Source organism: Mesoplodon mirus (genome assembly GCF_964341445.2).
Source record: "Mesoplodon mirus genome assembly, chromosome: 16".
NCBI lineage: Eukaryota > Metazoa > Chordata > Mammalia > Artiodactyla > Ziphiidae > Mesoplodon > Mesoplodon mirus.
This window is the reverse complement of record NC_138992.1, coordinates 39,962,740-40,084,635: the sequence shown is the minus strand read 5'-3', so window position 1 is coordinate 40,084,635 and position 121,896 is coordinate 39,962,740. Positions and strand designations below refer to the sequence as shown.

Here is a 121,896-nt window from a genome sequence, read left to right as displayed (position 1 = left end):
GGTACGCGGGCCTCTCACTGTTGTGGCCTCTCCCGTTGTGGAGCACAGGCTCTGGACGCGCAGGCTTGGCGGCCACAGCTCACGGACCCAGCCGCTCCGCAGCATGTGGGATCTTCCCGGACCGGGGCAAGAACCCGCGTCCCTTGCATCGGCAGGCGGACTCCCAACCACTGCGCCACCAGGGAAGCCATCGTAATTCCTTTTGAGAGACAGATTATGAGACACACAGCCTTGGCCATGGACACCTTCACTGACCAACAAGGAAAGACATCTTTCTTTTTTTTTTTTTTTTTTTGCATTACGCGGGCCTCTCACTGTTGTGGCCTCTCCCGTTGCGGAGCACAGGCTCTGGACGCGCAGGCCCAGCGGCCATGGCTCACGGGCCCAGCCGCTCCGCGGCATGTGGGATCCTCCCGGACAGGGGCACGAACCCGCGTCCCCTGCATCGGCAGGCGGACTCTCAACCACTGCGCCACCAGGGAAGCCCGGAAAGACATCTTTCTTTATCTGTGGTAGAATTACAAATTCTACTGTGAATTTTTCTTGGTCCAGTTAAGCACTCTAGCTCTTTGTTCTAGGACATTTCTATGGGAATTTCATTGTTGGAGTTGCTAACACCAGCTCGTTGCGTTCATTGTATCAGCATTTAGAAGCTGAAATCATGTTGTGGCAATGAGTCTTACCTTCAGTAAGAAAGCAGACTCTTAAAAGCAAGCGCTTAGAGGCAATGCCATTCTATTGGTCGAGACACCTTGTCCAGGGGTGCGCTGTGAAATGCAGCATCGTACAACGGTTGCCTCGTGGCAATGGATCATTAAGATATCGCAGGGGGCTTCCCTGGTGGCGCAGTGGTTGAGAGTCCGCCTGCCGATGCAGGGGACACGGGTTCGTGCCCCGATCCCGGAAGATCCCACATGCCGCGGAGCGGCTGGGCCCGCGAGCCATGGCCACGGAGCCTGTGTGTCCGGAGCCTGTGCTCCGCAACGGGAGAGGCCACAGCAGTGAGAGGCCCGCGTACAGCAAAAAAAAAAAAAAAAAAAAAAAAAAAAAAAAGATATCGCAGGGACAAATCATTCACGTGATGCAGTGTCCCAAACTGGGAACTGGCAACGACGAGGTATACTGAGATTTTAGGGATTACAAAGAACAGACACCATCATAGTCATGGAAAGAAACAAATCTCAAGGAATCTGAGGACAGGAAACTCAGGGAAAACGCAATCCTGCTTAAAGTCTCTTTAATTCTATCTGCAGCAAGTGGCCTGAAATGGATACTAAAAAGCTCTTTAGGCGTTTAGTTAGTCCCTCTCTCCTTGGAGCTAAACCTGGTTTCATATCTCTGCTTCTCCTTGTATGTCTGCTCCATTCTCATCTCTTTGTAGACCCGCTTGCTCTGCTTATCAAGGACTGCTTCCAGCTCCTAAGCCTCGTGATTGTCCAGGTCCAGTGCCTGCCACAGGCAGCGTTAGTCTCTGGGCCCCTTAGTTCATCCGTTGAAGGCATGTGGCAGAAGTCACAGACTGCTGACCAGCCACGGGGCTGCCTGCCTTTGGGTAAGGGACTGTCCCTGGCTCTCCCAGGGGCTCATGGGAGGCAGCACTACCTGAGCTGTCAGAGTAGAGTAGGGCAGGGTATCAGAAGTGACCTGCGTCTATTATCAGCACAGCTGAAGTCACCGAAAGCGCAAGTGCTTTGCAGCTAGTTAGAGCCGAGAGCTGAGTTCCCCACACGTTTGCAAAAGGAATGTGGCTCTTGGTGACAGTCAGTGCTGCTGGGTCAGAGTCATTCCAGCATCTAGGTTTCTCGTTGCCCGTGACAGTCTTGCGGCTCTTCATCTCAAGTCCTGTGTTGTTCTCTCACAATGTAGTTTGGACACATGACATGCAGCTGAACGGAAGACCTTTACCTCTGGACAGTACAAGTGTGGGGTGTGCGGTGGCCATGGGCAGATCAGGCCTTGTGCCGGGTGCTGCTCCTTAGGCTGCCACACCGAGCCCTGGACGTCCTGCTCGCTGCGTGAACTTGTGGGGAAAGCGTGAGTGCACGTGTGCAGAGCATCCTCCTTTCCTGTCTCACTGCTGACCTTGCCTCCGGACCAAGGGGGTGTGGCTCCCAGAGAGGTACATTAAGGAATTGGGTCAGTTCTGAGTTGGCTTAAATGACAAACTGAATTATTTTTCATTCATAAAAGTCTTTCCGGGGTTTTGTTGTTTGCTGTGTACAGTGAACTTCAGGCTTATGAAACGTGGCTGAGAAGTCCTTTCATGTATGTTCTAGAACAGTGCTTCTCGAACCACCCATGGTGGAGAACGAGTTTTGTTTTGTGTTTTAGTTTCAATCTGTTACAGACTGACGTGTGGTTTTCCAGTTCACACTGCATGTTGAGCTGCCACGCAGGTCCCCAGCCTCCAAACTCTGCTGAATGCGCTCGAAGGCCAGGATGATGTCCACTTACTGTGAACATTTCCAAACTCATACTTTCAATCCCAGTACTTAGCTCGACGCAGACCAGTAACAAGCAGTTTGCGGGCTGACACCAGTCTGTGGACCACACTTTAAACGTTGCTGTTCTCTGACTTTGTGTGTATGGGGTCTGAAATGAGGTGATTTGAAGCAGTCACATCGTTGGCCACCATATTCTCATCTGTGCTAATTCTGAGCTTGTCTAGATAACACTTTGGAAACGTATCTTATGTCATGAGATTGAATGAAGTCAAGTGCTTGCTAAGAGCTGAGTATCTGCCTTGGTCGCTTACGATTCTTCCACAGCCTGAGGAAATTGAGAGTAAATATGGCCTATGGTGCCCAGGTTGATATGTTAATGTAACAAAATTCTTCTAGCTACTGAGAATGTCAGTAAAGTTCTGGGGTCCAATTCTGAAAGCACACCTTGAATTTTTGTCCTGTCTATCTGTATGCAGAGAAATTTTTATGTTTTCAAGCCTTTAGTGTAGAGGTATATAGTACTTGGAAGTAAAACAAAAAGAGAGATTAAAATGAAAGTTCCCATGACTTCTTGTCTCCAGATGCCCTGCTGATAGACCGGACGTGACAGACTACCAGCTAGTCAGGAGGGATGTGCCTTTTTCTGTGAAACCTGGAAATGCAGAAATGGAGACACCTGTCTGGCCCAGACCCTGACTAAGGTTGTCTGCCACTGTAGACAGGGTTATACAGGAAGGTGGGGTGAGGCTGCCAGGTCAGAGCAGAAAGATCTTGAGGACGCAGCTTTGACTCCATCGTGGCAATCAGCATGTGCCTGTTCCTTGTATTAGGTAAAGAAGATCTACGTTCAGTTACCCGTTCAGCTGGGAATTATTTATGGGTAATACAAAGACAGATGTTTGCAATGTGAATGCTGCCTTGTAAGAGCTTTAAATACGTTGCTTGGTTGTAAAACCTAGAACATAGCAGTGAATCACAAGTTTTAGGAGCAGTTTAGTAATGCTATAGGTCAGAGAAAGGAGATAAAGGTTTGCAGCTCTGGTTTATAGGGATGCATTTGCTTGTATGTGAAATGTAGGTGCTACATGTTCAATAAAATGTCTTATTTAGTTGGCAAATATTTATTGGGTGCCTGTTATGTACCAGGGACTGTACTAGGTAAACAATGCAACCACTAACCTGCTCCTTCCCACTTTACCCTTGAGAGCTTAGAGTCTAGCAGGGACATTGGACTGTTAAGTAATTACAAGGAGGTGAGATGAATGCCAGGATGTGGATGTGCAGTGCTATGGCAGCACGGAACAGGACTCAGAGAAGGCTGCAGAGAAAGTTAATGTAAGAGTAAGGAATTTATGTTTGATAGCTATAGGACTCACTTATTATATCTCTCCAAAGATCTATTTTTGGAAGTCTCTATGAAGATGTGATTCAGTTAGGTGCAGCAGGATAGCTAGATTACCTCTGGGACATCCCTGGTGGCAGAGTGGTTAAGAATCCGCCTGTCAATGCAGGGGGCACGGGTTTGAGCCCTGGTCCAGGAAGATCCCACATGCCGCAGAGCAACTAAGCCCGCGCGCCACAACTACTGAAGCCCGCGCACCTAGAGCCCGTGCTCCACTACAAGAAAAGCCACTGCAATGTGAAGCCCGTAAGCTGCAACGAAGAGTAGCCCCCACTCTCCACAACTAGAGAAAGCCTGCGTGCGGCAGCGAAGACCCAACGCAGCCAAAAATAAATAAATTTATTTTTAAAAAAAGACTATATTACCTCCAATCACCGGCCTCATGTTATATTCCTTCTTCCACGCTGCGAAGTATCAGAGGTGATCTAGGTATGAATACCACTCCCAAAAGGCCACAAGATGGCAGTGTAACTATTAGCAAAATACTTGAATAGTTTAAATTACACATTCATAATTGAATTGTATTCCATTGGCTTTTTAAAAAAATTTCAAGTAAATGAACTGCATTTAAATTTATTTGATTCCAGAGGCCCTTTATTTATTTATTTTATTTATTTTTTTTTTTTGCGGTACACGGGCCTCTCACTGTTGTGGCCTCTCCGGACGCGCAGGCTCAGCGGCCATGGCTCACAGGCCTAGCCGCTCCGCGGCATGTGGGATCTTCCTGGACCGGGGCACGAACCCGTGTCCCCTGCATCAGCAGGCGGACTCTCAACCACTGCGCCACCAGGGAAGGGAAGCCCTCAGACACCCTTTATGAAAAGAATCTTTAGGGTACACAATAGTAATAATATCTCTATTCATTTTTTTTTTCATTATAACTCTATTTTCCTATAGTAGTCAGTGGGGGAGGCCAGATTTCAGAAGACAAGAGTTTATGACTTACTGGAAGAACAAGAATGCTGGGAGGATATAAGAGAAAATATTTTAAACTCTCATGAAGTCTTATAGCATGAAGGCTTCATGAGGAGACTATGACCAGCTACTGCTGTTTATTATCAGCATAAAACAGAAACTCCTACTTGAATAATTGTTGAGCATATACAGAATATGAACCATGCAAGATACTCTGTGACACATAACCAACATTGTAAAAGGATTCCACTTATTCTTATGATATTACTAAGTCTGGTACCATCTCTTTTGTGAATTTTTCCTTGACCTAAAGTTACACACTCCAGTGCCTTTCAGGTCCTGTGTCAGCCTTCAGGCCATTTGATTAATTAATAATTACTACAAGCTTCCCTTCCCATCTTCCTTTTCCTTCCTGTATTCCTCCTCCAAGGGGAGATGTCAGCACCCAACATCCAAGCAGTTGGTAGCAAAGTGAGGAGTTGTTGTTGCACGGCGACTTGCCTAGCGTTAGGGCTTGTCCTGAAGGCAGCCAGGGTCATTGGGTTGTAGAACTTTCACTTTTAAAGCTGGGACAGTCCTGGCCAAACCAGGATGAGCTGGTCACCCTATTGGTGTCCAAGGAAGCAGAGTGGTCCGAGAAGATGTTGTGGAGGAGGATGATGGAGGAAGTGTAGTAAAATATTAACAATTGAGACGTCTGGGTGAAAGGGTTGTGAGAGTTCTTGCAACTTTTCTGCAGGTTTACAACTATTTAAAAAACAAACAAATAAACAAACAGCGAAGTATCTTCTCTTTGGGCGTGCTGTGTGGCTGTGGGATCTTAGTTCCCTGACCAGGGAGTGAACCCTGAGCCCACAGCAGTGAAAGCGCCGAGCCTTAACCACTGGACCGCCAGGGAAGTGCCGCAAGGCATCTTCCTGATGAAGTAGAATGGTAAGTTTGGCTTCTGGGATCCAATAAAATGGAGAGTCAAATCCCTATTTTACTACGAACTAGGTGTGTGATACCGGGTAAGTCACTTAATTCCTTTGAGACACAATTTCCTCATCTATAAAATGGGCACACTTAATAGTACCTACCTACTGTAGGACTGTTATGAGGCTTAAATGAGATGGTATATGTAAAATACTTGGCACAGTGCCTTGTTCATAAATGATAAATACTATATTAGCTATTATTTTTTATTATATGTTTCAGGTGTACAGAATTATTATTCATCATCTGTATATACTACAGAGTGACCACCACCACAAGTCTAGCTACCATCCATCACCATACAGTTGACCCCTTCACTCATTTTTTTTTGGGGGGGGGCTGCGTTGGGTCTTCGTTGCTGCACGCGGGCTTTCTCTAGTTGCTGCGAGTGTGGGCTACTCTTCGTTGCGGTGCGTGGCTTCTCATTGCGGTGGCTTCTCTTGTTGCGGAGCATGGGCTTTAGGCGCTCAGGCTTCCGTAGCTGCAGCGTGCGGGCTCAGTAGTTGCAGCACGCAGGCCCTAGAGAGCACGGGCTTCAGTAGTTGTGGCACGCAGGCTCAGTAGTTGTGGCTTGTGGGCTCTACAATGCAGGCTTAGTAGTTGTGGCGCATGGGCTTGGTTGCTCCACGGCATGTGGGATCTTCCCCGACCAGGGATTGAACCAGTGTCCCCTGCATTGGCAGGCGGATTCTTAACCACTGCGCCAGCAGGGAAGTCCCCCCCTTCACCCATTTTGTCCACCTCTCAACCACCTTCCCCTTTGGTAACCACTAATCTGTTCTCATTTGTTTCATTTTGTCTTAGATTTCACATTTGAGTATATGGCATTTGTCTATCTCTGTCTGACTTATTTCATTTAGCATAATATCCTCCAAGTCCATCCGTGTTGTTGCAAATGGTAGGATTTCATTCTTTTTTATGGATGAGTAGTATTCCATTATATATATAATCTTCTTCATCCATTCATTTATCAATGGACACTTGCAGGTTGTTTCCATGTCTTGGCTATTGTAAATAATGCTGCAATGAACATAAGGGTGCATATATCTTTTTGAGTTAGTATTTTCATGTTCTTTGGATAAATACCCAGAAGTAGAGTAGCTGGATCATATAGTAGTTCTACTCTCTCTCTCTTTTTTTTTTTTTTAGTCCATGCTGCACGACATGCAGGATCTTAGTTCCTCAACCAGGGATAGAACCCGTGCCCCCTGCATTGGGAGCTCAGAGGCTTAACCACTGGACGACCAGGGAAGTCCTTGGTAGTTCTATTCTTAATTTTTTGAGAGATCTCCATACTGTTTTCCACAGTGGCTGCACCCAATTTTCAGTCTCACCAACAGTGTACAAGTGTATATGAACTACTATTTTTAATGCAGAAATGGGTTATATTTCCTTCTGCCACATTTAGGAGCAGCAAATGATTCTACATGGGTAGAATTGTCAAAGCTTAAAGGAGCAGGTTAGTTAAACAGATGTTAAGAAAGAAAATAGAAATAGCCCATGAAGATGAACTATGATTTCAGAAACCTAGAGCAATTACTTAGCCCACTTTTTAAAATTATCATTAGTGCTTATGAATTGCAGTGAAGGAACTTATGCTTAAGTATAATTCCTCTGGCATGTAATTTTATTTGTGAGGAATAAGATTCTAATGTAAAACAGCTCATCTTTAGAAACAAAAAACTCAGCACATATAGATACTGAAAATGTCATCAGGCAGCGGGCCATGACAGAAAGACTGTCATTTTTTGTACTTGCAGGAGATTGCTTCTCTTTCTGTTTTTTAACATGGTGAAGTATTTCCAAGAAAAGTTTCAGTTGGAACACTTAAATCAATTTAAATACAGTATATGGTCTAATTATCATTTAGAGTTATCAGGTAGAAGGTGGTCCATTATACTGAAGCCCAAATAAGGGCTCAAATTCTGGTTTCACCAGGATTGTTTGCTGGGAGACTTTGGGAAAGTTACTTAACTTCTCTGATCCTCACTTTCTTCAGCTGTAAGATGGGGTCATAATACCTACCTTGTAGGATGTTGTAAGGATTGAATGAGAATATGAGGGTAGAGTACCTGGTATGAGTCATGGTATATAAACAATGCTCCATAATAGTTTGTTTCTATAAGCCCATAACAGTTTTCAAGGGTTTTGAGGAGATACTGGCGACTGTAAAAACATGAATACATTTTTATACTTCTTAAGAACAATATGTTTAAATTTTTATTTTGAGAATTTAAAAACGTTTACAGAAATACAAAAAATAATATACTACCCATGTTTTCACCATCCACCCAGAATTGACAAATGTTAATTATAAAATATAAATATTAAATATGTAAATATTACAGATAAAGCTGCAGTACCTGTGACCCTCCACCACCCCAGCTGCTCCTTCCTACGCTACTCCTGTCCTAGCCCCTTTCCCCTCTCTCTCAGAGCCAAACAGTGGAAAGACTTTGCTGTGCAAGCCTCAGTAAAGTCGTTTTTCAAACTTGTTAGTCTCAGGACCCCATTACACTCTTAAAAATTATCAAGCACACCTAAGAGCCTTTGTTTATGTCAGTTATAGCTATTGATATTTACCATATTAAAAATTAAAACTGAGAAAAACTTAAATATGTAATTCATTTAAAAATAAAAATAACAGGCCTATTATGTGTTAACATAAAATTTTTATGCAAAAACCCTTTATTTTCATTAAAAAATGTAGTGAGAAGAACAGCATTGTTTTATATTTTTGCAAATCTCTTTCATGTATGACTAATAGAAGACAATGGATTCTCATATCTGCTTCAGCATTCAAACTGTTACAATATGTTCTTCTGGTAGAAATATCAAAATTTCTTTTCAATGAAAAACCAGCCTTATATAGCTATGTAGTTGAAAAAGGAGAATGTTATGAGCATTTTCAGATAGTTGTGGATTCTTTTCTTTTATACTATACCAAAACTCGAGAAAGTGGTTTTTTTGTTTGTTTTGTTTTTTTGGAGTATAATTGCTTTACAATGTTGTGTTAGTTTCTGCTACACAGTAAAGTGAATCAGCCATATGAATACACATATCCCCTCCCTCTTGGACCTCCCTCCCCCCCATGCCACCCAACTAGGCCATCACAGACCACCGAGCTGAGCACCCTGTGCTATATAGCAGGTTCGCACTAGCTATCTATTTTACACATCATAGTATATTTATGTTGAACCTAATCTCCCAGTCCATCCCACCCTCCCCTTTCCCCCCGTGTCCACACATCCATTCCCTACATCTGCCTTTCTATTCCTGCCCTGCAAATAGGTTCATCTGTACCATTTTTCTAGATTCCACATATATGCGTTAATATACGGTATTTGTTTTTCTCTTTCTGACTTAACTTCACTCTGTATGACAGACTCTAGGTCCATCCACATCTCTACAAATGACCCAATTTCATTTCTTTTTATGACTGAATAATATTCCATTATATATATGTACCAAATCTTCTTTATCCATTCATCTGTCAATGGACATTTAGGTTGTTTCCATGTCCTGGCTATTGTAAATAGAGCTGCAATGAACACTGTGGTACCTGTGTCTTTTTTAATTATGGTTTTCTCAGGGTATATGCCCAGTAGTTGGATTGCTGGGTCATATAGTAGTTCTATTTTTAGTTTTTTAAGGACCCTCCATACTGTTCTCCATAGTGGCTGTATTAATTTACATTCCTACCAATAGTGCAAGAGGGTTCCCTTTTCTCTGCACCCTCTCCAGCATTTATTGTTTGTAGATTTTCTGATGATGCCCATTGTAACTGGTGTGAGGTGATACCTCATTGTAATTTTGATTTGCATTTCTCTAATGATTGGTGATGTTGAGCATCCTGTCATGTGTTTGTTGGCAATCTGTAAATCTTCTTTGGAGAAATGTCTGTTTAGGTCTTCTGCCCATTTTTGGATTGGGTTGTTTTTTATTTTGATATTGAGCTGCATGAGCTGCTTGTATATTTTGGAGATTAATCCTTTGTTTGTTGCTTCATTTGCAAATATTTTCTCCCATTCTGAGGGTTGTCTTCTCATCTTTTTTATGGTTTCTTTTGCTGTGCAGAAGCTTTTAAGTTTAATTAGGCCCCATTCACTTATTTTTGTTTTTATTTTCATTATTCTAGGAGGTGGGTCATAAAAGATCTTGCTTTGATTTATGTCAGAGTGTTCTTCCTATGTTTTTCTCTAAGAGTTTTATAGTGTCCAGTCTTACATTTAGGTCTTTAATCCATTTTGAGTTTATTTTTGTGTATGGTGTTAGGGAGTGTTCTACTTTCATTCTTTTACATGTAGCTGTCCAGTTTTCCCAGCACCATGTATTGAAGAGGCTGTCTTGTCTCCACTGTATTCTTGCCTTCTTTGTCATAGATTAGGTGACCATAGGTGTGTGGGTTTATCTCTGGGCTTTCTATCCTGTACCATTGATCTATATTTCTGTTTTTGTGCCAGTACTATAGTGTCTGGATTACTGTAGCTTTGTAGTATAGTCTGAAGTCAGGGAGCCTGATTCCTCCAGCTCAGTTTTCCTTTCTCAAGATTGCTTTGGCTTTTCAGGGTCTTTTGTGTTTCCATACAAATTGTATAATTTTTTGTTCTAATTCTGTGAAAAATGCCATTGGTAATTTGATAGGGGTTGCATTGAACCTGTAGATTGCTTTGGGTAGTATAGTCATTTCACAGTATTGATTCTTCCAATCCAGGAGCATGGTATATCTCTCCAACTGTTTATGTCATCCTTGATTTCTTTCATCAGTGTTTTATAGTTTTCTGGGTACAGGTCTTTTGCCTCCTTAGGTAGGTTTATTCCTAGGTATTTTATTCTTTTTTTTGTGATGGTAAATGGGGTTGTTTCCTTAATTTCTCTTCCTGATCTTTCTTTGTTAGTGTATAGGAATGCAAGAGATTTCTGTGCATTAATTTCGTATCCTGCAACCTTACCAAATTCATTGATTAGTTCTAGTAGTTTTCCGGTGTCATCTTTAGGATTTTCCGTGAATAGCATCATGTCATCTGCAAACAGTGACAGTTTTACTTCTTCTTTTCCAATTTGTGTTTCTTTTATTTCTTTTTCTTCTCTGATTGCCATGGCTAGGACTTCCAATACTATGTTAATAGTGGTGAGAGTGGACATCCTTGTCTTATTCCTGATCTTGAGGAAATGCTTTCAGTTTTTCACCATTAAGAATGATGTTTGCTGTGGATTTGTCAAATATGGCCTTTATTACATTGAGGAAGCTTCCCTCTATGCCCACTTTCTGGAGAGTTTTTATCATAAATTGGTGTTGAATTTTGTCAAAAGCTTTTTGTGCATCGATTGAGATGATCATATAGCTATGTAGTTGAAAAAGGAGAATTTTATGAGCCTTTTCAGATAATTGTGGATTTTCTTGTTTGATACTATACCAAAACTCAAGAAAGTGGTGGTTTTTTATCTATCTATCTATCTATATCTATATCTATATCTATATATATATATATATATATATATATGAAGTTATTTATTTATTGGCTGTGTTGGGTCTTCGTTGCTGCACGTGGGCTTTCTCTAGTTGGGGCGAGTGGGGACGACTTTTCGTTGTGGTGCGTGGGCTTCTCATTGCAGTGGCTTCTCTTGTTGTGGAGCGTGGGCTGTAGGTGTGTGGGCTTCAGTAGTTGCAGCACACGGGCTCAGTAGTTGTGGCTCGCAGGTTCTAGAGTGTAGGCTCAGTTGTTGTGGTGCACGAGCTTAGTTGCTCCGCGGCATGTGGGATCTTCTTGGACCAGGCCTTGAACCCGTGTGCCCTGCATTGGCAGGCGGATTCTTAACCACTGCACCACCAGGGAAGTCCCTACCACATCTTCTTTATCCATTCCTCTGTTGATGGACATTTAGGTTGTTTCCATGTCTTGGCTATCGCAGACAGTGCTGCTATGAACTCAGGGGTGCATGCATGTTTTCAAATTATAGTTTTATCTGGGTATATGCCCAGCAGTGGAATTGCTGGATCATAGTTCAACTCTATTGTTAGCTTTCTGAGGAACCTCCATACTGTTTTCCATAGTGGCTACACCAATTTACATTCCTACCAAGAGTGTAAGAGGGTTCCCTTTTCTTTACACCCTCTCCAGCATTTATTATTATTATTATTATTATTATTTATTTTTATTTTTTGTGGTACGCGGGCCTCTCACTGTTGGGGCCTCTCCCGCTGTGGAGCACAGGCTCCGGACGCGCAGGCTCAGCGGCCATGGCTCACGGGCCCAGCCACTCCGCGGCATGTGGGATCCTCCCAGACCGGGCACGAACCCGCGTCCCCTGCATCGGCAGGCGGACTCCCAACCACTGCGCCAACAGGGAAGCCCCTCCAGCATTTATTATTTGTAGACTTTTTAATGATGGCCATTCTGACTGGTGTGAGGTGGTACCTTATTGTAGTTTTGATTTGCACTTCTCTAATAATTAGCGAAGACGAGCATCTTTTCATGTGCCTATTGGCCATCTGTATGTCTTCTTTGGAGAAATGTCTATTTAGGTCTTCTGCCTGTTTTTCAATTGGGTTGTTTGTTTTTTTGTTATTGAATTGTATTAGCTATTTGTGTATTTTGGAAATTAAGCCTTTGTTGGTCGCATCATTTGCAAATATTTTCTCCCAGTCTGTAGGTTATCTTTTCATTTTGTTTATGGTTTCCTTTGCTGTGCAAAAGCTTATAAGATTGATTAGGTCCCATTTGTTTATTTTTGCTTTTATTTCTATTGCCTTGGGAGACTGACCTAAGAAAATATTGGTACAATATATGTCAGAGAATGTTTTGCCTATGTTCTCTTCTAGGAGTTTTATGGCGTCTTGTCTTATATTTAAGTCTTTATGCCATTTTGAGTTTACTTTTGTGTATGGTGTGAGGGTGTGTTCAAACTTCATTGATTTATATGCGGCTGGCCAACTTTTCCAACACCACTTGCTGAAGAGACTGTCTTCCTATTGATATTTTATTAATTTAGGTCCTCATGATTTTATTACTCTAATACATGATTTCCAACATGTGTTCTTTAGAGCCTAGGATAGAGTTTCAGTAGTGGGGGGAGTGATGCAGGGATGGTTTTTACAGTGAGAAGAGGGCTAAGAACAGGACCCCAGGAAGCACCAGAATGAAAGAGTGGGAGAGAGGCCGGGCAGAATCCAGAAAGAGGATTGCACAGGAAGAGAAGAAGGCAATGGGTGCCACTGAAGCGCTGATTTACTTTCACGTATGGAGGAGCTACTTCCATTTATTTTTCCTAAAACTTTTCAAAGCTCTACCATTTCATTCTGGGAAAGACCATAAGCCACCAGTCTTATCCTCTCTATTGAATGTTGGAAGCAGCCTGAGTACAGTGGAAAGATCACCAAAGCTCTGGCTCCACCCCTCGATTGTTGGGAAACCTTGGGCAAATGATAACTCTGGAACTTCAGTGTTTTCATTGGTTAAAACATGTGTAACAGGGTCGTTTATAGGAGAAAACTAGAATCATGTATATGAAGAAAGCACTATATGATATTTGCTAACATTTGCCCATGTTTCTAGATGTCAGGTCTTGCTTAAGAAGCTTACCTGTATTATCAAGTTCTGCCTTTAATTCTCTTATCAACCCTAAGATTAGGCACTATTATAATTCCAGATTTACAAATATGAAAACTAAGGTTCAGAGAGGTTAGTTTGCACTCAATATAGATCGTGTGCACGATCTATGAATACACTTTTTTCAATTGCGTTAATAAAAAACACAAGAACATTACAGAATGAAGGTAAATGTAAAATGGCCTTAATAACGCTAGCCGGGATATCAAGAGAGTTAATTAGGCGCTTAAACACTGAGAGCTAGTCCTGAGAAGCAGCAGCAAAGCTAGACCTCACGTGGGCCGTCAGCTGTCTCGGAAAGGGGGCGGGGACGCTGGCGCCCAAGACACGAGGGCACATCCCCCGAGAGGACCTAGGTAGTAGGAAATCTCAGAAATGAAGTGGGAAAATTTAAAGCACCGAAAACAAACTTTGCCTAGATCACAGTTTGAACCTGTAGTGTTCACTGCCTTTTACGAAGACAATGAGGCCTATTGATGAGGCTGTTTCATTTGCTGGCTGAGAAACTCCCAGGGAACCGCGGAAACCAACCTGCGACCGAGCTTACCCGGAAAACCAACCTGCGACCCAGCCTACCCGCAAGCCATCTCCCAAGGCAACTGGGAGGAGGCGTGGTCTGAGGATAGGCCCCGCTCTCTTTCTCCAACTCAAATAACGATTGGCTTGGAGGCGCGGCGGTGGCTCCGGGAGGCGGATCCAGAATCCCCAGCTCTGGCTGGGCTGCGCAGCCATTTTGGACTGTGTGGGTTTCCGGGACGTACAGAGAGCGTCCTAGGTCCCGGGGGTTCCGTAGATTACAGGCCCAGGGCCCGCGTCCGAGTGTCAGGTTGGAGCCGGGAAACGTCCCGGCGGGTAGCGGCGGCGAGGGCAGGATGAGCGCGGAGGCGGCGGACCGGGAGGCGGCCACCTCCAGCCGGCCCTGCACCCCGCCGCAGACCTGCTGGTTCGAGTTCCTGCTGGAGGAGTCGCTGTTGGAGAAACATCTGCGCAAGCCCTGCCCGGGTAAGCGCGGCGCCTGCAGCTCGAGCTGAGCGGGACCCGGCCACCGGCGCTGCCCTCCCGTCTCTCACCGTCCCGCGCCTTCTCGGCCACGAACCTGCGGCTCGGGAGGCGGGGACCGGAGCCGAGCTCTGGCGAGGCCCCCGGCTAAGTATTAAACACACCAGTGCGGGGGCACTGCTGTGGGAGGCCAAAGAAAGGCGCAAAACAAAGGCGCTTCCGCATCCACCCCTTTTTACTGTTCGGGGTTTTAACACCTGCGAGATGGCCTTGTGAGAGTATTTGGGTTGGGGAGGCTGGCTCGAACCCTCCTCTTGACAGAACCCCGTACAGTTTGGGGAGATGGGGAGAAATCAGCGGTTCGGGGGCTGATCCTGACACTAATCAGTTAACTATCTTAGGTTCCCATTTAACTGTTTTATTCCTCAACGAGGAGACTTTAGCGACTCTTAATTATATATTTCAAAGTTAAGCTGTAAATCAAAATGAAGAAATCTTTGAAAGCAGAAAAAAACTACAATTGCAAGATGGTTATTGTATAATGATGATCATGATTAATATCCCAGTTAGTGAGTGCTCTCAGGGAAGGTGGAAAACCCCAGGCATTTCTGGAAAGAGGTACTGGCATGAAAAGGTAAGTTCTTTGGATGGTATTTTGCTGATAAAGTTCGAATCCAGATGTGGCTTGTTCAGTCTAATAGACTGGCCTTAGTCTCCTGGTGGAGACTGCTGTGCGAGAAGTCAGTGTACTTCACTAGGGCGGTTTTACCACCTATATTATATTACGTTCTTTTAATTAATTGCTTTTGACTAACGTTTGTTGAGTGTTTCTGCGTGCCAGTCACTGTGCTTAATGCTTCATATCTGTTATCTCATTTAATCAGTCTTCATAGTAATCCTGTGAGGTAGGTGGTATTATCCTCTATTTTGCATGACAGAAACAGGTGCAGAGGTAACTTTATGCAGGTCCCACTAATTAAGCGTTAAAACAGTGATTCTAAAGATGACATCTCTTTCCTCTAACTGACATTCGTTGTTTGCTGAACTGAAAATCTATAACCATTATGTTCTTCCCTGTAAAGTGCTTTCTTCTGCGGGAAACTGTTATCCTTTCTTCCTTACACCCTTCCTGATCTTTCCCTTTAATCCCCAGGCACACTTCTTATAAATCATAATCCTTAGTTATTCTAACTACACAACTGTTTGGATTTTTTTAAACTTTCTTTTTAATTGAAGTATAGTTGATGTACAATGTTTCAGGTGTACAGCAAAGTGATTATGATATATATGTATATATATATTCCTTTTCAGATACTTTTCCATTATAGGTTATTGTAAGATATTGAATATAGTTCCCTGTGCTATGCAGTAGGTCCTTGTTTATTTTATATGTATCTGTCAATCCCAAATTCCTAATTTATCCCTCCCCCCTTTCCCATTTGGTAACCATAAATTTGTTTTCTTTGTGAGTCTATTTCTGTTTTGTAAATAAGTTCATTTGTATCACTTTTTTAGATTCCACATAAAGTGATGTCATATGACATTTGTCTTTCTCTGTCTGACTTACTTTTCTTAGTATGATAATCTCTAGGTCCATCCATGTTGTTGCAGTGGCATAATTTCATTCTTTTTTATGGCTGAGTAATATTCCAATGTATATATGTACCACATCTTCTTTATCCATTCATCTGTCAGTGGACACTTGGGTTGTTTCCATGTCTTGGCTATTGTGAATAGTGCTGCCATGAACTTATGGGTGCATGTATCTTTTCAAATGAGAGTTTTCGTCTTTTCCAGATATATGCCCAGGAGTGGGATTGCTGGATCATATAGTGACTCTATTTTTAATTTTTTAAGGAACCTCCGTACTGTTTTCCATAGTGGCTGCACCAACTTACATTCCTACCAACGGTGTAGGAAGGTTCCCTTCTTTCCACACCCTCTCCAGCATTTATTATTTGTAGACGTTTTGGCGATGGCCATTCTGACTGGTGTGAGGTGATACCTCATTGTAGGTTTTTTTTTTTTTTTTTTTGCTGTACGCGGGCCTCTCACTGTTGTGGCCTCTCCTGTTGCGGAGCACAGGCTCCGGACGCGCAGGCTCAGCGGCCATGGCTCACGGGCCCAGCCCAGCCGCTCCGCAGCATGTGGGATCTTCCCAGACCGGGGCACGAACCCGTGTCCCCTGCATCGGCAGGCGGACTCTCAACCACTGCGCCACCAGGGAAGCCCCTCATTGTAGTTTTGATTTGCATTTCTCTAATAGCGATATGGAGCATCTTTTCATGTGCCTGTTGGCCTGTTTGGATTCCTTTGTGGTCAAAAACTAATACAGTGAATCCTTTGGATCTTCATAATTAGAACTTAAGTTCAAGAATTATTTTCTTTTAAATCCTAGATCCTGCACCAGTTCAACTTATAGTCCAGTTTTTGGAACAGGCTTCTAAACCTTCAGTTAATGAACAGAACCAAGTTCAACCTCCACCTGATAACAAGAGAAATCGTATTTTAAAGCTTCTTGCTCTTAAAGTTGCTGCACATTTGAAGTGGGACTTAGATGTATTAGAGAAAAGGTATTCAAGATTTAAATGAATTTATTTTTAGTACTGTTAGATATCTTGGTTTATTTCAATATGTGTTCTTATAATATTGGCCCTTAAAATGAAAATTATTTTTCTCTGCATTCTTGGTAAAATATGCAAGTAGTTTTCAAAAGGTGTAAGAACATATTCAACTATTAGATGAATTTAAATAACCTTTTAAAGTATCAACTTGGTTGTTATCAATAATGAGCCATTTTATTATTGTTCTTTTTTTTTGATGTGATAAGTAGGAAAGTCCACGCCTAAACAGTTTTAAATGTTCAGTTTACTTTTACATATCTGAAGAAAATGAATAAAAATTAATGATGGATGGTACATAATGTATGGATGATTCCCTATTGAATAATTCAGTTAATTTTACTGGGCATAAATCAATCACTATCTCTCAAACTATTAAGCTGTCTTATTAGAATCAGTGGTTATTTGTTTACAGATAAATAATTTCAAAGGCGTAGTTATAAAATGATTTGCTTTCATCCCCTTCTCACAATTTAAAAAGAAATACCTCATAGAACATTTGGGAAAATTCAGAAAATAGAAAATAATAGAGGAGGGAAGAGAAGTATTTTTAACATTTTTGTATGATTTTTGTTGTTTTTCTTCCTTTATTTATTTTTATTTTTATTTATTTATTTTTTTGCACGCGGACCTCTCACTGTTGTGGCCTCTTCTGCCGCGGAGCAACAGGCTCCAGACGTGCAGGCTCAGTGGCCATGTCTCACGGGCCCAGCCACTCTGCGGCATGTGGGATCCTCCCGGACCGGGGCACGAACCCGCGTCCCCTGCATTGGCAGGCGGACTCCCAACCACCACGCCACCAGGGAAGCCCTCCCTTTATTTTTAAACAAAGTTGTGAACATACCTTATATACTGTTTTGATTTGTTTTATTTCACATAGCAGGATATCATGAACATTTTCCCATTTTGTTTTTTGGAGTTTATTCCATTGTATAGATAATTTATTAACTGTTCCTCCATTGACAGTTCTCTCTAGTTTTTTACTTTTATAAATGACAGAGCCTTAAATGTCTATGTCCGTAAACTTTATCTGAATTTTGAGTTATAGCCTTAGTATAGATTGTTAAATTGCTTGGTCAAGTGGTATAAACATTTTTAAAGCACATGATGCATATTACCAGATTGCATTCCAAGAGAGTTGTATTAGCTTATACTCACACTAGTAGTATTTAAACGTTGTTTTTTCACCATATCTTCTATAGCATTAAAATTAGAATAAAAAAAAGTTTTGTTGTTTAATTTAAGGGGAAACTTACCCAGTAATAGATTTGAGGCATATCAACAGGTAGCAATGTGTACAAAAAAGTATGATGTATGTGTTACACTTGGAAAATTGAGCATTGATTGGCTATTTGATGGTAAGCAATTAAAATTTTTTTAGATGTGAAAGTTATACTGTCATTTTTATGTTAGGTAATTTTTTGGAGATATATTCTGAAATACTTGTGGAAAAAATGATTTAATATTGGGAATTTGCTTCACAATAATATGGGAAGGAGGGAAGTGGGTGGAGTGGAGATGAAACAAGATTGGCCATCAGTTGATAATTGTTGAAACTGGATGATGGGCACATTGGGCTATATTATATTATTCTGTCTACTTTTGTATATGTTTAAATTGTTTTCATAATGAAAGCTTAAAAAATCTTTTTGAATTTGATAGGTATATTTTCATATAAGTTGTTGAGACAGGTTAATAAAATGGTCCTGTAGATTTACTCCTTTAACAGTATCATTATTTTTAGTGAAAATACTGACTTGTGTATTTTGTGCTTACACAGCTTATATATCTTTTGATTCTTCCTTTTTAAGTTTGTCTGTTCCAGTATTGAATATGTTACTAAATGAACTGCTGTGCATCAGTAAAGTTCCTCCTGGAACAAAGCACGTAGACATGGATCTGGCCACTTTACCTCCAACCACTGCCATGGCTATACTTCTCTACAACAGATGGTAAATGTTTTCATAAACCTGAAATGTGTTGGGCAGCCTCTCTTTAATTGCACTCTGACTTTCAGGGATATGCTTTTAAGTTACTCCTTCTACTCTAGGGATCTCCCAGAGGATCTTGGGAACAGTGAATCTGTTGGTGGAGAAAATTTATGACTGCATAGATGAAAAGAATTCTGAGAAAGATGTGGATGACTTACAAAGTTTTTATTATATATCAATTAGAATTTCAGATAGTTTTTAAGTCTTCTAAGGAGTACTTGAAAAAATACTTGAAGTGATATTTAGAGTGTGTTAAATTTTGGTTTTTGGTCTTTTTTACAGGGCGATTAGGACAATTGTTCAAAGTAGTTTTCCTGTCAAACAAGCAAAACCTGGACCTCCTCAGTTAAGTGTGTAAGTTGGCCAATAAGACCCTTCCTTGGCACTTTTTTCATCAGAATTTTTTTTTAATTTTGTAAGTTTTTAATAACTCCTAGTACAGAAGGAATAGAGCAGGAATCGGAGGGCAGAGGCCTGCGTAAAGGTGGGTTTGGAGGAGTTAGAAGGGTGAGAGATTCAGATGGTGCTTTGGCTGTCTAGACTAGAGAGCTCTGAAACAGAAGGGAGCACTTCGTACATTGTGCCTTTCATCTTAGCATCAGCTGACCTGCTTCCGAGTATTAAGATTGCTTTCATTTAATTAAATTTACTTGAAGGAGATATATTTGTTTTGTATGCTGGAAATTATTTTAATCTAGAGTGCAAAAGTTAATTACAATAGTTGGATCATATCCAGAGTTTTAAACCTAGTTCTTAAATTCCAGATAGCAACTTACCCAAATTTGGAGGAAGAGAGTATAGTTTCTAACTTGATACAAATGAGCTTTTGATATCAGTAAATTTTTATTCTTAAACTGAGGGTTTGTTTATCCTTAATGTCTTAATCATTAGTTCATCTCAAGAGTTTAGCAGCATTCCTAGCACATTTTAAATGCCTAAGAAATAGCTGATAAGTAAATGAATAAATGGAAGAAATCATTATTTCTAGGCAACATTATTTTCTAATGCTACCTACAAATATCACCTAAAAATCTCATTAGTAGAGGGACCCTGGTGGCGCAGTGGTTAAGAATCCGCCTGCCAATGCTGGGGACACGGGTTTGAGCTCTGGTCCAGGAAGATCCCACATGTCGTGGAGCAGCTAAACCCGGGCACCACTACTGAGCCTGAGCCTGAGCAACTACTGAGGCTGCACTCTAGAGCCTGCGAGCCACAACTAGTGAAGTCCATGGGCCTAGAAGCCTGTGCTCCGCAACAAGAGAAGCCACCGCAATGAAAAGCCCACACGCAGCAACGAAGACCCAGTGCAGCCAAAAATAAAAATAAATTAAAAAATATATATATCATTATTAGAAAATCATTTTCTGGGTAAAGTTTTTTTTTTTTTTTTTTTTGGGCAGGGGGTACACGGGCCTCTCACTGTTGTGGCCTCTCCGTTGCGGAGCACAGGCTCCGGACGCGCAGGCTCAGTGGCCATGGCTCACGGGCCCAGCCGCTCTGCGGCATGTGGGATCTTCCCGGACTGGGGCACGATCCCGTGTCCCCTGCATCGGCAGGCAGACTCTCAACCACTGCGCCACCAGGGAAGCCCCTGGGTAAAGTTTTGATGCTTAGCATTTGTGTTATATTTTTGTTTGTTTGCATGTCTATGTCACCATGCAGATGCTTATCTTTTGTTACTTTTTAAACACCAAAAAACTGTTTGAGGAAATGAATAAATGAAGTAAAAAAAAAAATTTGAGTTTTTTAAGAATACAAAGCAATTGAGAAAATAATGGTAAAGGAGCATCAGCATTGAGTTTTTGCTTGTTTTTTAAGCATGAAAAGAAATAGCATTAAAAACATTTTTATTTAAATTCAACCTCACTTTCAAGAATGATCTTTAAGTTTTGAATTTTCAGTCTTTCAAGTAATGTTTGATACTCTTCAATCATTTCTCTTTTAGTATGAATCAGGTGCAACAGGAGAAAGAGCTAACAGAAAATATTTTGAAAGTGGTGAGTATTGGCATCAGTTACACTCTAACCTTTCTGGGACATATTTAGAGCATGTGTAGGTGCTTCTAATCTTAGGTATATAAGAGTTGGCAAGGTCTAGATGCAATGGCATTTATATTTTTACTTTTTAGAACATAGTTTGGTAATATTCTGAATCGTACATTTAAAATAATTAATTAATTAATTAATTAATTTTGGCTGCGCTGGGTCTTTGTTGCTGTGCCCGGGCTTTCTCTAGTTGCAGTAAATGGGGGGCTTCTCTTCATTGTGGTGCGTGGGCTTCTTATTGTGGTGGCTTCTCTTTGTTGCAGAGCACGGGCTCTAGGTGCACGGGCTTCAGTAGTGGTGGCTTGCGGGCTCTAGGGCGCAGGCTCAGTGTTGTGGCGCACGGGCTTAGTTGCTCCGCAGTATATGGGATCTTCCCAGACCAGGGCTCGAACCCGTGTCCTGTGCGTTGGCAGGAGGATTCTTAACCACTGCACCACCAGGGAAGTCCCTGTACATGTTTTTAATGTTAGTGAGAGTGCTTTACCACCAATTCTGTTGTCAAATATTTCACAGTACTTTAGCAGATGTGAGAAATCACTCTTATAGGTGATATGTTTATATTCTTTTATGTTCTCCCAAAAATCTACAATAAACATGCATTATATTTTAAAATTATATTTCTTTAATTAAAAATTCTTTTTCTTAATTTATTTTTATTTTTATTGGCTGTGCCGCACAGCTCACGGGATCTTAGTTCCCCAACCAGGGATTAAACCCGGGGCCCGACAGTGAAAGCGCTGAGTCCTATCCACTGGACTGCCAAGGAATTCCCTAAACCTACTGCTGTAGTCAGAAAAATACAATTATTTTTTGATTGTTCTAGTCAGTATAAAAGTAGAAACACAGTAGTTCCCTTAATTTAAAAATGATCTCTGTAATTCTTTATTTAACACCTACAGTGTGCCAAAGATAACAACTGAAGTTCAGGGGCTGGGAGAGGAGAAGGAAGATAAGAGACAGTCTGTATCTATGTACAACAGATAATGTATTTTTAATGTAGCAGCAAAAAACCTGCATCATTTTAATATTATTATCTAATGCCTACTAAAAGTGGCTGGCACATTGAAGCATACAAAACATTTCTTGAATAAATCAGTGGAACTGTGCAAATCTTTAAAACATTTTTCATTATTAACTTTTTTATAGAAGAAAGACATCAATCTTTTCCAATATGTGTTTTCTAATTTCACAATAGGAACCTACTGTTTCATTAAAAAAATTTTATTTATTTATTTATTTGGCTGCACTGGGTCTTAGTTGTGGCACTTGGGATCTTTGTTGCCGTGTGCAGGATCTTTTTTTTTAAAATTTATTTATTTATTTATTTTGGCTGCATTGGGTCTTCGTTGCTGCGCGCGGGCTTCCTCTAGTTGTGGCGAGCGGGGGCTACTCTTTGTTGTGGTGCGCAAGCTTCTCTTTGCGGTGGCTTCTATTGTGGCAGAGAACGGGCTCTAGGCCTGCGGGCTTCAGTAGTTGTGGCATGCGGGCTCAGTAGCTGTGGCTCGCAGGCTCAGTAGTTGTGGCACATGGGCTTAGTTGCTCCGCGGCATGTGGGATCTTCCTGGACCAGGGCTTGAACCTGTGTGCCCTGCATTGGCAGGCGGATTCTTAACCACTGTGCCACCAGAGAAGGCCCCTGTGTGCAGGATCTTTTAGTTGTGGCATGCAGGATCTTTAGTTGCAGCATGCAAACTCTTATTTGCGGCATGTGGGATGTAGTTCCTGGACCAGGGATCGAACCCAGGCCCCCTGCACTGGGAGCATGGAGTCTTTACCACTGGACCACCAGGGAAGTCCCTCTTTTTTTTTTTTTTTAAGATAATTTTAACAAATATAATTGCACTCCTGCTATGTTAGAAACATTTTTAAAATAGATTAATATACTAAGCTAGTAAGTATCCTGTAAATATTTTTTGGTTACTATAGTCCAGTGCTGCCATTTTTGTATTTTAATAATTTGTTTATTGAACTTTTGTAGCTAAAAGAACAAGCTTCTGATTCTATCTTGGTACTAGAGGCAGCCCTTAAGTTAAACAAGGATCTTTATGTCCACACGATGAGAACGCTAGATTTATTGGCCATGGAGCCAGGCGTGGTAAATGGAGAGACTGAGAGTTCCACTGTTGGATTGAAAATCAAAACCGAGGAGATGCAGTGCCAGGTATTTATTTCAGTAGTTAATCAATGCATGGCAAATTTTTGGAAAATCTTGTTTTTAATTAGAATTTATTTCTGCCCTTGTCCCTTTGATTTTGACTTCAGATGCTATTAAGACTTTGTATTGTATTTAATTTGTGAATTTTACAAGACCTCACTTGAAATTTTTCTAAAAGAAATGGAAGGAAAATTTCGTTTGATCTTTTGTCTCTGAACTGGTTTCCCAGTTGTATTTAGGAGACTGACAATGCAGTGAGTATGTAACTAATTTACAGTTCATTCATATTATTAGAAATCTAACCATACCAAAAAAACAAAACAAAACTAATATTGTACTAGACTTTGAAACATGTGGGCTACTAGAGAAACACCTAGTTTTTCAAAGATCTTAAGTTTGCCTGCTTTCTGTAACTCTGTGCTGTAGTTCCTTTGTTGCTTTCAGTTGTTGTTTGTTGTTAGATATTTTTTGTATTGATGTCTTCTTTTTCCCTGCTGGATAGTAAACTCTTTGAGGTCTCTTTTTTTTAATATATTTGCCTCTTTCTCACTTTCCAGCCCAGAATCTTGAGTATAATAAAAATATAAAAATATTTGATGATTGCCTAGAGGGGACCACTAGCCTTTTACATTCTGTGTTCTTTTTACATTCTATGTTCATCGTGTGAGTTGGCATAACTTCTTTAATCCCTATTTCCCAATCCTGAAAGGGCAGAAGTAGCTCTGACTTTAAAGGGTTCGGAGGTACCTTTTCAGATTAGCTGGTTCTGGAGTTGACAATAATCCCTTTTCAAGACTTGTTAAGCTGGAGTCTTGTACAGTAGGAGGAGGAGTCAAGAGGCATTGACGTTGGTAACCACTTTAAATGGTCAATGAAACTTCCATGTAGGAGGTTTCCGGTGCTGTCATATCTTATACTCACTGAGTCCGTTTAAAAGTCTTGGTAACATGTCTGATTTTCACAATGTAGTGGATGATATGACCTGAAAAAACAGAACTCTTACATAAATGTGCTAGGTTAACCCTATCAAGTATTCTTTTAATTACATAGCTGAGCCATAATTTCTGTTTTTTGAATAGCAAATTAGTACTGATACTCATTTCCTGGCATGTTAATGTTTAAAGTGCATTTGCAGTCTTTATGTTACTAAAATTTACCTGACTCAAAAGAAAAATCTTAAATTTTTCCTTAGTTAAACCAAAAGTATTACTGTCCTTCAGGGCAGCTTCATTATCAGATTTGTTTTTTTTGTTGTTTTTGTTTTAACCTATTGACCACCTCTTAACTGTAGAATTTAGACTTGTTTTAATGGCTAGTCAGTATAATTATACTTGAAAGTATCTTTTTGGTATCTTGTACTCTGCCTGGAAAGGGGAATTATATGTAACTGTAATACGTATGCATATGTATGTGTGTTTATGTGTGTTTAAATCTTTCTCTATTATGTATACACACACATACTATTTTTAAAAATTTCTTTAGCACTCTTTTACCCTAGATGGAAGGAAGTGCTCTAGAATGATAATCAGCCCAACATTAAATGTGGATTAAATAGTGCAAAGCAGTATTCTAGAGGCTGAGAAGAATTAATCTTGATTTGTTGAACAGGGCAGAATAGTATCTATAATGCATATCAGTAAAGAGTAGTTCAGTCATGAGTACCAGAGACTATTACAGCTTAGGAGTTCAGAGGGGGAATGAGCATCTGTTGGCTAAGGTTGGTTTGGTGTAAATGGAAATACGGGGTGTGGAATGAAGTTCATTTGTAGATCTGATGTGAATGGGGAATTGAGAAAACTGGTGTGATTGAAATAGAGGATAATAGAGAGGTTTGGAGAGAGAAATTAGTCCAGATTCTGAGATCCTTGAAGATCAGGCCTTGGGGTTTGAACTTTCTCTTACCTGGGGGAATAATTCGAAGGCTTTTTAAGAAAGTCATATTGAGAAGACAGATCAGTCAGCCTTGTGTAGAGTAAATTTGAGATAGAGTATTAGGAACCTAGAGATCTGGCTTCAAGTCTGGGCTCTGCCAGTATTTGGTTATATGCTTTTAAGCAGAGATGTCACTTTCTGGGCCTTAGTGTTCTTGTTCATAAAATGGCCAAGTTGAACTTAGTCTTTGAGTTCTGCATTCAGTAAATCTAGGTATCAATTTATGAACGTTCTTGGAAAAATATACAGGTTCTATTAGAAAAAGACAACTGGAAATGCACTATCGTTTTATAGTCATTCAAATTTCTCAATATTTTATTCTGGCAAGTTCTGTGATAGTAGACATTTGCCCCTTCTGTCCCTTTTGGAGAGACACCCCGGTGGCTGTCCCCCTATTCTATGTTAGAAGAACCTCCTACCTTCTGAGACTTGATGGGGGGCAGAGCCTGTTTCCTATAATAAAACTGAAAACTCCAGACACTAGCGTTCTCTAGCCCTTATCCTGCTCCAGGGCAAGTATGTCACATGGGTGTGACAGACAGATACATTTAGTTTAGACTGAATTAGGAGCTAGCTAGTAAGTCAGTGAAGTGGGGAGGGTAGATAATGCGTTGTGATGGTGAGCCAACAGCGACAGTGACAGTAAAGTCTAGCTTCCAGGGGCAGCCCTGGCAGAAGTGGAGCTGCTGCTTTCAGTGTCTAGTGCTGGTGGCTGCAGGTGACATGATCTGTGGAGTCTAGTGTTGAGATGGCTGCAGTGGTGTTTCACTGCATCAGTTTTGGCTCTTGTTCTGGCTGCTTGCTTCCCTTCCCCTGTTTGTTTTCCAAGTCTGATTCTTTGGCTTTCCCACTAACTCTGTAGGCCACCTGACATCCTGAGGGTAAATCTGTTTTCTGCTTAATTCAGTCAGAGTTGACTTCTGTTGCTTGTGACTAAGAACATTGATTGTTTCACTGCTCATTGAAATGGTTTTTTCTTTTTTGTTGTATGTGTACCTGTGTTTTGCCGAGATGAAGATGCCTTTGAGTTTTGTCAGCTCTTAAGTTCCTGAAAAATTACTGAGCAAATTGGTATTCATTACCATTTTAGGTGTGTTATGATTTGGGTGCAGCATACTTCCAGCAAGGCTCTACAAATCCAGCTGTCTATGAAAATGCCAGAGAAAAATTTTTTAGAACCAAAGAACTAATTGCAGAGGTAAATACAATCATAACAGGCATATGATTTTCAGTCCTTTAAAACATCTGTATGTTTTTTGGCTTTAATTTTTCTGATGATAAAAAAACCCAGTAAGTGTTCATTGTTGTAAATTTGGTAGTTCAAAAAAGTAGTGAAAACATCAAAAAAAATCTGTAATACCCCTTTCGTGGTTTTAGCTTATTTTGTTTCCAGTTTTTATTCTTTATGTTTTTATACAGTTAAGCTCATGCTGTAATATACTATTTTGTATCTTGCTTAAATATTTGAATAGATATTTTAAATGTATTCTATTCTGTTGTATAGTTGTGCTGTGATTTCATTTTCCTAATGTTTGGGCATTTAGACTGTTTACTGTTTTTATTTATTATAAAGTTGCAAAATTTATATCTCCAAGCATAAATTTTTGTTTGGACTTTAGATACTTTCAAGTTAAATTCCTGCAAGTAGAATTACCATGTCAATGGTCATTATTTTTTTAAAGGATGTAATATGTAAAGCCAAATTGCTTGGTAGGTACATTTCTCCGAAGGCACTCCAATCAGCAGTGAATTTTTTTTTAATTGCTAATTTGATGTGATCTAGAATATCTTTTAAAGATTTGCATTTCCTTGGTTCCTAGTAGGGTAAACATTTTCATGTGTTTGTTGTTTGCATTTTTCTTTTTGTGATTCAGAAAACTGAATTTTAAAGTATATAACTAGGTTTCTGTATGCCTGGTGCCCAGAAAAATTCCCACTTCAATCTTTCCTTTCTTCACCAGAGATATTGATTAAATGTACTAGAGATTTACTTTATTGGGAATCCCCATTTTACTTTGTCTGGGGCACTCATCAGATTTCTAATTTTATGGCATTTCAGGTATAGTAGTTTAAAACTTCAATTTTTTAAAAAAGTGTGTCTTTTAAAATTTTTTTTCTGTTTTGATGGAAGCATTTCTGTTTATTCCAGTTGAGTGAAGATTGAGTTTTCTTTGCTGTCCCCATTTAAATCTCTGCAAGTACATGTATTTTAAAATATTTTAAGCTTGTTTTTAACAGTGTCCACTCTTTGTTAGTATCTTAATTTTCATACCTACATAGAGTAATAATAATGTCTACCTTTATGTTGGCCTGAAAACTCTAAACCAGGAGTAAGCAAACTTTTTTGTAAAGGACTAAATAATAGATATTTTAGGCTTTGTGGGCCATATACAGTTTCTGTGGTATAGTCTAATTTGTTGTTATGGTTTTTTTCCCGCCTTTACAACCCTAAGAATTGTTCTTAGGTCAAGAAATCTATAAAAACAAGCCATGGGCTGGATTTGGCCTGTGAGCAATATTTTGCTGACCCCTGCTCTAAACCTTTTAATTTTTTATGGTTCCTCCAGCCCTGAATTTTCCATTAGCATTTTCTTGTACTGTTAAAATGCACTAAATGGGTGCTAGACTATTTCTATTACACTGATGAATAATGATATATACCTCTTACTTTACAGATAGGTTCATTATCTCTTCATTGTACCATAGATGAGAAGCGGTTAGCTGGCTATTGTCAAGCGTGTGGTGTTCTTGTACCTTCTTCTGATAGTGCATCTCAGCAATTGACTCCATATAGTCAAGTCCATATTTGTTTGAGATCTGGCAACTATCAGGTAAGATGTGTGATGGGGATACAATAGTGTAATCGAAAAGCACTGGAAGCCAGACAGCTGAGTTCAGATCCTGACACCACCATTTACAGTTGTGCCATTTAGGGCAAGCCAGACTGTTAGATTGGCCTATAAAATAGTTTTAATAATTAAGCTTCTGGGCTTCCCTGGTGGCGCAGTGGTTGAGAGTCCACCTGCCGATGCAGGGGACACGGGGTCGTGTCCCGGTCCGGGAAGATCCCACATGCCGCGGAGCGGCTGGGCCCGTGAGCCATGGCTGCTGAGCCTGCGCGTCCGGAGCCTGTGCTCCGCAACGGGAGAGGCCACAACAGTGAGAGGCCCGCGTACCGCCAAAAAAAAAAAAAAAAATTAAGCTTCTTATGAGAATCAAATGAGAAGTTATAGTTTATAAACTCTAAGGCAAACCGCTGGACAGATGTTGACTCATTATTGATTAATTCTCCTTTCTTGAAGGTATAGAATTTGCCCATTTTAAGTACATTCTGTAAGAAACTCTGTAGGCAGAACTTTTAAAATTACAGGTAGAGAACTTTTAGTTTTATGGAGCCTAAAGTCTTGTGTCTGATCTGAAAGTATGGCCTTGTAACCCTGCCTTATTAGCCACTGCAAACATTAAGAGTGAAGGAGAAAGTGAGCAGAGCGGTTTTGGTAGGTTTGGATAGTCTATTACGTAGCCCATTTTGCCAGGGAGTCTGGTCATCATCTCAGTTTTAATCATGAAAAGGGCTTAAATTAGTCTGTTGAGATTTTTATTGCACCCTCTGTGTATATATCTTTAGTTTTGTAATGAAAATCACTGGGACTTAGAATTTGTACTTTTAAAATCTTTCTTGGAAAGCCTTCATTCTAGGAAGTGAACAGTGCCTTCATGTTATTTAATTCAAAACAGAAATTATGAAATGACAAAGCTATAGCATACCTTTAGTTTTGTGTCTCCAAATGGACTTTTAGCCTAGGTTTTTAGTTCAGTTTTCTCAACTAGAGTTTATTTTTTTTCAAAGAAAATAGAAGAAAGGGGATAAGTACTTCCTCTCCCTCCCTCTGGCCTCCTTTTTGCAAATTCTGCTTTGCCCTAGGGAAGAAAATTAAACTTTCTTGAAGATAGATTTCAGCTACAGATGAAGTTATTAAACACTAGAGATCTTTCAGTTACGTATTCCTAGTACAGGCTTATGGAGGGTGGGGATCAATTATGATAAGATACAGAATCTTTAAGAAGGTCCCTAGAATGGTAAGACCTGTGCAAACGAGACCTTGGAAATATTAGTCATACATAGGCACATATTACTGTGAATACAATAAAGTGCCAAAATGTGTCACTCAGAAAGTAGTGTAATGGGTAGCTAGGAAGGGGAAAAGAGCAATTTTGTTGCAACTCTGAAATTTATCACTTCAGTTATGTATGCAGGAGTATCTTAGAAATCATGTTTACCTTTTTCTGTTTTTTGGTAATAAGATTCTGTTTGTATTAACTATATATTTTTGTTTTGTGCTGATGAAGTAGTTATTGAACAGTTGTAACAAATATGTCTTCTCACATTTAGGAAGTGGCTTACTTGCCCCTGTGTAGCCTATGTTTTGCTATGGAGGTGAAACAGTGGTTGCTTTATAGTTTTGAAACCCTTATTGTCAGTGCTTTTGTGGTAGAGCTGATTAGCTTTAGCTGTTTCCAGAAATCCCCACACTATCACCCCTTCTTTCTCTCTTCCATTGATAAAGAGATAAAGAGTTAATAAAGAACAGAAAAAGACTCTAATAATATGGGTGTTTCTGTAATTCACTAAATAATATATTTTAAACCATTTAAATTGATTAGAATAGTTTTTTAACATGTTATATTTAGATGGATTATTTTTAATGAATTATTTTAGTGTTTTAAAAAGTTTGTTGTATGGGGGGCTTCCCTGGTGGCGCAGTGGTTGAGAATCTGCCTGCTAATGCAGGGGACACGGGTTTGAGCCCTGGTCTGGGAGGATCCTACATGCCGCGGAGCGACTGGGCCCGTGAGCCACAACTACTGAGCCTGCATGTCTGGAGCCTGTGCTCCGCAACAAGAGAGGCCGCGATAGTGAGAGGCCCGCGCACCGCAATGAAGAGTGGCCCCCGCTTGCCACAACTAGAGAAAGCCCTCGCACAGAAACGAAGGTCCAACACAGCCAAAAATAAATAAATAAATAAATAAATTCCTACCCCCAACATCTTAAAAAAAAAAAAAAAAGTTTGTTGTATGAACCCTTCCCCATTTTTTTGGCTGCACTGCGCGGCCTGTGGGATTTTAGTCCCCCTGCAGTGGAAGTGCAGAGTCTTCACCGCTGGACCGCCAGGGAAGTCCCTGAACCCCTATTTAAAGTGGATGAGAAGAATGTTAAAACTTTCTCTCTAATAACATAGCTGAATTACTTCTTATTCATTGATTCTTCGCTCACCTCTCACTTTTGATCTTCAATTTTCAAAAAGGGTGAGGGGGTGCTATTTGTATCTGTAACGTAATTTTAAAATTTTAGAAGGAGAAGATTTTCCTAGCAAGATTTTTTTTTTTTTTTACCTAGCAAGATGTTTGAATGATTTTCTTCACTGTGTAATTTCTATTATAGAAAGACTTTAAATTTTATTAAAAAAATTTTTTTGGAAAGATTCTTTCATGATTTTTGAAATGGATGCAATTTTGTGTCTGTGTTCTAGGAGGTAACAAAGATTTTCGCTGAAGACAATTTAACCTTCAGTTTACCTGTGCAGTTCCGGCAGTCAGTCCTAAGAGAGCTCTTTCAGAAAGCTCAACAGGGGTAAGGAAGTGAATTACTTTTTGATTTTTGAATAAAAGGGTAAGTGTGCATTTCAGATTTATCAAAAACATCCCTCCAAACTACCTGTATGTCTGACACAATACTTTCACTTTTTTTTAGTATATGGGAAGTTAACGTGGCCAGAGGAGCCACTTTAATGTTCATCTAATCCATTTTAAAAGTGCTTGGGGAAAAAAATTTACATAGCAGAATTTGATTCTGTTACCTCATCTGTATAGCTAAATTGTCCCTTGATAAATTCAAGACCTTCCCATGACTTAAGTATTTACTAACGTGCCTGAATATTGTAAGATCTTACCTCTCAAGAATAAATGGCTTATTGTGATTTTAGTTTTGCAATATATTCCTTTTTATTAAAAAAAAATAGTGTATCTGCTTTTCTATTCTACAGAAATGAAGCTCTAGATGAAATCTGTTTTAAAGTCTGTGCCTGTAACACAGTCCGTGATATATTGGAAGGTAGAGCGATTGGTGTTCAATTTAACCAGCTATTTCTTAGACCTAATAAAGAGAAAATAGACTTTCTTCTTGAGGTAAGACATTTTTTCCCCTTTTGATTTATAATTTTGCTTTAAGTTTACCAATGATCTCTTAGCTACCAAATCCAGTGCCCTCTTTTCTGTCTTCGTCTGACTTGCCTCTCTGGCCGATAGTTGTTACTACTGATAGACCACGATCTCCAACCCTGTCTTCTGCTGGAGCTCTTTTCTGGTTCTCCTCCATCACTGGGTTTTCCTTAGTCCTCCACTGACTTCTCTTTTGCTCTCCCGTTAATGTTTTTATTTACAAAAGTTTTGTCCTTGGCTCACTCAACTTCTCATATCACTTTTTATTCTCATCCAAAACCTCAGTCACCTGCTCACTAAAAACCCTTGAATCATACTTCTTGCCTCTCATGTGAGCTCCAGAATCTGTGTTTCTACTGGATCTTTCTCTTTCTTTAATAGTCTTAATGTAATAGACCTTGAGAGGAGTACATAGAGTGCAATTAATTTAGTTCTAAACATACAACACTGCCTATGCTGTGGAAGTCCTTCTTATGCTCCTTACCAAACCCTCTCTGCCTCTCCTTGAGGAAACCACTGTCCTGTGTTTTGTGATAATCATTTCCTTGCTTTTCATTACAGTTGTATCACCTTTGTATGTACCCTTAAAGAATATTCTTTAATTTGCCTGTTTTGAACTTTACATAAATGAAATCATACAAAATAAATTCTTTGTCTCTCAGTGAACATACTTGAGATGTTTTTTCGAGTTGTATGCAGGTACAGTTTTTTTTTTTCCATTGCTGTAAGGTGTTACAACATTATATGACCATGTCACAATTTATTTATTTATTTTTAAGATGATGGACATTTGTGTTATTTACAATTTGTGGCTATTGTGCTTCTTAGGACATACTGTACATATATCCTGGTGCACCCACATAACGATTTATCTGTTACATTCCTGGAGAAGGTTTATCTGCAATATTACTATATAATTTCCAAATGTTTTTGCCACTATCATGCATGAGAGTTCTCGTTGGTCAGGATCTTTGTCACCACTTGGTATTGTCAGATTTCCTGTCAGGGTCATGGTATAATGGTATCTCGTTGAGGTTTTAACATCCATTTCCTTTATTACTGAGGAATTTAGCAGCTTTTCATTTATTTTTTGCACATATAGATTTTGTCTTTTTTTTTTTTTTTTTGCGGTACGCGGGCCTCTCACCATTGTGGCCTCTCCCATTGCTGAGCACAGGCTCTGGACGCGCAGGCTCAGCGGCCATGGCTCACGGGCCCAGCCACTCCACGGCATGTGGGATCCTCCCGGACCGGGGCACGAACCCGTGTCCCCTGCATCGGCAGGTGGACTCTCAACCACTGCGCCATCAGGGAAGCCCTAGATTTTGTCTTTTGAGGTACCTATTCCAAGTGGTATGCCTCATTTTTCTGTTGAATTGTCTTTTTTTTTTTTTCTTTTGCAGGAATTTTTTATATATTCTGTCCTTTACTAGTTTTAAATACTGCAGGTATCTTTTCTGCATTTCACTTCTCTTTTAACTTTTTATTTTAAAAGTTCTTAATTTTAATATAATAAAATTTATCAATCTTTTCCATAAAGGAAAAGATTAGTGGATTTCTGTGTCTTGTTTAAGAAAGCTTTTCATATCCTGTAGTCGTGAAAATTGTCCTATATTTTACCTTCTAAAAGCTCTAGAGCTTAGCCTTCTTTGCACATTTAGGTCTTTACCCCACCTATGATTGATTTTTGTGTATTAACATGAAGTAGGGGGTCTGATGTCATTTTTTTCCTCACTTGTTCCAGTACCATTTATTGAAAGTTCTATCTTTTTTTACCAATCTCCAGTGCTACCTCTCTTGAATGCCAAGTATCCATATGTGTGTGCGCCTGTCTCTGGGCTGTGTTCTGTACCACTTTTCTGTTTGTTTACCCATACATCTGTATCCCTGTCTTGATATCATCTGAAGTACCTACCTTGTTTTTCAAAGTTGTGTTGGTTATGCTTGTCTTTTTGCGTTTTCTTGTAGACAATTGACTCAGATTGTCGTTTCACAAATAAGCCTGTTGGATTTTTGTTTGGAACTACATTACCTTTAAAAGCCAATTTGTGAAAAATTAGTATCTTTACAATATTGAGTATTCTAATCTGTGAACTGGTATAGGTTTTGATTTATTTAGGCGTTCTTTAATGCCCTTTAAAGCTTTATAATTTTTCCATATTTTTTTTATGAACTTGAAAATAGTTTATGCATTGGTATAGAGGTATGGTTGAACTCCGTATAATGATTTTGTTTCCAGCTACTTTGCTAAACTTAAAAATTCTGTTTATCTGTAGGTTCATTTGTTTTTCTAAATAGTCTTTATCTGTAAATAATGCATTTTGGTTTTTTCATTTTCTAGCCTTTTCATTTTTATTTCTGTGTACTTGTTCTTACTGTGCTGACAATGATCTCCAGTACAATGTTTGGTAGAAAGGGCTCTGATGGGCTTCCTGGTCTCATTCTTAGTCTCAAAAGCTTGTACTCTTTCACTGTTTAGAATGATGTTTATTATGGGTTTTTCTTATAGTTACTCCATATCTGATTAAGGAAGTTTCTGTTTATCCTTAATTCACGGAAGGCTCTTATTTTAAAAAAATCATGAATTATTTTTAATTTTATTAAATGCTTTTTCTATGTCTATTATGATAAGCACGTAATTTTTCTCTTCTAGTTGGTTAATGTAGTGAAGTATATTAATTTTTAAGTGTTGAAGTACCTTGTCTGGATAAACCCAACTAGGTTGTGATCTTTTTTTTAAACTGAGATATAACTGACATGTAACATTGTATTAGTTTTAGGTCATGTTATGATTGTTTTTAATATATATTGCTGGATTTGGTTTGCTAATACTTTAAGATTTTTTTACATTCGTGTGTGAGATTGATGCATCTGTTTTTTTTCTTTCTTGTCCTGTCTTTGATTTTGTTACTAAGGTCATGTGCCTCATAAATAAATGGAGGTATGGATCATTTCTTTTTGCCTGGAAAAGAAAATGGACTCATTGCTTTTTTTCAGTGTTTGGTAAAATTTACCAATGATGTATTTGGGCCTGGAGATTTTTTTTGTGGGAAGATCTTTGGCATTGATTCAATTTCAGTGATTTCATCTGCTGTTCTTTTTTCTTGATTAGTTTTGAGAAGTTCTTTTCTAAGAATTTGTCCACTTTATCTAAATTTTAAAGTTGATTAATATTAATGTTTTTAGTTATCTTTTCAGTGTTTATAGCATCTGTAGAGATGTCACCTATTTCATATTTTTCATTTTTAAAAAGTTGAGGTGAATTCACATAACATCTCTGTTATGTTGCTTATCAAGAGTTACCACATATTCCCAAACACATGAGGACACATGTACAATGCATCTCTATATTTGAATAAACAGTCTCATGAAAGTACACTAAAATATTATTTATCATAAGATCCTACATATGGTAGCAAACTTAATTTATTTATACAGTGGGGCAAAATTATTAGAATGTAAATATATTGTACATACTCCAAGATGCTCAGATGTGTTATGTACTGATAGCATAACCTATTCATCTGAGCAGAGTACCTTTAAGATACTGTTTCTGAGCATGGTAATTAAAAATACTATTATTCCTTTTTTTCTTTTCATAGCTTCATTGGGATGTAATTTGCATACCATACAATTCACCCATTTAAAATGTACAATCAGTGATTTTTAGTATGTTCATAGAGTTGTGCAGCCATCACCTCAGCCAGTTTGACAACATATCATTCCTCTCTGCCCATCTGCAACAAAACTTCTTATCCATTAGCGGTCATTTCCCATTTTCCCTCAATCCCTTCAACCCTAGGCAACTGTTAATCTACTTTTTGTCTCTATAGATTTGCCTGTTCTGGACATGTCATATAAATAACTGACTTCTTTCACTTAATGTTGAAAACCTGAAAAATTTGGTCCATGTTGGAGTGTGTATCAGTACTTCATTCTTTTTTATAGCTGAATAGTATCCCATTGACTGGATATGCTCTTCAATGTGTATTTTGAGTGTTCATTCATCAGTTGATGGGCTTTAGGGTTGTTTACACTTTTTAGCTCTTATGAATAATGCTGCTATAAACATTATATAATTTAATTTTTGTGTCAACATATTAGAGAATATTTGACAATTTCTTAAGGTTAGGGAGCTTTTACACTAATATATTCTTTTTGACTTCTTGTAAATAATGTGTGGGAAGGAAGCCTAATCTAATAAACTCAGAATAAACTCAGAATAATAATAAACTCATAATAAGGATATTATTTTTAGATAACTAATATTTTCATAGCTGGTTTCTGTTACTCTTTATTTTCATTGTTTAGTTTTTAAACCTTGGTTATCTTCTTAACCGTTGGTTCTATATACTTTAACTATTACCGATCATTCTTTTCAACTAAGATGACCCTTTTCTCGCTTTTCTGACAGGAACTACTGATTCTTAAAGTTATCACTCCATTTAATTTGGCAACGTACTTTGTAAATTTCGGCAGGTCTTGTTCGTATGCTATATAGATTATTCTTTACTGCATATTCTTTGGTCTCATCTCTTAAATTTCTTAACCAGATCTGTGACTGATAATGTTTGAAAGGAAAATTCAGTTGTTTTTAAATCTAAACTTTTCAGACTGTAGTATAATTATTTTAAAGTACCCATATTCAAATAAAAATTACTCAAATTCCTAGGTATGTTCAAGATCAATAAATTTAGAAAAAGCTTCAGATTCTTTGAAAGGAAACATGGCTGCTTTTCTAAAGTAAGTGTCTTTCTTTTCTTTTTCTTAATTTTGAACTTAGTCCTGTGAGAAAAATATCTTTTATTCCTTATCGTTTTGGATTTGCCCTGCCTATCTTATAACCAGGCAAGAATTGGTATTTAAGAACAGTTATGGTTTGGATTCGTGTAGCCACATAAAACTTAGGATTCTGTCAGTTACTCCTTTGTATATTATAGCATTGAAATCACAAATTTTAAATAAGGACCAAAAAGAAGTTTTAAAAGCTGTTTCAAATGATTGTTGTGCAGTTATTGAATGGTGGTTTTTAAAACAGTTTATTAATAAAAATTGGTTAATATGATTGTTTTCCCCAAACTAAAATTATACACTTTTTTGTTTTATAATATTTCTTACTGATCTAGGAATGTGTGTCTGGGGTTGGAAGACCTGCAGTATGTTTTCATGATTTCTTCACATGAGCTTTTCATTACATTGTTGAAAGATGAAGAACGAAAGCTACTTGTTGATCAGATGAGGAAGAGATCCCCTAGAGTAAATCTGTGCATTAAACCAGTAACTTCATTTTATGATATCCCAGGTTAGCTCTGCTAGCTAAAATGTTGGCACATTCTGCCCCTCAGTATATTTGAGGATATCCTCTTAATTTGTTTCAGATTACACGAATGCTGGTAATTAATAGACATTTACCTGTCTCTTGTAGTCATATTTCTGTCTCAGCAGCTAAGTCTTGGGACTCTGCTGAGTCTCTGATTCATGGAGATATAGGCCTAGATACATAAAAGATTTTAGCTGGGGGAGTAGACCCACGTAACTCTGCTGCTGTGTTCTTGGAGGTAAAAAACAGGAGGTGGGGAGAGCACTTGAGAACAATGAAAGGTGCAGGCTTGCATGCGTTTCAGCCTGTATGTCATCGTGATACTGTCTTCTGGCTAAACATTCAGCTTTGGCACCATTGCCATTTTTGCCTCATTTATTTGATGATCTTCTTCCATTTTTTTTCTCTTCTTTTATAAATATAAGTAGAAAATATAGTGCTGCTCATTAATAAGAAATACAAGCTTCAACACTTCATATAGGGGAGACAGAGAATTCAGTTGGCTGAACGAACTTTTAGCTGCTTTGACCCTCATTAGATTTAAACTGCTTTGACAGTCCAGGTGTAAAGGGAAAGAATAATATTAACACAGATAAAATGCTGGAAATGCATTATTGAAGACTATATCTGAAAGCCGAGTTGTAGTGAGGGATTTTAATGATCCATTCTTGGTTTTCTGGGGAAGGCAGTGCCTCCACCTCCTCATTCCCCCCTTCAGAAAACACATTCTTAATGTTTATTGCTCAAAACATTTTATACGTGCTTTTAAATAGCACAGTATGTTCCAAAGTAGGAGACTGTCTATATAAGTTAAATTTTTGCATATATCCCACATAATTCTTTCCATGTACCAGCTACTGATTTTTATGTTTTTATTTTTATTATCTTTATTAAATGCATTCATTTATTAAATGAAGACACAATAAAAATTGTGTTAGGCTTTCTATATGAGAGTGAAGTTAAAACAATTTGCATTAAGTTGAATAAATCAGTTTTCAAGATGAGAGATGCTTTTAACTTATAATACTTATAAACATGCACAATTTCTCTCAGTAAATTACCATTCTCATATTTATAGGATTATGTATACCTTTGAATCAAATCGTTATTTAAATGGAAACCTCTCCTTCCTTTCTTAGCCTCAGCAAGTGTCAACATTGGCCAGTTGGAGCATCAGCTGATATTGTCAGTAGATCCCTGGAGGATTCGACAGATTTTAATTGAATTACATGGTATGACTTCAGAGCGCCAATTCTGGACAGTGTCTAATAAGGTAAGAAAACCCTCTCTTCAGTGCAGATAAGAAGGGACTTCCCTGGTGGTGCAGTGGTTAAGAATCCACCCGCCAATTCAGGGGACATGGGTTTGATCCCTGGTCTGGGAAGATCCCACATGCCGCAGAGCAGCTAAGCCCGTGCGCCACAACTACTGAGCCTGTGCTCTAGAGCCCGCGAGCCACAACTTCTGAGCCTGCGTGCCACAACTACTGAAACCTGCGTGCCTAGAGCCCGTGCTCTGTAACAAGAGAAGCCACCGCAATGAGAAGTCCACATACCACAACGAAGTAGCCCCCGCTCACCACAACTAGAGAAAGCCTGCGTGCAGCAAGAAGACCCAGCGCAGCCAGGAAAAAAAAAAAAAAACGATAAGAAAATTACCCTTGTTTTCTGATGTAATTTCATAGAAGAGCTGTTCCCTGACCTTTTTGGGAATAAGGACCCTTTTTATTTGTCAACAATTCATCAACAATGTGAAGGACCTGCACATGAGAGTAATTGCACTTTGAACATCCATTGACAGAGAAAATATGAAATATCCAAAAAAGATACTATTAAATCAGTAACAATAAAAAATGAGTTTATATTTCATTTGTTGTCATAACACCTACATGCATTTTCAGTATAGCTGTTAATATGTGTGTAAGGTATAATATTTGTGCAGTCTGGAGCTAATACTTGATGTGTGCTTACAGAGTATTTTTAGTTTAGTTTTTCTTATCATCTTGAAGTCTAAAGCCTACAGTTTAGAACCACTTCATTAAAACTTCTTTTAGAACATTTTTGCTTTAGATATTCTTTTTAAAATGCCAAGCTAATGTTTCTGAAGTTGTCTATTTAAGTTTTCCTGTGTGGAAAGTGCAAATGAAAATAGCTTTTTAAACATTTCAGTGGAATGTAGCCTGAGATACAAGGGAAGCAGTCCACAGATACAGGTGAAATCAAAGTACTATGGTAGTGCTTCTAATTTAACTGCATGCTCTTCCCCTGCTGAATATGTAATAAAAAGCAGCAAGAAATTGCTGTATATTTTGTGGGGCTGGAATGTAAAAGTGCAGTGAAATGAAAACTTGGTCTGAACCTTAGTTGGGCTTCTTAGCATTGACATTGTTATTTGTGTTCATTTATATAGAGAGGAAGTATATAGCATAATAGTTAAGAGCGGGAGTTCTGGTACTAACTGCCTGAGTTTGAATGCCAGCTCTCTACTTAACTAGCTGTATAGTCTTCGGCAAGTTATTTGACTTCTGTGTGTCTCCGTTTTCTCATCTGTGAAATGCAGATAATAGTACCTATGTAATACTGTTGTGAGGATCATATGAGTTAATACGTATTAAACTCCTAGAATTTTTTTTCCTTTATTTCTATAGGCTATCCTTCAGAAAGTTCCAATCCATTTAATTATTTATTACTAGCTCATTATAGTGATTATGTTCATTTTGATTAGCATTTCAATACAGCTGTCATTTTCCTTTCTCTTTCAAACATGACTTTTGAATGATTTTTTAAATGGGGTTGACTATTACTGAAAGATTCTTATCTAGATTTGGCTTCATGTGTGTGTATTTGTGGATTTTTATTTCTTCTAGTGGGAAATACCTTCTGTCTATAGTGGTGTTATCCTGGGAATCAAAGACAATTTAACAAGAGATTTGGTTTACATTCTAATGGCCAAAGGTTTACACTGCAGTACTGTTAAGGTGAGTAAAAGCATACATTGACATCTGGTTAAGAATATGCTTTGTAAATGTAGCATGAAGCCAGGAATCAGAATCAGTTGTATTTTCCTGATCTTAAAATCATAGTCGTAGGCCTAGGAGGATATTTGAAAAGGCGTTTTGGTTTATTCTTTTTCCTTTTACCCTCATAGCTATGCGAAAATGGTCTTGGACATATGGCTACTACTCTATGTCTTTTAAAAAATTAGAGAACATGAATAGTTCTTATTTGTATTTAGGGTTCAGTTAGTAAAGATTGTATTCCAAGCTAAAGAAAACAAAAACAAAAATCCTTAAAATTACTTTTGTAGATTTTACATAAGGATCTATTTACGAAGTAGTCTGGGATGGAAATACAGATTTGGGAATCATCAGAGATCAACCTGGGAGAATATTCAGAACCTAGGGGATCCAGCACAGGGTCCAAAAAGAGTGGCGTGAGAAAGAGTGTGGTATGAAGACCAGACTTGTGGGGTCATAATAGCTAAGGGGATAGAGGATGTCAAGAAAAGGGGATGGACAGCACTGGGTTGCAGCTCCTAAGTCCAGTAAGGTAACTGAAAGGTATTGAGTAGATTGTGCCATTAGAAGATCTTTGTTTAGTAAGAGCTGTTTCTTCTTCACGATGTGGGGGATAGAATCCACATTGTACGAGTGAAAGAATCATGTGGAGAGAGTAAGCGAAGGCTGCTCTTTGGAAAAATTTGAAAGAGATGTGTAGGAAAGGGCTTGGATCATAGCTGATTTGATTTATTTATTAGTCAATTATATAGGCTAATAGGGTTGTGTGCAAAATTTTAGAATGTGGAACCTTGTTGAAGGGGGTAAGGTCTAATTCTGACTATCTTAGGGGGAGAAGCTTATTTAATCGTGGAATTTTATACCTGTATGATATATGTATGTAATATTTATATAAAACTTCTAGTTTTGTTATTTTATTTTTTGGGGGCACTCTGTATGGCATGTGGGATCTTAGTTCCCAGACCAGGGATCGAACCTGTGCCCCCTGCAGTGGAAGCGTGGGGTCTTAACCCCTAGACTGCCAAGGAAGTCCCCTAGTTTTGTTATTTTATAATTTATGTAAAACTTGTTTAGTAATATAGCATGTATATTATATTGATTATTGGTTGTTTTTTAAAAATTACAGGTAATTCCCTGGCGGTTCAGTGGTCAGGACTCTGTGCTTCCACTGCAGGGGGCACGGGTTCAATCCCTGGTTGAGGAACTAAGATCCTGCATGCCGTGTGGTGCAGCCAAAAAAAAAAAAATTTACGAAAGAATTAAGTATTTATTGGAATAAATCAACAATGCAGAGATGATAAAAAGATGATAGTCTAGCCTCACTCCCAAAGATAACCAGTGTTAACCATTTAAATTAATTCTTCTCCTCTTTGTTCTGTACTTATAAAGACGTTATTTTTTGACTCCAGAGGAAAGGTGATCCAGGCTATTCTGCTGTTTCTTTTTATAGGACTTTTCCCATGCTAAACAGCTATTTGCTGCTTGTTTGGAGTTGGTGACAGAATTCTCACCAAAACTTCGTCAGGTCATGCTGAATGAGATGCTGCTTTTGGATATTCATACACATGAAGCTGGAACAGGGCAGTCTGGAGAGAGACCGCCTTCTGATCTTATTAGTAGGGTGCGAGGATATCTGGAAATGAGGCTTCCTGGTAAGACTTTTTCACAAAGCCAAATTTCAGAAATTTAGTACTCAAGTAACTGGGGAATATTCTAAAAGAATATTTACGGGACTTTTTACCATGCATGAAAAAGTTATTTGTCTTTTAAAATAGAATTCAGATGTGGAGTTCACTTGAAAACATTGGGGAAAATGTAGGAAATTATTAATTTCCTAGGATTGCCATAAATAAGTAACAGAAATTTATTTATTTATTTATTTAAAATTTATTTATTTATTTTTGGCTGCTTTGGATCTTTATTGCTGCAGAAATTAATTTTTTCATGGTTTTGGAGATGAGATGTCTGAAATCAAGGGGTCTGCAGGGCTACACTCCCTTTGAAGGCTCTAGAGAAGGATCCTTCCTTGCTTCTCCCTAGCCTCTGGTGGCTCCCAGCAGCCTTTGGTGTTCCTGGGCTTGCAGCTGCATCACTCCAGTCTTTCCCTGTTTCGTGTGTGTGTGTGTGTGTGTGTGTGTGTGTGTGTGTGTGTGTGTGTGTGTGTGTGTGTGTGTGTGTGTGTGTGTGTGTGTGTGTGTGTGTGTGTGTGTGTGTGTGTGTGTGTGTGTGTGTGTGTGTGTGTGTGTGTGTGTGTGTGTGTGTGTGTGTGTGTGTGTCCCGCCCCCGTCCGTCCATATCCTCTCCTCTTGTAAGGGCACAAGTCCTTGGATTTAGGGTCTACCCTAATTCAGTATGACGTCATTTTAACTAACCACATCTGCAAAGACCCTGTTTCCAAGTAAGATCACCTTCTGAGGTTTCAGGTGTACATGACTTTTTAGGGGACAGCATTCAACACACTATAAAAACTATATTGCAATTTTAAGATATTATGTTAAAAGATTCAAAATGTCCTTGAAGCTGCATGTTGAAGGCTTATTTCCTCATAGCTGCCATAGACAGCCCTCAGCATGATTGCCTGTGGGTCAGGAAGTCACTTGTGGTCACTTTAGGAACAGATTTTGACTGTTCAGGTCTAAATGTAAAGATCTTACTATGAAAAGAAGCTTATCTTAAGAATTTTTTTTATCATAAGAATTATCATCTGTTACATATAATCTTGCTTAGTTAAAGCAGTTTCTTACTTTTACATGTTTTAATAATTTTAGAGCATTTCAATCATACTGTACACATTTAATACTGTAAATAGTAAAATTGAAGTGTAAAGCAAGGTCCTAATAATGTGCCCAAACAAATGGCTGCTGGCCCTCTCGGGTCTTTTGAATTAATTTAGTTGTTATAACATTGTGATTTCTTGAAGAAATTACAACTTTTTAGCACTCTATAGATAGAATACCTTTGAGTTTTAATGCATCAGTGCCCTTCAGTATCACAATAAAAATTGATCTAATTAATATATACTAATTGTCAACAGAGTGTTTTCTAAAACTCTTTTTCTTTCCTTTTTCTTTTCGGGCCTTGCTGTGTGGCTTGTGGGATCTTAGTTCCCCTACCAGGGATCGAACCTGGGCCCTCAGCAGCAAAAGCACAGAGTCCTAAACATTGGACTGCCAGGGAATTCCCCAGAGTGTTTTCTTTTTTTTTTTTTTTTTTTTTTTTTTGCGGTACGCGGGCCTCTCACTGTTGTGGCCTCTCCCATTGCGGAGCACGGGCTCCGGATGCCCAGGCTCAGCGGCCATAGCTCACAGGCCCAGCCGCTCCGTGACATGTGGGATCTTCCCAGACCGGGGCATGAACCCGTGTCCCCTGCATCGGCAGGCAGACTCTCAACCACAGCACCACCAGGGAATCCCAGTGTTTTCTTTTTAAAGGTTGAAGATTGGTTCTCTAAAATGAAAAGCAAAAAGAATTTAAAAAACCCTAACATTTATTGAGTGCTAACTACATGTCAGACATTCTTCTGAGAGCTTAGGTGCATAACTGATTTAGTCCTCGCAGCAGCTTCATGAAGTAGCTTCTTATTTAATTATCCTCGTTTTGTAAATCAAGAAACTAAGGTTAAAGAATTTGGCTGAAGTCATGAAGTAAGAGACGGAACTGTGTTTTGAACTCATCAGGCCAACTTAAGCCTGTGCTTTTACTCTTTGAAATGGTTGGAAATGCCTTCAAATAATTATAGTCTCTTTGTACTACCTTTTTGGCATTTGAGTAGTTTGGAGTTCATTTCACTTTTTCCTCCCTCTCTCCCTCCCTCCCTCCCTCCCTCCCTCCCTCCATTCTTCCTTCTCTCCCCTAACTTACTGAATGTTCATCTATTTGTCCCATAGTTTGTGTTATAAGCAGTGTTTGAAATGAGAAGGAAAGGAGGTACTGTTAGGAAGAACAAGAAAGAAAACGTTTGAACCCCACTCTCTAGATGCTGATTCTTCTTTAAGAACCGTTGTGGACTCACTAATGAGAGATGCCCAGTGAATAAAGGATGCCTTGGAGCCAAACGCTGTCTGGGCTTCCTTTGGCAAAGTGTATGGTGCACAATGCACAGTGACATATTGTATACTGGGATATTAAATTTACTTCTATCTTCACTCCATCTTTAAGAAGATGATGCAAATAATGTATTTTTACTTAATTTTGGTGTGTTCCTGTGCCTCTTTTTTGTCGTCTCCAGTCGCTTTTTGGGATAAAGTAAGATACAAACAAATAGCCACAGGCAAAGACTTTTTAGAAAGACTGAAAAATATAGGTACTAAAGAAGTTTAATAGCTCCCCCCATTTTAAGTTTTAACATTGTTATTTAGTATTCCTTGGGTTTCTTTTCCTCTTTCTTGAAATACATTAAAACCTGAGTATTATATACTTTGAGCTACAAAAATTCACAATGTATTGAATATTAAGGTATATTTAATAATTATTTATTTCAAAGGAAATAGTGGTCAAACAATTCTGAGTGATTTTTTTCCCTCATATCTTTTTATTTAAAATTGTTACAGGTATAGTATGTATTTTTTGAATGAGTGAATGATTTGTCTCTTATGAATATTTATCATGTTTTAATCAGGAAAAATTATTTAAAAATGAAAAACATGTTAACATGGATTTATTACAGCCTTAAACGTGGTTTACCTATTTCTGTGCTCTAAATAGCTAGAAGTGTATACCATACCATTATATGTTTGTTTTGTTTGTGTGGTTCTTCTCTGCTCATTTATTTATTTATTTTTGGCTGCGTCGGGTCTTAGTTGCAGCCCGTAGGCTTCTCTCTAGTTGCAGCGTGTGAGCTCCACAGCTCGTGGACACTGTAGTTGCAGCACGCAGGCTCTCTAGTTGTGGCCCGCATGCTCAGTAGTAGCAGCATGTGGGCTTAGTTGCCCCCGTGGCATGTGGGACCTTAGTTCCCTGACCAGGGATCGAACCCGCGTCCCCTGTATTGGAAGGCGGATTCTTAACCACTGGACCACCAGGGAAGTCCCTCTCTGCTCATTTAAATTATAAATTTGTAGAGGCTGGGTACCAACTCCTAGACTTCCACAGTAGAGTATTAGGCATCTTAAGGTGTTCTTAGTAGAGAATTTTGTTGATTAATAGTGGGGACTGTGGCAACCTGTTATTGGGAAACCTTAAACTTTCTAGAGAAAAGTATAAAATATTAGTGTTTTTCTATTTTTTCATCTGTAACTATTGTTTTTAATTTGTTCAGCTGGAATCTGAGCAACTATTTGCTTTGTTATGTATTGATTGATTGATTGCCACAGCGCGCTGCACGGCTTGCACGATCTCAGTTCCCTTACCAGGGATCAAACCTGCACCCTCTGCAGTGAAGGCACAGGATCGTAACCACTGGACTGCCAGGGAAGTCCCATGCTTTGTTCTTTTAATGTTATGTTGGCAACTCCAACTACTTTCTTCTTTGTTTTTCAGATATTCCTCTTCGTCAAGTTATTGCCGAGGAGTGTGTTGCTTTTATGTTAAACTGGAGGGAAAATGAATACCTTACCCTGCAAGTTCCTGCATTTCTGCTTCAGAGTAATCCATATGTAAAGGTAATTCATGTTTAATCTAAATAAAAGGATTATTAGAGTGGGATTATTGTGGGTAGCTCGTTGCTTAGTATTGTGACAGTGCAGTTTCTTTAGATCTGTACTACTTAGGGAGCTTGTCCAGTTTCTAAGATTCCGTCTAAGTTTGGACAAATGCTTGTTGGTTTGTAGGTAAAAGTATAGTTTTTGATAATTCAGGTACTTGAGTTTGCCCTCTCTAATATTTTTTTCTTCTACCCTATAGTTATGAGAATACAAGCAAAAATTATTTCGTTAATAGACAACATTTTGGTATAATCCTAAACTAGTGAGAAGTTAGTCAGCTTTTCTTGCTTTGATTGATATAGTCAAACCCCGGTTTCAGCTCTGGAATACCCGGGTCTAGCTGGGTTGAACTGGGGGGGCCGTTAGGGATGAGCTGCACCCATTTTCCATTTGAGCACCTTACCCTTCTTCAAAGCCTATTAAACTCTCTAAGTTGATACCTGATTCTTATTAGGGTACATGTTTGTTATTAGTGATTATTTCCATATGAAACAGTTCATTCAGTGAATTGATGGTATGTTGTTTGTTTATTCTCCTTTCTTAATTACACCTGTCCTGCACGACTGAAAATGCTTCTGGGTGAAGAAAACATCAAAAATAAAGAGAGACAGGAGGTCTTCTCTAAGATTCTTTCTTTCATGTGTTAATATTATGTTTACCCTGAATAAGCAGTGAACTTTTCTCCCTTTCTGGGCTTGTAGTTAAAAAAAAAAAAAAAAAAAACATTTCATGATTTGCCACTTTTTTTATATATGTTTGGTCCTTCAGATTTCCTTACTCTTTTCTTAATGCTTGTGTTACCTATTGTTCTTACCTGCAGTCATCTCATCTTCAGTACACAGTCCCTTAAATGGATGGTTATCTGGCAACCTTGCAACACTGTACCAGTTTTTACATTTGCCTTTGGTAATTTGTTTCTTCCTCCTTATTTCATGTATGGCCTTTAAAAAACTGAGCTCATTTCACTTCAACCCTTTGAAGACTTACTGATTTCTTTTGTTTTTTTCCTCCTTTTTGTTTTCTTTATGGTCATTCATAAAAGTTTATTGTCATGCTTGAGTCATCCTTTTCTTTGGAATTTCAGACATTGGATTACATCTGTTTTTTTAGTGAACTTTCTGAGATAGGAGTTCCTAATATCTAGGGTATTTGTCTGATTATGCCCAGCAGTCTCTTGTCTTTAGTAAACTCTCAGATGAGACGACCGTTTCGTTTCAAGATTATCATTTCCACTTAGAACGGTAGCTCGTTGCTTAGTATTGTGACAGTGCAGTGGCTTTTCTCTTTGCTTCTCTTAGCTGTGAATTCTGTGGAGCTGTGCACCAGGAAGGCTGGGCTCCTGTTTGAGGGCCTGCAGTGTGGCAGGGCACGGGGTATTGTGTTGTAGGTTGCCTAACCTTGGACTAGGTTAGCTCACTGCTTCCTGCACTTCCCCTTGATCTGGCCACAGAGGAGGAAGGGTATGAGGTGACCTTGCTGCACGGGCCACTGAGGCATCTCATCATCTCATCTGGATTAGGGTTTTGTGTGTCTCCTTCCCTAGTTGGCCCCTTGTTCCCTTGTTAATGTAGAGGAGAAAGTAATGAGATTAAGAAGTCTAGAGTTAAGGGATCAGGTATTAAAAATTAGACAATTTAGAGCAGCTTTCAAACATTGAATTTGGTGTGGAATATATATATATATACAGATGCATAAGGAAGAGTCTGGAAGGATATTAATACTCATTATCCCTGGGTAGTGAAATATTAAGTGATTTTTAATCAATTTTATTTTCCATTCTCTTAGGAATGGAAAAAGGAAAGGGAAAAATCTTACGCATGTGACTAAATATGACCTTCTGAAATAAGAATAACAGTCCAGCCTCTCCCTTGGATCAGTATGGGAGGTAGTGTAGTATATTGGAAAATGTACAGCATTTATGGGCGCTTGGATTATAAGAGACTAGCTAGTGGGAGGAGGAGAGGTTGGCGCTAACAGTCATGCTGGTATAAGACAAAGACCATGGCTTTTGCCATGGCCTGCAAGGCCGTTTAAGGTGTGGGAGCTTCTCCTCCCTCCCTGTCATGCCAGCTCTGTCTGTGGTGCCAGAGCGCTCACAGCCCTTGTACACACAGTGCTTTCTCAGGCTTCCGCACTTCTGTGTCTTCATTTGGCCGAGATGCTCTTCCCACTTTTGCCTGTTTGTGTAGTTTCTTTGAAGCTTTCCATAATTCTTTTCTTCACAAACTTGCTGTTCTTGTTACTTCTGTACTGCTGTACTGTGGACATATTTCTTTTGTTGCACTTACACCGTATAGTAAATTATTTGTTCACCTGTCTGTCTTCCCTGTAAAACAGTGAGCTTCTTGAGGACAGTTAATTTTCATATTTTCAGTGCTTTGCTTGATACCCAGCACATAGGAGATGCTCAAGAATGTTTGTGGAATTCAATTGACTTGGGGCCTAATACCTCTGAAAATTCTTATTTTTAAGTGAATTTACTTGCTTAATGTAGTAACCTTCAGCCAAGCATGTGATCTCTGACAACAGAAAATGAAATTGAGAACTGCAGTAAATAACTTGTGTATACTGTGATCCTAGTTGTTGGAGAAGAGTATGTGCAGTAGGCATGCAGGATGAAATGTTCTCCTAGATCAGAGACCCTTGATTTCCATTCACATAGCATAGCTAGGGTTTTTTTTTTTTTTGCGGTACGCGTACGCGGGCCTCTCACTGTTGTGGCCTCTCCGGTTGCGGAGCACAGGCTCCGGACGCACAGGCTCAGCGGCCGTGGCTCACGGGCCTAGCCGCTCCACGGCATGTGGGATCTTCCCGGACCGGGGCACGAACCTGTGTCCCCTGCATCGGCAGGCGGACTCTCAACCACTGCGCCACCAGGGAAGCCCCTATAGCTGGGGTTTTTAACACCATTTTCACTAGCTTTAGGAAGCACCAGAATTCTTGTAAATTAAGTCAACTGTTCAGGTATTTATTGAACTGTACTTTCAACTTTTCTATGTTTGAAATTTGGGGGAAAAGCACTATTTTCACCTTTGTCATAATCCTGCCTCTTTCTTTAAGCAGTGGGACCCCACTATGAACCTTTTCTAGGTCCAGTCAGGAAACTGGGGATTCCTGATGGACGTGAATTATCCCTGGCTACTTTACCCTCTAAGGAGAAATGATGTATAAGAATTACTAAAAACAAAGGGTAGAGGGGCTCTCTCTTGCTTAAATTATAGAGAGAAAGACGTGCTGGATTTGGCATATAAGCCTATTTCTTTCTCTACATTTTGGGCCTGTCTTTTCTGTGCCTTTTGCTTTCAGCCCTTCCATTCTTTATTTCTGGGTCCTTCCTACACCCTTGGTCCTGAAGGCTCCCTTTATTCAGATCAGTCACTTTCAGTAGTCTGTCCTTCCTTAATTCTACCTCCTCACACAGCAGTAGCTCCATCCCCAGTTGCTATCATTTTTCTTAGAGAAAAGTTGCTCTAGATCTTGTTCCTTTATTCTGCCAACTTCAATGTCCATATTTTTTCCTCATTTTTTTCATTAAAATTAAAAAAAATTGTGTGTGTGAGTGAAATTTAACCCCTATTTTAGTCTCATCTCTGGGCTTTTACAGTTAACGTTGTAGTGTATATGTTCCATTACGGGCTTTTTTTTTTTTTTTTTTTAAGGTGGGATCATACTATGTGTATTTAGCAGTTTTGTTTTTTCCCACTTAATAGATCATATACCTCTTTGCATTGTCTCATTTTCTTCTCATTAGACTATAATTGTTTAGAAACAAGGAGGTTTATAATGTGGTGGGACCAGAGGATTCCCTTCCCAGATCGGATTCAGATCTGTCAGTAGACAGTGAGCTCTTAATTCCTCAGTGGTTGAATAGAAAGCACAGCATAAGATACCTGTGCTTCGTGTGTGTGGGCAGTTATTTATCTTTCTTCAAATGTTCCTCAATAATAGAAATAGCATGTATGACATTACAGATTATCTTTTGTGTATTTTCTGTGTGTTTTTCATGTTATAGCTTGGACAGCTTTTAGCAGCTACATGCAAAGAACTTCCAGGCCCTAAAGAAAGTAGACGGACTGCTAAAGACCTTTGGGAAGTTGTTGTTCAGATCTGTAGTGTGTCCAGTCAACACAAACGAGGAAATGATGGCAGAATTAGTTTAATAAAGCAGAGGGAGTCTACATTAGGTATAATGTATCGGTATGTTTCTATCAGTTTGTTTTTTTAGTTATTTATTTATACTATTTGTACTGTTGTAAGAACGGAATCCTTGTGTATCATAAAGATGGGCCGTGTAAGAATTCTGTGGTGCTCATCTCCAGTGGACTTGTCTGATATGGCCACCTTAGGAAATACCTTGTTTATATGTTACTTTAAGAGACTACTTATTAATCATTTAATATAATCAAACCTGAGTTCAAAGTCAGCAGTTTTGGTTGGATGGTACTGAAGATGTCACATGTGATTAAAACAGGAAAGATGTTTTATTAGGTTAGTACGACAGTAGAATATTATACTCTTTTATACATGCAGGACTGCAAAGTTAGGAATAAACCTTCACGTATAATTTACTTTCTTGTTTTTATTTTTAATTTCTGATATTAAATGCATGTACATAATTTGTGTTTTTTGTAGGAGTGAACTGCTTTCTTTTATCAAAAAATTACGGGTAAGCTTTATAAAAATTGATCTAATTACTATTGCTGATTTCTGTAGCATATGACAAAAAAATATTGAGTGTTTAAATGCTGATTATTTAAGTAATCTGTTAATGTGCTTTTTATCTTCAGTGATCACTTTTTTGAGGATGGGATAGTCTGAATGGAGAAGTTTGTTTTGCATTTACCTTACCATGTTTTAGTGAATAGAACGGGTGTTTTTTAAACTGTAAAGAATTCTTCATAATAGGGCTAGATGGGTGAAGCCTAACTTTAATTTTTCTTGATAGGATTAACGTCATATTTATTTACTGGACATAGATTCCACTCTTTAAATTCCATCCTTTATTATTTTAAGGAATAAAAAGTCAATTTTTTCTAGAGGTAGCTGGAAGTACTAGTTGGAAAGAGGTCTGCTTACTCAATTTCAAAAGACGTGAGGACAGACACCTAAATTTGGTCATTTCTGTGTAAATTGTGTGTTGTCATTTCTCTCATGAGATTAAAAATAAAGTTGATCTTTAGTGTGCTGTAAACTAAAGCAGGTGGTAATTTTCAAACCCGTAAGAACCTTTTGAAGGAAAATACTTGGTATCCTTGAGGTTGATGGGAGAAATACTAAAATATATATAATATTTAAGGATTCTATGTTTTCTTTCTCATAGGAACCGTTGGTTTTGACTATTATTTTATCACTCTTTGTGAAACTTCACAATGTTCGGGTAAGTATTTTATAATTTCATCTAAAAAATCGTTGGAAGAAATTTCCTTTTAAATCATGCTTTTTTTTTTTTTTTTTTTTTTTAAATAAGGAGGACATTGTGAATGATATTACAGCTGAACACATTTCTATCTGGCCCTCCTCCATCCCCAAGTAAGAAGTATTATAGCTTACATTTTATTAAATTGTTTATATATTTAGAAACCATCCTGACTGATATAGATAACCTTGAATAATTTGATTAAAAGGCTGCAATTTGTTAGGACTCTATAGCCAACTTCATGTTTCTCTATTAACAGTAATAATCTTCCTAAAAATTATGGATAAGGCATAACTAAGTAAGATCTAAGGTATACTAGCCTTAAGTAGAGCGTAGACAGTCTCTCAGTAGTCCTGATTCCTTGTCAGTGGTAGAATTAGAAAATTGAGGCTAATGAAAGAATGACTTTCTATCAGGTTTTTCTAACAGTGATTGTCAGAGGTTCCCAACCTTTTTAGTTGCCTTAAGAAGTTCTTTCAGTAATTTAAGAAATCTTCTTTCTTAACTTTCATCACCTGAGAATCACAGTAAGAGGCTAGGGGAATTTTGTGGGGGGAAGAAGAAAAGGTTCCTTTTCTGGAAGAAGCAACCATTTATATTTTTCTCTTCCCACACATAGCAACTTCTCATTCAGGAGAGTCCATTTGTTTCCTCTCAAAAGTTACTTTTCCTTTTCTCCCTTCCCCGCCAATCATCTTCTTTGTGCCTGAAGGGCAGATCTAGGCCTTATTTTATTGCTTTTAGTGGCATTTTTGAAGAAGAAAAGATTGTAGTAGGTAGGTAAGCAGGCAGTAGAATGAGAGCAATTTGCTTCCGTCTCAGTCTTAGAGATTGGAAGCCGTTCTCTCTCTGACAGGGATTCGGAGAGTCTAAAGTTGGGTGAGTGACCCTTCCCTCCGCTTATGAGCCTTAGTTCCCACAGAAGCACTATGCTTCCTGAAGCAAATAACTGCAGATTTTTACATAAAATTTGGTATATTAGATAGCAATCCAAGAATCAGGTAAAGGTCATTTTGCCTTTTTAATTGATGGTTGTAATACCTCTTTGGTGTTACTTCTTTGGCCTAAGTTTAGACTGTAAACTAATGATTGATTTTTTTCAGTGTGTGTTTATAAATGGGGCAAAAGAATGGTTTATCATAGAGGTTCTGAGCCAGACTCAGAGAAATTGAGTCCCAGCCTCTCCACTTCTCAGGTATATGACCTTGGGTTAGTTGCTTTCTGTGCCAGTTTCCTCATCTGTAAAACGGGTATAAGAATAGTACCTACCTTGTGAGGATTAAATAATAAACTTTCTAAGCTAGGTGTTTAGAATAAGGGCTGCCACGTAGTAGGCTTAACTATTACTTTCATGATAAAATTACTTTAATGTAAATTAACCCAGAGAAAATAAAATGTGACTAAATGTTTGACCAGAAAAGATATTTCTCTTGAGCAGAGGAGGAGTCTTTATTGACTCCAAGAATAGTGTGAGGATGGCATGGATTAAGTGTTACTATTTTAAAATTGATGGTTTGATATGTAGATAGAATTCTTAGACTTAACATTTTATAATTTCTAGGAAACATAAACCAGTGTAACTCATTTAAATAATTGTAAATAAATTAGTTGTAAATCAACAGTTGGGTATTTACTGATGGCACCGCAATACTTTCCCACTGTACTGGGAACAGTGGTGAGTTATGGTAAAATCTATCCCCTCAGGGCAACAGGAGTACTTTGTCCAACCTTGTTAGATGATAGAGCCAGGACTTGAACCTCCGTGTGTTTCTGAAGCCGAAGCTTGTTCTCCCCCGCTGGGTCTCACTGTAGGGGCTGTCAGCGTGTTTCTTGGGTGCTGGCTTGGCTTTATTCTCACAGTTCCACCTCCTAATTCTGCATCTCAGAACTTCCAGGCTTAACTAGGCTCAGAACAGCTGGCCCCCTTCCGTACTCTTTTTTCGATTCTTCATTGCTTGCAAATGAGCTGCAGTGATACCCTTGCCACGGCTCGCCCCAACCCGGTGAAACATCTAATCCAGAGGAGTTAGTTAACCCTTACAAGAAGCCACAAGGTGAATTTAAGGCCATGTAGCAGTATTGTTAGGGTTTGAGCCCTTGTTTTCTGTAGTTTCCTCTAGATAACAGAACTTAAAAGAATTTAAGAACTTAACAGAATTTTCATTTGGAAAATTTTTATGAGTCTGTCTCTTTATAATTTTGTTGCCTGTAAATTGTGCATAAAAAGTGGAGACAGGGTTTTATCCTATGACCTTTTTTGTGCTTTATATTGTCGAATATTTAAAGATACTTTTTAGAGTGGCCTTCTTTGGCATTTTGGGAAAATAAAGGAAACAAAAATCAGATTGTTTTCAGCCCCTTATAAGAAGTTAGCTGATCACACTTCCTCAGATTTAGTTGTTTTGATAGTTTTAAAATATTTACTCCTAGTAATATTTAGCATTGTATTTATGATCACCTAAATTTTGACTAAGTCTTTGTTTTTAATAAATGTGTGTATGGAATTTGAAGTTGATTCTTAAAATAGAGATTATGTTTATTGTCTTTCATATAGCCTCCAGTCCGTGGACTTTGAAGCCGTGGCTATCACAGTGAAAGAGCTAGTTCGGTATGCCCTCAGTATAAACCCAAACAACCATTCCTGGTTAATTATTCAGGCAGACATTTATTTTGGTAAGTGAGATGTATGGTTGCTTTGTGTTTTGTTTTCATAGCGATTTTAGAAGTGAAAATGAATATATTACACTTGTCATTACAATACTTTATTAAACTTAAGTCTTGTTTTTGACATTCTCTAACTCTTCTTCCTAGATAAAATTGAAAGTAACTGTTATTGTTATATGTATGCATTTTTCTGAACCTTTGATTCAGATGCTTTTAGTTTTATGTTGACTACTTTTTTTCTGTCTTGTTTTTTTTTTAATAGTAAATGGTCATCTAAAAAATTGGTAAGACATTCTTAAGGAAAGAGGTTAAAGTTTAGTTTATAAACTTGCTCTTTAAAGGTTCTAAAATATGTCCAGGCACTCTTGATAATTATTTGTGTTCTTGAAAATAGATTCCTAATTCCCCCCCCCCCCCACAGGTTGTATGTGATAGATTTTCCAACTTGATAGGGAATTTCTAATATTTCTATTACTATACAGATCAAATTAAAGTTCTGACTGGTGTCATTTCTGGATCATTTTTTTAGGAGTTGATTTTTTTAAAGAGAAAGTTCAAAATGTAAGAGTAGAGAGAATAGTGTAATGAATCCCCATGTATCTCCTGTGTCTGCCACCCAGCTTTTTTTTTTTTAAGTGACTTATTGCAAGCAGCCTTAAGTCATTTTTATTTTTTTCATTTTTTAAATTGAAGTATAGTTGATGTGCAAAATTACATAAGTTACAGGTTTACAACATAGTGGTTCACAGTTTTTAAAGGTTATATTCCATTGATAGTCACTACAAAATACTGGCTGTATTCCTTGTGTTGTACAATGTCCTTGTAGCTTATTTATTTTATAGATAATAGTTTGTTGCCACCCAGCTTTAACAGTAATTAACTCACGGCCGGTCTCATTTCACCTGTACCCTCACCTACATCATCCTGCTCTCTCCTGGATTATTTCTGAAATAAATACTTGCCAACTTTAATGCTCATTTTTACCCCAGCCCTGCAAATAATTTATTATCAGGTTCTTAATATCTTTATTCAGAATAGATTTTCTGATTCTAAACTGCCTCAGAAAAATAAGGTCTGTTTCTAGTATAGTCATTTGGGAAATAAATACCTCCAAATACTAAATTCTGTACCAGTAAGTTTGACAAGGAATCTGAGCTAAATATTTGGCAAATCAGTTTTAGAAGGAAAGACTCTATTATACAACTACTTTAAAGTGGTTGAAAAAAATAAAGCCAATTTTTCTCATTGTTGGCCTGGCTAAGTGTTATCCCTAGGTCTGTGGTTTGAATCTGCTTTTGTCAAACATGAAGTAATACCTGACTCTTCACAAAAGAGGCCCTATTTTTCCAGCTGTGTATTTAATGGCAGGTAATTCTTTATCCCTGTTTTCTATTTCAAGCAACAAATCAGTATTCGGCAGCTCTTCACTATTACCTCCAGGCAGGAGCTGTGTGTTCTGATTTCTTTAATAAGGCTGTGCCCCCAGATGTTTATACAGACCAGGTAGGTTGTTTTTGCGGGCTTGCCTGCTTCTTGTCTGTCTTTAAATGTTCTTCTTCCTGGGCCTCTTTTTGCATGAGCTTATTCATTTCCATGTATGTGGTGGTAACTCCCAAACTGATTGCTCTAGACCAGATTGCTCTCCATATTTCCAGTGCCCACGGCTATTGCTGCTTTGATTTCCCAAAAACACCTCAAACTCAACCTGTCCAAAACTGATTCAGCATCTTTTTTTTTTTTTTTAGTATTTATTTATTTATTTATTTATTTAGGCTGCTCCAGGTCTTAGTTGCGGCTTGCAGGCTCTTCGCTGCAGCATAAAGACTCTTAGTTGAGGCATGAGAACTCCTTCTTAGTTGGCAGCATGCGTGTGGGATATAGTTCCCTGACCAGGAATCGAACCCAGGCCCCCTGCATTGGGAGCACGGAGTCTTACCCACTGGACCACCAGGGAAGTCCTCTGATTCAGCGTCTTACTCTACCAGTCTCTCCTCCTGATGACCTTCCCACACCAAAACAAAAACAAAAACAGAAGACCCCACCGAAATAACAGTCACCTTTGTTTAGCCCTTTGAGTTGACCAAGCATAAATCCTGAGTGTCATCCTCTTTTCTTTACTAACCCTCCCACCAACATCCATTCAGCCTTCAAGGCATATTGATTCTGCCTCCTAAATCTCAAATTTTGTTAACTTTCTCTCAGTATGCATTACCCTTTCCTCTGGTTTAGGCCACCAATATCATAATTTAATAAACGGCATTTTAAAATATTTACAATGGTGGCTTTTGAAATAAGATGTAAAATTTTTTAATAACTAGATTTTTTTTAACTTAAAAGTTCTATTTTTTGGAGCAGTTTTAGATTCATAGCAAAACTGAGTGAAAAATACAGAGTTTTCATGTACCTCCTGTCCCCATACATGTACAGCCTACCTCACGATTGACATCCCACATCAGAGTGGTACATTTGTTACAATTGACATTAACTAGTTTTTGAAAGTAACCAGAATTTTGTTTTTGTAGGTAATAAAACGAATGATAAAGTGCTGTTCTTTGCTGAATTGCCACACACAGGTTAGTATATAATATTATGATGCTGGTCTGTTTTCATGAATATTAGAGTTTATAATACATATAAGGCATTGGACTGGGAAGTAGCTTTTATATTCCGTATCATAATTGCTTAAATTTATGGTATTTAAGAATTTGCATGTTCTTTAAATTTTTTTAAGTAGTTTACAGAATTTTAACTAAAATGAAAGTATGGGTTAGAAGACATTGGTCTTTGAACCTTATAAATAGAAAAAGCATTCTCAAGTATGTTTTCTTATATTTAAAAGTAGATATGTACATTAATCATTAGGGAAATGTAAGCACCACAATGAGATATCACTTCACACTCACAAGGAGGCTGTAACTGAAAGATAGTAACAAGTATTGGTGAAGATGTGGAGAAATTAGAACCCTCATGTGTTGCTGGTTGGAATATAAAATGGGGCAACCTCTTTGGAAAACAATTTGGTGCTTGCTCAAGAAGTTAAACATTGAATTACCTACCATATGACCCAGCAGTTTCACTCCTGGGTATATAACCAAGAAAACTGAAAATGTATGTCCACAGAAGAATTTGTACGTGAGATGTTTATAGCAGCATTATTCATAATAGCCAAAAAGTGGAAACAACCCAAATGTTCATCAGCTGATGAATAGATAAACAAGCTTTGGTGTGTGTGTGTGTATGTATACACACACACACACACACACACACACACACATACACACTGGAATATTATTCAGCCATAAAAAGGAGTGAAGTACTGATATATGCTACAACAGGGACGAATCCTGGAAGTTTTATGTTGAGTAAAAAAAAGCCAGATACCGGGCTTCCCCGGTGGCGCAGTGGTTGAGAGTCCGCCTGCCGATGCAGGGGACACGGGTTCGTGCCCCGGTCCGGGAAGATCTCACATGCCGCGGAGCGGCTGGGCCCGTGAGCCATGGCCACTGAGCCTGCGCATCCGGAGCCTGTGCTCCGCAATGGGAGAGGCCACGACAGTGAGAGGCCCGCGTACCGCAAAAAAAAAAAAAAAGCCAGATACAAAAGGCTTTGTATTGTATGATTTCATTCATTTGGAATGTCCAGAATAGGCAAATCTATAGAGTCAGAATGTAGATTAGTGGTTGCCAGAGACTGCGGGGTGGAGAGGTAGGGGAGGAATGGAGACTGACTACTAATGGGTATGGAGCTTTTTGTTTTTTTTGCAGGGGGTGGGTAATGAAATGTTTTAGACTTATAAGCGGTGATGGTTGTACAATTTTGTGAATAATCTAAAAACCACTGTATTTTATACTCTGAAAGTGTTTACATTATGGTATGTGAATAATAATCAATTTAGAAATCTTTAAATACTTAAAAAAGAGATCAGCATTATGACCTACATACATGACTGAAATGGATCTGTTTTCAGTGTTAAGCAGGCTGGCCTACATTTTGCCAAAATGAGCTTCTGTACTTGCCAGCTGTGAAAGGTTTAATTGGATCTTCTATATGTCCTTGAATGTTTGACACTTTTGTTTGGCAGTTTTCCATTCCCTTCAGTTTTCTAAACTGGCTTTTTGCCAGCTTCTCATTCAGATAAAGCTCAAAAAATTTATGGTTTAGGTCACAGGGGAAGAAAATGTTGGGCAGACAGACACTTGTGTAAGGGTTTTTTACAATTAAAATTGGATGGATTCCATACATATCAGCTGATCCGCTCAGCCTGATCTGCGAGGCCTCTTAAATTAAATAATATACTCTTGACATGAGAATCACTAAAAATTACTGCTCCAAGACCAGTAGTCATTGTTGATACTAGTTACATGAAACCATTTTCAATTCTTTTTTTATGTAGGTGGCAATTTTATGTCAGTTCCTCAGAGAGATTGACTACAAAACAGCCTTTAAATCACTGCAGGAACAAAACAGGTATGAATGGTTTTTGAAATAAAATGAAGTTGAAATTTTTCTGCTTAGAAAGAGGAAGTAACTGAGTTCTGTTTTTCAGTCATGATGCTATGGACTCCTACTATGACTACATATGGGATGTTACCATTTTGGAATACTTGACTTGTATCCTTCATCAACATTTGTGTGTGATGTTAGAACAATTCATTTCTGTAAATTAAAGAAGTATTTAATATTGTGTATTTTCTAAATAAAAAACAAAGAACAGTTGAGAATCTATCGTGATATCTAATAGTATCAAATTTATTATTCTTAACTAATTCATTTAGATCTTCATCACAAAAGAGGAGAAACAGATAAAAGACAAATTGCGGTAAGTTATTTTATGCCTTGATTCTTCAATGATGTGCTTAATTTCCCTAATACTAAACTATTTCCTGTTTCATACAGCATCAAAGTCCTTACAATGGCCTGCAAGGCCGCACGTGACTTGACCTCTAGCAATTCATTCGACTCTCCCTTGCTAACTTCTACACCAGTACCCCTACTGTTCTTTGAACATGCCAAGAACATTCACTACCGAATGGCCTGTGAAATTTTCTCTTTCAGGAACATTCTTTTAACTTCCCTCAGGTCTCTTCTCACATGTTACCTTCTTAAGAAGTAATTGTCCTTTCCTGACCATCTTATAAAATAGCAGTGTCTCTCCCCCTTTCCCTCCAACACTCTTATTCTCATTTCCCTTTTAAAACTTTTCTCCGTAGCACTTATCTACAACTGACATACTGTATATTTACTTATTTATTGGCTGTTTCCCCATGAGGGTAGGAATTGGTTGTGTCACAGTTGATACCTAGAATGGTGTCTGGCAAATAATAGATGCTCAGTAGTTACTTGATGGATGAATTATTTATTTAAATTTGACTTGTAAACCAAAACATTACAAATTCATGGTCATTTTTACAAGCCTAACATTTGCTGTGTCACTGTTACCATATATGTTTTCTCTTTGCTCTTTCACTCATTAATAAAAGAATACGCCATTTATTAAGTGTCCTTTAAAGCTTTGTACTTGGACTAAATTGTATGGCCATTATTTAGAGGAAACAGAATAACAACAGCATCTTTCAAAAAAAAAAAAGAGGAAAAAGAATATGGTGCCAGTTGCACTTAATTGGAGACTACTCATTCTCCCATTTCCAACTTATCCAGGGCTGGAAGGTAATGCTGAAAATTTCCCAGTTCCCTGATGGCATTTCTAGGCTATCTCTACTTGTATCATTTTTTAAGCCCTTTCTCCTTGGAAGCTTACATCTACCTCCTTACTAGCTCATCTAAACAACTACCTGGCTGTTCCTCTGCATGCATCAAATGATATGTGATCAACTTATCCAACACCCCTGGCACTTCCATTATCACCTTTACTCTTCATCAGCCACCCATGGCCAGGCCTTTTTGTCAGAATTGCTTTACGTAAGATCTCTGTGCCAGTAATCTATCCCTTTCTTACTTCTGGGCTCCCATGATCCTCATGATCAGTGAGATGTTCAAGTTCATGACCAAGTTTTCCCCAGTCTGTCAGCCCTTTTCCAACTTCCGTTCCTTCCCTACTGACCTTGAGTACAGCAAATACTGGCCTGTGTACTCTCAGAGATACTGATTCATTTGATCTGAGATGAGACCCTGGGATCCAGTTTTTTAGTTTTCCCAGGTAGTTCTGATTATAAACCAGATTTGGGAACCCCTTCTACCTATGGTTGACTGTCAGGACGACTCTGATTAATATATTCAGCGTCTTTGCTTTTTTGTCTTTTGCTTCATCTGGAAAAGTCCCAACCCTGAATCAGTTCAAAAATTTATGCTTTTTTCCCCCGAGCCACTGAGTTCTGTTGGAAAAAATCCTACAACTGTATAAACTTGTGCCACTACCAAACCATGGCCTCCAACCTTAGCTGGCCGCTCATTTCTTTTGTTTACCTGCCAGTGGTCAGTGGTCTGCATTCTTTTTTAGGGAATATTTTAGACTTTCACCCTATTAAGCCCCTGTCCTCTCTCCCTTTTCCATTTTCAGTAACTTCCTTGTCTGTTTGGAGTAGACCAGAAAAAAAGACTGATCAGCCTCCGTCCTTGTGAAAGTTATAGTCTTGGGAGTTGTGGCCCCGTGAGTGCCAGCTTCACATTCCTGTTTCAGGTCCCTGTTTTCCACCTTCAAGATAATTGACAACTGTATTCATTGTTAAGTCCACGCTTTTAGTCAGTAAAAGCTTATGCTACTCCTTGATGAAGACAAGTTTTTATGCTTTTGATTCTATCCTTTCAGTGATTGTCCCTTTCAGTTATCTCCTCTCCTATATTGTCAACCACTCCCATACCTATAAACTATTTCATCCTTAATAGAAACTTCTCTTGACTGTACTCCACCTCTCTCTCATCCCTTCTCTGCCTAGCTTTTTAAAGCTCTTTGATCCAATACAATTTGACTTCTGCCATCCCCACTCTTAACTGTTCTCAAGGGTCACCAAATGCCAAAGCCAGTGAATACTTTTCAGCCTTTATCCTGTTGTTTACACTCCTTCCTTCTTGAAATTCTTTATTCCTTTGGCTTCCCTGGCACTTTTACTCATTTCTTCTCCCTGACTCTTCTGCCTTTTCTTCTTTGTGGGTATTTCCCTCTGTCTACCCCTTAAACTTGGTTTTCCCAATAAGTTAGTCCTTGGGTATTTTCTGATTGCCCTACATTCTTCCTAGGTAACCTCATCCACTCATGGTTTTGACCACTACCCACCTAGGATGTTATTTCTCTCAAATATCTGGCTCCTATTTCAATTTCTGTCTTACACTTTGAACTTTTATAGCCAGTCGTCTTCAGGGTACTTTGTCTGAAATAACTCTTTAGTTATACCCCACTACTAGGTTTTTCCACATGTATTCTTTCATATGGAAATGGCATCATCCGCAATTCCTCCTACCCGCTAACCTAACTGATGATCATTTCTGGATAGTCTTAGCTCCCTTCAAGCTACCTATGAGAATAGTCTTTGTTGTTTAAAAAAATATATATATATATATATTGGAACTTCTTTAAACAAAAGGTAATTTTAAGGTCCTAAAACATGCTCTCACAAAACACCCCATGGCAGAATACTATTACGGATTTTTATCAGGCTCAAGTATTTCTAATCATGAAAGAGAAGGGTCACTATATATTATAGTGCTGAGCAAACTAGATATTTTTTACATACTAAAAAAGTGAAGCCCTGAAACATGAATTTTGATATTTCAAGTTATTTTGTAGGAGTCTTAATTGTAAAAATGTGTCAGATTACATGTAGAGTTTATTTACTGTTTTTTTAAAAATATTTTATTTATTTGGCTGCACCAGGTCTTAGGTGCAGCATGTGGGATCTTTAGTTGCAGCATATGGGATCTAGTTCCCTGACCAGGGAATCGAACCCGGGCCCCCTGCACTGGGAGCATGGAGTCTTAGCCACTGGACCACCAGGGAGGTCCCTTTACTGGTATTTTTAGTCAAATAAATTTACATGAATTTACTTAATGTTACTGAAGATAATTCCACAAACTATGGTTCAGTAATTGATCTTTTCCTTGAGTGGCTCCAGTCAGTCTTTATGTTAATTTCTTCTACACCTCTTAGCATCTACAATTAGAGGTTCAGTTTATCATTGTTAGCGAGTAGGTAGTTTTATATTTTGTAGCAAAACTTTGTTTTTGACCAGACCTCTAACAACATCACTTTTCTGTTTTGGAAGATCAAAGCCATCGGCCAGACAGAATTGAACGCAAGCAACCCAGAAGAAGTGTTACAGCTGGCAGCGCAGAGAAGGAAAAAAAAGTTTCTTCAAGCAATGGCAAAACTTTACTTTTAAGCAGTTAGTTAAAATTTTTTAACTTTTATTTTTTAAACAATGGGCTAAAAATAAACAGTATTAAAAGATTAAGTTTATATAATACATATTTACATATTTAGTGGCGTTTTCTTTTCAGACAAAATACTGAAACATATTAGTTTAAAAACAAAAACTCTACAGAAGACTTCACACCATAACAATAGCTTAAATTTATAATTTCTTCAAAGGAAGAAGAGATTCACATGTCCAGTAACAGAATAAACTAGTAATCTAGTATAATTTTTCTAATCAAATCCACTTTTGAGGCTGAAATTTCATTTTTAAAAAACTAAAATATTTATGTAGAAGTAGCTATATACAGCAAGTTCTTATGTCAAGTTTTTTTTTTTTTTTTTTAAATAAATAGATTCCTAGGAGTCGTATACATTTACTGCTTTTCTGCCTTAAGAAAATACAAGTTTAGGTCAAGTGTTAAGCTTTATCACTTTGACACTGTCCTTAACTCATAATGTAGGAATTTAAAAAGGACCTTAGCAGTTTTGCAAACATAAATAAAGCCTTAGTCACACTAAATTGAGATAACCCTAAAGATTTTTTTTTTAGAGTAATAAAGTGACTTTCTCATATAAATAGTTTGAAAGGGTACTTAAGTTTTTCGCTCAAATTGTGATGTACGAAAACGTTATTATAAAGCAACTTATACGTCAAAGCCCCATGTAGGAGCCACAGCATTTATCTTGTTTATAATTTCTTTGGTATTCCCACTGTTTAGAGCACAGTTTAAACACCATGTTCATCTAAGATTTACTGGTTAAAAATGTTATGGCAAGGCAAATAAACATAGTCAAATAGATTAAAGTTCACCATTTTTAAAAATTCAAGCTTTATAATAGCTCGCTACAGCAGCTATAGATAAATTAGTCACATTACAAAACTAAACCTTTGTAAACAAGTTTAAATTTTATTTTCAAGAACCAAATTGCACTAGTTAAGAGTTTATAAATTTTGAGAATCTAAAAACTAGATTCAAAGTACTGTATCACTTAATGTACCCTTTAAGGTAGCACTTATCTAGTCAAAAACTCCAATGATGAAATTCCTAGTTTATCAAGATAAACATAGCAACACCGTATCAAAAAAATTTTTATGTCATGAATCATGGCTGGCTTCTCTCCAGTCAGTGTTGGGAATGAAGTCATCTTTGTAAACAAGTCCTGCTGTTTCTTTAAACAGCAAACATAGGAATTAAATGTCCTCCTTAGTGCCAATTTTAAGTGGTTTTTTAAATCAAAGAATGCCAGTGAAACTTCTGAATCGGCCAGGACAGCCACAGCACTATTTTCCTGTAAAACTTAAGTAGTTAAGTTCTATGAAATGCTGCGCAGCGCTTCATCAGTTCCAACTTGTTTGCTCAGTTAACTTTAGTGTTTTCCTGGTGGTTTTTCAGTGCTCTTCGGTGGTGTCATAATGCCTCCATTGCAAACTGGTGACAACTGTCCCCCCTTTCTGAAGGTGTTTATATAATTTACTTCATCCTGTACATGTGAAGAAATCATGCAGAGATTAACAGCTAAGATAAAGCATTGATATGGTAAAACAAAGTCAAACAAGACTTCTGTGTACTAATTTGAGACTACTTAGGCCTAATATAATCGTCTCTTTATGTTTGCAACTGTGATTAGTCATATTTTTTTTTATTTATTTATTTTTTGCGGTACGCGGGGCTCTCACTGTTGTGGCCTCTCCCGTTGCGGAGCACAGGCTCTGGACACACAGGCTCAGCGACCATGGCTCACAGGCGTAGCCGCTCCGCAGCATGTGGGATCTTCCCGGACCGGGGCATGAACCCGTGTCCCCTGCATCAGCAGGCGGACTCTCAACCACTGCGCCACCAGGGAAGCCGATTAGTCATATTTTAGAGGTTCAACTGCCTGCAACTTGTATTTTTAAAAACTCTTACCTGGACTATTGGGATTAATCTTGAGACACTTCATAAATCTTGCTTTGACTTCAAAGTTATTTTATTAGCTTTTCTACATTTTGAAATCAGTGTGCCCATTGGAACTTTCTGTCCCCTTACCATCTTATATAACTGCTTGAAATATTATTCTGTAGTATCCTTACTATCAGTTTCAGTGACTTACCAAATAGTAAGACCAAAAAACTACAAGAAAGAAACATACCATCATAGCCAGATAATTTGTATGTGTCTGTATATTGTGTCTGTCTTCCATAGAAATCTTCTTAAAAACCTTCAGCTTCACTGGGCTAGTACTTTTTACTGTGCTGACAAAAGGCACCATCCAGTCTACACATTCAGAAATGTTGTCCCATTCCAAACCTAGATAAAGAAAAGTTAGAAAAATGTGAAGGTTACATCAGAAACATATGCCTACTTATTTGCTTGTGCTTCAGAATTTAAAGACAGTTAATTTAAAATTCATGTAAAAAAGGAAACCAAGACAAGCACATAATATAAACCAAAATCAACAAGTTTATGTGTGATTAGCAGATGTAAACTACTGTATATAGGATGGATAAACAACAAGATCCTACTGTATAGCACAGAGAACTGTATTCAATATCCTGTGATAAACCATAATGGAAAAGAATATAAAAAAAGCATGTCTCTATATGTATAACTGAGTCACTTTGCTGCACAGCAGAGATTGGCACAACGTTTTAAATCAACTATACTTAAATTAAAAAAAAAAAGTTTAGCAAGTCAAAACAGACTATCACTCTCAAATATGTTTATAATGTGACTATTTTGAGGGAGAAAAAGACTTAGAGCTTCTTAGCCAGTACCTGCTACACGGGAAATTGAAATTGTCAAAACCCAAAGAACTCTTTAATGCGGAGCTATAATTACATTGACTAACTTCAACTGGATTTAAATTCCATTTGACCTTATTTTTTGTTTGTGGATATATATTGAGGATTAGAAAGTACTTCTAATAGAAGGGAAGATAATCGCTAAACTGCTAACTTTTTTCCATTAAAATTTTAAATTCTTGTTTAGCAGGATGCTAAGTTCAAAAAGTGCCTTTAAAATTTGTGAATGGGTAAGAAGAGAACAAAATATACTGTCTTACCTGAGGCTTTCTTAACCACTTCAAGAGAGGTAAAATGGCACAAGGCAGCAGCAGCGAGTATTCTGTACTGGAACTCTAATGAATCGATGGCAAGAATACACAGATCTAAAAGCTAACAGGAAAAAGTATAAGAATTTAGGAGAAGGACGAGTACTACATGTCACCGCTAAACATGAGTCAGCTAACGGTTTAGATTGCTTATGATGTGGACCATATGCCAAGAATTGCTAAAACTACAGGGATCCAAAGAGAAGCTGCCACCCTGAAGGAAGTTCAGTCTTGTTAATAAACAAGTAAAGGACTGTTACGATATAGCATGATGTGTACTATTAGGAAGTGCACCTGATCCAGAGTGGGGAAGACAGGGAAGACTTCTACTTAAATGAGTCTTAAAATACAAGGTAGCCAGGAAGACTGGGAGGTAGAGAATGTTCTAGATATAGGAAACAGAATTTACAAAGATAAATGAGAAAGGATTACTTTTCTTTGGAACTCAAGTAGTTCAGAATACATAAGGTAAAAAATATGAAATAAGGAATATCTTTCCTTCATTATTTTAAAAAAAGAGGGTTGCTGGAGAGGCATGGCCTAGGTTAGATCATAAAGGGTCTTTAAGAAGTCAGAACTTCAAAGTTCTGAGTGATTATTGAAATTACTAGAAGATTTTAAATCAGGGAAATTACATTTTAAGAACAATCCCTTAGACTATGGTGAAGCAGAAACACAAGAAGGGAACATGTTTCTAAATAGATGAGTTAACAGGTAGTACAATCCAGGCAATAAGAGATCTGAACAACGATCAGTGAAATTGTGTAAAAAGGTTAGATTTCAGAGGCCTGAGGTGATACCTGTCCAGTGAAATAAAACTTATTTTTGGGGCTTCCCTGGTGGTGCAGTGGTTGAGAGTCCGCCTGCTGATGCAGGGGACATGGGTTCATGCCCCAGTCTGAGAAGATCCCACATGCCGTGGAGCAGCTGGGCCCATGAGCCATGGCCGCTGAGCCTGTGCTCCGCAACAGGAGAGGCCATGACAGTGAGAGGCCCGCATACCGCAAAACAAAAAAACAAAAAAAACCCAGAAAACAAAAAAACTTATTTTTGTCCTCATGGGTCCAGAAGACAGAAACACAAGTAGAGGAGTTGGAAATGAATTATCACTATTATATACCTCTAGAAACTTTCCACACTGTTTATCAGCTTATCAAAGGTTTGCCCTATCAAAAGCGTTTAGCTGCCTAGGATAATCTGGGATGCTAGGAAATCTGAGGGAAAAAATTAATATGACTTCATTAGAAAGTTCTACAAAATGAAACAATTCTGATATATTTACTGGTTCTCCAGTTTTAATGTTCGTAATGAGTTTACTAGATTTAAAACACAAGTTGAATTTCAACATAGGTTACTTAAAACCCATCCAGAGTACCACAGTTTCTTCAATTCCATGTGTAAGATTTTCACATCTTACACAGAGTAAGAATCTGGGTGTTCTTCACTTATGTATGGCAGGTACAGCAGCCTTAAGATCCTACTTATGAGAAGCAGGCAGGAAAGATTGGTACCCTCCTCCTGTAATTACTTTCTTAGAATATTTGTTATACACTGGCCTAGGAAAGTTTAATTTAAACTTAAATTTTTAAATAATGTTATAACTAAATTAGGTGATTTTAACACATAAAATAGGTTCCCTGTGTATTCAAATATAAGAGAGTAAGATAATTTTACAGAATAATTTCATACTATTATAAAACCTAAAACAACTGGCTGAAAAATACCTTTCCCCATGTTACATCAAAAAGAGGTTATTTACCTCTCTACCTCATACTCCTAAAGAGTAAAAAGTGCTCCTAATATATTTAAATGCAAGTTTTAAAACTTTGTTTTCTAGAATTTTCAGTAAGCAATGTAAATACTGGGGACAGAATTTTATGCATCGGAAGTTTTGTTCTAGTCAATTAAGGAATGAATTTAATTCAGTATGCTGTCAGTTTGTTGTGTAGCCTATTTAGCACTATAAACACACTAAGCAAAACCTGTAATTAAAAACATTAGCAAATATTCAATAAAAATATCAATACCTGAGCTATTTGAATGAACTTTTCCTGAGAATACTGAGGTAGAAGAACTTTAGGAGCATCTTTAAGAGCATCAACTTGGAGGAAGAGATTTAGCCAGGAGATGACTGTTACAGGACAAAGTTCCCATTTTAAAGCCTGTTAATGAAATTAAAATGCCTGTTAATAAATGTAGGTATATATCACATTATATAGGTACTTCTTTAAATAGTCATTTAAGAAACTTTTTGCTTTGGGCATATTTCTTCCTATTTTCATAACTATTTATAGATACCTCACAATCTAAAGCTGCTTGTGTTTTAGTCTATTATTGATACAGACCCCTTTATTATTCTCTAGTTATCTTTATTGACAAAGTTCCTTGGACCTATTTTTCATTCCTACTTTTCTCACTTCTTGCAGCCCCTCGTCTTCCAAATGTATTCTTTATCGAAACTGCCCTTTTAATTTTATTCAATAACTCCACAGCTAATTCCATTCAGATCTCCGAAGAACTGATTCTACACTTTTTCTTTCTGTGGTCTATAATGGCTTCTGTTCAACATGTAAAAGCTAAAAAAAAGACAAATCCTAATTTATGATATCTTTCTCTCCATGAAGCCCTGGGACTTTACCATTTATAAGAAGTCAAACATAATTAGGAGAGAACAGAGAGTCTTAATGCCTGTAGGACCACCCAGAGAATTCCATCTTCCCATTATATATCCTCCTTATACTATACTTCAAGTCTGAATCTGGATAACTTTGTTACTAGAACATAGAACTATATTCAATGTCTTATAATACCCTATAATGGAAAAGAATCTGAAAAAAAATATATATATATAAAACTGAATCACTTTGCTGTACAACTAAAACTAACACAACATTGAAAATCAAGTATATTTCAATAAAAAAATTTCTTTTAAAAAGAACAATATCACCATGCCAACAAGATCCCATTCTTACAGAGCTATCAATCTGAATGTTTATAAACATAACAAATTTATATTATAATGTATATAGTTTATAATCATGTAAACGAAAGTCATATTGATTGTGTTTTCTTGTGTCTTATTTATAAAACCAAGATGCTCAAATTTCGTAACACATTTTCTAGTAGCTAACATTCACCGTTTAATCTCTAATTCAAGGCCCAATTAAACATCTTAATGCTTCTTTCCTCTACCCTTCTATTAACAGCCCTTCCCATGCATATAGAAAAGAAAAAAGGCAGTGAAATAATTCTCATTCTCCACCTGCTGGAAGAAGTGGAAAATCAGAACTAAGACTTGAGAATCACTGTTGGAATTCATTTATATACACATGCTATGCTAACTACCTATAAGTTTTGAAAATGTTGTTAAACACTTTTAAATTAAGAAATAATATTCTCAATATAGGAAAATTGAGAGATACAGAAAAATAGAGTTTACAGGTTAAGCAAATTCCCCTCCCATCTTAGAACTGGATCCTAATACTAAAATCTCAGTTTTGACTACTTAACATTGTAGTCTTTGAGTTTAGTAAATTACAGAGTTATTAAATTGCAACTAGAAATAATAAAGATATATTATTACCTTTAATATAATGAGTTCCATCCTTAAGATATCCTCTTCACTGCAAGCACCATCAGTGACATAAGCAAACTCTTGCAGCTTAGGAGCATAGATTTCCTTTAAAATAGATTTAATTAATATCAAGCACAGTTGAGAGTGAGATTAAAACAGAAGAATTATATACAAACCAATCTAGGCTTCATTTTTAAAGGACAAAATGGTTATAAATCTTAATAAAATAATTCTACAATAGCCAAAGCAACCTTACCTTTAAAGATATTTTTCATACCTGGGTATCTAAATTAGCCAACTATATTGATTGAAACATTTTTATAGAACTGATTTTGAATCTTAGTTAATAAACAATTAGACTATTTTAACCAGTCATTTCAGTGACTGGTTAAAACAAAAAGCCAAACTTGTTTTAGGATTGCCTAGTATATCAGACTAAAACAAGATACTCAACAAATAAGGTCTAGAAATCGAAAACATTAACTTTATCCTAGTACAAAAGAATGGTTATTCAAACAATAATTTGTGCAGTTTGGTTGATGACATGTCTGTCTTAACAGTTCAGAGAATAACAACTAGAATGATCAGAGGAGTAGAAGAGAGGTTGCCACAGACAAGAACAGGCTAAAGATCAAGATTTCAGTCTAGAAAGGTATCTGAAACACAAAGTATGATTTCAGGTAAGGATATACTGAATACAAACTTATTCATCAAATTTGGCAGAGGTGGGGGATAGCCCTTAAGGCTCAAAAGACAAATGTGGAAAAGGAGAAAAATACACTTAAGGAAATTAATGCATGGTTCACAGTCCCTCTTCTACCCTCAAAACAATACAGGCTTCAAAAATTTCAGATGAAGGTACTAATGATATCCTTATGTGTTGAATTTAAGAAAAGTAGATTGAGATCATGTGAAGGAAAATCTCAGGCAGGAAAGGTGTTTCCTTCTATCCTAGAACCATCATCAGATATAAAAATACTAGGCTGGATATAGACCATTATTCTAACCTAACATAGCATTTATTGCATTTGATTGATTAATTAGGTTTCAGAGACCATTTTATTGAATCCAAGTGCCATAACTAGGTATAGAGAGACAGTGTTGGTCACTTTGTTTGGCACAGTTAGCCATGGAACATTTCACCTAGATACTAGTTCCAGAGTCAAACCAGAGACTTATAAAAGGCTCAGATACTTTGAAGGGAACCATGATAATTATCCTTCCACCCAAATCATAGTGTTCAGAAAATGTATTGGAAAAAACTCACTCATCTTTCCTAAGGATTAACATATCAAAAGTGGTACATAGTATTCTCTGGGATTAATGCACTGGTTAAGACAAAAAAAGTTTGCAGTAAATATATCTATGGATAAACTTTGAGAACTTACCTCAAGTTTGGAAGCAATGAATAATGAGGTAATTCCAATGAGTTGAAGCATATTTTTATTTATATCCTTTTGTGTCAACATAAATCTATCAAAAAAGTCTTGCGCAAGATAAAATGTTTCCCTATGAAGTGTGTATACTTCACACACCTAGAGAAGAATCCATTTAAATATTATTCCATTAATTTCTCCAAATTAGAAAGTTACCTCTTAGCATACCAGATTTCAGAACACTTTCTGAAGACCAACTTGCTTTTTAGGATACCAAAGCTAAAATGGGGGAAAAATTAACATGTGCTAATAGGGTAAATCTATTACAGTCCTCTTAGTTTTATAGGTTTTTTTCACATTGACTTACTGTGTTTATTCCCAGATACATTTACACTTTTGCTGACTATGGATGAGTACTTTTTTCCTATTAAGTTTCTAATTTTTTTAAAATTAATTTTTATTGGAGTATAGTTGCTTTACAATGTTGTGTTAGTCTCTACTGTACAGCAAAGTGAATCAGCTTTACGTATACATATATCCCTTTTTTTGGATTTTCTTCCCATTTAGGTCACCACAGAGCATTGACTAGAGTTCCCTTGGCTATACAGTAGGTTCTCATTAGTTATCTATCTTATTCATACTGTCAATAGTGTATATATGTCATCTAATTTTTATTGATGCCAAATGAGTAAGTTTTTATGCTTAGTTTATACTCTAATAGTTCCAACTGATTCTCTTCATCATTCTAGATATACATTTAACTACAATATGACAACTCTGTTCCTTTCAATGTTCTTACCTCATTTAAGAATTATAGAAGAAAACGGAATGAATAACAATGGTAATAGACAAAATTTTTATCTTATTCCTTGTTTCTGACTATAATGATTCCCCTAATGTTTCACTATTGTTATTAATAATAAGTAGTATCTGTCATTTCCACACTTAATATAGGGAAAGCTTTTAATTCTCAAAATAACTTCATGAAGTAGGGAGGAAACAGAGGGACAGACATACATGAGTTTCTAATAAACACTTAATGTGTTAAGGAAATCTATCCCTAGTTTATTGCATATTTAAAAATCAGGAATGTATACTGAATTTCAAAAAATATCTTTTACATCTATGATATATAACCTTATGATTTTTCTCCCTTAAACTATTAATAGATTTTCAAATGTTGGACCATTTTTGCATTCCTAGATTGAAAGAAATACTATGACAAAGTAGAGTTTAATGCTCTGCTGGATTTGATTTATTATATTTGATTTTGTATATATAATCATATATTTAAGGGAAAATAGGGAAAAATTTGATAGACAACCACTGAATAAAAATCAATGTAACATAAAAAGGCAAAATAAAATAACATCAACATAATTGTGCTTAAGTTGCATCTATGATCATCAGACATTCAGAAAAGTCAAAATCCAACTACATTCTTGTACACACATGATTGAAACATAATCTTCCCTTCTAGTCAGAATAAGGAATAAGATGACCTGACTCAAAAGGACAACATTTTGCAGTCTTAACGAACTTTTCTGATAGCTTCTAAGATCTATTCTGCCGTGTTTCTCCACCAAAAAGCCTGTGGTAGTTCCCCCTTAGAGTTCATTGTCTCTATCTATATTAAAGACAGGAAAACTACAGAGCAAATATCCAAGGGTTGGGGGAAAATTAGTTTGTTATCAATATAAGTAATCATTTCAATAATTTTAGAGATTCTTTCAGAATTATTATCCAGAGAAAGGGAATAGGCCTAAACAAGAGAGGGCACAGATATTTAAGGCACAGATATTTAGGGACTTCTGGATCACTATTATTCCTTTAGATTAATGGTACAGCTCATTTCTGAAAGGAACAGAGGGATATAACAAAAGCAAGCTACATGGAGCCTCGAGGGCTTAGGGCTACTGGATATTCAAAGCCTCCTTATCATTTAGGATATAGAAATTAGGATTCCAAATCATAATTTGATTTTGGTGATGAAGAAAAGGACTTCTGAGGGTCCTGAAGCCTAGTCCTGGTTCTTTACATTGCATAGCAGAATTCAAAACCTTGTCAAATTCTGTTCATCTTGGGTATCCTTGGCACCAGGCTCAGTGCCTAGTACACAGTGATACTGATACCACCATTTCTGAATTGGGTTTGGGTTGTATGGGACCTAGTGGCTGTGTCCTCATGATTTTACTCTTATCAAGCAGACAGTCATTTTCCATTTTGGTATCCTCAACTACAGTGAGTAGCCCCCCAGAATGGCTCCTGGCAACAGGTAATATACCATGAAGGCACAGGGAAAGCATATTTATGTCTAAATATTTTTCCATCATACAGACAAAAAAGGAAATTTGTATTGCTGGAACATACCTCTAAAAGCCAGTCTAGAAGTATTGACCTCATCTGTGGTTCCAATTCAGAATGCAGAACTTCAAAATATTTGTCATGAACATATCTGGTCTCTTTTTTTAACATGTTTAGCCAAACATCCTGTGAACATCCCCAGCTATGGAAAGGGGCAAAATAATTGTGTGACCTACATAATACACGAGTTACCTGTTTCACATAGAGTAAAGTCAACTTTCAAACACTGAAATCCAACTTTGAATTAGAATTTGAAAGGACAACCCCTTAAAGTAAATCAGGAAAAATTGCTACTTTTAGAAACCATTTCTTTAGCATGAAATTATACAGCAAGAACTTGGGACTATGAGAATCTAAACTGACTGACAGATTTCAAGAGTGCTTTCTAGTCCCCATCTATTTATACAAAGGCACCTGTTTATGATAACCATGTTTTCTCAAGAGCAACACTAAAAAAGTAAATATTTAAAGCATATGATCCCAGCAGAGACAGTCTCAATCACCTCCAAATAGATCATCACTACATTACAGTGGGGTTAAGGTGGGACAGTATGGAGAAGAGGAAGACTGGTGAGTTTAAATGTATGAGTCCATTAATTTGCTTATTAAAGCCAAATATAAATTATTACACTACAAATTTTATATAAGTTGTACCTCTTATTCATTAACTAGAAAAAGTATAGACCTTAATAAGTAGGCTCGGTAAGAAATAAAAATAGCTGATCTATCAAATGAAAATGCTGTACATGTTAAAATACTTCCATGTTAACAATTTAGATAAATTATTTAAACTCCATTAAAAAGGTGATTCAGGGTTTCCCTGGTGGCGCAGTGGTTAAGAATCCGCCTGCCAATGCAGGGGACACAGGTTTGATCCCTGGTCTGGGAAGATCCCACATGCCGCGGAGCAACTAAGCCCGTGCGCCACAATTACTGAGCCTGTGCTCTAGAGCCCGTGAGCCACAACTACTGAGCCTGTGTGCCCTAGAGCCCATGCTCCGCGACAAAGAGAAGCCACCGCAATGAGAAGCCCGTGCACAGCAATGAAGAGTAGCCCCCGCTCACCGCAACTAGAGAAAGCCTGCGCGCAGCAATGAAGACCCAATGCAGCCAAAAATAAATAAATCTATAAGTAAATAAATTAAAAAGGTGATTGAGTTCTTCTGATAAGGCTTAGTCTTCAGCAAGCAAGTGAAAATAATGTTATAGAATCAATGTTTTAAATACCCATGTCATTTGCAAATAGCATTACTGTCAGATAAAATATGCTTAAAGACTAGTAAAAAAAAAGCAGTTTTTCTACAAGTTTTCCTATCTTATAATGAAGGCAAAAAATAACTCAAAATAGCACCATATATTACATCAGTAAATTTTAATCTTTGACATTAAATTACTGAAATTTTTCTTACCTTAAATCAGGCAAAGGTGAAGGATTAATGAAAAGGTTTTTAAATCTGTAATTTGTAAATCTGGAGAAGTCGCTTGTTCCTATTTCTTTGTGGGGTGTTTCAATGATAATGCAAGGACTGATCCCCCCAGATAATACAGGTGGCCAACAATTCTGTCATTTAAAAAAAATAAAAAGAATATCTTTGTGAAATAGGAAACCAGCTTTTGTCTTGGATCTTTTATAAATGAAAGCTAATACTTCTAAACAGTCTACATTTTTCCCCAAACACCGTCATTAGCTGACATTGCTGACTAATTTAAGCTGACATACATATTTTATAAATAAACCATATAGCTCATTTCAATCTTCATAAAGAGTAACAGGTAGGATGTTTTAAACAAAATACAATTCTGGAAATACAAGACGTTAGGTACTGAGGGAGAGGAGAAACAACAACAAAACACGTGTGTAGCCAAATATTAATCACTTTCAAGATTATAAAATTTTCCCTCTATATTTAGCAATAGTGGCCAGGGCACCTTGTTTCATAGACAGCTACCCCCACCCCCCACTCGTTAAGGCCTCTTCCACTACTTTCAAATACAGGAAGACAAGACCTTAAAAGTGGAAACAATTACTTAAATACTTAAAGGACTCTTTCACCAGTCAATGCTGGTTTCAAAGAGAACCACTGTTTCTAAAGTGTCTTCTGTACAACACATAGGAAGAATAAGTAGCAAAGGGCTGGGTGCCAGTCTGTCAGTGACCTCACATCCTATTTATGCCCTAGGAGCAACCATCAGGACTCTCCACTATAGTCAGAGAGGGAACAAAGAGCAGTCCATTGGACAGATTAGGCGGGCCCTGGTGCACCAGGCAGCTCCTAGAGGGAGGGATTTACAAAGAGGAACCAGCTGCGTCAAGGCTTACTCTGTAGCTGTAGTAGGATTCAGGCATATAAAAACCACCCAAAGACAAGCGCCTTCCTGCTGACCTCGAGGGGCATTAATAGTGTCAGAGGAACCTTCCTATCACAAAGCAATAACATAATTCTATTCTTTTTTGTCCTGCATTTGTTTCCCCCAAACCTAGCCCAGTTCGGCATTACCCTAATCTCATACTGATGTTTCTTGATGACCTTCTCCTCTTTTCTTTTTTTGACATCCTGGAAAATAGAAAAGGCCATTGTTAAACTAAGGTCCCTGCAAGGAATTTTCTCTTTCTCCTCTCTCTCTTCCCCCACTTAACTCACCTGGGCCGTTTTTCTCTTCTTGGCCTGAATTATCTGGGTTTCTTGTGGGGAATCCGTCTGACCGGGCTGGGGCTGCTGTTTAGCTTGTAAACGGCTACTATAGAGTTTTTTTAAAAGGAAGTTTAATTAGTAAGTGACGCATTTCAAAGGCAGCAGCCAACTCTGAAACATATCTCCAAGACAAATAACGTTACCTGCGTCTTGACATTCTCTTCTTTCAGGTGTATGAAACCTCTGGAGGGGAGAGGAAAAACCAGAGTCAAATACATTGTCATCCATACTCTCCAAGTGCCATTCAGAGGTTATAACTAAGTCCCTCAGGAGATGACCTGAGCCGTCTTACCACGATGATTTCTGCAGTATATTAGTGCATGATTTTGGACTCATGCTTTTGGACACATGCCTGCATTTCCTCAGCGAAATGTACAGCCCGGATGAGAGCGTCTTCAGAAATTTGCAAACCACCCTCAGCGCCCGGAAAGCGCAGGGAGGCAGATGGGTCTCTTCTGCGTCCTGCAGTCTCTCCCCCGGACAGCCCGAGTGGGGCCTGGGCAGCGCCCCTACTTCCCCCCTCCCATCCTGCCCGAGCCGCGCGGAGAGGGGGTTGTGGAGGCGAAACACTGTGGAGAAGCCGGTTCCGCGCCAATTTGGAGAGCGGCGGTGGCGGGGAAGCAGGGGGCGGAGGGAACTTGTGTCACGTCCTTCAGTCTCCTTTCCCTCCTTCCCAGCCCCACCGGACCCTGCCCATCGCTTGGAGGGGCACCGGGACCCCGACTACAGATGGGGGATGGGGAGTGAAGGAAAGGGAGTTCAATTAATAAAGGGGGAAACTGGGCTTGTGGGGGAACTTTTCTCCCCGTGAAGGAGACCCAGACTCCCATCCTCTCTCCTGTGGGATAGCTCCCCAAATGGGGATGGCAGAGAGAAGCCCCTAGAATGAGGGGCTTTTCCGTGGCCTCCCACTTAGGGGCAGCCCTCCATCCACCGCCGCCTCCCAGGCCCCCTGCCAAGGGTCCTGACAGGGACGGAACGCGGGGACCCATCGCCCCCAGATGCCTAGTTCTCAGCCCTCCCACTTTTCCTCCCCTAGGCTCCCGCCCGCGGGATGGATCGGCCCTGAGGGGGGGGGGCTTTCTCTCCTCCCGCATCCCGCCCTACGCCCAAGCACCTCCTCACCGCCAGACCCGCTACCGCTCGGCTCTCAGCTGGCGCCGGCGCCAACCCAATATATAGGCCGGGCCAGGCCCGCCCCGCACGCATGCGCCTCAGACTGACACCTCCGGACAGTGCGCTCCCCTCCCCCGCGCACCCGTCCGCAGGCCCGCGCGGCGCGCCCTGCAGTGAGTCCGCGCCCGCCCACCTCGAGGGGCCGCAGAGCCGGCTCGCCTAAGCCCTCGGTCCGCGGTCACCTGAACTTCACCTGCCTGTGCGGCAGGAGGGAGTCTCTCAGAGGCTCCTCCTCCGCAGCCCGGCTCCCCGCCGCTCGGCTTCATCTCCCGCCAGTACGTTTCTGTCCCCTCCCTCTCTCAACTCTCGGACGCCGGGTGTGTCAGGCCGCGGCCCGGCCCCGGCGTACGGCCAGGTGGAGGCGGCTCGGGCGAGCATAGCGTGGCTAGGAAGTGGCCATCCCTTGGCGCATCCTGGATGTCCCGCCTAGGCCTCCAAGAACCCGGGTTTTCCGAAGAGACTCGGGGACCAAGAGGGCCCGCCCCTGCGGGAGGAGCGCAGCGTTGGCTGGCGAATGGGAGGCGAGGACTGCAGCACAACGTGGAGCGGCTGCAGAACGTAAACACAGCCGGGCGCGCGGCTGGCCACGTGTGTTCCCGCGCGCCACCCAGTCCCCTGGGACCACCGTTGGCCGGCTGTGGCACCCCAGGGCAGCCATGCTCAGGGATGCCTGTCGTGCACTTTGCTCCAGCCCGCCGACCGAGGTACGTATCAACCCTGTTTTCCCGCTCTCTTCTCCGCCGAGCCGGTTACCCTCCCCGTGGGTGGGTCATCCGCACCCCGCTGCCCTGCCACTGCCTGGCGGCTTCCCACTCAGTAGTTCCAGCGCAGGAAACGCTCTCGCCAAGCCGCGCGCTCCCTCTCTCCTCTCAACCTCCAATTCTGGGGCCCCCAAGGGTAAACACCTCTCCGGAGCGGGGCCGAGGGTGGCACTGCCCCTTCCGCAAGAGAACAGTGGCTCTCCGGGGGTCACGCCGGGCGGGGAGAACGGTTCCACCACGTGCAGGCTTGGATCCCGCCCCGCCGCCGCCAGCGCGCCCTGCAGAGCCCGCGCGAGCCGTCAGCGCGGGAGGGAACCGACCGCCTCCGAGCTGTAATGGGAGGAGGCGGTCCGACGCGTTTCCCTCCTCTTCCCCCGTATCCAAAATTTGGGTTCCCTCGCTGCCTCTACTAACGACCCGCTCCAGTGCGCACCAAGGTTGGACATCTCCATGCCGTTGATACCCCGCAAACTGGGTTTGCGGCGGGAGCAGTGGGGCTGGGGGACGCCGGCGGGAACAAAGACCCCCGGGTCGGAGGAGCCTTGCGAAGGCTTCCTTGAACCCGCGGCAGCTCGGGCCGGAAGCGGGCAGGCAGTGTTCGTCTCTCTGCCCTGACTCGAGTGAGCCGCTGGGAGAGGCCGGGGAGACCGGGCGGCCTGCGCCGACCCGGCGTTGCGGCCCAGGCGGGAGCCCTTCCCGAGATGCACCAGGAGGCGGCGGCGGGGACCGTCCCGGGGTCCCCGCCCTGCGCCTTTTGTGTCGCGCCGCCCGTGCGGGGCTCAGAGCCTAGAAATAACGAGTGCTCTTCGGGCAAAGTCCTCTTTCAACATTTTCCCTCCGCAGTCTCGAGACGCCGGCAGAGTAATTGTTTTTCTCCCAAATTTACGCATGAGGAAATAAGAGTCTTGCTCAAGGTGACATGGAATCAGAAAAGACCCAGAATCTTGTTAGTCCCAAGAAACATCATACTATTTATGATGCTTTGATGGCTTTCTCGGAGGGGTGAATTGGCCCTTTTTTGTAGTCACCTCAAAACGCCGTGCTGTTCCGGTGTAAAGCTTAGAGAGCAAACAGCGTGATAATAAGAAATGGGAGGCTTTCCAGCAAGCGCGGGTGACCTGAACATAAGCAAAACTGGTGGCCTCCATGAGTGAATTTGGTAGTCAAACCGAAAACCAAGCTTACAGTGTTGATGCCCATCACTGGGCCAACTAGTAGATTACTTGTAATTGAGACACCGTGATTAGAAGTGTTCTTTGGACCATGCCGTTGACTATGAAATGAACAGGGTGCAATCCTAGTAAAGAAGAAATTAAAAACAATCCTAAGACTGCTTTGTGTGGAAACGGACAGGGTGAATTCTGCCGTATTACAAGTACTTAGTCAGGTGGGACTAAAAAGAACATGTGCTTACCTTTCAGATGGAGGGAACTTCCCATCTTGCTCTGGCTGTAAGTTGTTGGATCCCTCTGAGCATGTGTTTCCTCTAGAAAAGAGAAGACACTCGTTTCAAGGGTTGTTTCAAAGATTAAATTTTATACTGTGTATAGAGACCCTCTCTTGCATGTGTACCTGTCATAGAGCAGATGCCAAGTGCTATCTTCACTCTCCTATCCACCTCCCTTACTAATTTATACCCATAGAAATTAAGAAGTAGTTTTAAGGATCCTGAATAAAACAGGAAGCCGAATTATGAAATTGCTGTTTCCCAGAGTTTTGTTCTTGTAGCTATCCTTCTGGGTACCTATTTTAGGTATCATCTTTCAATATGTTGTCTTTGTTTCATATTTGTATATGTTCATTTTTAGCTCCCTCTTTTTCTACTCATCCCAGTTTTAAAATTCGCTTACTTTGAAATGTATGAAATTCCTTTATACTTGTAATAATTTTAGAAACTTTGGCATTTTCTAAAGTATCTTCATTGAAGATGCAAAGTTAAAACACCATGGTAAATAAAGTATTGGCCTCTACAGTGCTTTCATTTTCAGGAAAAAGAAAAGAAAAAAAAAGATTCTTGGAAGGACAGATATTTAAAAAAAATCAGGCCCAGCCCAGTTATTTCTTGTTTCTGCACCTTTTCTGTGCCATACCTCCTCTGTGAAGCCTTCCCAGACCTCTTTCTCTGTGCTCTTCAGTCATGCTCACCTCCCAGGACAATAATTACCAATTAAAATGTCTTTTATCTCCAACTAGGCCTTGGACCTTGTTTTGTTCATTTTTTTATAGCCAGTACCCACCAGTTCAGAGGCATGCATACATAATAGGACCTTGGTAAATACTGAATTGAATTATGGATAGGATATCCCATTATAGAACTTTAATTCTGTAAGGTTAGAGTGATGGATGAAAATTATTCCCAATTAATATTTTTAAATTAATAAACTGTTTTTTAGAAAAGTTTTAGATTTATAGAAAAATTGAGCAGGTAGAACAGAGCTTCTGTGTACTCCTCTACCCTTCCCCACCACCGCATAGTTCCCCCATTATTGACATCTCATATTAGTGGGGTGCATTTGTTACCATATGAACCAGTGTCGATGCATTATATTATTATTATAATGCAAAGCTAATAATAATTATTAAAGTCCATATACCATTCAGATTTCCTTAGTTTTACCCTAATGTCTTTTTACTGCGGCAGGATACAGATATCACATGTAGAAGTCATGTCTCTTCAAGGTTCCTCTTGGCTGTGACGGTTTCTCAGACTCTCCTTGTTTTTGACGATATTGACAGTTTTGAGGAGTTAAAATTAATATTATGGTCAAATATTAATATTTTGTAGGATACCTTTCTAGGGGAATTTATCCGAAGTTTTTCTCATGGTTAGATGGTTATGGGTTGGAGGAAGAAGATCACAGAGGTAAAGTGTCATTTTCATCACATCATATCAAAGGTACATGCGATCATCGTGGTTTATGGCTGCTGATGTTGACCTCGATCACCTGGTAGTGTTCGTCAGGTTTCTCCTTGTAAAGTTTCCCCCCATCCCCTACCCTTTCCATACTATACCTACTCTTTGGAAGGAAGTCACTGTGTGCAGCCCACTCCTAATGAGTGGAATGTTATGTTCCCCCTCCTTTAGGGTGAAATATCTACATAATTTATTTGGAATTCTTCTGTGTGCGAGATTTGTCACTTCTCCCCCATTTATTAAGTCATTCAATTATTTATTTATATCTTTATCTTGTTGCTCAAGTTGTTCTACCTTTGGTCAGGGTAATACCTGTTTATTGTTATAGGGCTGATTTGAAGTTAAAAATGAATGTGGCTAAATGATAATCAGCATTTCTCACGTAATAGGAGAGGAATAAAACTTTTTCCCTCATTTGATTAGACTTGCTTATTATCCCTATTAGCCAAAACACACAACTATAGGAGAAAAATCCTTCCAAATTTTAATACTGGATTGCCCATCAGACTGTTCCTTATTGCCTCGTCAGAACATTTTTCAGTAAACTGGCTTTATTTTTTACATGGCAAGTGGTGGTACAATGACTCCTAGTGTAGGTTGGTGCCACTGCCTTGATTTGTGCTAGGGCACCAACAGTTTTAAATACCATTGCACTTTCATCATCAGAGCAAACATTAACACGGTGAAAAACACAAATGTCTTAATTTTATTGTGGAAATTGTTGTGACTTTTTGATCCCCCTGAAAGGGTCTTTGAGACCCCCAGACATCCATGGAACACACTTTGAGAACTGCAGACCTAGTTTCCAAACCAGAGTGCTGGGAGTCATCTCAGTCATTCCTTTCTTCTTTTTTCTGAGCTCCATAATTACAGTTAGCACTTCCTGAGTAAGATGTTGTGAAGCTCTACTCTGAGCTTTTACATTGTATTGACTCCTGTAATCCTCCACCACTGTGAGCCAGGTACTGTTACTGTCACTTCCACTTTACAGATGAGGAAGCCAAGGCACAAACGTGATTTGCCCGAGTCCCATAGTAGAGTCTGGCTCCAGCCCCCCACCCGCCCCTCGCTGTGCTGCCCCCAGTTACCATCACATCATTCCCAAAGTCTCTTTTTTTCCTCTGCCTTAGTTCAGGACTCCATTCTCTCAACTAGTGCAGTCATCTCCTAACTGGGTTTCCTGACGTGTGTTGCCCCTTCAGTTCTGCCTTACAGTGTATCTCCCCAGCTCTCTTTCTAAAGCACAGATCTGCCCACGCAGCCACCGGCCTGTTATGGATCACTTCGGGTTAAAGGCCAAAACCCCTAACTTAACACACAGAGCCTCTCGAACCCAGGAAGTCCACCTGGGTGCTGTTCTGCACATCCCTGCCTTCTCACTTCTGGCCTTTGCACCTGTACCTCTCTCTCCTCCCCACCTCCACTGTCTTCCCTAGCTAACTCCCAGGTATCTGTTAATACGCAAATATGCCTTCTGTAGAAGCTGTCCTGCCCTGCACGAGGGAGGGCTCTTCTCTACACCCTTTCCTCCGCGCTCCCCTCGTTCTTGCGGCTACCACTGCCCTTCCCAGGCTGCTGGGAGCTCCTGGGGGCAGGGGCCGCCTCCGTCGCTGGGACCCTCACGCCGGGCCTGGGGCCTGGCTGACCACAGCGCCCTTTGTGGGATGAATGGCGGGGGCAGTAGAGGTGTGCTCACTGGGGGCGGCCCTCCTAACTAGACTCCAGTAACCGCTGCCTTGAAAGAGCTTTGCAGCTGGCACCTTGGCGGGCCAGTAGGGCCGCGGCTGAGCTCTGCCCTCTAGAGGCGGAACTGTTCCCGGCCTCGGAGACTGCAGAAGCACCACGGAGACTAGGCCGAGAGCGCCGGCCCTGCGGCAGCTGCCCTTGGCCGCCATCTCAGAGGGAGGCCCTTGAGAAGGAAGGCATCGTAGGGTGTGAGAGCTAGAGGGCACCCTAAAGACGATTGGTCCAGCCCCCCTAGGATTCATGATAGTCCACCGTGCGAAGAAAGAACAGGGATAAACGGCAGCGTTGGAAATCCAGAAGCTCCGGGTGGAGGTTGAAACAGGCAGGGGGGCGCTGGTTGGCTCAGCCTGCTCTGGGCCAGGCGCTGTTGTCGTTAACTGCAGGGCGTGGACTGTCCACAAGAGCTTACATTCTACTGGTGTCGGGGACGGAGAACAGATGTGTAACAAATAACTATCAATGAGCACTATGGAAAAGGTAAAATATTCTAACAGGAGAGAGGGTACTGCTTAAGCTGTAGGGGGTAGGGAGGGATATGGGATGGACTCAAAGAGGAGGTGCTGTTTTACCTAGTGCATTCCTTAATTCAGCAAACACTAGGACATAATATGTAATAAGGTAAACAAAAATTCCTGTCCCTTCGGAGCTTAATTCTAGTATGGGGGGGGGCGGGGCATAGAAAACAAACATGTCAGATAGTATAAGAACTCAGAGGAAAAATACAGGCAGCGTAAGGGAAGTGATGCAAAGTACTATATTAGATAGATGTTCAGGGACCTCTCTGGTGTGACAGCTGAGCAGAGAGGCTGTGCAGTGAGAGAACAAGCCGTGCGGATGAGGAGGAAGAACATTCCAAGCAGGGGAAGCTTGGCATAGTTAATGGACAACAAGGAGGTCAGGATGGCTGGAATGGAGTGTGCAAGGGACAGAGTGGGAGCAGAGGCAGCAGCAGGAAGCGTTTTAAAGTGATCAGCGTGGCTGCTGTATGGAGAACAAATTCTAACGGGGATAGTAGAAGCACGGAGACCACTTAGTAAACCAGTCGGTCCAGGTGAAAGACTGTGGTAGCTTGGAACAGGGCGTGGTTGCAGCGTTGCATTCAAGACATATGTTGAAGGTAGAGCTGAAAGGATGTACTGATGGATTAGATGTGTGGGATGGAGACAACCCAAAGGTGAGCACCTAGATGCACGTTTGTCACTTATTGGAATGGGGAACATGAAGGGAAAAGTGGCTTTAGGGCAGGATGAAGTCAAGAGTTGGTTTTTGACAAGTTAAATGTTAACATGTAGGGAGAAATTTTTATTATAAAAATTTTAAATGTTCAGCAAAATTGAAAGGATTTTATCATGGGCACCCGTATACTCACTACCTAAATTTCATCAACATTTTGCTATGCTTGATCTTTCCATCTGTCCATCCCTCTTCCAGCCATCATTCCATTTTATTTTTTGATGCATTTCCAAAAAAAAAAAAAAGTTGGGGTTATCAATATACTTACCCATTAACAGACTTCAATATTTGTTGTTTTTTTTTAATTGAAGTAGAGTTGATTTCTAATATTAGTTTCAGGTATACAACATAGTGATTCAATATTTGTATAGCTTATTTAAAGTTATTATAAAATCTTGGTTATATTCCCTGTACTGTACAATATATCCCGTATTTATTTATTTCATACATAGTAGTTTCCTCTCCTCTTCCCTCTCTCCACTGGTAACTACTAATTTGTTCTCTGTATCTGTGAGTCCATTTCTGTTTTGTTATATTCATTTGTTTTATTTTTTAGATTCCACATATAAGTGATAAAATACAGTATTTGTCTTTCTCTGACTTATTTCACTAAGCATAATACCCTCTAGGTCTATCCACATTGTTGCAAATGGCACAATTTCATTCATTTTTATGGCTGAGTAGTATTCCATTGTGTGTGTATATATATATATATATATATATACACACACACATCTTCCTCATCCATTCATCTGTTGATGGGCACTTAGGTTGCTTCCATATCTTGGCTATTGTAAATAACGCTGCTATGAACATTGGGTTGCATGTACCTTTTTGAATTAGTGTTTTCATTTTCTTTGGGTGTGTACCCAGCGGTGGAACTGCCAGATCATATGGTAGTTCTATTTTCAGTTTTTTAAAGGAAACTCCATGCTGTTTTCCATAGTGGCTGCACCAGTTTACATTCCCACCAACAGTACACTGTTGGGTACACTAGGGTTCCCTTTTCTCCACATCTTCACCAACATTTGTTATTTGTAGGCTTTTTGATGACAGCTATTCTGACAGGTGTGAGTTGATATCTCATTGTGATTTTGATTTGCATTTCTCTGATGATTAGCCATGTTGAACATCTTTTCATGTGCCTGTTGGCCATCTGTCTATCTTCTTTGGAAAAGTGTCTTTTCAGTCTTCTGCCCATTTAAAAAATTTTTTTTTGATATTGAGTTGTAAGAGCTATTTATATATTTTGGATATTAACTCCTTATTGGTCACATCATTTGCAAATATTTTCTCCCATTCAGTAGGTTGTCTTTTCATTTTGTTGATGGTTTCCTTTGCTGTGCAAAAGCTTTTAAGCTTAATTAGGTCTCTTTTGTTTATTTTTGCTTTTCTTTTTTTTTTTTTTTGCCTTAAGAGAGAGATCAAAAAAAAAATGCTGCAGTTTATTGTCAAAGTGTTCTGCCTATGTTCTCTTCTAGGAATTTTACGGTTTCAGGCCTTACATGTAGGTCTTTAGTCCATTTTGAGTTTATTTTTGTATACAGTGTGAGAAAATGTTCTAATTTCATTCTTTTACATGTGGCTGTTCAGTTTTCCCAGCACCATTTATTTATTTATTTATTTATTTTTTGCGGTACGCGGGCCTCTCACTGCTGTGGCCTCTCCCATCCTGGAGCACAGGCTCCGGACGTGCAGGCCCAGCGGCCATGGCCCACGGGCCCAGCCGCTCCGCGGCATGTGGGATCCTCCCGGACCGGGGCACGAACCCGTGTCCCCGGCATCAGCAGGCGGACTCTCAACCACTGCGCCACCAGGGAAGCCCCCAGCACCATTTATTGAAGAGACTGTCTTTTCTCTATTGTTCAGTATTTGTTTAGTTTTTTTTTCCTTTGAGGTAAAATTTCAATGAAAAGTACAAATATTAAGTGTACATTCTTAATAGATACACTTGTGTAACCCAAACTCCTGACAAATTATAGAACATTACTGTCACTTCCAGAAAGTTTCCTTTCCCTGTTAATTCCCATTTCCATCTTCCTAGAGGCAGCCACTGTTCTGATTTTTTCCACCATAGCTTGGTTTTACTAGTTCTGTACTAGGGAATATTTATATATATACATATATATAAATATATATGGATTAATGGAATCTCACATATACACTCTTTTGTGTCTGGCTTCTTTCTTTTTTGTGGATAAGCATATTCATTTCTTTTGGGTAATACCTAAGAGGGGAATTGCTGGGTCATTAAGGTAGGTATATGCTTTAGTTTTATAAGATAACTGTCAGACCTTTTCCAAAGGCCCATCAACAAAAGAATGCATAAATACATTGTGGTGTATTCATATTATGGAATGCTGTGCTATGGTTAAAATCAAGTAGAGCCACATGTATCAACGTGGATAAATTTCAAAAACATAATGTTTTGGGGGGGGCATATTTTAGGTCAAAACATTCAGTATGATACCTTTATATAAAATTTGAAAGCTTGTGAAAGAAGTATTATATATAGTTATGGATACTTACTTATGCAGTAATAGCATAAAAGCAAGCTTTGCAAAAATAATCAATTTCAGGATAGTGGTATCTCAGGTGGGGGTTGGAGAGATGAATGAAGCAAATATGGTAAAAGGTTAAGATTTTATAAAGTTGGGTGCTAGATACATGTTCCTTATATTAATCTCTGTAGCTTTTGGTTCACCTTATCTAAGGTGCTGCCCCTGCCCTCTACTTCTGCAGGTGGTGGAGCCTGGGCTGAGCCCGGCTGTGGGAGCAGAGCTGCTCGCTCCCACTCTGTCTCACTCACGCGGCTGCCACGGTTCAGGGGAAGCTCCCCAGAGACCCCAGGTAGGACGGCCGGGCAGACAGCACCCTGACCTGCTCCCGGTTACCGCAGCCTTGCAGATGACTTCCAGACCTGCCTTCCCCACCTCGCTCCTAAATTTAGGTCTGTGACCTGGACCTAGCTCTCTCTCCAGTCTGAGTTCCAAACCCTACTTAAAATTGAGTTTATTTTAAAATATCTGTTCTGTTCCACTGTTTGGGGGTTTTTTCCTCAGGAACTCTGACTTTACATCTGTGTTATTTCCTTTGCCTGTCTTCCCTATCACTCCCTCTCTAATGATTTTTATTCATTTCCATTTTATCTTCTTCACTTTTATTTCTATTCTTTTTATCTTCCATGGTGTCCCTTAGAGTGGTGTCTCCTCTCTCTTGTGTTTCTTGTAATTTGGTTTTTGTATATGAAATATTTTGTATTTATTTTTCTTACACTTATTTAGTAAATCTACCCATTTCTGTTCCCTGTCCTCCTCTTGTCTGTCACCTTCCGTTCCTTGACCTGACTATCCCTTCCTTGAGTTATTTCTGCTTTGTTAGCTCCCTGCATAGCCACCGCTGCCTTGTTACATTTTTGAAAATTCATAATAGGATGTTGGGTTAAAATTTTCTTCTGCTTTGTGGCCACATTTCTCTGATGAGTTTTCTTAGTCTGCAGGGAAGTTTTGTTACTCCTTTTCAGATTTTCTTCTGACGGTACCTTTGTATGGATGTTTTTCTTACAATACCTTTGATTGGATGTTGAGTTATAAGTCTTTATCATTTTGGAATGAGTTGGATTTTTCTAAAACAACTATTGGCAAGAGAATCCCATGATAGGAACAAGGGAGCTTTCCTCATTTCTCAGCTCAAGGCTTCCTTCTGTCAGTATGGGGGTGTGTACTTTACTTTATGGCACCTACCTGTAACGGGACCTCCTCTCAATTTAGGATTCTAACCTGGCTCAGCTGAGCTCCTACAACTAGTCTGGAGCTCCGCTGGTTCCTCCCCAGCCACTGGTTTCCAGGCATTCTGCCCCTTCCTGCCAGCCTGCTCTTCTCTTTTTCCTAAGCTGCACCTGTGGGTCCTCCAGGCACTTACGGATTAATTTCTTCCTCTCCCAGTAGTCATGCCCTCTTCCTTCTTAATCCTGCTCACATCTATTCCCACCCAGGCTGAGCACTCTCCTGAGTTGAATTTTTGCTGAGAATTGCTGTACCTCCACCCTCTGGACTCTTGTGCCATTTCTAGTCTTCCCTGGGGCACCTGCTAAACCGCACGTATGGTTTCCTGTGCTGGTTCGGGGAGGGGGGCAGTGATGCTACACACCATATGAAGTTTGTGAAATTTCTCACTTCCTTGTTTTACTGAAGATGTAAGCATGTAGGCGTTTCATACCTTTGTTCTCATTGCTCTGAATGATTTTCAGGAAAATTGGAAAGATTCTGAACAAAGCTGTCACCACGTACCCATCAGGCTGACCTAGAGTCCTTAGCCAGGCATTCGAAGCCTTCCACAGGCTGACCTTGGTTTTTCTCCCTGCTCTTAGGTGTGACCACGGCTCCAGCCAGACTAATCTCCCACCATCCTAGGAACTCACCATGCACATTCCTTCCGCTGTGTTCTAGCTGTTTTCCACAGTTGCAGTGTTCCCTTCAGGGGCTTCTTTATAGTAGCCATTGTTTTTGGTGACCCAGCATGTATTTCTCCCTTTCTCTACCACCCATCAACAGGGTTAGATGCATAAACCCAGCTTATTAATCATGGTGCCCCTTCCCTGGGCAACAGTTTCAGGGAAAGCTGAATGGTCCAAGTAGGACCAGAGTCCCTCCCTGATTTCCTTCCACTAGAGCGAGCTGGGAAGCCTGCCTGTTGCCTCTGGTGTCACTGTGTCAAAGAATATTCATCTGGAAGAACACACCATATGCAAAATTAAAGGATATGGTGATACAGAGAGAGAGAGAGAGAGAGAGAGTTTCCTTGTTGAAGTCCTGGATCCACCCTGAGGTTACTGCTGACATAAGCCAGTCGATCACAGTTTAGATTAAATGCAACTGTAAGACTCCTAACAAATACACCTTACTGTGTTCTCCCGTCACCCTGGTGTTTTTACCTATTGTAACACACATCACACCATATAGTGATTGTAATTGCCTGTTTATTTGTTTGTATCCCCCACTGAAAGCCCTTTACCACAAGGTCCACACTGTTCACCCTTGTGTGCCTGGTACCTTGCATTGTGCCTGGCCAGCATTGGGCCGTCATTTAGTATTCAGCTGAAACTTCATTTCTGCCTTTCCTAATTCTTCCCATCACTCAAGGTCTTAGATTCCAAGTTCTTTGTGAAGCATTCCACATCAAGTTGAAGAATCTACATAAAATATCCAGGATAAAGCAGGCTCTCATCAGAGCTGCATCCTCCTCGTCCCTAGTTGCTTGAGTCAGAAGTGATGTCTCCTTCGTGGGAGCTCCTATATCTCATTTAATCAAATGGTATCTACTCATACTGTCTTAAAAGAGAAATGCAAATGACTTATAACTAACGTAAGTTTTCAAATGTGATTGTAAATGCCAGAAGCAAGGACCTAGTACAGTGCCTCATATAAAAGAATCCACAGTTGTTGAATATACAGCTGAATATACAGCACAATGATCAATACTTTAGAGGTTAAATGGAAACTGGTAGTCTGTTATTGGCTGTGGGAGTCCTTATGTTAAGTGAGTCATGGGGTAGATTCAAAGGAACCTGAAAGAAGGATAAAGCTGAATCACACTTTTGTAGAGTGCATGAACGCTGTTTGAAAATCTAATTAAGCCATAACAACTGACCACAGCTGAAAAATAGTCGTGGTTATTTTCTACGCCCAAACGTCTCATTACTTGGTAAAGGCTGTTAACTTGTCCAAGCTGAATATTTGGAAGGAGAAATGAGGCATGAGGAGGGCAAGTTAGAGTTTATTGTGCCTTCCGTTTCGATAAGGGGAAACTGAGGGTGGCTAGGAAAAGAAGCCTGAAGCTCTGGCTCCAGAACTATGTTCATACCTCTCACATCAGCCTCATACTCTTTTTTGGCTGCATCTTCCATATATAATTAGTGATAGTCTGATTGATTCAGTTCTTCTGGTGGAATGTAAGCTCCAAAAGGCCAGGGACTTGGTCTGTCTTGTTCAATGCTGAGCCTCCCAACACCTAGAACAGTGCCTAGTCCTTATGTCTGGGGCCATAGTAGGAGCTTCCTACATATTTGTTGAATTCATATCTCTACAATACTGGACACAGCTTGTTTACCTTTTATGTATCTTGCTAAAATATTTATATGTCCAGATTTCCTATTCTGATGCAGATGTTAAAAAGAACATCTTCAATGCCAAGTTCCATGATATCAGTGACCTCCAGTGTCTTATTCACTAAAGTATCTCTAGTGCCTAAAACAGGGGACATTCTGTCAGTACTTATGGAATGAATGATTTAAGTATTTGATTAGTGAATTTTAAATTGAGCGAAAAAATGGAAATGATTGGCTCAGACTTTTTGGGGTTGTTTTTTAGAAACTGTTTATTTTCTGTCAACCTACTTCCATTTTACGAGTTTGCAGACGAACAGCTTAAGACCACTCAGTGGTTGTTGTACCCACTCAGTGGCCTGAGTGGTGGGAGCTGCAGACCAGTCTTCAGTGGGGAACTGCTGAACAGGCACAGAGGGCACCTGCACACCTTCGGACCAGTCTGCCACCTCAGGTTGCGTAGCAGTGAACTCAGGAGCTGGAGCAGTCCATTCACCCTGAAATTCCTCCATGGTCACAGCCTTCTCAGCTGCTGCCTGCTCTTCCTTTTCAATCTCTTCAGGATCTCTGTAGAAGCAGAGATCAGCTGTGACCTCCCATGGGTGTTTGCGGGAGATCGTGCCACGCATGCACAGAACTTCCCGGGCGAGCATCAGCTACATCAGACCCCCTGAGTGAGTTCCCTTGTTGTTGCATGGGATGGCAATGTCCACATAACACAGACGATAGTCTGTGTTACACAGAGCAATGGTAGGCAGGTTAGCGTAAGAGGCCTCTGTGAGAGGCTGGTGGTCAGCCCTGGGATCAGTAACCACCGGAAGTCTTGGCTCCCGGAAGGCTTCCTGGATCTGGTTAGTGAAGATTCCAGGAGAGAAGCAGCCAGCAATAGGAGTGGCTCCAGTGGCAGCAGCAAACTTCAGCCCAGCTCGCTGGCCAGTATTCCTGGAGGATACGACACTGACATCAGCTGGGTTTTCAATGGCAACAATGGCACGAGCTGCCAGCAGAGGCTTCTCGCAGGTTCTCTTCAGATTTATGTTGTAGATGCCATCACTTTTCCTTTTGTAGATGTACTGCTCCATTTGGAAGTCTGGTTGGTGCCACCTAAGTGGGTTCCTGCTGCAAGAAATTTGAGTACATCCTCCTCCTTCATTTGCAGGAAATCAAGGGCTCCGGACATTGTGAAAGTTTCCCTTTAAGTTACAATGGGAATCCAGAACAACACCGTATGGACCCCTGTCTGGGTAGTGCAGAAGGGGATCAGACTTAGTAAGAATGTTCTGCTATGTTTGTTTTAACCTCTACAGTTTATAAGTACCCTCACAAATATCCCCTCACTTGGATCTTACAACAACCCTATGAGATTTATTTTGTCAGTTTTATAGATGAGGAAAAAGGCTCAGAGGAATTACAGGGCTTGTCTAATGTTACATAGTTGGCAGATTGGGACTTGAACCCTAGACTTGACTCCAAATTGTATGATCTTTCAACTTTTTCATGGATACCAATTGAAGATGAGGTAGAATTATTAGAACACTGTCAACATTGTATCATTGGAATTATAAATCTTAGAGGTGGAAGTGGCCTCACGCATCACAAATTCCAAACCCCTCTCTCATTTTTCAAAATAGGAAAAGAAGGTTTGGAGAATTTCTAGGATGTGTCTAAAGGCACACCTCCGGTTTGAGAAGTCATTACACCAAAGCTGGCTCTTCCACTGACTGCTTCTGGCTTGTCCTCAGATCTCACTCTCAGTTGGAGATTGTGGACTGAGCTTGTGGGAGACCAAGCTCCCCTCTGCTTTCCTGCATCAGAGGCCCCGGGCACCCGGCCCTTTCTGACAGGAGCCTGGCCCTCGCTGAAGGAAACAGGGTTTTTCTCTCTCCCCCTTTCTGTCATTTATTTTTCCTCTTCCTTATTTACCTAGCAGGTGAGGGGCGAGAGTTGTAAAAGAGCCATCCAGTCTTCAAGGTTCCCTACTCCCTCCCCTGTAAGACCTGGTTTTGATAAAGGTTTCCAAGTTTGAAAGTTAATAAAAATAATGCCACTGACCTCTTCATTTATTTATTGTTTTTGAACTGTCTACACCTCAGGGTCCAGTTTTGTTTCCCTTTCTTTCTATGATGCCCTGGGTATAGACCCTGCTGGCTAACTGAGGGTGCGCTTTGCACAGAATCTTGCCCCTGTCTTATAGGAATAACTACTAGGCCTTAGAGAAGATAGATTCCATTGTTTGGCTTTGCACATCACACTTTTTTTATGAGTCAAATCTGATAACAGAAGAGCACAAATCTAAATTTTACCAGTAATCAAAGAAATGCAATGAAATACCCTTTTGACCATCAAATAGGCAAAAAGTAGAGAGACTGATATTTTGTGCTGGCAAGAGGGTGAGAAAACGAGCGCTCGTATGTTGCTGCTGTAAATATGAATTGCTGTACCTTTTGGGAATGAGGCCAGCTATCTATTAAAAAATACACAGACTACATTTAGTACTGTCATTTTTGTTCACTTAGCCTGTGGAAATCAAGGTTCCAGTTTGTAAGGTTATATGTTCAAGAGTTTACTAAAGCTCTGTTTGTAATTGCAAAAACCTAAAAACCCCTTGAATTTCTGTCAGAAATGTTGAATAAATTATGGTTTATCTGTAATACAGAGTATATCATATAGTAATAAAGTCACAGAGTAATATTCATGGAATTATCTTACTTTTGGAAAAAGCAAGAAAATCTTCATATGTGTGTATACGTGATTACAGATCTTTCTGGACTTATGGTGGGGTTACATCCCAATAAACCCATTGTAAGTTGAAAATGCATTTAATACACCTAACCTTCCGAACTTCATAGCTTAGCCTTGCCTACCTTAAACGTGCTCAGAACACTCTATTAGCCTAGAGTTGGGCAAAATCTTTGAACACAAAGCCCATTTTATAATAAAACGTTGAATATCTCATGTCATTTATTGAATACTTTATTGAAAGTGAGCATCAGAATAGTTGTCAGGGTACAGAATGGTTGTCAGCGTATTGGCTGTTTCCCCTTGTGATGGTGTGGCTGACTGGCAGCTGCGGTTTGCTGCCACTGCCCAGCATCTCGAGAGTATCAGACCACATATCGCTAACCTGGGAAGAGATCAACATTCAAAATTCTAGTACAGTTTCACTGACTGTGTGTTACTTTTGAACTATAGTAAAGTCAAAAAATAGTGAGTCGAGAAGTTCCCTAGTGGCCTAATGGTTAGGGATTCAGCACTCTCACTGTGGAGGCCCGGGTTCGATCCCTGGTCACAGCTAATAAAATATATGCCTCGAGGGTAGAATTAGGATTGGGAAACAGACATCAACATATCTGTGTTGTTTGTCTTGTTATAACGGGCATGCATTGATTTTGTGATTTTTTTTTAATAAAGTGAAAAAATTTTGAGAGAGTGGGTTTGAGAGATAGATGGGTTATAATCTATTTTCTGTCACTTAATAGTTGTGAGAGGTTTGGTAAAGTACTTAACCTCAGTCCTCATCTGTAACAGGGGAATAATATCTGCATCACTGTGTTTGATTAAAGGAAGTAAAGTATACAAAGCATGTAGCACATTGTAATCCATCTATAAATGTTAGTTTCTTTTTCCCTTTACACAAGCAATTTGGAGTAGAATATTAAAACACATGCAAAATGTGTTCGCTGTGCTACCAGTATGTGTTATCCTGATGTGCACAGTGTGGCATTGGCCTACCAAAGGGGTGATTTAGTGCCTCTATTTGCCCCCTTAATCCTTATAGAGATGAAGAATAATGTACAATGGTGCCTTGGCCCTCCGGGGTTATTTACCTGGTACCTCAGTTATTAGTAATCCAGCTGCAAAGTAGGGAGGAGGGAAGAGGGCCTCTGAATAGCCAAAACATATGCCTGAAGTTCAAGCTCTTGCTGGATCATTTATTCTTATTTTAGGTAACCCAAACAAGCTTTTCCAGTGATGATGCTGTGGCAGTTATCCAGAGAGCAGCCAGGAGGGTCTGAGCCCAAGGGTGCATGGAAGACTAAAATGCAAACACAATTACTCAGGAAGCCGGATGGTCTGGGGCCAGGCCCTGTTTTCACAATTAAAAACTGATCTTCATAATAATGATGCTGGATTATTAGGGAGGAATTAATTCATGCTTCATATAATCTTTAAAGGCCCCTAATTAGAGTATGATACAGTCTAGAAGTATTACCACCAAAGATGATTAAACTTTTCAGTTTCATTGTGTAAAAAGTAAGTTTTGTTTTTGTATTAGTGCCAGAATATAACAGAGGTCTTTATCCTATGAGGGAAAGATAGAGTAGGTGCCTATAGTTATTAATCTGGACAGCCAAGTGTGACAGATGTTAGAAATTGTTCAGAAAGGATTTTAACCTAGAACAGTGGAATGATGTCTCACAAATGTGTTATTTGCTTTTTGACTAAAAGAAGGTCCACAATCTATAATCCAGAATCCCTGGGGCCTGGTGAGTTTTGGAATTCAGAATTTTTCAGATTTCTTGAGAAGTAGTATGTAATGTAGTAGCCCTAACAGGGTCTGAGGCAGCACACGATAGTCAAACATATTAATATTTCTGTAGTGAAGTATTTATTAGGACAAATAGTGCATAGTTTATTTAAATAACAAACCACTAAATGAAATAGTGGGATAAATATAGACTATAAATACTCTAGTAATTTATTTCTAAGAAAACATTTTATAAATCTTTAAATTTATGCAGGTTCAATTTCAGCTAAATGTGCTGGTGCATACACAAACCATGAACATCCATCTCCTCTGGTTGCTTGAGCATCTTAGAGGAATCTCAGTGCCTGTCACCAGCAGCAGCTGGAGTGGCACCTGTGATTGCAGGAGCAGGACTAAGGGCCATTTTAAGCACTTTTTCCCAAGTCAAATGCTTCATTAATTTAGATTTCCATCTAAGCAGTCCCTCCTAAATTATGAAAACCACCATAAGCTCATGTTCACTGATAAATGTTCATGGTTCAAAGCTAGCCACTGACTAATCACACATTTTCACCATCTCATGTAGGGATTTTTTTACCACCTGTGTTTACAAATTTGTCTCCATCATCACTGTTATCCTCATAATTAACTATATTTAAAACCATTTCACACACCCATTAGGATAACTGCTATCAAAAAAAATAAACCAAACAACGATATTCACAGAAAGATAGACAAGATGAAAAGGCAGAGGGCTATGTACCAGATGAAAGAACAAGATAAAACCCCAGAAAAACAACTAAATGAAGTGGAGATAGGCAACCTTCCAGAAAAAGAATTCAGAATAATGATAGTGAAGATGACCCAGGACCTCAGAAAAAGAATGGAGGCAAAGATCGAGAAGATGCAAGAAATGTTTAACAAAGACTTAGAAGAATTAAAGAACAAACAGAGATGAACAATACAATAACTGAAATGAAAACTACACTAGAAGGAATCAATAGCAGAATAACTGAGGCAGAAGAACGGATAAGTGACCTAGAAGACAGAATGGTGGAATTCACTGCTGCGGAACAGAATAAAGAAAAAAGAATGAAAAGAAATGAACACAGCCTAAGAGACCTCTAGGACAACATTAAATGCAACAACATTCACCTTATAGGGGTCCCAGAAGGAGAAGAGAGAGAGGAAGGACCAGAGAAAATATTTGAAGAGATTATAATCGAAAACTTCCCTAACATGGGAAAGGAAATAGCCACCCAAGCCCAGGAAGTGCACAGAGTCCCATACAGGATAAACCCAAGGAGAAACACGCCGAGACACATAGTAATCAAACTGGCAAAAATTAAAGACAAAGAAAAATTATTGAAAGCAGCAAGAGAAAAATGACAGATAACTTACAAGGGAGCTCCCATAAGGTTAACAGCTGATTTCTCAGCAGAAACTCTACAAGCCAGAAGGGAGTGGCATGATATACTTGAAGTGATGAAAGGGAAGAACCTACAACCAAGATTACTCTACCCAGCAAGGATCTCATTCAGATTCTATGGAGAAATCAAAAGCTTTACAGACAAGCAAAACCCAAGAGAATTCAGCACCACCAAACCAACTCTACAACAAATGCTAAAGGAACTTCTCTAAGTGGGAAACACAAGAGAAGAAAAGGACCTACAAAGACAAACCCAAAGCAATTAAGAAAATGGTCATAGGAACATACGTATTGATAATTACCTTACACGTGAATGGATTAAATGCTCCAACCAAAAGACACAGGCTTGCTGAATGGATACAAAAACAAGACCCATCTATATGCTGTCTACAAGAGACCCACTTCAGAGCTAGGGACACATACAGACTGAAAGTGAGGGGATGGAAAAAGATATTCCATGCAAATGGAAATCAAAAGAAAGCTGGAGTAGCAATACTCATATCAGATAAAATTGACTTTAAAATAAAGAATGTTACAAGAGACAAGGAAAGACACTACATAATGATCAAGGGATCAATCCAAGAAGAAGATATAACAATTATAAATATATATGCACCCAACATAGGAGCACCTCAATACATAAGGCAACTGCTAATAGCTTTAAAACAGGAAATCGACAGTAACACAATAATAGTGGGGGACTTTAACACCTCACTTACACCAATGGACAGATCATCCAAAATGAAAATAAATAAGGAAACAAGCTTTAAATGACACAATAGACCAGATAGATTTAATTGATATATACAGGACATTCCATCCAAAAACAGCAGATTACACTTTCTTCTCAAGTGCACATGGAACATTCTCCAGGATAGATCACATCTTGGGTCACAAATCAAGCCTCAGTAAATTTAAGAAAATTGAAATCATATCAAGCATCTTTTCTGACCACAACGCTATGGGATTAGAAATGGATTACAGGGAAAAAAACGTAAACACAAACACATGGAGGCTAAACAATACGTTACTAAATAACCAAGAGATTGGTGAAGAAATCAAAGAGGAAATCAAAAAATATCTAGAGACAAATGACAATGAAAACACAATGATCCAAAACCTATGGGATGCAGCAAAAGCAGTTCTAAGAGGGAAGTTTATAGCTATACAAGCCTACATCAAGAAACAAGAAAAATCTCAAATAAATAATCTAACCTTACACCTAAAGGACCTAGAGAAAGAAGAACAAACAAAACCCAAGGTTAGCAGAAGGAATGAAATCATAAAGATCAGAGCAGAAATAAATGAAATAGAAACAAAGAAAACAATAGCAAAGATCAATAAAAGTAAAAGCTGATTCTTTGAGAAGATAAACAAAATTGATACACCATTAGCCAGACTCATCAAGAAGAAGAGGGAGAGGACTCAAATCAATAAAATTAGAAATGAAAAAGGAGAAGTTACAACAGATACCACAGAAATACAAAGCATCCTAAGAGACTACTAGAAGCAACTGTATGTCAATAAAATGGACAACCTGGAAGAAATGGACAAATTCTTAGAAAGGTATAACCTTCCAAGACTGAACCAGGAAGAAATAGAAAATATGAACAGACCAATCACAAATAATGAAATTGAAACAGTGATGAAAAATCTTCCAACAAACAAAAGTCCAGGACCAGATGGCTTCACAGGTGAATTCTATCAAACATTTAGAGAAGAGCTAACACCCATCCTTCTCAAACTCCAAAAAATTGCAGAGGAAGGAACACTCCCAAACTCATTCTATGAGGCCACCATCACCCTGATACCAAAACCAGACAAAGATACTACAAAAAAAAAATTACAGACCAATATCACTGATGAATATAGATGCAAAAGTCCTCAACAAAATACTAGCAAACAGAATTCAACAACACATTAAAAGGATCATACACCATGATCAAGGGGGATTTATCCCAGGGATGCAAGGATTCTTCAATATATGCAAATCAATCAATGTGATACACCATATTAACAAATTGAAGAATAAAAACGATATGATCATCTCAATAGATGCAGAAAAAGCTTTTGACAAAATTCAACACCCATTTATGATAAAAACTCTCCAGAAAGTGGGCATAGAGGGAACCTACCTCAACATAATAAAGGCCATATACAACAAACCCACAGCAAACATCATTCTCAATGGTGAAAAACTGAAAGAATTTCCTCTAAGATCAGGAACAAGACAAGGATGTCCACTGTCACCACTATTATTCAACATAGTTTTGGAAGTGCTAACCACGGCAATCAGAGAAGAAAAATAAAAGGAATACAAATTGGAAAAGAAGAAGTAAAACTGTCACTGTTTTGCAGATGACATGATACTATACCTAGAGAATCCTAAAGATGCCACCAGCAAACTACTAGAGCTAATCAATGAATTTGGTAAAGTTGCAGGATACAAAATTAATGCACAGAAATCTCTTGCATTCCTATACACTAATGATGAAAAATCTGAAAGAGAAATTAAGGAAACACTCCCATTTACCATTGAAACAAAAAGAGTAAAATACCTAGGAATAAACCTACCTAGGGAGACAAAAGACCTGTATGCAGAAAACTATAAGACACTGATGAAAGAAATTAAAGATGATACCAACAGATGGAGAGATATACCATGTTCTTGGATTAGAAGAATCAATATTGTGAAAATGACGGTACTACCCAAAGCAGTCTACAGATTCAGTGCAATCCCTATCAAATTACCAATGGCATTTTTTACAGAACTAGAACAAAAAATCTTAAAATTTGTATGGAGACACAAAAGACCCTGAATAGCGAAAGCAGTCTTGAGGGAAAAAAAGGGAGCTGGAGGAATCAGACTCCCTGACTTCAGACTATACTACAAAGCTACAGTAATCAAGACAATATGGTACTAGCACAAAAACAGAAACATAGATCAATGGAACGAGATAGAAAGCCCATAGATAAACCCACACACCTATGGTCAACTAATCTATGACAAAGGAGGCAAGGATAGACAATGGAGAAAAGACAGTCTCTTCAATAAGTGGTGCTGGGAAAACTGGACAGCTACATGTAAAAGAATGAAATTAGAACACTCCCTAACACCATACACAAAAATAAACTCAAAATGGATTAGAGACCTAAATTTAAGACTGGACACTGTAAAACTCTTAGAGGAAAACATAGGAAGAACACTCTTTGACATAAATCATAGCAAGATCTTTTTTGATCCACCTCCTACAGTAATGGAAATAAAAGCAAAAACAAACAAATGGGACCTATTGAAACTTCAAAGCTTTTGCACAGCAAAGGAAACCATAAACAAGACCAAAAGACAACCCTCAGAATGGGAGAAGATATTTGCAAACGAATCAATGGACAAAGGATTAATATCCAAAATATATAAACAGCTCATGCAGCTCAATATTAAAAAAACAATACAATCCAAAACTGGGCAGAAGACCTAAATAGACATTTCTCCAAAGAAGACACACAGATGGGCAAGAAGCACATGAAAAGCTGCTCAACATCACTAATTATTAGAGAAATGCAAATCAAAACTACAGTGAGGTATCACCTCACACCAGTTAGAATGGGCATCATCAGAAAATCTACAAACAATAAATGCTGGAGAGGGTGTGGAGAAAAGGGAACCCTCTTGCACTGTTGGTGGGAGTGTAAATTGATACAGCCACTATGGAGAGCAGTATGGAGGTTCCTTAAAGAACTAAAAATAGAATTACCATATGACCCAGCAATCCCACTACTGGGCATATACCCAGAGAATACCATAATTCAAGAAGACACATGCACCCCAGTGTTCATTACAGCACTGTTTACAATAGCCAGGTCATGGAAGCAACCTAAATGCCCATCGACTGACGAATGGATAAAGAAGATTTGGTACATATATACAATGGAATATTACTCAGCCATAAAAAGGGATGAAATTGGGTCATTTGTTGAGACGTGGATGGATCTAGAGACTGTCATACAGAGTGAAGTATGTCAGAAAGAGAAAAACAAATATCGAAAATTATCGCATATATGTGGAACCTAGAAAAATGGTACAGATGAACCAGTTTGCGGGGCAGAAATTGAGACACAGATGTAGAGAACAAACGTATTGACACCAAGGGGGGGAAGGTGGGGGGTGGTGGGGGTGGTGGTGTGATGAACTGGGCGATGGGTATTGACATGTATACACTGATGTGTATAAAACTGATTTTAAAAAAAAGAGGAAGCCCAAACAACAAGTGTTGGAAAGGATATGGAGAAACTGGAAGACTTGTGCACTGTTGGTGGGAATGTAAAATGGTACAGTCATTGTGGAAAAGAACGTGGCAGTTCCTCAAAAAGTTAAAAATAGAATTACTATATAATTCAGCAATTCCACTACTGGCTAAATACTCAAGAGAATTTAAAACTGGGTCTCGAAGGGATATTTGTACACCCATTTTCATGGCAGCACTATTCACATTAGCTAAAACATGGAAGCAACTCAAGTGTCCGTCACTGATGAATGGATAAGCAAAATGTAGTATATACAACCTTAAAAAAAAGAAATTCTGCAATATGCTACAAGATGGATGAACCTTGAGGACATTATGCTAAGTGAAATAAGTCAGTCACAAAAAAGACAAATACTATATGATTCCACTTATTTGAGGTACTTAGAATAGCCCAGATCATAAAGACAGAAATTGCAATGGTGGTTGCCAGGGGCTGAGGGGAGGGCAGGCTGGGGAGTTGTTTATATAAGGAAAAGAGTTTCAGTTTCACAGGATGAAAAGAGTTTTGGGGATGGATGACGGCAATGGTTGTACAACAATGTGACTGTATTTTAATACCACTGAACTGTACACTTAAAAATGGTTAAGATGGTAAATTTTATGATGTGTATTTACCACAAGAAAAAAAATACATCCACACAAAACCTTAAAAAAAAAAACACTTCAGCAACTTCCCCACTCAAGACATGCATAATGGAAGCATCATTGTCAATGTGGAATGTTTCATTGATGTCAACTTAATTTATACTTTTAGCTGATAAACTTATAGCAAAAGGTGGTCTTCTCATTAGTGATATGAAATCCTTCAAAGTATTCATCTGTGGATTTAGCTTTAAACACCACTGTAAACCAAAGTCCAAGCACAGACTTTTAATTTTGAAATAATCTTAGCTTTTCAGAAAAGTTGCAAAGATATTACAGAGTTCCCATATATTCTGCTCCCATCTTCCACTAATGTTAAGTAACCTGGCACATTTGCCAAAACTAAGAAATTACCAGTGGTATCATACTATTCCTTAATGCCCACACTTTATCAGATTTCACCAGTTTTCCCATTAATGACCTTTTTTCTGTTCTAGGATCCAATCCAGGTTACCCCGTTGCGTTTAATCATCATGTCTCCTTGGTCTCCTTGAGTCAGTGGCAGTTTCTCAGTCTTTCCTTTTTATAACCTTGAAACTGTTGTGGTGTGCTGGTCAGGTATTTTGTAAAATGTCCCTCGATTTGAGTTTGTCTGATTTTTCTCATAATTAGTGTGTGGTTATGCATCATATCAATGACAAGCACTTTTAATATTGACTTATCACCGTAATTGCAAGCCTTAACACCTGTATTAATGGCATCCTGAAGACTGAACTTTTCCAGGAAGTCTTTGATTCTGAGGCCCTCGTTAACTGCTGCAAGCAAGCACCTAGGGCAATTTTTGTCTTATTTCTTAAGTGATTTTACTTGTTCTTCCCGGAGGGTAAAATTTCACATTGGCATCACAAGAAGTTCAGGGTAGGCATGTGGAGCGCTTCTCTAGGAAGAGTAAAACCTCACAGTCCTTCCTGAGCAGCCTGCCTGCAGTGAACGCCCACTGCCATGGTAAAATCCTTCTTGACCCGTCACAGTACAGTAAGTCCCCTACTTACGAAGTCTCCGTTCAAGAGAGCACCATTCGTAAGTCCAATTTGTAAGTCCAGCAAAGTTAGCCTAGGTACCCAACTAACACAATCGGCTATATAGTACAGTACTGTAATAGGTTTATAATACTTTTCACACAAATAATACGTAAAAAACAAACAGAAAAAATAAAACCTTTTTAATCTTACAGTATGGTACCTTGAAAAGTACACTAGTACAGTACAGCAGCCGGCATACAGGGGCTGACATCAAATGAACAGGCAAGAAGAGTTACTGACTGGAGGAGGGAGAGGAGGTGGGAGATGGTAGAGCTGAAGGATCGTCAGCAATGGGAGACAGAGGGCAAGTTGCAGTTTCACTCATGCCTGACGTTATGGCACAGGTTCTGGTTCCTTGCTGGTTTCAATTCTATCTACCCTCTTCAAAAAACGATACAGTGTTGTCTGGGTAGTAGCTCTTTTTTTCTCGTCACACATGACCCGGTAGCACTGGATTGCATACTGAATGGCTGCTGCAACCTTCGTGTACCATTCTACGTTCGGGTCCTGTGCCTCAGAAACTAACAGTACCTCCCCAAGGAAAATCCCCTTGCCATTTCCTATGCTGTGAATCTCTTCGGTTCTTCAGTTACTTCTTCGTCTTGTCTGCCTTCGTCCTTTCTCTGGGCCTCCAATTGCAACAGGTCTTCATTAGTAAGCTCCTCGTTTTGCACAGCAGGGCGTTCAGTGAAGTTGTCCTCTTGCAGATCTAGCTCCAGCTTCTCGCTGAGGGTCACTCAGTTGCTGAAGACCTCTTTGGACTCCTCATCCACCTTCTCAAATCTACAAAACTCGTGAACAAACTGCAGGCAAAGTTTCTTCCAAACCTCATTCATGGTGACGGCTGTAAACTCACACCAGGCAAAGTCAATGTTTTTTATGGCCTTGTAGATGTAATAGTCCTTCCAAAATTGTCACAAGGTTGTTCCTGGTTCATCAGTTGCCTTTACTGCCTGATGAAAAGTGTGATGTGAATAATATTTCTTGAAAGTCTCTATAACTCCTTGGTCCGTAGGTTGGATGAGTGACATAGTATTCGGTGGTAGATGAACTACTTTGACTTTGGGATGAAAGTCATCCATGAATGGGGGGTGGCCCAGAGCATTGTCGAGCAGCAAAATAATTTTGAATAGGATGTCCTTCAAGCAATATTCCTCTACCTCCGGGATAAAGTGGTGGAAAAACCAGTCCTGGAAAATGGCCTGTATAACCCAGGCTTTGGGGTTACTCTTCCACACAACAGGAAACGAGCCCTTGGCTGTGTTTTTAAGGGCTCTTGGGTTCTCTGAATGATAAACTAAAAGAGGCTTCAGCTTCATATCGCCGGAAGCATTGCCACCAAACAACAGAGTTAGCCTATCCTTTGCTGAGTTATAGCCTGACATCAACATTTCCTCCTTCCTGATGTAACTTCGGTCTGGCATCCTCTTCCAGTACAGTCCTGTCTCATCCACATTAAAAACCTGCTTGGGTAAATACATGCCTTCATCAAGAATTTCTAGAAGTGTTGCAGGAGAGTCCCGGGCAGCTACCGTATCTGCACTCACTGCCTCACCACTTTTACATTGTGAAGGTTGGCTGTAGCCTTGAACAGATGAAACTAGCCATGGCTGGCATTAAAAGATGCATCTTTTGATTCTTCACTATGTTTCTTCAAGTCTTCATTAAGGCTTTTAGCTTTCTCTTGAATCAGCATTAAGCTAAGTGGGACTCGACCATGGATGCTGATCCTGCATCCACACCGAGAAGTTTCTCCATCTCCTCCATCACTTTTCCATGCTTCGATATTATTGTCGACATCATCGGCACAGCAGACTTCACATGTTCCATGATCTTGTCCGTGTTCTTTAGAATCGTGCCGATGGTTGAACAATTCATGTTATTAGAACAAGCGATGTCTACTATCTTTTCGTCTCGCTCCACTCTCTCAATTATTTTCACTTTAGTTTCCATCGTTATCACTTGGCACTTCTTAGCAGTACCAGCTACATCACCGCTGCTTTTATGCTTGCTTCCGGACATCCTGGGCTTGAAATAAAGATACTGTACTACTGTATTCTATACAGTACTGTACAGTAAAGTACACAAAAGCACAGCCACGTGTAGAGGATGCACACACATGACAGTGTACACCAGACACATGAACTAACAACACGGTTTGAAAGTTCAAAACTTGAAGGTTCACATGTAGGGTACTTACTGTATTTCTCTGGCTACCTATGTTTTGTTTGCATAGTGAAGCCCAGGTAAGGCATGTACACCTTTTGGACATCTTGGAGGCTGCTCTTTCCAGTCACTGCCAGTTTTATCTAACGTGGGCAGCAGCTGTGGCACACCCAAGACCTGTGGATCTCACCCTTCAGAGTTGTTGATGTCTTTCCAGGAATGTATCTCCAGGAAAGAGCTGTTTCATCAGCATTGTCAGTTTGCTCAAGAATAAGGTTTTTACCAGATATGGTTTTATCAAATTTACTCACATAATTTTCTGATGTCTTCTGATCATTAGAAGCTTTTTCCACTTGATTTTCAGATTATTTTACACAATGATGCTTCTTTAATATCTGTAGCCAGTTCTAATAAATGTTCACACATACCTTCAGGTTCCGTTCTTCATGGCACAGTCTACCTATATTCTAGATATATGTTCCCTTCTTGTGGAATCCACTCAACCAAAACATGGTCAAGATCTTACATTTTTGTCCTATGCAGCATTTTCTTTTTATTAATTTTTGTTAATTATCACTATATACCTTAAACAACTTCTGTTTCTTTAAGTCATATTTAACAATTATTCTACTCCATAATCTTCAGTAAAATGCCTCACAGACCCCAGGATCAAGCTTCTGTAATAACTTCACTGTCTGTGCTGTTGTTAATGAGAGACGCTTCTTCTGTTTATCTTCTCACTGTTACAACGGGTATCTTTGACTCTGACATTTTCATGGTTACAAAGAACAAGAAAAAAGCAACAGAACACCAGCACTCAACAAATATTCTGGGAGGAATGTTATGACACAACTGAGTCTTAGGTCAGTTCAAGCCAGGTTTTGCTGCAAAATAAGTTTTGTGCCAAACTTATGGAACAACTTTTGGTTTTAAGAGCTTTCAGACTTCAGAATTGCCAATAAGGAATATGGGCCTAATTTTTTGGAAGAAATTCTTTATGTAGTGAAAGAAATAACAGTTTCCTCATACATTCATTAAAAAATGTTTCCTGAGCACCTAGGACAGTGACTCCCAGTTTTTTGTTTTTAACCAGAGACCCCGTTAGCCTTGGAGCTCTATATATACAACTGCCAAACGCAGGTTCTGATCAGTATGGATAACCAGCTTAACCAAACTGAAATGTCATTTATAGAAACAACAAATATTTTGACTTGTATAATAATTCAGGCTATGCATAAAATTTATTAGCTTAATATATATTGTAGTTTAAATATATGTTGAAAATAGCATAGATTCGAAGTCCAAGGGTCTCAGGCTGCTAACTGCCACATATGTCCCAAGTTCTGCACACAAAAGTAAACGTACAGTTCTTAGAAGTACAAAGTGAGTAACATGGAGCCCCCCATATGAAGCTGAGCCGTAGGTGTCCATGGCTCAGGACTTACAATTTAGAATGAGCGCTGAGAAGTTTCATAGATCCTGTACTCAAGGCGAAAAAGCAAGCAGAAGTAGAAGTGGGACTTGAGAGGAGTGAGTGACTAGGAGTTTGCCTAGGGAGGTTAGGGAAGAAATAGGAAGACCTAACAGAGTTAAGTGTTGCCTGTCCTCAACTTTGTAGAATGAGTGGATTTTAGTGGATGAGTGGGAGAGATTTCTAGACATCCCCCACCCTGATATCTGTGCCCTCCCTCTTCATCAGTAGTAGATCTTATTTGGCTGAAAGAAAGGCTAAACTTCCCATTCTCCCTTGCAGCTAGGAGAGGCCACTGACTGAATTTTAGCCAGTGGCACATAAGCAGAAATGGTGTATACAACTTAGGGAGTGAGACATGAACGTGTGGTGAGTTTGAAGGTCATTAAGTAGCTGGGGAAGTAGCAAGATGGCATAGAAAAGAGAAGAAATAAAGCCTTGTGCAAGTTCTCAGAGCCTGATGCAATACTTTCCCTCTGTTGTTTCTCAATAGCAGTTCAACACTGAATCAACACAGCAAATAACACAGAGACCAGCCAGATCCTTGTCCCAGGGGTTCAGTACCATGCAACAGCAAGGAACTTCCTTAATAGAGCCATTGTCCACTGGTCCATCCATCTGAGGGGGAAAGGCCGGTGCCCTGCCTTTAACACCTCATCAATGACCCGGTTCCTTTTACATCCCAGCCGTCATTGTCATCCTGTCAGCCACTTAAGTGTATTTAATATTTACATTTAAAGGAATTACTACAGAGTAGGCCCAATTTTAGCTTACTTTACTTATTCAAAACAAAACAAACAGCCACAAAAGATAGAAGACAAACCACTGAAAAGGGTGGTATCAGTGTACAAATTCTTATAATAAAAATACTACAATCAGGACTTCCCTGGTGGTCCAGTCGTTGGGACTCTGTGCTTCCACTGCAGGGGGCATGGGTTCATCCCTGGTTGGGGAACTAAGATCCTGTGAGATGTGAAGCGCAGTCAAAAAAAAAAAAAATTTTTTTTAAACAAACAAAAAACTACAATAACCTAAGGATTGCAGTCCTCTGGTTTCTACCTGTTCCCAAGGATCCTCGTGTGACAGCTACGGAGGCACTTACTAACATCTTCAAATTAGCCTTACATCCTTGTGATAGTTTCACATACTTACTGGAATTTCAACTACAACACAGGTGTTGCTGTGCGATACAACCAGAACCCACGTTTCCCAGTGTCTGACTAGGATATTTCCTCCCGATATAACAATTGGAAAAATAGAAGTGAAAATAAGTTCTGCCAAAATTGACAGTAAAACTTTGGGTCTGAAATGGGTTATTTTTATGTAATAACCAGGTATTTGAATTACCAATAAGTGTATGGCAATGGCACCCCCCAAAACTGGTTGTAAAACTACAACACTACAGAGATTTTAGAAGATGTCAATAAATGTACAGAGTCTATTAAAAAAAGGGGGGGGGCAAAAATTTTAGTTGGAACCTAAAACTAATGTAATCTCACTCTGTCAAGTCCTCCCCTAAATGTTACGGCCTCATGCATTAATGTTTTACCAATCCAATTTTATGACAGGGTATACAAGGAAGAATTCTTAAGTTTATTCACGTTGCTTTAAGAATATAAAATATGGCAATTTCTCCACGTTTGCTTTTTATTTTATTTTATTTATTTATTTATTATTATTTTTTTTTGGCCGTGTTGGGTCTTTGTTGCTGTGCGCAGGCTTTCTCTAGTTGCAGCGAGGGGGGTCTACTCTTCGTTGCAGTGCGTGGGCTTCTCACTGCGGTGGCTTCTCCTTGTTGAAGCTTCTCTTTGTTGTGGAGCAGGGGCTCTAGGCACAGGCTCTGTAGTTGTGGCTCACGGGCTCTAGAGTGCAAGCTCAGTAATTGTGGCACACAGTCTCTAGAGCGCAGGCTCAGTAGTTGTGGCGCACAGGCTTAGTTGCTCCGTGGCATGTGGGATCCTCCCAGACCAGGGCTTGAACCTGTGTCCCCTGGATTGGCAAGTGGATTCTTAACCACTGTGCCACCAGGGAAGTCTCATCACGTTTGCTTTTTAATAGCAAGGGTATTAACGGAAGTTTTGTTATGTTAGTAGTCCCTCAGGTACTTCTGCAGAACTCTGGGGCTGCAAATTCATTCTCCAGCATGTGTTGCCAAATGCAACATATTTTTGGGTCAGCAAAACTGTTTTTTGTAAGTTGTTCCTTAGTTCCAAGACTTTCTGACTTGCTCTGGATTTCTGGATATTTGTAATTTTTTTTTTCCCAGAAAAACTACTGCCTACTTGTAAAACTCCGGAACTTTTTTTTTTTTTTTTTTTTTTTGCGGTACGCGGGCCTCTCACTGTTGTGGCCTCTCCCATTGCGGGGCACAGGCTCCGGACGCGCAGGCTCAGCAGCCATGGCTCACGGGCCCAGCCGCTCCGCAGCATGTGGGATCTTCCCGGACCGGGGCACGAACCCGTGTCCCCTGCATCGGCAGGCGGACTCTCAACCACTGTGCCACCAGGGAAGCCCAAAACTCAGGAACTTCTAAGTGCAACGTACTAACCAGTTTGACTCCCTTCCTGAGCAGTGCCACTGACACAGTCTGGGCTCATCAGGGAGACAAAGCCAGGGGCTCTTCGTGTCTCCTGCGGCCCAGGCTTGGTTTGAAGCAGGGGACCTTGGCCGGGGCCTCCCAGGGTTTCAGAGATAATAGTGACAGGGTGGGTCCTGGGAGGCTGGTTGAGAAAAAAGCTGTCCAGGGAAGACATCACTTCAGACTCTGTTGCTGTTACTTTAGAGGCTTCGTTTATCATAGACAAAGCCTGGTCAGCTCTTTAACTACTAATCCATTTTTCAGCTTTACAAACTTCTCTAAGGTGAGCTTGTTAGAAATGCAGAATCTCTGGCCTCACCCTAGACCTACTGGATCAGAATCTGCATTCTTAATAAGGTCTCCCAAGTGATTCGCTTGCACATTAAAGTTTGATAGCACTGGGTTAGGGGTCTTGAGGAGAGTAGAGAAGGGGAATTATATAGAGTTGACGAGGGGCACACAACAGGACGGCCCAACAGTGGCACTTGAGCTTGTACCCCTGAGTGTCTCATGGCCCCGATCCCCACAGTTGGGTGATTTCCTCCAGTAGCTCGTAGGCAGCTCAGGCATAGAAACATAGTCCTGCATTCGGATTGACAGGAGGTTGGAGATTAGCAGAGCAGGCATGTCTGAAAGAGAAAAGATTCAGAGTTGAGCATGTGATCATGAGAATGGCCCAAGTGGTGCAGAATGGCGTCAGGGCTGGATAGGAAGGAGGGTGGCCATGAAGAAAGAGGATGACAGCCTGTATATTTCTAATAACTCGAAGCAGGTAACGTGGAGGGGAAAGCTGCATGGCAGAGTAGTGGTCTGAGATTGCTACGTAGGAGCTGTGGAACTGTTGATAGGTCTAGAGAACACTGCCCAATAGAACTTTATGGATGATGGAAATGTTCTATATCTGAGCTGTCTAATACAGTATCCCCTGGCCACATGTGGCTGTTGAGCAGTTGAAATATGACTAGTGTGACTGAGGAACTGAATTTTAAATTTTATTTGATTTTAATTAAAATAGCCACATGTGGCTAGGGGCTACCATACTAGACAGGCCAGGTCTAGATTTGCAGTATTATGGGATCCTAAATTGTAAATTCAGGCAGAAGTTTTTGTTTGAAGTATGAATTTGTATGCTAAAGAAGGATACGTTAGTATTTTATTTTACCTTTTTTTTTGGCCCCGTGGCATGTAGAATCTTACTTCCCCAACCAGGGATCAAATCCACGCCCCCTGCAGTGGAAGGGCAGTCTTAACCACTGGACCGCCAGGGAAGTCCCCGATACTGTAGTGTTTTAAACCTAAAATTAACCCAAAGACACAGAACTCAAGTCATACTACTTCTCCATTGCATATAATCCATGAGCTAAATGAGCCAGATGACTGAGGCAGTACCACTAAAGGAAGAAAGGAGATCAAGAAAGGAGAATGTGGGGCTTCCCTGGTGGCGCAGTGGCTGAGAGTCCGCCTGCCGATGCAGGGGACACGGGTTCGTGCCCCGGTCCGGGAAGATCCCACATGCCGCGCAGTGGCTGGGCCCGTGAGCCATGGCCGCTGAGCCTGTGCGTCTGGAGCCTGTGCTCCACAACAGGAGAGGCCACAACAGTGAGAGGCCCGCGTACCGCAAAAAAAAAAAAAAAAAAAAAAAAAAAAAAAAGAAGGATATGACAGAAAACAGCACAGGGAGCAGTCACACTCTTTTCTGGCTGGCCCCCTGAGACCAAGAAAGAACTTTATGGTGGGTGGGCCGGTGCCTCCCTGTGTCCAGAGCAGCAACGTGAACAAGCAGCCTTCAAGACCCGGACCCCGTGGCTTCCTCCACTCAGCCAACTCGTGTCTGGGATTTCCTCTTCCAAGGAGAGGGTTAGGGCTCTCGACTTCCGGGGAAGGAGGAGAACTGGATTCTAGCCCATGTCAGGAATTCCTGACAGCACAGTCGGCTGACTTCCCTCTACTGACACCAGGGGTTCTCAACCTCAGCTGCCTAAAAATCACACAGGGAGCTGGAAGAACCCAGATTCCCAGGCATCCTCCAAGATTCTGATTCAGTAGGTCTGGAATAGAACCAAGAAACTGAAAAAATTCTGATTTAGTTTTATTTAAGTAGTGTTAAATAGAAAAGGATGTACACAGTGAAAAGTACATCTCTCTCCAACCCTAGCTCCTAGACCCCAGTTCTCTCTAGAGGAAGTTTCACGTCTAGCCTTTGGGAGGTATTAAATAAGTATGTGCGTATATATCTTTTAAGAATTGTGAGGGGACTTGCCTGGTGGCGCAGTGGTTAAGAATCCGCCTGCCAATGCAGGGGACTAGGGTTCGAGCCCTGGTCCGGGAAGATCCCACATGCTGCGGAGCGGCTAGGCCCATGCGCCACAACTACTGAAGCCCGTGCGCCTAGAGCCCGTGCTCCGCAACAAGAGAAGCCACCGCAATGAGAAGCCTGCGCACCCCAATGAAGAGTAGCCCCCGCTCGCTGCAACTAGAGAAAGCCCGCGCACAGCCACAAAGACCCAACACAGCCAAAAAGAAAAAAAAAAAAAAAGAATTGTGAGATATTCATCCATTCGTGTATAACGATGTATAACACATAACTACAGTCTTATACCTAGGCTAAGAAATAGGACAGGGCCAGGGTTTTGGGAGCCCATCCTACACTGGGCCCTGTCAAACACACCTCCTCTGCCCTGCCTGGTAACCACCATCCTAATCTGGGTAGTAATCACTCACTTGCTCTTCATATTTGTGCAGCTATGAATGCTCTCCCAAATGATGTATTGTTAGCTCAGCCTAACTCTTGAATTTCATATTGTTGAAATCATGTTGCAGACATTCTTCTGTGATTTTCTTTTTTCACACATTTTAAGAATCATCCATGCTGATGTGTACGGCTACAGGTTGTTTACTTTCACTGTTATATAGTAGTCTATTGCACGAATGCACCACAATTTATCCAGTCTACCATTGGTGGACATTTGGGTTGTTTCAAGCTTCTGGCTTTGGAAAAAAAATGCTGAAACGAAAGTTCTGGTACATGAGTCCTGATGCACAGAAGCACACATTTCTGTATGGTCTACACCTGGGATGGAATTGCCAGGACACAGGGTATGCATATCAACAGTAGACCATCTACACTTGGTATTGTCAGTGTTGAATTTTTGCCAATCAAATGAATATATAATGGTATTTCATTATGCTTTTAGTTTGCATTCCCATCATAACTAATTAGCATCTTTTCAAATAATTAGTTGGTCATTTGAGTTTCCTCTATTTTGAAGTGCCTGTTCAAGGCTTTTAACCATTTTTCTATTACTTTTTTTTAAACTAAGTTTTATACCTAGTACACTCCGAGAAGAAATTACTTTTATTTATTTAGGCTGCTCCGGGTCTTAGTTGCAGCACGTGGGACCTTTGCTGTGGAATGCGGGCTCTTAGTTGCGGCATACAGGATCTAGTTCCCCCACCAGGGATGGAACACGGGCCCCCTGCATTGGGAGCGTGGAGCCTTACCCACTGGACCACCAGGGAAGTCTTCTATTACATTTTTGAACTTTTTTGTTTTTTACTGTTTTGTCAGATTTCTTTATGTATTCTTTATGTAGTTCTTTGTTGATTATGTGTTGTGAAAATCTTCTCCCACTTTGTGGCTTTTCTCTTCACTCAGTGGAGCATTTCTTATTTTGAAGTAATTTCAGACTTACAGAAAAGTTGCAAAAATAATACGCTTCATCTAACTTCCCCTAATGTTAAAAACATATAATCACAGTACAATTATCATGATCAGGACATAAATGCTAATATCGTATTAAATAAGATTACAACTTTATTTGAATTTCACTTAACGTCCTTTTTCTATTCGAGGACCCCACATTGCATTTAATTGTTGAGTCTACTTAATCCTCTGACAACCTGTGACAGTTCCTCATTCTTTCCTTATTTTTCATGTCCTTGACACTTGAGATGAGTACTGCTCAGGTGTTTTGTAGAATGTCTCTCAATTTGGGTTTGTCTGATGTTTTCTCATGGATCAAGATTAGGTCTTTTTGATAAGACTGCCACAGAAGTGATGTGTCCTTCTCAGTGTATCACATTAAGGGGGTGTTAATGATGTTAATATGTCCTATTACTGGTGATGTTAACCTTGATCACTTGGCTAAGTGTTGTCTCCTGGGTATCTCCACCATTGAGTTACTATTTTTACCTTTGTACAATGATTGATAAATATAATGGGGGAGACACCTTGAGACTATGATGCCACATTTCAAATCTTCAAATCTCTGCCCACAATAATTTGCCTGTGACAGTTATTACTGCGGTGTTTGCCTAAAGATGATTTTGTATTTTGCTTACTCTATTTGTGAACTGGAATTCTTTCATATAGAAGAGTTCACTCTTCTCCCCCATTTATTTATTTTTTATCAATATAGAGTCATGGATACTTATTTCATTCTATGAGTAATAATTATAAATATTTAAAAATTTTTGTTCAAATTGTGCCAGCTTTTCACCATTAGGAGCTGCCTCAGTTGGCTCCTTCATCTTCTTTACATACCCTCATCCTTTTACAAGGATTTATTTTCTGGCTCCCCAAGATCATCTTTAATATTCCTTGTGCAGCCCTGGAATGAATCACTTCTTCAAGGAGCTCTGATTTCTCTTATTGGAGAAAGAGTATAGGAACCAAGTTCTGGGTGCTAGGTGTTATAATAGCTACTCTCAGGGGCCCTCTCAAGGAAGTGTTTGTGTGTGCGTTTGTGTGTGTACATTAGCACACATACACATCTGTGCTTATTTCTATGTTTATCTGTACATCTATTAAAAATTGGTTCACCCTGACACCTTCCATTCCATTTTAACACCATTAAAGCCCATTCTAGTCGTCCCCATTTCCTTAGCAACAGTTTAATGCATTTTCTGTGCTTCATAATAAGTTACCACGAATTTAGTGGCTAAGAACAACACCCATTTATTATTTCAGTTTCTGTAGGTCAGAAGTCTGGCACAGCATATTAGGTTCTCTGCTGCCTTCTCATCTGGAGGCTTGACTGAGGAGGGATCTGTCTCCATGCTCCCTTGGGTTGTTGGCAGATTCATTTCTTTGTGGCTATAGAATTCCTAGCAGCTTGCTTTTTCAAACCCAGCAATGGAAAGAGAGCTTCAAGTCCATGACCTCTAGACTGTCTTGCAAAGGGCTTGCCTGATTGGTCAGTCCCATCCAGGAGACTATTTTCATCTTAAAATCAGCTGATTAGGGACTGTAATTACATCTGCAAAGTCCCTTCACCTTTGCCATATTCTACTGGTTAGAAGCAACCACTGCACTGGTTCAGCCTTCACTGAAGGAAAAGGGATTACAGAAGCTGTGACTCACTAGGGGTCACTTTAGGGTGTGTCTGCCTCATGGGGTGTGTTCAGTCCTAGTATACACAATGACATTATACAAAATGACAATTATTAACTCATACCTCTGTGAGCAACAGATTACTACTAGTTTATTTGTGCACAGTTCTTTTCATCTTACCCTTATAGTACCCAGTCAAAATACTAATTTCCAGTTACTTAATTCTTTTCATCCCAATTCCCTTCAGTGTGGTTAGGTTATCATTTGTAATAGGTCCAGTTGTAATTGGTTCCTATTTGGGGTTCCTCCTTCACCCACACACACGCTGGTTGATTTTCATTTTTTATTTTGGGAGGTGTTGGAAGCATTACTATGGTTCTAAAAGCCAAAGCTATACAAAAGGGATACTCAGAAATATTCCTCCTTCCTCACCCCCATGAACCTGTTCCAATTCCTCTCTTCAGTTTTTTTACCTGCCCTCTGAAGATTTCGTTTCTGGTTTATTCTTCCTGTGTTTTGTACAAATGAGCAGATACATGTGTGTTTTCTTACATCTTCTTTCTTGCATGGAGGGTATTTTACTCTAGATACTCATTTGCACTTTGCTTTTTTACACTTAAGAGCCTCAGAAATCACTCCAAATCAGTTCACAGATCTTCTTTTTTATTATTATTGATGTGCACTGACCTCCATTGTGCAATGAACCACAGTATTTTCAACTATTCTCCTGTGTGTAAACATTTGGTGGTTCCTAATATTTTATATTTTACAGACAGTGACTATTCTTCTGGTCAGTACAGATTCAAACAAAGGAACAGATAATCTTAGGCCATATGTCAAACTGTGAAACCCCGACATACCCATCCCCCACAGGCCACCGTTACTTCTGACTCACCTACGTTAGATTCCATGCAGTCATTGCCCTTGAGATGTGATGGAGCTGCTAATAGATTCCTTTGACATTCCAGCCACCTTGTAAGTGGACCTTTTTAAACACTCTTCTCAGCAACAACCATTCACCTGCCACTCCAGGTTAGGCTCTTTCATTTCAAGCTGCTCCATCCCAAGACAACTTTCATGACCTTATTTTCATCTTTGGAGTGACCCCTCTTCTTCACCCCTGCCCCCAATCTTTTCATCTCAGCTGAGAGTCTCAAGAGATGATAAAAATGTCTTGAAATAATAAGCTATAGTTCTATAATCCATATCTTCCCCAAGGATCCATTAATATAGGAGTTATTCTTTGTGCTTCCTATTCAAGTATTCTGAATGTTTACTGGCCTATTTAAACTACAGTGCCACGGGAATTCCCTGGCTGTCCAGTGGTTAGGACTCGGCGCTTTCACTGTCCTGGCCCAGGCTCAATCCCTAGTCGAGGAACTAAGATCCCACAAGCCGAGTGGTGTGGTGTGGCAAAAACAATCAAACAAACAAAAAACCCAAAAAACACTACAGTGCCACAATAGGGGGTATCAGTGGACCTCAGGGATGTCCATATTGTCCTGAAATGTTTATGTAAGATTGTGTCTGCATTTATCTGGAAGAGGAGCTATTAAGAATTCACCAAGCTTACTTTAAAAAGGCTAAGAACCAGTGTATTAAATTCTACATTTGTTTTTTAATACAGATTGGCTGGAGGGAAAAGGTTCTGGCTGAGGGTCATCCTCAAATTCATGTTCACATAAATGATTATTCATTTTAGATGAAAAATGTTAATATGCTAATTTATGCAAGTTAAAAAAATATTTTAAGTGCTGTACAGCAGGAACTAACACAACATTGTAAATCAAATATACTCCAATAAAAATTAGTTTAAAAAAAGTATTGAAAGTGCATATTAAATAGATCTTTTGGACAAGTAAAACTAAAAAGCAAGTATTTTAAGTAAGTTGTACGTAGTTTTAAGACTAATGACCATAAAGACAAAAATAAGAGAATCTGACAAATGTGAAGTTAAAGCACATTTTATTTACTGACAGATTAAAAACCATAGCTCCAGGTAGTGCAAAATACACCACTGAACCCAATTACAAAGAACTGGTGTTAATACACAATGTTTAAGCAATGCTACACTTATTTTTGGCAAAGTGCTGTATTGTTTAGTCTGTGTATAAAACTGACCATCTATGATCTAATCAGTATAAAAACCTTCTATAAAAACAGAAAAAAATATTTAGACAGTGGCTCAAGAAAACAAGCTGCCATTTGTGCATAGATTGATGTACAGTATATAACCTAATCAAATGTCCCTTTTGAGTTTTCAAGTTGTCGAAAAAGAATTGTGTCCAGAAACACATCAAGAAGGCACATAGTACAACCTACAAATACTCTTCAGTCTCTAGAACTGATGCCCTGCCCTTGAAAAGCAAATGTGTTCACAATTTTACTTGAGAAAAAAACAAACAACAACAACAAAAAACCAAAGCCACTTAAAAAACACACACACAATTACTGATTAAGGTTCCAAACCTCTGGAGGAAAACACAACCAAAAAGCAAGCAAAACCACTCATACACAGCAAGCCTGGAAACACACACATCCAACCTCCCCGAGTACTGGTTTGGTTTTTAGAAGCCCTCCTAGAAAACAAATACTAAAACTTCAGGCAAATACTGAGCAAAATTGGGCATTTAACAATGACACAATTTAAAAAAATGTTTTAAGGAAAATTCTCAATGACGCACAAAAGAATATCCACTTAAGCTGCCTTCCTTGGAATAGTAACTTCTCCTCCCACATAAAGGATACTGTTGCAAATAGGAAAAGATATCCTTATCTGTATGCTTTCCAGGACCTCTTTCTCCACCCCAAATCACTGTAAATTGGTGTCACATTTCAAGTGAAATTGGTACATGGCAAGGCTGACACCACTATATGTTTTCTAAATAAAGCATTTTATATAAAACTTTAAGCATTAAGTAGATAAGGATGCCATTTATAATAATCAACAGGGCCGACGGCAGTGAACCTATCCATGATAGTAGCCCAACTTTTTAAAGAATTTAACCAGTATGTATGGGACTTATAAACTAACAACATAATGTTAAGGTAACATTACAAACATATGCTACTATCTCCAGTACAAGGAGCAGTCTCTTAACTGACTCTAAAAACAAAAACGAGTATTTGGAAACTCTTGAACTTTCTCCACTAAGCTATTTAAATTTAAATGTCTATTTCTAGTTGGAGTCCTTCATGTTTTTTGTTTGTTTGTTTCCAACTCAAAGAAAATGAGAATAAGAAAGATACCCTTCTTTGCTCCCTTTTCTTAAAGAGTATATAAGACAATATATTCCCTTGAGGAGGAAGAGAAATAGCAAAGACACCCAGATTCAAGGAAGACATAGAGATTACAAACCAGTGTACTACGCAGATCTGAGAAGTAAAAACATTAGGCAATGCTGAATGGCCCTCTCAGGTTTTAAGTAAACTGTCATCTCACTAGAATCAAAGTACTGATACAACATGGAAGGTATGTAAACAGGAAGAGTTTGCATGGGAACTGAAAACATGCACAGGAAATGAATGTTAAAAAAGCTCCCTGGAACAGTAAGTAAAAAATCCAATCACTTTGCACCTGCTGCAAAAAATTCCCCACCCACCCAAACATATATTATAAATTGCCACAGAAGATAAATAACGGGTGGTTAATCTTCAACTTATGGTGCAGTACATAATCAAACTAACTGCAGAAGAAAAAGTAATAAACATAGGACATACATTATAAAATGTTTTATTAACAAAAAACACAAACTTTGAGAAACATGGTGCATTATAAAAACTAAGAAACTCATTCATGAAACACTGCTGTGTGCACCACATATTCCAGACTTTTTCCAAGTAACATTCTATATTATCAGTTTAGAACAGAGCGCACTAAATTCAAAGGGGTCTTATTTCTCACTGCTTAAATTTTTAAGGAATATGCACTAAAGCACATTGTAAACCACTAATATGTACAATAGCAAAAATCATAAACTTATAATAAGCTGCATTTCAGCCATGTTTCAAAGAATACTTAACAGTCAACATCACTCTCCGTTATTATTGGTCTTAACGTCTCGCACATAGTAGATCCCTAACAAACATCTAATGACCAAGAACTTCAACTGCATTATATAACCACTTTCCTTAATGCTTACATGTGCCAATTTTAGACAGAAACCTTAGATACTGATACAGAAACGACAGTATGATATCACGGATGGTGTGCGGTAACCCTTACACTGAAAAAACATCGCAAAGACTGAAATCATTTGTTTTCCAGGTACGAAGCATAAAAAACTTGGCCCAAATAAGGCAAACAAAAAGTCAGTAACTGATAGAGATGTATATGTATTTAAGGTATTAGGAAATCTGAAAAAATAATAGTAAAAAAAGACCATTGCAGTTTTATATACACGTCTGTTCATGCTGCCAAACAAATTCTCATGGCTGAACTTCTTTAACTCATGAGGTACTAACAACTTGCATTTAATATATGAAAAAAAGAGACCCCCATGTATTCAGAGGCTTACATCTATGCTCAGGTTAGCAACATACGGCCCTTTTAACAGTCATGGTAGAAAACATACACACCTTCATGAAAAACTCTACCGTATCTCCCAACTCTGGTAAACACAAATAGTAACAAAATAACTTCTAGCTCAGTTTGACAAAAGTTTACAGACTTGGCCTCTTATTAGAAGACAAATAAATAAAGGGGTAGCTGAGATGGAAGGGGACTAAGGAGAGAAGGGGGATCTAGACTCTTGTTCTAAAGAGACATTCCTGGCCCTTCAGCACAGCCAGTGGACGAACAACCTACCACCACCACCTAACTAAGCTATTTGAACCTCTGCTGACTCCACATACCCCAGTCTAGTCAGAAAAGAGCACAGCTCTTGGCTTTAAAAAAGTCTCCCATGGTTCCCTGCATCCAACTGCTACAGGGTTACTGAAGAATATACTGATACTTCATATAACTATATGCTGCTTTTGCCCTTGACAACACTGTATAGCCGTGTACTTATTTAATTAGGGTTGCAGAGGAGATGGAAAAATAAGCTATTTGATTATGAAGGTGATAGTACTGCTCTATGTAGAATGTGCTTTGGATTGTAAATACGTTTAACTTAATTTCAGAGGAAGCTGGTGACAGTGCAGATGGCTCAGCGAAACCCAGTACAGCCGCTAAACAATAAAGTGAGAGGCTGGAGGTAAGGAAATCCATTTCCTCTGCGACAAGTGAACTGGCCTCTGTGTGAACGGAGCCCCGCCCCGGCCTCATCAGCATCGCCTCTGAGGAGCAGCTGTGGCAGCGGAGTTGCCACAGCCCCACCCCCATCACCAGACTCGGCAGAGAGGCCCCTGGAATTTCACGCAAGGATCAGTTCTCGGCAGTCCCACTTCAAGTCAGTATACAGTCCTCCCAGCAACTGTGAGGGCGGTACGCACCACTGCTCCCCCACTGGTGGAGGAAACAGAGGCCAAAGTGGTTAAAGGTTTTGCCCGAAGCCCGAGTTAAAACAAAAATATGAAAACTCAAGGAAGCCAACCTGTCACCCTTCATTTAGATGCTATGAAGAGATGTCACCAGGGATCCCCTTCACTCTTGCTTGCCACTCGGCAGGACAGTCTCCGTGGCAGAGGATCTATCACTGCATCAGAAATATAAAGCCTCTCTCTTCCCTTCGGCACATATAAATAGGAAGTCACTCAAGTGCCAGGGCAAGTACTTCTGAATTTGCAGCTGATGTGAGGTGGCGAGTAGGCAGAGCTGGCAGGAAAGAATCCAAACAAACAGCAGACCCATGGTTTAGTTATGGACACACATGTTTTCAAATGTAATTTCACAGGTCTAATTTAATCCCTCTGCATGTGAGACGACTGCTGTTGTCCCACGATGCCTGTAATGTCTGTACCATGTCACACAGTCACATCGGAATTACTGAATGTACTGTTCGCTAACACTTAATGTACCTGAATTCCAAAACGAACTGTATGGCTAATCTGGGAAATAAAAAACCCATACACACAGAAATATATCAAGTTTTCTTCCAAAAGAAAGTTCAGCCATAATTCCATTATATCTGTGGCAACCACATCACTTGCTAATGCTCATGTTAGTGTGTAAAAATGTATTCGCTATATACAGAAAAGATTATCAAGTACTGGTCAATAAAGTGTACGGCTGACCCTGAGAATAAATTTCTGCTTACTCAAAAGATTGATTAATACCAAATAAAATGAAATTGAAAGATGCCTATTCTCATACTTGGGAAGAAATCTCTTTAAATTGCTAACTTGTGTACACTGTAATAGACTTAAAGACATTCCCAAACACTAAACACTGTAATTGTATTGATATGTTTCCAAAAATATTCTGAAAAAATTTACAAAAAAGTAAATGTTAAGAGCAAGGCATTACGTGATACACAGCATGTAAATCTGGTCTTCAAGATAGTGTCTAAACATACCGATAAAACTGTGTGATTGGTCATCAGTTGTCTGTAAAGAGACAGCATATTCATCGTCCATACACACACATGCACACACATATGCACAAACCAAGAGAAACCAACCAAACACACTTGAAATTCTTAGTAATTGTACTGACGTGGGCAGGGCTGATGGACAGCCCAGCCATTGTGCTTGATTTGCCGAGAGTGGCAATCCCTGGTAAGATTTTGGCGACGAAGGCTATTTCTGTTCAGAGACTGTCTTTCACTGTGTTCTTTTATCCACTGGGAAGGGCGAAAGCTCTTGGGTTGCTCCAGAAAAGCTGTATGAGCAGCGAGAGCTGCAACATAGCAATGAATGTGCTGCCCCATTTCATTCTGAGCTTCCACTCTGAAACAGAAAAAAATGGGGGTGTATTAAGTAACAGAGTATGTTATTAATGAGACTGAAAAAGCTACCTGGTAATTCAATTTGCGATACTGATTTGTTTATGGTTGAATGAGAGCCTAGTGTCTCATGGCTGACAGACAAGTTTATATTTTGTGACCACACTGACTGATAATGGTAGAAAGGAGAAGCCAACTTCCAATCGAAATAGGCCATAGAATCCACAGGTGGTTAATTAAGTGGGCTGTATTTTTTAAAAAATGCTTTACACTTTGAGTGAATTTCAGTTATACACCAAACACATTTATATAAGCTTCCTAGGAGGGGAACTAACATGTGTTTTAATTCTCACTACAACCTTAAAAGGAAACTACTTTAACTCCCAGATTTTACTGATCAGAAAACTCAGGCTCGGAGAGGTTAAGGTCACAATTACTAACTGACTCAACCAATATTCCAACATAGGTCACACTCCAAAGACCATGGTTATGAGGCAGGGTTGACACTGATGCCCTGCGCCAATAGCACCTTCACAGGTGTTTTCCGTCTATAAGTAAAACGTTCTAGGAAACAAGCTTTAGATCTGTATTTACTAGAAACATGCATAAGGAAATTCTACTCATGTAAAATTCTCAGTAAGAAGCTACCTGCTTATTACAGAAAACAATTCTAAGTTTTAAATTTATATCACAACAGGGCACATTTTGTAATGGCATTTGCATAGCAATGTTATAAAAACCCTTAGGGAGAACACAATCTTAAAATATGGCTACAAACCATATAATTATTACATGTTTTCTATATTAAAAGCTAATCAATAGATCTAAACTATATTTACACATAAGGAAGAACTTCAAGATTTTTAAGGGTTATTTTACACAGGAAAGGCAGTTATATATTCTGCCTATAACCACTAGAGGAAAACACAATGATCTTTTAATATATTGTTTTTGTTAAATGGTAGAATTAAAGCAGGTCACATTAAGAAACTAATAGAGAGCAGTTAAAATAAAGACAGCGGTTTTTAAAAGGTGGGTGCCTTGAGTCCGTCGCCTCCCTGCTCAGACTGATACACATATCACACAGTCTCAAAGGGAATATACTTACTCTGTGCCAGTGAGTCTTATAAGCAGCTTTTCCTGGCCCTACAAATGTTAAATGGTGAACTATTAAATCACTAGTAAGGTTTAAAATGCTATTTAATTTTACTATTAGTATGTGGTCAACTTTTCTTTATTATAACTGGTTTACTATGGGTCATTAAAGGCACATGTATTACTTAATTCAAGATTATGATAGCACATAAACCTTCACAAACAATATTTATAAAGGCTAAAATGCAATAAAGTATATACTCTGAAGCCCATCTTTAATTATGAAGCACCTTACTTTTATGTGCTTTATGGTAATCTCTTCAAGGATAGACAGGATGGAAACAATCTAACTTTTGAAAGATACATGATTTATTTCTTGCTCAGAAAATACAAATATTTACTACAGAGCCATCCTCCTAATTTTGGTGACATCTTATTTCTATCTTGATGTAGTGGGCCTTTCTTATAAGAATTTCAAATCCAAATATAAAGATGTTTAAAATTTTTTAATTATTATAAAACTATAAACATTTGCAGTACTTTCTTATGTTCAAAAAGAATTCATATAAAATTGTGTTCATTTGATCCTTTATTTAACTACCCTATGTGTTATATCAAAACATATAACAAGATACAGTAACAAACAAGATATAAAAAAATGAACATTCTCACTGCATCAAAACTGCAAACACATAACCAGATGCAGTGCAAGGTCCTGAACTGGATGCTGGTTTGGACAAACTAGATGAAATATTCTGGACTCTAGCAGGCAAATCTGAGAATGGTTTGTGTAGTTCATGTAGTAAATTTTACTGGAAAAAAAAGGTAGAGATCATTGCCTAAGGAAGCAGATTATAAAACAGTACATCCAGCTTGATGCCATTTAGGTTAAAATGGTGTATGTACCCCTGCATGAGCACATTCAGAAAGAACAATCTGGAAGGATATGACCTAGAGTCTTAACGGTATTCATCTCTTGGTAGTGAGAACGTCATTTAAAAATTTTTTGCATTTTCTAATCTTCTGAGGTGCATATGTACTGCTTCAATAATAAGCTGTCTACAAAGCTGCTGAATACATATATGTATACACACACAATTAAAAAAAATACTGAAACGTAAATATACAAATGTTACTAATTTAAAGGGGATATTAATCACGCTAAATTCTCAAGTGGAATTCCTCAAAGATGAGACCAAAATCAGGGTGGAAAGAATTTCTAAGAAGTGAAGAAATTAATTTGCATCAACTGTAAAGCAATTAAATCAATACCGCCTCCAAAAAATTATATTTTAAACTTTTGTTGGAATGCCTGAAACACTAACCTCTTGATAAATTTATAGTGTGGAATAAAGTGCCAGTTAACGTAACATGTCCCATCAAAGATCTTACCCAGTATAAAGCCTGGGTAACTATATAAGCAAATTGTTTTTCAGTTTGGTACAAGTGTATGTTTAGCCTCATTCAAGATCATCTACAATATTGAGACTTGAGAGTGCAGCAAACTCTGGTAAAGTTAACAAATTAATGAGCTGTCTGGGCTTTGTTTATATTTGGCAAACAGGAAATAGAAGATATATACAATGGTCTAGTTAGTAGAGTTGGAGCCTGGACAATCCAAAAAGAGGCCTTTTGGATGACAGCACGAACCACAGTTCACCTGTTCCCTTGACAGGTACTAAGGGAACTAAATCAGTACCAGCATCCTGCAAATACTTTATTACCATAGGAAACCTTCCACTAACATGCATCACGAACTAGCTGGACTTTGAGCTAATTAACATGGCCATGGGTTTTA

General features: G+C 39.4%; 3 protein-coding genes and 1 pseudogene across 17 annotated transcripts in view; 1 reads left to right on the top strand and 3 right to left on the bottom strand.

The window, feature by feature from the left end:
• The first annotated feature begins 14,070 nt into the window (after positions 1-14,070).
• Positions 14,071-61,783, top strand: INTS8 (integrator complex subunit 8). Its single transcript, XM_082601216.1, has 27 exons — positions 14,071-14,348; positions 16,744-16,918; positions 18,778-18,918; positions 19,240-19,311; positions 20,903-20,954; positions 22,981-23,163; positions 26,180-26,287; positions 27,765-27,920; positions 30,621-30,721; positions 31,134-31,275; positions 35,981-36,051; positions 36,435-36,610; positions 37,768-37,901; positions 39,495-39,605; positions 41,095-41,296; positions 45,123-45,244; positions 49,299-49,483; positions 49,919-49,952; positions 50,607-50,663; positions 50,754-50,815; positions 53,257-53,375; positions 54,766-54,869; positions 55,889-55,939; positions 57,760-57,833; positions 57,913-57,977; positions 58,142-58,185; positions 61,583-61,783. The coding sequence occupies exons 1-27, from the start codon at positions 14,219-14,221 to the stop codon at positions 61,697-61,699; spliced, it is 2,988 nt and encodes a 995-aa protein (XP_082457342.1). The 5' UTR covers positions 14,071-14,218; the 3' UTR covers positions 61,700-61,783.
• On the bottom strand, positions 61,708-77,223 carry CCNE2 (cyclin E2). Of its 8 annotated transcripts, none has more exons than XM_082601229.1 (12): positions 77,202-77,223; positions 74,975-75,014; positions 74,781-74,877; positions 74,637-74,693; positions 73,548-73,699; positions 72,145-72,280; positions 69,787-69,933; positions 68,408-68,503; positions 66,852-66,986; positions 64,777-64,888; positions 63,865-64,022; positions 61,708-63,216 (listed from the first exon to the last, which is right to left on the bottom strand). In XM_082601229.1, the coding sequence occupies exons 2-12, from the start codon at positions 74,986-74,988 to the stop codon at positions 63,103-63,105; spliced, it is 1,218 nt and encodes a 405-aa protein (XP_082457355.1). In that variant the 5' UTR covers positions 74,989-75,014; positions 77,202-77,223; the 3' UTR covers positions 61,708-63,102. The 8 variants fall into 8 exon arrangements, with proteins under 8 accessions (XP_082457355.1, XP_082457356.1, XP_082457353.1 ...); XM_082601230.1 differs by lacking the exon at positions 77,202-77,223 and adding an exon at positions 76,190-76,432; XM_082601227.1 differs by lacking the exon at positions 77,202-77,223 and adding an exon at positions 76,201-76,432.
• Positions 77,224-89,085: 11,862 nt separating this feature from the next.
• Positions 89,086-91,281, bottom strand: LOC309792024 (small ribosomal subunit protein uS2-like; annotated as a pseudogene). The gene has a single exon. The product of its transcript is annotated as a small ribosomal subunit protein uS2-like (transcript).
• A 15,620-nt stretch (positions 91,282-106,901) lies between these two features.
• The window catches only part of TP53INP1 (tumor protein p53 inducible nuclear protein 1), a 23,738-nt gene continuing 8,743 nt past the window's right edge, over positions 106,902-121,896 (bottom strand). For 4 of the 7 annotated variants that reach the window (XM_082600793.1, XM_082600791.1, XM_082600790.1 and 1 more), the window contains one exon: positions 115,894-119,007. In XM_082600793.1, the coding sequence (XP_082456919.1) occupies positions 118,758-119,007 (250 nt within the window). In that variant the 3' untranslated portion in view covers positions 115,894-118,757. Of the gene's footprint in view, positions 107,474-115,893; positions 119,008-120,111; positions 120,150-121,896 lie in introns of those variants that run through there. The other 3 variants (XR_014291558.1, XR_014291559.1, XM_082600794.1) reach the window with 3 other exon arrangements.

What these genes read in the sequence shown, in the direction of transcription:
- INTS8 (XM_082601216.1), top strand. Translation starts at nt 14,219, where the DNA reads ATGAGCGCGGAGGCGGCGGACCGGGAGGCGGCCACCTCCAGCCGGCCC. An exon ending in ATACTTCTCTACAACAGATG is followed by an intron (nt 18,919 to 19,239) that starts GTAAATGTTTTC and finishes TCTTTTTTACAG; the next exon opens with GGCGATTAGGACAATTGTTC. An exon ending in CCGAGGAGATGCAGTGCCAG is followed by an intron (nt 23,164 to 26,179) that starts GTATTTATTTCA and finishes TTACCATTTTAG; the next exon opens with GTGTGTTATGATTTGGGTGC.
- CCNE2 (XM_082601229.1), bottom strand. An exon ending in TCACCTTTGCCTGATTTAAG is followed by an intron (nt 72,281 to 73,547) that starts GTAAGAAAAATT and finishes CCCTTTCCATAG; the next exon opens with CTGGGGATGTTCACAGGATG. An exon ending in AGTTCATTCAAATAGCTCAG is followed by an intron (nt 64,889 to 66,851) that starts GTATTGATATTT and finishes TTTTCCTGTTAG; the next exon opens with CTTTTAGATCTGTGTATTCT.